Source organism: Seriola dumerili, unplaced genomic scaffold (assembly GCF_002260705.1).
Source record: "Seriola dumerili isolate Sdu_G_001 unplaced genomic scaffold, Sdu_1.0 BDQW01000468.1, whole genome shotgun sequence".
Classification (NCBI taxonomy): domain Eukaryota; kingdom Metazoa; phylum Chordata; class Actinopteri; order Carangiformes; family Carangidae; genus Seriola; species Seriola dumerili.
The window spans coordinates 2,438,044-2,582,222 of record NW_019174723.1 but is presented as its reverse complement, the minus strand read 5'-3'; the positions used below and the strand labels follow the sequence as shown (position 1 = coordinate 2,582,222).

The following is a 144,179-nucleotide window of genomic DNA, read 5'->3' as shown; positions in this document are numbered from 1 at the left end:
TGACTGTATATTTTCTTGGGTTTTTAGTAGTTAACATCTTTTCTAAATTAACCTTTTTAACGATGGGGATCATCTTGAAGAGGAAATATTTAGCTACGGTGTGAGGTTAACTTTTTTTCAGTGTCACATAGCACCTGTCAGTTTTTAAGAGGAGACAATCAATGTAATGTTCAGTGTGTCCTGCAAAGTGGTTTTAAAAGACATATCCTTTGCTGACTCTTATTTCAAGTTTCTTAAATATATTCTGAACAAAATGTTATGTGGAGTTATTTGGGGAGAATGAAGGTGGAGGCAAGGAAAGACATCCACAGCGTTAAATGAAAGAAAAAGGGGGGGGGGGTCCTTTGTGTTCTTTTCCAGTAAAAGTTAATGTGCATCTGATTCAAAATGTCCCCACTGAGAGCGGAAGCATCTCTTCGTTGTCACAGCTGTTTTCTGCAGCTGCACAGTCCAGCTCCATTTGGCAACATACACCGTGCTAAAGTTAATCTAATGTAGTACACAAGAGCTGGCCTGTGCAAGCCTGTGTGAGTCATTAGACACCCCCCCCCCCCCCCCCCCCCCCCCACCCCATACCTCATGCCTGTATACAATAATGTGTACACAGAGTGCAAGCACAGCAACAAAACTGGGAGTCAATCAGATTTGGCTTGAGCCTGAAGACCGCTCCTAAACTTTGTAACTTTGTGAAGAGGCTGCTGCAGCCTGATAAAGTTGTCCTCTCAGTAGTGACATAAAGGAATTAAATTAGCCTGAAGCTAACTTCTGGGTTTGGTTATTTGCTTTTACACTTCATTCAGCACTCCACCTCAGCATAAATCTCGATTTCCCAGCTGTGTTAGCACTTTAGTATTTCTGGAAGTCAGAAGAAAATTAGACATGTAACTTCTGTATTACGTTATGTTGTTCTAAGCATTGATTTGGTGTCTTTGGGCATAATATACTGTGCACATGCTAGTTAAAGTGTAATGTACTTTAATCTCCAAACATCAATAGATAGTGTTTGTGAGTCACAGAGCATTTGGTCCACATTGGCAAGGCACAAGTCGAGGATACCAAAGTATCCTAAACAGATTGTTGCGGGGTGTATTGGTTTCTAGACCTATAAGAATGTGCTGAGATAGTTTTTTACTAAATATGTTTGACATGATTTTTCCAGTACTTTCTTGCTGACAGGATGCAAGGGAGGAGTCCCTTAAATCACACCACTGTGGTCAGTGAGATGCTTGCAGTCTGTATTCACAGTAAAATAACACAAATGACCCTTCTCTGCTGTTCAGGAAGAGTGGAGAGCACGGAAGCGAGTTTCTGCTCAGCAGCCAATCTTTAAGATGGAGATATAGCACATCGTTTTTATCTGTGTTCTTAAATATCTTATCACTAAAAACAGGTCAAAAGTCAAATAATAAAGATTGCAAATGTTGATTATTGGACACCCTGCAGGAATGGCAACCCTTAAAATAAAACAAGATGAAATCCCTCATTACGCTTGCATGTGCCTGCATGAAGAATTGAGTAATTTGCTTAAGTGGACATGTAAAATTATCCTTTAATTCACATCAAAAAAGCAAAAGTTTAAATAGCAGATCTTTTTTTTTTTTTTTTTTTTGTGCTGTCCACTCTCGTTGATCATTTTGCAATTCCTTGCAGGGGTCCCTATCCCTAGGTTGAGCACCACTGTCCTACTGTGGGTCCTGTCGTATATCTGTCTTTCCTATGGTTTCTCTGTATGTCTAATTACACGTCCCACTCATCTATCCAGCATGTTATCCCCCCACATCTGTGTGAATTGCATTTTAATTTAGCGTTTTAAGCCCCTTTCAATTTAAAAATGTGTTTTGTGTATTATTACTTCACTTGGATGTCTGACCTTCACTGTGCAGAATAAATTATGGGCGGAGTTTGACACTAGACAGCTGTTTTCACATTCATCTGCTTCAGGGCGAAAGTTTGTGTCTCACCTTAAAACTCAGTTTGACACACATATATGGCCATGAGGACATCACAACTAATTTGGAAGCTGGTCTTGGTCCAGTATTAACTTGCAACTTACCTACACATGTAACTTATACATGTGTAGTGTGGAAACCTGAAGCCTCTGGTGCACTTAACACTCAGATTATTTGTGTTTTGTAAGAATGTCTGACCATTTAATTTTGGAACAAAAACATCACAAATTATGATTGACACTACAGCACTTTTATGTGGTCCAACAATATGTTTAAAGGGAATCTTTACTTGTTTTTTAACATAACTTTGTAATGTAATTGGACTGTAAAAACATTGTGAAGTGTTACATTAACAGCATACCAACCAGCTTGATAAGCCTGCTCTGTTCATCTCCCTTTTTAGCCTATTTTGGTGAGCAAATGAGAGCAGCTCCTCTCCTCTTCTATTCAGGGTTCAGCTTTTAATGGGCAACAGCTGTTCTCTCACATCTCTGAGTGATACAGTGTGCTCTTTACACTAGTTACATGAATGGACACAAACATGCAGCCCTCTACACAACTACTGACTTCAGCCCTGACAACAACTTCCCATGAACATTTGTGTTTATATTTAGGACGTGCCTCTGATGGGACAGCAACACAGGGACACTTAATTTTGTCTCTATTTTTCTATTTTTGCTTGATGCTTGAGTTGGTCCTTTGTATCCACCGCATGGGGAAGTCTTCTTAGTCTTTCGTGTGTCGCCTCCTCTAACTCCAGTAGAGGGCGCTTAATGTTCAAGTATACGGTGTTTAGCTGGAGACATCTATTTTATTAAGGTCTGCAACAGTAGTTTCATTTACCTCAGATATGAAACAGTCTCAATCTTTTAGTGATCACAAGCTTTATATAATCAAATTTCATTGCCATTAACTTAATCAAATGCTGATTGAGAGGTTTAGTTCCAGGGAGCATTTAAGTACTGTGAAAAATATGTGTCCTGAGGGCATAAAAAGTGCACTACAGGTGTGAAGCAGGTTTATTGCACAATCAAGGAGAAATATCAAATCTCCTCAGATTAAGTTTAGTCTTTTCTTTAGCTTTTTTGAGTAATTAAGTTTTATAACTTGAGGGTTTTTTAGATGTCACTGGAATATCCTTATGCCATACATACAGTAAAAAGTAGGATATTTCTGTAACGTTTAAAGATTTCTAAAGAAAAGCCCCTGTGGGAAATGTTGTTGGAGGAGTATTATACTAACATTATAACTACTGTATGACACTTGCATGTACTTTATCTAGTCCACTACATTTCAGAGTTAATATTGTACTTGTCATTCTGCTACATTTATTTCATATGTTATAGTTACCACTTTATCTGGTTAATACCATGGCCTTTAATCCTCATAGACATATAGTTACTGGATACTTTGCAGATGAAGATATTGCATAAAAACTAAACAATTAATGTAGAAAATAAGATACACTGATATAGATTAAACTGCCCAGCAGAATAGGCTCCACCATCATCAACATTAAAGTGCAGTTTATACGTAAATGCATTCTAGACTATATACATATAGGAAAATACTTTTGATACTTTAAGTAAATGTTGCTGCAAATACTTTCGTGCTTTTTTCAAGTGGAAATTTAAGTGCAGGATTTTTACAGAGTTTTTTGTGGTAGGCCTACTGCTGCTTTGATTTAAGTGAAATATCTCAATACTTGTGTCACTGCTGTAATAAACTCAGTATTTAGTGACAAAGGGAGACTTCATGTCCATGTTGGGGTAATATAATAAAACTATAACAGCTTTTTCCCAGGATGGGACACATGTGAGGAGTGTGTGGTCATGCGCGGAGCTAACACGGGTCTACTAGGTGGCGTCTCCGCACACAAGGATTAGCCGTCTTCCCACTCAGCACTCCCTGAATTCCACTCCGCCTTTTACTTTTTCGGCAGCTCTCTCTCTCTCTCTCTCTCTCTCTCTCTCTCTCTCTCTCTCTCTCTCTCTCTCTCCCTCTCTTTGCACAGGACTTCCCAGTGACTTTGCGAGATTGCATTTAGCCCCACAACCGAGTCCCAAGTTTCGTAGCGCACGGGCAGAAGAAGCGAGTCTGGATCCCCTTCGAGTCGATATTTTGCGTTCCCCTCCATTAAAAAAAAACAACAAAACAAACTAAAACACACACACACACACTCAAACGCGCGCGAAAAAGGATCCTTTTTACCTGTTGATGAAGTCCCACCGGGTGTGGGACGCAGAGGAGCAGTCGGGTTTCTCCACACAGAAGAAAAGTCTGAAAGAGGTGCAGGCAACACACCGCTCCAGTGGCCAGGAGGAGTGAAGGACCTCGGGTTTTCCTTTTTCCCCAGCATTTGCAGCCTATGCTGGGTTGGTGGAAAATGGGCACTCCGACCACTAAGATCTGTGGACTTATCCTCTCCTTGATACTCACATGCCAGCTGGTCACTGTAAGTGAGCTCAAACTTTACTCTTTCTTTTTCACTCCTCTCTACTCTTTCTCTCTTCACTGAGGAATTCATGTTTCATTCACCAACAGAACTGACCTATAAAACCTTTTTAAACCCCCCCCCCCCCCGGAGGTCAAGTCAAACTTACAAACCACTGCCTTTTATGTCCTATTAAAGGAAGAAAAAGAAAAAAACAGGCGTGTGTTGATGTTACTATTTATATTAAGTAAATAGTGTGGTCTGCTGGTGCAGGGCTGCTCGCTTGCAGGTGGGCTGTGGAGCAGATTCCAGTACACAGGCATATCGGCATGAACTGTAAAGATGCTTTTAAAAGTAATATGACAAACTAGAATCTCCTGTTGAGTGAACCCAGGCTAAGTTTGTCCATAGAAACTAGCTATTCATAGTCTCCCTGGAGTCCTCAACTCCTAAACCTTCTCAAACTTTGTCAGGCTGCACTTTGGCATCGCCTTCACTGTCTGCCAGTTATAATGTGTGTGAGGCTAACTTTATTTTATGTCAGTGTGATCACAATAGATGAAAATGTGCATCTATTACCAGTACATTTAGATCTATTCTTTGTCTTTCTTATTAATGAATTGGTCCTGGAAAACCTGGAATCCTTCAGAATAAAAGTTGGAGTTATTTTCACATAAAAAATGGGCTTGTAGGTTGTTTAAAAAAAGGAATGCATTTGTCTAGAGCCATTCTCCTCCATCCAGGGTCTACTACAACGGGAGACAGTGCACCATTTTGGGAATGTCCTACTAAGTTGCATCCTCTCGTTTTCTTCATTCAGCTCTCACTTTTGTGTAGTGCACTGAAGCGCTGCAACTAACACTTATTTTCATTGCTGATTATTTTCTAAATTATTTGCTAAATTCTTTAGTCTGTAAATTGTCCAAGAACAATTCATGGGGCCCAAGATTATGTCTATTAAATTGCTCAATTGGTCCAAACAATAGCCCCAAAAACCCAAACATATTTTATTTAAAGGAAGAAAGAGCCGCAAATCCTCATATCTGAGAAGCTGGAACCAGAGAACGTTTGGCATTTGCCATCCCTTAATCAAAATTGTTGCAGATGACTTTTCTATTGATTGACTTATCAATTTATCAGTAAATTGTGTGACCAGCCCATGCACCTTTGGGTATTTAGTCAAGGGTAATTCATGATGTGCAACTCTTAAGTTTGATTTACTTTGCTATATTTGTGGTGTGAATCATATAGAGAATGACTGTGGCTCTGCTGCTGAGAATAGACCCCCCCCCCCATCTTCCTACCCCACCCTCCGCCCCGCCGCCCCACCCTCTAGAAATCCCGTCTGGTCGCTCACCTTTATGCCCTCCAATAAACAGAGCTGTCACGGTTGAGATATCTGTGACTCCTTTCTGTTGATTTGATCTGAAGCAACGCGAAGCCTCTTTGAATGATGAGACGTAGTTGAGGCGAACGACAGACACAAATGTTTCACCTGCTGGATATAGATTATATGAGCAGTGATATCCCTGACATTTGAAAATCTATAGTGTTAAAACTTTCATGACTTCAAGGTGTATTTTAAATCCAGCGGTGACATGCTATTGACCGCTGTGCGTTTTCCCATGGATGACAGGATCTATCACTTTGTGTCAGTGCACAAAGGTGAGACAGAACTTTTCATTACCTGCGTCTTCAAAAGCAAACGCAACGTTATTTGTCTTCAGTATTATCGATCCACAAAAAGCGATCCCGTCCCTGGAGGGCTATTATCATCTGTTGACGTTCTGACACTGGAACTGGTAATAGGAGATGGCCTCTACGCTTTTACCACAGCCTTGATTGACTACCAGGCCAACAATACCAACATAATTGAATTATGTGGAACCACAAGCATCTGTTTCTTGCATTATGACTTTGAACTGCAGCAGGCCGACTGCCTCTTGATTCAATTAAGCACGCGTACTGGTGTTACTACGGGCCCTCCTCTCTCCCCGCTGGAATGTCAGGGTCATGCGCATCAACTCGGACAATCAAAGTCAATAAAAACTCTCGATGGGTAAGAGCTCTCCATCACAAATGAGTACCCATATCCTGCTGTGAACCACCAGCAGCAATAGTGTGAGAAATTATCCAGGTCAAGCAGTTGAAGAGCTTAATATTGAATCAGTATAAACAGCTACTCCCAAATCCGCTCTGACTCATACTAGTGTTTTACGAGCGAAAATAGATTGATATAGTCAGTGGTGTTTGATTCTGGTCTAACTCAATCAAGTAAAAGTGAGGGGGGGCCACTTTGTTTTCTGGTGTGTGACATCAGACCAACGGTGAGCACTACTTGCTGACAGTTTTTGGGCACGGAGATCTCTCCCAGTATAGACTGTCACAAATGTCCCTTGACTTCATTGGGGGTTGGACTGTGGTTGGGGGAAGGGCGGCCTGGATTCCTATGACTATACAGTCTGCAGAGCTTGTGGCGTTGGCGTAAATTGCTCTCTGTCTCTGCCGTGTGTAACTCATCCCCATCATTCCTGTGCTAAACATTGTGCAGCGACAGTTTGATCTGATGATTTTGTTTAGTTTGCGCTGGGTAATGTATTGACTGGGCGAGGCGGTTGGTCTCTGAGTGGTGCTTTGGCGTGTCAGCTACGGCTACCTGGTGTTTAATTTCCATTCAGACTCGATGGAGTTGCAAAGCACAGCAGTGCAAACACCAGCGCCACTCCACAGTTTGAACAGTAGGGAAGGTCTGCCCCCTCCAGACCCATTCACATAATTGCTTGAAGACTGGGTTTAGTAAACATTGCATTGTTGAATTATAGCCCCTGGGGGTGGGGGGTGGGAGGAGGCCATCCTGGGATGATGGGACAATGCTGAAGTGAATTGCCCCCCCCCTCCTCCTCAAACGCATTGGCACATATGGAGTGCAGGCCGCTCTGGCTGGCATTTGTTGACTCTGCAGTGAGGTGTGACTTGGGCCGGTATAGAGGTCAGAGAGGTGAGGACTCTGAACCTGACTCTATTTTTCAGTTCAGTGTTTCTCATGATTTATTCACAGACCAAGATTAACTCCCCTACACAAGTTTCCCATTGTTTTCACAGCATTTACTCAGTTTTTTTTTTTTTTTAGCATTTCTACTGTACTACAATAATTCCATTGGATGCAGATGCTGAATACTTTCCTTTATAGTTGTGCTTTGCCCCCCTACAGAGAAGTGAGCGGCTTTCAATTCAACCTGTAGCTTGGTATGTGCCTGACTTTCAGGACCATCGCATAGTTTTACATCACTACTGTTAGAATATAATCAAATCAGGCATTTTCTTGAAAGAACCATATTTTCCTCAACCATAGAGATCAGTGTGATTTCTGCGCTGTGATGCAAGTTAGGAATCTAGATTACAGAGAAGCATCAAAGCTTTACAGATGGATGGATGTCTGGGAAACACCCTCACAACCACACACACACACACACACAAACTAACGTCTTCTTACAATGATCTGTGCTGTGTAGCTTGGGGTAGCGTTGCGCTGTCATGCCCAACGTTGCGTCCGTGTCGGCCAGAGGAGTCGACTCCAAACACAGCTGCGCCTCAGCTGGTGCTGCAGCAGCAGTAGCGACGCTGTGCATGTGCCGACATGAGCACACATTCTCTTGAGTACCGCCTATTGTAACTAGAGTCCCACTCTTTCCATTCGCACTTCTTCACACATTTACATTCCCCCTTACCTGAAGCGCTCCTCTGTGGATGGCTTTTGTTTCAAACCACAGCTTATCACACTCACAGTAATGTATCATCCTCAAATCAGTGCGAAGCTTCTGCCAGGTGAAGTGTCATTCTGTAATGAAATCCTCAAAGCTTTATGTGGGAGAAAGTTTAAGTTTGAATGCATTCGCAGCCCCTCGGCCCCTCCTGTCTCAGTGAAACATATATCTCTCTTCATTCCTGGGTTATGGAGCTACAGGTGCAATAAAAACCCAACAGTGGTCATGGAGAGGTCACAGGATTTCCTGAGGACACAACAGTCTACACCATGAGCAATAAACAACAGCTAATGGTCAGGGGCTTTTTGAGAGCAGCAAATCACACATGTCTGCTTTTTTTCCCCTTCAGTTTGGGAAAGGATTAATATGGAGCAAACTCAGTTCATCTATATTTTTGTTAAACAAGTGACTAGCTGGTCTTCAACTTGCTGTACTTTCATGCCAATGATCACACTGCTCCTCCTGGAAATATTGAGCTTTAAATCTAACACGAGTCATTCAGCTTGATAAAAAAGAACAAAAGACTGTAATAGACTGGTACAGAGTGTGACTCATTCCCCCATCTTAAACAGTCTTCTGCAATCCTCTCACATTGTAGTGCCGGCCTTTTTCCCAGGCTGTACCCAGGCTTGCTCTTATTAGAGATTCATTGAAATGCTAAGTTAACTGTATTGCACTTTCCCTTTGAAGGTGCTCTATAGCCGCCTGTGCCCTATTGAATCTGCCATTGTCTTTGCTAGTGGCACTGATGTGAAGTCACTTGGGTATTCTCCTTTTTTTCTCTCAAGGGAGCTGCTGCATTGTCTTGTATGGTCCCTCCCAACTCATACAGCTACTCTAATGGGGGTTGCTGCCCTTTTCACCAAAGGCGTTTTTGTGTATTGTGAGCAGAAAAGATTTTTTTTTTCCTGGGTACTTAAATTTGCTAAAGGAATGCTATCAGTCTTTTTTTTTTCTCCATTGTCTTTTAAAACCAGATTTGAGCCTGACATCCCGTGAAGTGTTTATGAAAAATCCCACCCTCGTGTCTTATCAGAGTTGATGATTTCTCACTCCCTGAACACAGATTAGTATAGCGCCCTGCCTCCACTTCCTTTTTACTGTACAAGTCTCTACCTGTTAAACAGAAAGCCTGCCATCTTTGCAAGACTTTATTGTAAACCTTAAGAAGATGCAAATTTGCCTAAGCTGCTTTTAAACCCAGTAGTGTTCACAGAGGGAGGTCAGAAAGTGTAATTTTGCAGGCTTCAGGGTGTAATGGCTCAGTGAAAATTAAATACAGGGAGAAAACAATAGGTAAATACAGGGTTTTTCTCCCCTTTATGTGCACTTTTATTTAATTCAGGAGCCTGTTTTCTAGGCAGTCGTACAAGTCTGCCGCTCTCAAGGAGCCTAATTAGCCAATGACTTCACAAATTGTTTGTTTTGAACACCAAAGCTGATTGACCTTTTATTTAAAATGTTGAATTACAGCAAATCTGAAAAGTACAAAAAATCAGCCTGACTAAAAATCAACTCAATTCAATTATTGTTTATCTGAGATAATAACATAACTATATGCAGTTAAACGTATATCTTTGTATGATAAGGGGAAGTTATAATAACGGCTAAAGTTATTATCTGAAATAGCATTACATTTGCCAAAGCCGTCACTCTTGTTTTCAACTGACTCAATCAGAGGCACTCATACTACAACCTTTGAGTGGTAAATCTGCCTCCATTATCATTTTAAATGTGCAATGCTTGAATGGGATAAACAGGGCTTAGAGTCTAAGAGTCAATTCAGGTATAAAGATAACTTTTGACCAAGTACTGGTACTGACTTAACACATGTTATAGCAACAGGTAAACCTCAAATTGTCAGCCACTGTGTCAGGTTTATGGAAGAGCTCAGTTTTCATGTTTTTGGGCCTTCGCTGTGCCCCTCGCTGAGGCTGCAGAGGGCCTCAGGAGAGACAGGAGGAGAACTGCACCAGTCTGGTCTGTGTTATCATGTCAGCTGTCGTCCCACGAGACATAACAACTCCTTCTCTTGTTATACACACATCTGCACACACACATACGCACATGTACGCGCATTTGCTTCTCAGAGGAATTTTTGGTGCCGTTTTCACCCTCCATCCTCTCCACTTTCTTCTCACTCTGGCTTGTAGCTTTTACTGTTGATCTCTCTGAATCCTTGCACATTGTAAACAAGTGGTAAACCAGTATTTATATCATAGTTGTCGAAGAGAACTCATTTCTACACGCCTGACCACCTATTGCTTCAGTAGTGAATACATTTGCTCCATGATGAGATATCTTTAGAGCCTTCTTAAAGCGTATTGGTTTGTGGTTAAGAGGTTTGCCAGCAGCCCATTGTTTTGGCACAGTGGTTTGCGATGGTCTGATACTTTTTGTCCCTTGCTGAGTCGCCATCCTGTTGGGGAAATGAAACCTGGAATTATCTACAGGACAAGAGGACCCCACTTGCCCTGAAGCAAAGTTTATTCAGGCTTTCCTGTGCACAGTTCAGATGCCCTGCTCTATAAATGCTGAAAGATACAACCCAGTGTATTTGTTGTTTTTCCAAACCACATACCCATTTTTTTTTTTCAACTTAAATCTATTTTCTCTCTGAAGTGTGTTTATATTTGAAAATCCCCATAATCTTTACTCATATCGCAACAAGCAAGTCTTATTTAAACATCTCCCCTGCAACTCAGCCTTTTTTTTTCATGCAGGTTTTTATTTCTTTCTCAGTGAGATCGACTTCATTTTTAGTGTCTTTCAACTGGTCACAGAGTGTAACTGCAAAGCTGCACAGAAGTTTTCACAAGTTTTTTATAACTTGGCAAGTAACACACTAGAACTAAAGATTGATGAATTCCCCTGGATCTAATTATGCCAAAGTATAAGCCCTTGATGTTTGTATTTTTCTCTCTCAGCTTGAATGTGATACTTGAATTTCCATCACAGTGTGTTTCAACCGAGTAGAGGTGCTTGGTTGGAAATATTTTTCCATCCAGGTTTACTTCTTTTGAAGATGCGTGTTCCATGCCATGAGCCAAACTGTGTTGTAATGGAAAACGTCTTTGATTGAAAAATACACATGCTCATTCATATACTGTATTTTTTTAATGAAAAGTAAACAGTACTCAATCCAGACTGCTTGTTATAATAAATCAAATGATATAATACATTATTTGTATATTAAGACATAGCATAAAGATGACCTGTTGCTACTATTGCAACTTGCTAAGCCTTGCCTCTCGTAGACAGCACAGAGTTTACTATGCAATGGTGAAAGATGTAATACTTGAAATTCTTAGCAGTTTGTCAAACAGTGGGTCTGTAATGTCAGACAAAGGCAGGCTTCTCATTTCTAGCTAGCGATTTTGCCATTTGAAATGAAAGTACGATACTGAAAAATGTCCAAACTATTATTTTGTTCTTTCGGCTACCCCTGTTTGATTGCTATCCTATATACTCGTTCCTATTACTATTTTTACTTCAACATTAAAAGAAAAAAGGCTTTTAGTATGAGGACTAACCTGTGTTTTTTTTCAAATGCTTGCTGGGGTAATGTTAATGTAAAGTTAGCTGGTAGTTGCTGGAGTGTAAACCTCTGCAATCCTGAGAAAAAGGAGGATAGAGCCACTAATGTTAGCTTAAACCATGATAGCATCTAGGACTGAATTCCATACAATACTACACATTGAATGGGCTTTTTTTAAAAGACGTAACCTTTAATCCCCATAAACTACTGTAGTTTGTTAATTATGTACTCCTTGGCCATGAAAGTAAGGCTGCGTTAGAATTTAGCTAGTTAGCCACAAATGCTAATAATCGCAACACATGTTAGAGCTGACAAATGTTATTTAATCTCTTCCTTACAGTTTTGCTCTTGTGTCTTTTGTTTTAGAAAGGCTTAAAAAAGACACCACCTTCCAAACTCTATATACAAAGTATCACTTTTACTACAGCCCCATGTGCGCTCCCTTGGTATGTGGACTAATCTTAAGCTTGACAGGCCAGCTACAATTGTTAAGCTAGTGGCTACATGGGGAAGCTATTTCCTATACCACCACACAGCCTTTGTATACAGTGTGTGTGTGTGTGTGTGTGTGTATATATATATATATATATATATATTTTTTTTTTTTTCTCAAAACACTGGATGTGGCTTTCACCTGATATGGTCTCCATGACAGTTTTGCTACCAAGATATGCATGTTTTTAGTTAACCAGGATTGGAGGTGTAAGAGCTTCCCACTAGACAGTCACTTCTTTGTGAGAAATGGAAGTCAAGGCATTGATAAGAGTGGAATGTGGACCCTGTTTGTTTAGGAGTGTTTCCCTAGATTGAAATCACAGCTTCTTGCATCACCATTGAGCCTTCTGATTATTTTTCAAATACGCTTTTTATCATTTTATTTAAATAATAAAAAAAAAAAAAATCTTTATTCATGTAGAGTACTGCTAACTAAATACAAAGAAACACAAAGACTCCTTAATCACCACGCTGACCAAAGTAGCTTAGCATCCATCATGTGCCAAGAAGCTTGACAGTATGTGAGACTACCCAGTACCTGGCAGGCCTGTTGAAACTGATGGCTGGCCTTGTAGCACAGTTGGTAAGGCAAAGGGAATTTCTGTGGTTTTAGACTAAAGTGGCTGTGTATAATTTTCTCTCCACCCAGACCATCTGTTGATTCCATGGGATGAGGAGTCATTTACATACTTAGCTTAAAGGCTTGTTTATGCACTCTTGAATGTTTCAGTGTGCTGCTTGATCAGAGATAGCATAGAGACACCTACAGAGGAGGAAATCTATTGGATAAGATACTGTTTTGAAACCAATCTAGTTCATCACTCTGTATCTGTCACATTTCTTCTATAGAAACGTATTATTTCTGTGGAGGCATGAGTCAGCCTACCACCAACAGTGTCTTTACAACACCACATCACTCAACTGAATTATGGGAACAGCAGCTGTTAAGGGTTGCAGATTATTTCTTCTTACATCAGTGCACAGCTGGTGTGATATGTGATTAAATGTGACAACAAGAAGTCAATTTCAGATTTCTTTTCTTCATCTCTTTTTTTTTTTTTTTTTTTTTTTTTTTTTTTTTAACAACCATGTGAGATACATGTATTGGATGTGCTAATCTAAATTACAGATCCCGGTCGCCCTTGATGTTCTTCCCGTAGTCATCAGAGACAGTGAAGGCCTCACTTTTCTGTTCGTCTTCACGCAAGCAGCACCTCCAGCCAAGTCAGGCAATTATTGCTTTAAAAGGGGTAATTAAATGGTTCTTCCACTGAACTGTGTGATTTATGTGGACTGCGAGCACATAGAGAAGACTCTTTCAGCTGTGCCAGGATGAAGAGGCCCTGTCTTCCCCACCAGGCTCCACCTGCTGAGGCTCTATTATGACCCTGTCATGGGTACAAGGGGTGGAGATGGGGGCACACGGGGGCTAAAATTTGGCACAAACACCAGACTGCAGGGTGCAGTCAGATTCCCTGGCACAGACATCAGCCTTGCCTGTGGGCACATAGTTAACTTCTCTCTCGTCTGTTGTTTCATCAGGGCTTTCCCCATGCAGGAGTAATGGAAAACAAGATTTGAGGGAGATAATAGAAGAACAAGAACAGAGTTGTTTTTTGTGCCCATTTGTTTTGTAGAACAGGCCGGCCAGACGGGCAGAGATTAGGGTCTGATCAGCCCTGGGTGCTGCATCTCTTGAGGGCTAGTCAGCACTATTGCTGCAGCCCAGAGGTGGAGCTAGTCCTCCTGATGTCATATACCCGCCCAAACCACTGTAAAGTTCACTGTCCTGCTGCAGACCTGTTCTGTCCCTCCTCCTGTTTCTGGTAGCCGTTGAATTAAATGCCCCCTGTAAATACATTTCAAAAGAGAAAAACTTTATTTTACACCTTTGCACAGACATCCACAGAATCTTCAGTGCTTATACTCAGTGTAAAATATTTTTAGGGAGGTTGGCACTTAAAATCTGATTGGCACTTTCAAAGTGTGTTGGAAACATGAGCCGTTGCACACCCTTAGCAATGAAAAATAAACAAATAGCTGTTCATACCATTTATTCAAAATACCAGTATAAATGATATTTCAAACATAAACATTTATTATATTCTAAGGGATTGCACGCATTGTCAGTCATGGCTTGTCCTGCCCTCATTCAGCCCCCTAGGCAGAAATATTTGGATTTGAGCTGAGGAATGTGTGTTTGCTGATGAGAATACTTTAAGGATCACCTGAAAAAATGCAAGAAAAAGAAATTATTTTTATTTTGAAGGTTTTTTGTTATTCATGTAAAAATGCTGTTATGTTATTGCTCATTATCCGAGACAGCAAACTTTTACTGTAAAGAACAGTTGGCACGGTGAGTGATGTAACCTCACAGGTGAAAGCTGAGTCTTAAATTATCCTAATTCTGCTCTTTTTTTCCTTGAAGGTCATGAACTGGCTTGTGCTGGCTTGTCCATTAGCACCGTGATAAATCACACACAGAGCAGACTGCAGTTAGTTTCACTGCCTCCCCTCGTATACCTAACGGGTTCACTTCGCTGATTAACCACCGGAGCTTGGTGTATTTTCACACGGACACACAGGGCCCCTTGCCTATAATTACCTCTTATTATAGAAGGAAATGGATCCCTCACATCTGCTTCCAATGAATGGGCAGGTTAGCCCTCCTGCTTTCTTAAATTATTGCATAAACTCCTGGCAAACAGATGTCTTTGTTGGTGTGAGCACACCTTCAAATTAAGGCCTGTTGTTGAATTATGAGGACAGGTGAAATTCGTCTCTCAACTGTTGAGAGGAAGATACTCCCAGACTTTGTTTATGGTTGTCAGATGTCTGCCCTTGGGTTTGTTGTGTAGTTGATACAAAGCCAAACGCATCCTCCAAAGATTCTGCAGGACTTAAAAGTAGAGTGTTACAAAAGTGAATAATTTGGTAACCTCTGCAGCACGTGTTTAAAACCGCTCTCTCTAGAAAGGACGAAATCACAAATAAATCCTTTAGGTACGAGGTAAATTAGTGCAGCGTCCATGTGGTCCTCATTACAATTGTAGACCCCCCATGTATAGTCAGAAACATTGGGTTGCAATAGGGATGCAGACCATGCAGAAGGTGGTGTTTGGGGCCTTAAATAATGACCATTTTTATACTTTGCTATGCTCCATGATAATGCCTTACAATATAACGAGTCAGGAATGTTTCTCTCATGTATAATAAACCATTCAAGAGCAGAATATGACATTACATTTTCTGATTTAGCAGACACTTTATCCAAAGCTTCAGTACATAATGAGACTTTGTAAGTACTAAATACTACATCTATTTATTAAGGAGTGCAAGGAGATCAGGTAAAGAATTGCACAGAAAGTGCTAGTTAGGCATGTTAGGGTATTATAGGTGTTAGGGGAGGAGGTGCTCTCGGAAGAGTTGAGTGTTCAAGAGATTCTTGAAGATAGAGAGGGACGCCCCTGCTCTAATAGCATTTGGTAGCTTGTTCCACCATCAGGGAACCACAGATGAGAACAGTCTGGACTTGTGTGCATTGATGGCAACGCCAGAAGACATTCCTTGGAGAAACGCAGTGGCCGAGAAGTGCTGAAACATACCAAATGTGTTAACAGTAAAATTAATGGAATAAGAGCTCCTGTTCAGCTGGCCCACCTTTTTTTATTTATTTATTTATTTATTTTTTAGGTTAACTGCTGACTTTTATATCCTGCTCCTGGCTAATTGTAATGGGAGCTTTTTACAAAGCACAGGATCAGGATCGTTAAAAAGCCTCTGCTTCTAAGGTAAATGTCTGCAGTGAATGGCCTCAGTAATGGTTTGTGGTTCCAATTAGCTACCCAATGGTGGGATTATTACTCATTAGTTCAGACAAAAGAATATTATGGGGTATTTCCATTTCAGCCACTTAACTGAAAATTAAATTTAATTGCAAACTGTTTTTTTCTTGATTAAGGTAACAGTTTACTCAGCAACCTGATTGCAGAATATGTGGACACAGTGTTTCTGCTACAAATACAAACTTAAAGTAATACTTTGGGTTATTTGACGTGGGGTTGTACGAGGTACTTATTGATAGTCAGTGTATTACCTGCAGTAGGTCTGGCTCAGTGCATTCCCAGTTTGGAGAAACAGGCAGGAGTATCGGCACAGAAGCTGAGCCATTCAGGAAAAACGTATTTTAGCCATGTAAAAAATGCCATCCTAAAAAACAACAAAAAAAATCAGTTTAAGTGTACGCTTCATTTTCAGTATTTTCATTTTTTCGTAGGAATATGGATCTGTCTGTATAGTATAGTTTTGTACATAGTTACATGCCTCTGTTTTATTGTTTTATGATAGAAATCTATGATAGAACAAGTGCAGTAGTAGAGATATGCCATATATGCTGACGTACAGTGAACTCACAATTATTCAGGGTGGCCCAGACTGTTTTTGTCTGTTTTACACTAGTGAATGTTATGGCTGCATTTAGGTATTGTTCTACTCTGAACATGCAGGCAGTTTATTTTTGGGACTATCTTGTGGGGGAAGGGTAAGAGAAGTAAAGGAAGTGTTTAATTTGGCTTAGGGATTTTATCTGGTTCTCAAAGCGTAAGATCCAGCAGGCGTGGTCCTGTCTGGGGGAATTCCTCCTTCTAAGTTCATCAGTGAAAAGGGGATAGATGTCAGGCTTACTGAAATGCTCTGTTGTCAAATTTACTGTCCAGATTTACATTATTTTGTACCTGTTTCCAGTTGTCAGCTGTGTGCCATCCGAGGCACATTCATTGTAAACCAGATGTGCTTTAAATTTTTAATATTTATTGACTCAGTCTGTTGCTTCAGAGGGGATCATTTTGCTGCCTTCAATCAATATATGAATCATTGCAATTTAAATTGAAACCACATCACAACCTGCTAAATCTGTGTGATATGCTGGTGAATGATCCCTGCAGGGAAACCGTCTAGACAGGAAGATTCCCAAGTCTAGGTGAGTTAATAAACTGCAAGTTATTCTGCTGATGCAGTCAGTTACTAAATAGAGAAAGTCACAGCTTTTAAGCATGACTCATACTGAAATGTTTTATCTAAAGTTAAACAGGATGTTACTGCTGTTAAAAAGCAATAACAGGGTACCATATCCATTCCGTCAGCCATTGTATTTAATGGGACTATAGGGATATACTGCATAAAATTAAAAAATACCTGTGACTTTGTGGATATATTTGAATATTTTAGCAGGTTTAACTCGAAACTGTGCGAGACATCAGACCTTTAAAAGTGTAAATGATGCAGGAAAAGTCAGAGACGTCTCAAGAGGCTCTTGTAAAGCTCCTTGTTGACCTTGGACAAAAGTAATGAGGGGACTACTGTTTATCTCCCATCCAACAGCTTTTCCCCCGACCCTCATTCATAACCATATCTTCATCCTGCACTCTCTGTTTGCTTATCCAAAGTCTGCTCAGAGACTGACTTAGGTTTTGGCTGGCTTTGATTTCCATACTTGTTTCTAAAGTTGGATACTTTGCAACAGTATAAGACAAAAACTTCTTGTGCAAGTGTTTAACTGTTAAAACAACAGCTGCCAAAACCTGTTAAGAGTTTAAAGGCAAGTATTTTTCTTCACAAATTCTTCCCATTAACAACTTCTTCAGTCCTACCATATTAGGATGAAATTCAGAAGGCACATAGGCACATGGGCTTATAAAGAGAAATTGAAATTGTATAATACAGAAAATGAAAATGAAACATGAGCCTAATGAAACGGCCCTGAGTAATACAGGTAAAGTAATCCTATCTATAGGGTTTGGCTTGTCTGACCAGCCAAAACAAAAGGGCTTCACACCCGGAGAAATCCAACCTTCACATCACTCGGTTTCCCAAGATCCTTCTCCTTGAACCAGCCTCCAGAAGATAATCCGCTTCTTTGCAAGTGTCCCTGCCCCTTGATCCTTTGTTGAGGGGTGACGGAGGGAGTCTGAAGCAAGGGTTTAAAACTGTGACGGGAGAAGACGAGAACCAATCAGAATGGCTTGACAAAGTGGGTACCTGATCCCCTCTCACATGCCGAACCCAATAATTGGCCTCAGGAATGTTCGCATTTCTGTGCTTTAGGGTTTCGTTAAAAGAAGTAACGCTCACTGGGTTTTTTTTTTTTTTTTGGAAGGTGGCTAAGATTCGCCTTGATCCTTGGATTGGGGGGGGGGATAAATGGCTTCCTTCACCGAACACAGAGGACAACCTGCAGGAAAGTCCCTTGTTAGGCTGAAGCTTAAGGTCACATCTCTGCTAACCAGAGTGTGGGCGGATTTGCTTCAGAACATTCTTGTCTATTTTTGGTCATTAAAAATTGCACCCTGTCAAAACAAAATTGCTAAATCACTCCATTCTAGAAGGCAAGAACAAAGAAAAAGAAAAACAGCAACAAGCAATGAAGAATAAACAGCAAACTGTGTTCTGTGTGTCTCATTCCTATAGGCTGCGAGGTGCACATGCATTCTTGCTGTCTGGAGCTGACCGATTTGATCTTCTTGTGCTGCACAGATGTGGGTGTGCCAGTGTGCTGAGCAACAGTTGGCTGTGCCTGCTACCACTCAGAGCGTTCTCTGAAAACATGGCTTTCTTCAGTGTTTATTGGTTCTTGTCCAGGCCTAACCTCAAATGGGGAGGTGAGGCCAACCGCAGCAGCAGACTGCCTACTGTGCTGAACCTCTGTGACGATAGCTCTGGAAAATGCATGTATAGAGTTTTACATTAGGGGAGAGACTTGAATACAAAAGCATCTTTGAAAATGCTGGCCAAATATAATTCAGGTTACATTAAACTCGTGACAGTTTTGAAAATGACTGTAATATTTAGAAGCTGTGGGGAATGTGCAGTGATATAGCGAGTATCTTGGCAGGTGATGTCCACTCACTAGACCTTATACACCCTGTTCTGTTCAGCACCCTCTCTGGCTGCAGGGCCTCTGGAGGAGAGTGTAATAACACCTGCAGCTACTCAGCTCCTGAGATATTTTTATCCCTCCAGGGAATTCCACCTCTCTTCTGTTCTCCTCATAGGTCTCCTGTCTGAATGCATGGCAACTTGACATAGATGTCACCTGCCTCGCTGCATTTCCTTCACTCTCGCTGGTGTGCCCGTGGAACCTTTTTAAGAACTGTTAGTTGTGTTAACAAGCATACCCACAACTTTCCATTATAGAAATGAGAGCAGAGTTTTTGTATCAAGGGTGACGTAAGCCACCAGCAGCTGCGGCAAAACCCGCCTCTTGAACTGAATTTTCAGCCCTTCACTGTAGTCCTCCTGACAGGCACGGGCAGTGTGCTCTTCCCATCATCGTTCAGAATAAAATCCAACAAAACAGGCGCAGATGACTTGGAAAATATGCCGGCATTTGGAACAGAAATGCAATGCCAAATCAAAAATGGCTTTGCATTTGTTGCTGTGGAATTGGTTTATAGGTATATTCTGCCAGAACATACTCTATGTAATGTGACAACAGCTGAGGGCATTCATAATAGTGTTATTTATAATGATCCATAACTGTGACCATACTTCAAATGAGGGCTCAGCCATAGTTCTTTCCCATTTGGTGTTTTTTTTTTTTTTTCTTTTGCAAATAAATTAATTTTATCTGCAAGAGAAAGAGGAGCCAGTGTACTGGGGGATAGGTAACTTAGCTGAGGCACAGATGGTTCATATCCTTCATATCTTACTTCCATATTAGATGGGTCCACTGGACCATGTTACACCAGGACTAATGGCAAGCCGAGTTAAGACTGAGTTTAGAAGAACTCGTTTATACCTCTTGTTCATTTTAGATTCTTAATCTCTAACCTTTTAATTTCTGTTTGTACCTGTTTTAATTGATTCTTGTCATTACATTATTTATGAATCTCTCTCTCAAATTAAATCGAAGGCAACTGCAGATTATTTATGAATTGACATCATTGTAAATGAGCTTTGCCCTCAATGATTTTTGAGTTTAAAACAAGCCATCAACACATAACTTTCTGTCCTTCCTATCTTACTCTAGGTCTTTGCGGTTAATAGAGCTTTCATGCTCTCTCTGTCATCCCGTTTTGAAGGATGTGAGATTGTTTTTGGCTGTAAATTGTTTATTTTAGGGGCCTGTAGATATGACATTAAACAGGAAGACTCATTTATTTTGATTCAAGTTGCGTTCCCTGATTTCATGCATAATCAGAGCAGAAGCAACCTTCCAAGCATTATTAGGATAAAAAAACAAACAAAAAAAAAACACGACAGCAACAGTGAATGGTGTTGTTGATGCCTGGAGACAAAAAAGGAATCCATCATGTTTTTCATACTGTAGTATCAGATGATCCTCCAGAGCAAAGTACCCATTGTCACTGTTTTTGCGTACCGTGTAAATATGTTTCACATTTCCTCTTAATCTTTGACTAAGGGCACCTAGCCCGTGATACTCACATGGATACGTTTTTTTTTTTTTTTTATCTGGATGTTTGAGATTGTTAAAGATTAGAGAACCGTTTTCATGCTTGTCTGTGTGGGCTGTGATGAAAGTTGACCTCTTCTATTTGCCCATGGAAATTATGTGCTGTTCCGAGGCCAGGTCTGATTTCTCCTCCTACCATGTTCTCTTGTCTAACTCCCACCTTCGGCTTTCTCATGGTGCACAGGTTAGCAGAAACAGCTGTTAGGTAATTTCCAATGGGGAGGACGGAGGGGATTCTTGAAAGACAAGGATAACCACTGAATACCTTCTCTCCTTCCTCCCTTTGATTTTCGTCAACATCAGACTGCCTGCCATCTGACTGTCCTGTTTGCTCTTGAGCGCAGAACATCTGGAGAGGAGCGAAGCCATCTTTTGTGCTACAGCCCTATTATGTTTATATTAATGGCATAAGCAGCTGAGAAAGAATATTTTCACTCTCACAGTCCGTCACTTCTGTGGACTTGATTTTTTTTTTAAGTCTTGGCAGAGCTAACAGAGAGTATTATTGAAAAAGTTGAAAAAAAAAGGAAAGATACTTTGATGTGCAGATGGCGCCCAACAAAGAGTTCAGTTCAGCTCACTGCAGGTTTTGTTGTGATGTTATAAGCTCAAAGTGCATCTCGGGTTACCAAACAAACAGTAAGTTCAAAACTCATGGTTTGAGACGCTCAACATGTTGGAAGTGCTTTGCGTTCCAAAAGCTTCACCATGGTTCCCTGCCAAAACCCCAGTTAATTGTGAGATCGCCATCCCAAATAGCATGACCTTGGGAACTGGTGGAAAGTGGCTTTACCAACATGAAATTATTCCCTCCAGCCAGGACGCCTGGAGGGTATTCTCTTCCTGGCCAAAGAGCCTGGAGGCTATTCTTTTCTCACAAAGTCAGGCCTTCATGAGCGATGTATTATTGCAAAGATGCAAATGTTTCATTTTTCTGCACCTCAATGGAAAGCTTTACATACTGTCCGTTGCTGCTCTGAAGGCCCGATTTGTACCATAAATTGTTGCATAAGCTGCATACTTGAAAAGATTTTGTCGACTTAGCCTACTTTTCCCACACAGTGTAATGATGAACTAATCGAGTATGATACACAGGGGGGGAAGTGAGTTGACAGACTGAGCTAGTTCTGGCCTGTGATTATGTGGGACAATACGAGTGTGGCCAAGTCAACAGGTGGTGTCAGATTAGTTGGTCTTGAGGCGAGAATGAGCGAGAGAGAAAAAAAAGGGGGGGGGGGGGGTAAATCTAACACTGCCACCACCATGAGAGTAGAGAAACCAGAGCATAATCACAGAGCCATCAAACAGCTGCTGCTACTTCCTCTGTAAAGCTGAGCTGGCCCACAAACCTTTAAATCATCTCAGAGGAATCTGTTATGTTAAAAAATTTTTAATAATTTGGTAAAAAAAAAAAAAAAACCTTTTCACATGCACACCATTTTTAACCAAACTCACAGCATGGCTGTAAGGATGGTTATATCGGTCTGTTGATACTTTGGTCCGGACTAAAATATCTCAATAACTGGCAGATTGATTGGCATGAAATTCTGAACAAACATTCCTGGTCCCCAGAGGATGAACCCTACTGACCTCTGTGATCCCTTGATTTTTTTTTGTGAAATTTATTACAAGCTGTTGCATGGATAACCTTGCAATTTCCTGATCCCCAGATGATGAATCCTAATGTCGTCGGGGATCTCCTGACTTCTCCTCTAATGCCACAATGAAGTTGATATTTGTGGTTTTAAGTGAAATATCTCAACAACTGTAAGATAGACTTTCATATCCCCATCAGGATGAACTGCAATGCCTTCATAGCCATCATCAAGCACTACCACCATACAATATTTTGGTTTATTACCAAGTAGCTACAAAACTAATGAAATTCCTATCGGCCTCAGCTCTACTGCCAATTAACAAAAGTTAGCATGCTGACATGCTAAACTCGGACTGTGAACATGGTAAACATTTTACCTGCCAATCATCAGCATTGTTGGTGTGAGCAGGTTAGCGTGCTTACTTAGCATTTAGCTCAAAGCGCCGCTGTATCAATGTACAGCCTCACAGAGCTGCTGGCCTGGCTGTAGATGCTCAGTGTTGATATAATATGGCTAAAATGCAAATAAAAGTTTTGGTTAAGAATCAAAAATACTTCAGTTTCTGATCTACAGATTATTACGGATTATACTTGTGTTATATGCTTTTATTAGATGTTTTTATTAATATAATTTGAATATGTACAACTGAGTGTGAAGTTATGAAATATCATGAGGGTTTAGCTTCAGTGCTGGGAGCTCTGTACAGAAGCGGCTGTGTGTGTGTGACTCCCTCTGCAAAAAGTAAATAACTCTTCTTGTAGACGGAAATCCACAGTTCTTATGCATCAATTTATTGCAGCTGAAGCTCAAGTCGGTCTTTGTCCTGAGGTGCTGCTGTGCTGCAGCGTCAGCTTAATGTTAGGACACCTCAGATCCTTGATCCCTCTTGAGTTCTCCAGTGGGAAGGAAAGAAGACATCTTAAATGACACAGCAGCGCTTTCAAAGGGACTCTTTCTGTTATAAATAAACAGGCCTGGGCGGGCCAAGCCGGAGCTGCTCTTCCCCTCAGCCTCAGCACCTCGTCCTGTCAGCTGTCGTCTGGGGGGGAACTGGAGCTGGCCCCTCAGTCCCCTCTACCCGGCAGGTCACTCTCTCAGAAATGTTACCGGAAACACAGGCTATTTATAAACGCTACGAATTATTCTCATGGTGTTTATGTTTGATGTCACATGTAGTTCAGGTGAGATAGGGTATGATTGTATTTTTCCAGTGACACTCTGATATCATTTTTATTTTTTTATTTTTATTTTTTTGTATTTCCTGTTAGTTAAACATTTTAGCTCTGCCTTGTCTTAGTCTCAGAGCATAAACATTCAGTGGGATGTGTTTCTCACAATAAGAGCCCCAGTAGTTTTAAGAGCTAAACCCCCAATCCAATAAATCCCTTTCCCACAAACCACAGAGCCTTATTAAAACAGAATAGCTTCACTCTTAGCTGATAATTGTTTTCCTGTTAACAAGTTGTGTTCCCAGTGTTTGTGTGCATCCATCCATGTGCGCATGTGTGCATTTCTTAATACCTGCATGTGTAAATAAAGGGTGTGGCGTCAGGTCTTTTGTTCATTGATGGTGGGGGCCTTTAAGGTTGCACCACTGGACAAACTGTGGTCATGATTCTTGGTGGTCTGTTGACGCAGGGTCCTGCTGGGGCCCCTGCTGGGGTTGTAATTGAAAAGGACAAGGCTTTCTGAGGGTGTCAACTGGGTCTTCACGCCTAGGGACGTTTGGGTGGAATGTGTTAAACCTCTATTATCCCACCCACAGTGAAAATGCAATACAGTATAGCTTTTAAAAAACACTTTCTGCTACCTGTGAAGTAGCTTTTAAGAATATTTAGTTTGGGAAAACCCATATACTATAGCTAGAAAAAAAACATAATTTTGGCAATTGAATATAAACTCCTCTGCTGTCTTTTTTTCTTTTAAACTTCTAAAATCATGAGAGAAACATAAATGAAGGGACTTGTTAGGCTTTACTCCACTGCACATATTTCAAGTCTTGTGATTGTGCTATCACTGAGGCTGAAAAAAGCCCATCAGGGATAGTATTTTGGTTATAGCGTTATGCTGGGGTGTCTGGTTTCACACCGTGCTTACGATCTCTGCTCTCTGTCTGGTCGTGGTGTCGCCAGGCTGTGACCTTTGGCCTAAAATACATCATGGTGACTCACCCACAGTTTGCAAATTGTGATGTTTTGGAGTTGATTCAGACACATGTAAAGCACAGAATAATACATTAATGAGTCCTTGCGTTTTGTCATTTTAATCTATGTGGAGTATCTAATAAAGGTTTATTAGTATAATCATTTAGTGTCAGTCACAGAAATGTGTGCTGATGATTTCCATTTCTTTTTTCTTTGGAACTTTTATTCAATTTATCTATTTATTTCAGTAAATAAATAGAGACACACTTTAAAGGGAGTCATTTGCAGCATAACAGCATCTGTTATAGTGGAATATTTTTAGTGACAGTCCATTATAACAACAAAGTTTTGTTACAACAATCCATCTCACTCAGTTAAACACCTAGGTATTGTGTAACACAAGTCCACCTTTGTGTAAAGTTGTAGCCTCGCAGTCATTCCTTCCATGATATAGACCTGCTTCAGTCTCTGCACCCGCTCAGTTATGACTGGTGGTTTTGTATCTTTCCAATTCACCGTTATCATTTTCTCTGCAATCAGTAGAAGTATCCACATTATACAGTAAACCTCTGATCTGCTTCATAGGATTTCAGTTTCTTTCTTGCTGCAAATTTAATTGTGCAGCAAGTACCCACCATTTGATACAGTAAGGTTGGCTACAGTAAAACCTAAGGCTTGTCTTAAAATAGGCGTGGCATTAAGGTTTTGCAAGCATGTACAAGTGTACACGTGTACTGGTTCACCCTCCTGTTCTTTTGATCTCAGCAAAGCAAGAAAGGAAGAAAAAAAAAACTCATCAACCAATTACTTTTTTTTTTTTTTCTCAACTATAATTGTAGCTGTGTAGACATCCTTTTTTTTCCCCTCTGTGTTGCTGCACCGCATATACAAGTCCGAACAGGCTGGATGCTTATTTTGTGATGTTCGTGTAAAGAGAGAGAGTGTGTGAGGTGGTGTGTCAGATGCCGATTATAGCTGGAAGGCAGTGCTCTCTCGCCACGGACAACTTTTTGAATCTGGTTGTACCTCACATGAAGACATGGAGCAGATACAAAAACAACCAAAGACTATCTTATATCTTTTTGTTGAATATGTTTGATCATATCAAGGCATGGCGGCTATGATTTTTTTTCCCATGCATTTCCAGGATACATCTCCATGGTTTCAACTTTTACCTTGTAAAGAGGAACGCCACCGACTTTACACATCAAAGTCTTAATACTGGTCTTGGGGGGTCCTGCTGCATGTGTGGGGAAAAAAACTGAATAAAGCCTTGTGTGGCTCCAGAGGAAGCACTCAAGTGATGTCATTTGAAGTAGCATTGGTTGGGGCTGAACACTACAAGTTTGAAAATGGGGGGGAGAAAAAGTGTAGAGTTAGAAAGAAGTGAGCTTACCAGACTTCTGTAGCTTCCTCCTTGAGGCAACATTAGCCGCTACCAGCATAACACACCCGAAACTCTGACCGAAGTTGCATTGTGGGTAGCGAAGGCAAAAGAGGAATGTGTACAACTCTATATCGTGAATTTGACAGTGTTATGTTCTGCAGTGCTATAAACCGGTGGAGTGCTCCCTTCCTCAGCCCATTGCACTCTGCTGCATCACCTTGCAATACCAACATATATCTGAAAGGGCATCATGCGTGTCGAGAGAGCGCGGGCTCCAGTGCCTATTTCCAGTGGGAGAACCGAGCTTATTGTAAAATGCATGGCATGGCCGTTGTGTGGGAGAGAGAATAAATGACCTGGGGGAAGATGGTCAGGCAGGCACTCCAAGCATTTGTTCAAAAATGTGGACTTATTCTTCACTTTTTACTCCCTGCTGTCCCCCCTCCTTCCCTCTTCTCCACAAGTCCCTGTTTCTGAGAAAAATCCAGTGTGTTTGGTGCACCCACGGTATTAGTCATGGAACACTTTTGCGAAGACAATCCGTGCACATTGTCAAAGAGTGTTTGTCTGTTGAATGAAGAGCCTCCTTTCCACTTCCTCCCGGCCCGATCACTTTGGATTAAACCCTGTGGAAATGTCAAAAGAGCTGCAGAGAGCAGGAGGGCCTCACTCATCGGGCCCTTTATGCAGCAGGGGCCCAAGCGGAGGTTTTAGTGTCAGAAGTGGCAGTTTGTCAGTTCACCCACCTCACTCCAAGCAAGGGTTAAACATATGGAAAAATATGTGTCTCTCTCTCACACAAGCCAAAACAATCTCAGAGCTTCTCTGGTGCCACAATTTTGTTGTCTCGAGACGTCTGTCTCTCTTGCACCTGCGGAAAAAGGAAAATTTCTCCTCAGCTGATCCTCTTTCCTCCTTCTCTTTCATCGTTCTTCCACAACATGAGGCCGAGCATGTCACAGAGAAAAAGGAAAAAAAAATATATACCCTCCGCATGTGCAGTTAGGAATTTAATGCACCTTTATCCTCGTGTGATGCTTTGGGGATGTGAACGTGAAGCCATAATTTATTTTTACATTATCAAGGTGCTGTAATGGACCTGATTTATTGAAACCCTGCTGTTACCCCCACACCTACTCTGCAGATTGCAGCGTGTCAAGTAAAGGGAGTGCTGGAGTTGTGCAGCTAAGCGTTGCTGGTGCCTGGTGGTGCTTGGTGGGCTCCTTCTTTTCAGCCTACTCTACCTAAAGAGAAGAGTTCTGTATGTGTCAAGCTTTCATCCACTTAATGCCCTCTGCAGTTTACATTCCATTCCTGTTTAGTACATGCTGCTACTTCAAGTCTAAGCAGATATTGTTGGTCTTAAAAAGGGAGAGTGAAAAAAGGGAGGGAGAGGGGAGGGAAGTTGGGGAGAGATGGAAGGTCAAGGAGATTGGGAAATTCATCTCGTGGAGATTTTCTGTGAGTGCCTGCCCCCCCGCTTGCATGAAAGGTCGCTCGCCATTTGAATCAATTGATTGGTATGAGCAAAATGGTGCGCTGCCTTTTCGGCTTTCATCTTTCTATGTTTTCCTATCACACGCTCTGGTGGGGACAAATGCGGACAGGTCGTTTGAGCTCAGGAGATGCCTTTTTAAAATGCTATACCTGGGCCGCCGCTGCTGGCGGGAAATAGTGTCACATATTTCCACGAGAGAGCGTCACCCCCACGTCCAGTACGAGCTCAGTCCAGTTTCGTTAGTTTCTGCAACACATTGGCCGTGCCATTTTTTTTTTTTAAAGATGTTTCTCACAGATTGTCCTGCAGCTGCATCAGTGGGTTTATTAGCAGAGTGGGCGAATCGAGTCCCCCTGAAGAATTCTTCTCACGCTGCCTCTGACAGGCTTTGGCTGTCACAGAGAGATGTAACCGGGATGGGAATGCCCAAGTGTGGGTGTATGATAGTGTCTGTCTGTTTGTGCCTGTGTGCATGCAGAGTGTGGGCGTATGTTTGCAGGTGCTACTGCATGTCAGTCCATTTGTGGTTTTTGGATGTCTTAATACATCATCTGCAAATCTGCTGACAAGTTTTCACTTTAGCTTCACTTTGTTTCATCAACTTCCAGTAACTTGCCTTGTTCAACTTTTTGCCATTTTTAATGTTTGGTAGAGCCGGGTGATATGACTGAAAATCAATATCACTATTACAAACTTTCAATGAATGAATGAAATGATTACTTTGGTGCTTTTTTGAGCCATGCACTCTTTTCACATTATGTTCGACAATGTAATGTTCTTCCGAGTGATTAAAAAAATTGGTTGCGTTACCTTTAGGTCGGAGTTTGAAAACTGACCAGAGTATTGGGTTGCAAAAAGTGAAACGTGTTAATTTGGACGTAGCCTGAGGCACATATTTAAAGGGCACGGTTCATGAATGCGCACATTGGGGAAAGTATTAACCGCACTAACCAACATTAGCAAGATTGAGTCGGTAAGAAGTTCTAAATGTCAATTTTGGTACTTTTTCAGCTAAGTGCCCACCCTTAGCTTCTATATCATATGGTAATGTAGTTGCAAGAAACATTCATTTGGAAAAGCCCAATTTGGAAAGTCTTCTTTGTTGGTGTATCACAGCAAACTCCGACATTTGTGATTCCGATACCTTGCTATTCTCTAACATCTGGAATAGCAAGAAACTACCAAACTCAGTCCCGTGCATTCTGGGTTCGATTTCCTCACAAAGTTGTTTGCGAATTCTATCCAGTAGCTAAACCTAAAATTTATGATGTCAGAACTTTTGCCTGGTGTAGCTTATCCCTCTGTACCATAGAGCCCCATTCTTTTCCAGTAACTATTAAAACACATAAGTCTGCACTGAGATACATGTTCCTCCATACTGACCCACGCCAGTTTCCCCATAAGAGCGCCAGAGGCACAGACGTCGCTCTGCTGACTCTGCTTAACAGCCACGAAACAGCTCATGCTTCTTGGATTTTAGTCCAGCTTTTAGCCTAGTGAAGATGCACAGTGGGTTAGTTCTCTGGATTACAGATTTTCTTTCCTACCGCCCGCAGAGAGTCTGTGGGAGCAAGTCAGACGTGCTCAGTGTGAGCATTGACTGTGCACAAGGTTGAGTTCCTTCCCCTGTTGTGTTATTCTCCCCTACAAATGAATTTATGATAATTGAGCAATATTTTACTTTGCTTCAGAATGAGGAAATTGCCCTAGTTGGCCTTGTACAGAAAACAGATCCATTATGTGAGGCTGCCTATATAGACCACACTAAGGCTCTGGTCAGCAAATTTTTAGAACTGGTGTACAAAACTCTTGCTGAGAGTGTTTTTTACTTTTCATCTTCCCGCCTGGAATAAACTCTCCAGGATTCTCCTCATGGCCATCTGAGTAGTTGCTAAACCTCAGAAATTTGAGCCTTTGAGCTGTGAAAGGTTTTATAGAGTGTCTTTGGCAACTAAAAATGTATTAAGTAATTTTCAGTCTCAAGTGCCATCGGTATTCTTTCCTCTGCAAAGTGACATGAGATTTAAGCCACAGAAATGAACTGTTTGTAATGTGTAATGTAACCTTGCCCTTTGTTAGCACCAACTGCTTCACCGTCCTTGTTTTGATTCATTTATCATGCGTCATGTTTTTTTGAGCCAAAGACAATTTTCTACCCTGGTGGACAGTAAAGATCTGTTCTATTCCATCCATATTTGAGTAATGTTTGCTAAAAACGACAGTATTCAGCTGTTTAGGGAAATTATTTAGGCTGTTTTTTAATTTTTAAATCAACTGCAGTATATATTTATGACTCATTTTAAAGATTTGTATCTTCAGTAGGAATGAATGGGCTTGGGGTTGATTGACACAGACGAGCTGGGGTAACCATGAAGTTTTGAGAGACAGACTATCTCATAGGATTTATTGACAATAACACAACCATCAGATATGGTCAGCCTTATACCTTTTTTTTAATTAAATGCAGCACCGAGGCGCAGTTCTCCAAACTTAATAACCATGTCATGTTCACTGTGATTGATGGAAAATCTCAAACAGATTTCAAGTCTCTGCAGAAATTAATGCAAACTATTGGTATTCTGAAAGGTAGGGCATCTTTCTAAATACTTGTATGTTTTTCAAACAGTCAACACTAATAGGCTAAACTCTATAGTCCATTTTACCGTGCATTCACATTGCGAGTGACTTGGTCGAGGATTTGCTCTTCTGGCAAACTGAGTGGTGCAAAAGGTTGGATCTGTGTCGTTGTGTGAAACGTGTATGGACTGGAATCCTGTGCTTAAATTGCCCCCTATCATTTTGTGTATTTTATATAAAGTCAGCATACAGTAGGTACCAAACAAGTAGGGTAAGGAGCATTAAAGTCCGGTAGGAGTGGTGAATCTGGAAAAATGAATGCCACATTAACCACCACCGCATTATCTCAGCATCTATGTTGAAATACTAAATCCCCATGATGAAACTTTGAACTTAGTTTCATCCCTCTAACTCAGATAACAGAAATAAAAAACGTATGAAACATTTGTTCTCGTTGTATTACAAATAGAAGCTGTGGAGAATTGGGAGGCTTGTTATCCATTTTTGGGAAATGAAGAAGCATGAAAATCTGATTAGCTGTTAATAGCCAGTGAAAATGTACATGCTGACAAGCCAGCCTTTTGTTAGGAAATGGAGTTGACAGCAGGTCTCCAGCTGCAAGGCTCAACGACAGCTGACGGTAGTGCTGTCTTGAAAGGATCTTGGCTCGGTCGTCAATCTTTTTCCAGAATGTTCAGCTTCCTGTCATGTTGCTTATCTATTGTTCATGGACCAAAATGCAGTTACTTCCCTCGGTCCCTCCAAACAACAGCTGGGCAAACTTAAGTCCCATCCTTAAGGCTTCTTCTGTAAAGTGTCACCTGTCTCTCATTATCTGTGGATTCTGTTGTTCCCCCCTTTTTTTTTTTTTCTAGAGCCGCCATCGCTTCGTCTTGCAGGGCAAACATTGTGCATTGTGAGCAGAGTAATTCATAAGTAAACAGTGGAATTCCTTTTGGCCGGAATGTGTGTGCTGGTGTGTGTCTGTGTTGCATGTGTGCACGATACTTGTGCGTATGTGCGGTGCCTGGTTTAAAAAAAAAAAAAAAAAAAAATTTATTCCAGCATATAGCTGGTGGCCATGTGTCCCATTGTAAATTGCGGCAAGTTACCGGAGCAAGGAGAGCTTCTGAGGCCGATGTCCTCTTAGGTTGGGGTGGAGTTCAAATAATTACAGAGCAGGTCAAGACCTTTTTCCTGAGGGAGCGATAACTTCAACACAACAGACGTGTCTCAACTCCTAGGCTGAGAGTAAAGGTTGCGCTAGCTTTTTGAAACTGGAACACAGTAGCATAGTGAGAAAGTAAATTCATATGTGGTTCCCGACTCTCCCTAAGATTAGACCGGGCTGACATTCTCAAACAAGTGTAGCTTAGCATGTTAGCTATAAGATCAGATGCAAATATGGACTCATCCATCAAAGGCTAATCTGTAAGTTTGTGGAGGTTGTTTTTGCCCAGATGGCATCCAGTGTGACCAGATGATACCTCATCCCAAGGGAGTGGGAAGCAGGAGATGATCACACCAATGGTTGGCTGGTCGGCACAACTGAAAAGAATCTGGTTAGTCAGCAGTTTCCTTTTGAAAATGGCCCGGGATTGTTGTTGTAAGGGTGTTCAGTCAGGGGAGGAGAGGATTTGGGGGGATAGATCGAGTTATTTATTAGCTGGAGCCATTTAAATGGGAAAACTACCATGACAGAGATCGGTGGAAATAGGAACTGGCGGGCCATGCCAACTGGAAATGCCAGGCGTGGCATCCTGCCAGAGTCGTAACTAAACTTATAGCTGAAGTCTGGGCAGTCTGGATGCTGAGATGAGGTGAGAGCAGAGATAATAAAACCCACGCTGTGCTCCACTTGGGCAGGCACAGCGAACTTTATCAAGATGATCAGATACGAGAGTGGCTGCCTAAGCTTTGTGTCTCCTCATTGAGAGAGCGTATGGGTCTATGAGGTGGACTGGAAGAGGAGGGAGTTCTTGTCTTTTTATTTATGTGACTTTGAGTAGTTTTGCCTCAGGCTAGCTTTCTGTGCTGACGAACACAGTAAAAAAATGTCTCACTCCAAAACCCTTTTTTAGCCATACACTTGCTCTAGGAATGGCAATGTTGGCATTTATAGCTAGACAAGAACTTTTCTGAACTAAAACAGTCTAGAATTCAGTTAAGAAAAGTACAGATCTGAGCTAGCATCCAATGCCATCTTACAGAACGTGAAATCAATACTTGGTGGTACAAACATATTTCGGTTGGTATCAAAAGAGAATCAGAGGTATCTTAACATTGGTTCTCCTCAGTTCGGGGCCCTCACTGTAGCCTGAGGCCAGGCACTGCTTTTTCAGTTTCCACTCCCGTCCTTCAGTTACACCCCCTGCTATTGTTCCATTCATATAACCTGCTGAATGAATGACGGATTTTGAAGCAACCTGCCCTTCGAGGTGTTGCATTTATCTGAGGTGTTTTTACTGCGGCTGGAGATGACATAATGTTTCCGTGATAGATTCCTTCCTGATTCCTGGGTGAGGAGCTGGTTGTAAAAGAACTGGTCGTGGTATGCTGGATATTTTTTATTTTTTTTAAATTTTTTTCCCTGGGGGGACAAAGTTTAAAGCATACTTAGACAGATTTGTGTCATTCTGTTCTGAATGTCAGCTGCTTTCCCAGGATTTGTTCAGTGTGTGCTTGCATGTGTGTATTCACATGTGTGTCATTGCAGTCAGCTGTGATTATCTGTTGCCAACTTTAGATTTAGATTAGAAATACACACATAGCAAGTAGGGATAATTTCTTTGGACATTAGTGCTATTAAGAACCTTTTGAGCTCTAATCATGAACTCTCGAGAAGCCCTCTAAGAGATAATGAATAGTAAAAGTAAACATATCACAATGCCCTGTTTCCCGTCACAGCTTTTGTTTTCCCTCCACCCTTCCAGGGTCCATGTATAGCACTGGGTGTAACCTTTCTCCGCCTTCAACTGAAACTTCAACCCCTATAAATCTCTCTTGTGTTTGCTGCAGGTGACTCAGGCCTCCAAGGTGTGGGGAGAGGTCCCTCTGCCAGAGGACCTGGAGGCGGAGAAAGACGTCAAGGCATCTCAGAGCTTGCTTGACGATGATGAGGACTTTGCTGCTGATGAAGCTTCCGGAGGTATGACCCCCACCCCCACCCCCTCCAAACCACAGCAACAGCTGCCCTTAATTCATGGGAGTTATGTTTTTCATAATGCATTCCTTAGCTTGCTAACTCATCCCAAAACTGACACCAAGGGAATGTTACGCATTTGGATGAACAAAAACTTGCAGGATGCATGCTCTTCAAGGGGTCGCCTCTAGATTTTATTGTTACACAAGTAAAAAAAAAAGCAAAGAAAAAAAAAAAGCATGTGTTCTCCTGACCTTGAACCTGTGCACTGACCAAATCCATTTACTTCTGTCTCTCTCTCCAAAGATCTGCCCAGTGGAGAGGATGATGGGAGCACACCGTGGCCTCCAGTCACTGAGAGCACAAGTAAGGGTCCAGAAAATCTAGTGGATCTAACAATTCCGTATGACAGATTTTATTTATGTGTGGAAGATCATTCAGTCCTCTAAAGCTCCCCCATCTGTGACTCAAGTGGCGGCATGCAGCAATATGTGTGTCTGTGCGCATGCGTGTGTGCATTTGTGCAAGATGTCTGTCTGTGCCTGAATGATGATGCCGACACATCCTGCTGTACCCTCTCCTTACTCCTCGCCAACTTGCCAGAGCCTGGTCATAACACGGGGGCGTCGGCTTTTGTCTTCCGAGACATAAACATCTCCTCTCCTCTTTCATCCTTTTAACCAGTGCAGAGGTGACAGCGCCATAAGATACATGAAAGCTCGATGAACAATAAAAAACTGCTGCAGAGCATCTCTGTTTTGCATTCCATTCACAACTGCACTTTTTTTTTTTTTTTTCCCAGCCCCCTTATTTTTATGTGGACTTGAAAAGTATTTATATGCAGGGACCCCACTATATCACATGGTACTGTAGCAGCGGAAAGTAAATAATGTATTAAACTTTGCATGATGTCTCCCACTCTTTAATCATGCTTGTGGTTTGCTGCTGCTCGTTACGCTTCTGTTCTCGTTGCATTTTTCTTGTTTATGCCATCTCTAAATATCTTTTCATTGCAGACAGAGAAAAAAGTTTCTACCAGTTGACTTTTTCATTAAATACTGTATATCTGCATGCTACTTGGCATCACCCAAGGATGCCTCAAAAATATCAGTTTGGACAGCAAAATGAAACTTCTGACCCAACATACGCCTGGGTCATTGGTCCGAGTTTGGCCCATATACTTATACCATATTCTGGCTGTTATCCTCCAGTTCTGGCTGACACCCGATTTTCTGTGTGTGCACCAGAATTGGTCCAGATGTTGGAGTAGCACCTGACAATCATGCTGTATATGGGCCATATTCGGTCCATGGAACCAGGGCATACTCTGGGCCAGAGGACACACGAGCATGTGGCCTAAGTGTGGGCCGGATGTATTTTGCCATCTTAATGCTGACACTCAACTATAGCTGGATTTATGCTTGACACATGAGGTTAAAGGATAGGTTCACATTTTTTGAAACCCCTTCAACCAGTATTGACATACCTAGAGTATATGCACTATCCCTGTACATACTTATCTCAAAGAGAACCCTCCCTGTACTGCAAGTATTATATTAAGAAAACAACTTATCCTTTAACAGGAGTCCCATCATAGATGCTTATGGTCTGGGTTTTGAATTTCTAGTCAGAAATAGATTGTATCAAGCGTTAATTATATTCCCCACAGTATCTTTGTTTTTTGAAGTTGCATCCAGGTTTATTTTATTCTGCCACTCACTTGAATAGAAAGCAGTGAGCTCTGTCTGATTAAGTCTTGTTCTCAGCCTGCGTTAAACTGTATGATATCAGGTTGAGGCATGTCAGATTGTACAGCGAATGCATGGTGAAGCATGGCTTTATGAAGGGTTAGCGTTAACAGAAAAAAACTATATGAAAGCAGTGGTACATTCATCAGCATGTGTCATCCATCTGCGCCTCTCTTGTTTTCTGAAAATGCAGCTCTGCAAGGTTTTCTTCTTTGCCAGAGTCACAAACTTCTTTTTTTTTTGTCGTTCATCTCCGTTGTTTTTGGTTTTTGTGTGTGTGTGTTTCTTTTCAAAAGATTATTAAAAAATGGTGTATACGCCAGGTCACACCAGCCACCGCATTTTGTGCCACTTCATGTTGTATTCTGATTGGTTGGTTTGTAGAGGACGTGGGACGTGGCAGCAGTCACATTGTGAGAATCTGCTTGTAAATTTCTGACACTGACACTGAATTTTCTTCGGTTGCCAAAGCTCCAAATCAGCCACTGGTGGACGTGTCTCACAGTGCAATGTAGGATCCGCTGTTTTTAGATTGACGACCGCAGATTTTACCATATGTTACCATGATGTTTACATCACAGACAGACCAAAATAGACCTTTAGTCGTCATAGGCCCAATGTGTAGTTAGTTGTTTTTTGAAGAAGTGCAGCAAAGCTACTGACATAACTGCTGAGGTTACTTCATAACCCCTTAACGCACATCTAAAAATCCAGCTTATCACTTAACACAACACAAAGTCCTACTTCTATTGAGTTTATTTTTCTGTGTATGCCAATGTCAATATCCTAACACATCACATCATCAAGACCATTTCCCTCCTTATTCAAGACAAAGGCCTGATAGCTGCTCCGTCTTACTTTGTCCTTGGTGCCAGACGCTGGCACTCGACAGGTTGCTGGAGCTGATGACATCATGGCAAAGTAATTGTTTTGGTTGCTATTGCCAGCTGACATCAGAGCTGAGGCATATAGCATGTGCCTCGCTCACAGAAATAGCACTGTTGTGAGGCCTTGCTGAATTTGTGGTAGTTAAAGGAGCCGGACAGAATGTGATTGTGATGAATTAGGTCAGCAAGGTTTAACTGAAGGTTTAGTCTTGTTTAGTTTTTTAGCAGTGCAGCAATGAAGAGTAAATACAGGAGCTTTTGCAGATCATTTGAGTCACTGAAAGTTTTATGTCAACCTCCTGCAGCAAAGTTGAGGTTGTTTTGAAGTGTGCATTTCTCTGCCAAATCCTGGTGTCAACGATGGCGCCTCTATCCTTCAGGTCCGGGTCAGTTAGTCATGCAGACAGAGATGCACAAAAAGAATATAAAAGTCTTAGAATAAAAATACAGATTTTGCTCTCCTGACAGCACAGGATAGGAAAAATATTCCCTGTTAATGTTCTCACATTTTGTGGTGTGACATGAGCCTACAAACATCCCCTCGTTACTTTGGTTTATTGCTTCTGTTTCCATAAACTTCCCAGCTTTTGACAATGTTCCTTTAATGTGGCAATTAAACAGGAGGCTGAGATTATGCAGTTCTTTCTTTAATATATTGTCTTATCTCGGAGGCGGCAGGACATTTGCATTCTTCTCAGTTTGATCACGGTGCTGCGATTGGAGGAGGCCGGCTATTTCCATATATAGATCTGAGCATGATAGCGATGGGAAGGAAATTCGGTTTCCTGTGCTGAATGCTGAATACTTTTGCTGAGTGTCTCTGTCCTGTTAGCTGTCCAGACCATTCACGCAAGCCTCTGCCTTCCTTCCCTCCTCCACTACTGTAAAGTGGAAAACGTAGGTGCCACAGTTGCCTCCATTATGCCTTGTATCCTGTTGTGTTACTATTTGCAGAAGGTTAAGGAATTCCCATTTCCCTCTGTCTCAGCCTCATACGTTGATGATGTGAAAAAGGAAAAAAAGAAAAGAAAAGAAAAACATCTGGAGTGTAAACAGTTATTGAGATCAGGCTATTTTGAAAGTCTTTTGTTCATTGTTGTTCTTTGTTCTGTCTAATCACAGTCTGGAATCTTCTCTTGAGATACGAAGGTTGCATCCCATGTCCTCCTGACCTCTCGTTTTGACCTCCACACTAAGAGCCCCAAAGAGATTTCTGGGAGACAAAATCTAGTTTATCTCATCTGTGAGAGCCTTTCCTTGTTCCACAGGCTCTATTACAAGGCATTCCCAGTGAACTGAGCATATTAGCCACTTTGTTTAGAAGCAAAAGAAAGAAAGATTACCATGGTACTGGTGATGGTGGCTGCTGAGGGGCTGCTGGGGTTAAGTTGCTCCCAGTGCTAATTTTGGATGAAAAGCTTGAGAATTCAGATCTCTAGACTAATGACCTGACCGATAAATGAACCAGGAAAATATATTTAGCTGATATAAACTTGTAGAGTTTAGAGAACATACTGTGTATCAGGGTTTAATGATATGCAAAAGAAATCATATTACAATTCTGATGAGTCATGATTGTAGTAGGAATGGTAATCTTTGCATTTAATTTTCACTGAAAAAAATAAAATAAAAGTGATGATAATGTGATTTTAATTTTTTATTTATACATTTTTTTTGGTGTCTGCACCAAACACTTATATGTTTGTATGTTGGGACACGTTTTACTTTTATGAAAAAATTGCACTTCCTGCGATTGGCCCTGGTGTGATTTTTGATAATATTTCGAATAATTGTTCGGCCATATTGTATCGCCGTACATGTAAAAATGACAATGACAAGAAATTCCAAATATTGTTTCGAAACAATGTCACCAGTCTATAGACTGTCCACCAGAGAGTAGCATTTCCTTATCGCATTTAAAGTTGCACTAACTGATTTTTTTTTTTTGGCCTCCTGGGGGCAGTAGATCCTGTAGTTAAGGAGCAACATTTAGTCATATTTTGTCATGTGTGGCTGAACACGACGCTGTGAGACGCAACGATGACAATCATCACCACCCACTCCCGGCAAAGAACCACAGTTGACGGCAGAGAAAACTTACAAATACCCCTTTTAGGGAAGGAACATTATCAAAGAAAAAAATGTATTAGTTCGTTCCTGATTAAGCAAAGCTCGGGAACCACCACAAATCATTTAAACAATGATCACTGCATATTTGGCCAGAACCTGAACTAGACTTAATGTTTAAATTGTGATCATGTGTAGCAGAGAAAAGACTATTAACTGTATTTCTTGAAGTCAAATGAAGTCTGTTTAAACTCATAGTGCCATAAACAGTCACTGATTTACTCAGTGCTGTGTGACATGTTGATTTGAGATTAAACATGCAGCTTGGAGTTTCTCAGTTGATTTAAGTAGTGAGAGCAGTGAGATGCCTTCTGTGCTAAGTCTTCTGGGATGTTTTATGTAAACTTATAGGTCAGGCTGTCCTTGAACTACGCAGATGGACTCGAGTGGAGGCTGACTCACAGACAGGTTGCTGCATTCTTGTGTAGCCTCAGCTGGTTTTTCTTCTTAATCACATCAATTACTAGTGGCTGCTTGCTGACAAAACACAATCCAGGTTCAGATTCCTCCGTTATCTCTAGAGGAGAACAGATGTTGCAGCATAAGTGGACAATACATCAGGGTAATGTAGCCTGTCTGTCAGTTTGGCCCGGGCAGCAGGACAGGGCAGTGACCAGGCCACCCACTCAGAGTTTCTGCCTTTTTCATGAGCAGTTGGTGATATGTGTGTTTGTGTGTGTCTCAGTGGCACTGCCCCCGTGTGTGTGTGTGTCTGTGTGTGTGTCCCTGTGTGTGCGATACAGGGAGCCTCTCGGGTACTAGTTGCACGGAGGGACGAATGCTGGCAGCTGCAGACCACCTCAAGGTGGTCACACACTGACGCAAGAGTACTCCCATTTGTAGACAAGGTGGTTGTAACGTATGCAGACAAAACATGGGTGCTGCAACGTTGAAGGACATGTTTGGTTTAACCTGTCTGAACCTTGTCTGAATTGCTTGTGCCAGTCATTGATAAAAGCCGGTACCCTCCATTCACAAACAGTAAATCGTTGGTGTGGCTGCGTACAATGCACTCAGGGTGGGCATTGTTCTGAAACACCACCGCTGAATGGTCTTAGTCACCGACTGGAGCCTTATTACTGCTCCTAACCCCATGATGCTGCACTCTGTTGTACCAATAACAAATGCATTGCCTTGGAGATCTGGCTTGTGCCGCTCCTCTTTAGGAAAGAGATATTGTGGGTTTGGTAGGAGGAGGGCTTGTCCGTCTGTTTGAGTGATCTCTTTTTCCTTGCAGTGGTGTTGAGAACGGGCTTGTAACTGATGCGTCTGTTTATTTTGATACCCTTCATGATATTCCATGCTGCAACCAGAAGAGAATACCTTAAACTGGAGTTAAGAAAATGGTTTGTTGTGTTCCAAAACAAACACTGCATTAGAACTTGTTGTTATTGGCGGGGTATTTAATTGTCCCATAGGTTTCCCAGATCTGAGAGTTTATTTGGATAAAGCTCGGTTGATCAGTGGCTTCCTGGTTGAAAACTAGAGAGTATCCATATCCAATAATACCTCTCCTGGGATTTGTTAAGCTCTTAACTGTTTTTCCTCTGTTGGATATACACCCAGTATATTCTGATTCTGAATGCATCACCAATTTTGTTACTTGTTACTTTTGTTTCTTTCATTTCTTTTCTCTGATGTTTTTTCCTGTCCATTCATGCTGTTATACAGTGATTGCTTTGTCTCAGTCAGTGATCATGGCCCGATCTGCACATGTCTGGCTCTCACTCCCATTCCGACTCCGACAAGGATCACAACATATCTGCAGGCTTTGAAGTAGCGGATGCTTCATTAGCTTTAATTAGTTTGGGTCACTATTCTTGAGGGAGACCTCAAATGGTTTGGGAAGGGGGTGGGGGTGTGTGTTCTGTCATCTGTTTCCTGGCTGGACTTTGTAGACTTTAAATCGTTTTACAGAAACTCTTGCCAAGTCTGCAGTATTCTTCTCTCTAACCTCATTTACCTGCTCTTCACCTGGCTGCAGCAGCTACAGTCAACCGAAAAGCAAATAACACCAACTTTTTTCTAAATCTACTCTCCTCTGACACAGCTACAGTAATGGACTATCAGAAGCCTTTATTTTTTTTTTTTTTTTGGATGTGCAGCTGTAAAACAGCTGGATCCAGCACACTCACTTGATTATGAAGGGGCCGTTGTTTAACACTGTCTGTTGAAGTTTATGGAGTGGATTCGGACAGAATCAGGATCAGAGCTGGAAAATCTTATCAGTCGAGTTCCAGTGTAAAGAATAAAAATTTGTTCAAATCTGTATTAATTTATGAAATAATTTAGTCCCATTTTTGGAAGATAGTGAACAGATACTAGAAAATGTGTTGTAAATTCAAAATTTACACAAGGGTCCTTGTTTCATGTTTGGGAGCGACAAGAGGCCTCCTCAGCTGACATTTCAGAGCATGCCCCATGGTGTAACCATCCAAAGCAGTGGAAGAATGAATGAGTCACCGCAAAACAGAACATGGTCATTGTTGCTGGTGCCAGTGCATAGGGCTTAACTTTTGGTTTAAAAAAAAAAAAACGGTTTTAATGGTGCTCAGTTCTTTCCATTTAGGAGGGAAAACAGGAAGCAGCTCCTCCCTGTGTCTGTGCAAAAGTCCCAGGGTGGATTTGCGTGTCGGACAGCAGAGATGTGAAGAGCTGTGCGTGGAAGTGTGTGTTTTGTTTTGTAGGATATCCTCTTTGTTCTGTTGCGCCAGAGAAGAGTCACTTCTAAAGAGACACCCTCTGACCTTTCCTCCTTGACGCTGTCATGCAAGCAGACTTCCTTGTCTGCTTCCAGACAGACACTTGTTGAATTCATTAGTCAACAAAAAAACCACAGAATCCCAGCCTATTGTCCCACTAAGCATGAATATCCACAGCATGTGGATGGTAATGATTACAGGCACTGCTGATTTTGTGAAATTGATGCTGACATTTTATAGCTTGTTCCAAAATTGTGATGACGACTTGATTTTCATTTCTTGCTGTTTTATTGTGTTTATTTCACTGAACTCCTCCTTATTTTCTGTTTCTGTTAAGAAAACTCTTTTGCCAGTTCACTTTCTGATTTGTCACTTTCTATTTTCTCTCCTTGCTTCCAATCATTTCCTTTCTAACTTTCCTGAAACTTTAACCTCTCTGCACCTGCCTGGCTAACTTGATCCTTCTCCCTGGTCCTTGTGTCGCTTTTCTTGTTTGATCCTTGACCTCTGGCTCCTGTTTGTGCCCCGTCGACCTCTGCACCACGTCTCTTCTCCCCACTGTCTCTTGCTCTTTGCTCCTTGCCCCCTCATCGCTTGCCATAGCACACTGGTTGGACTCTTCATATATGAGGAACATACAGAGCCCAGTCGAACCAGGCTACAGTAAGTCCTCGTGCACTTCTTCTTTCCTTCTTCTTTTAATGCTGCCGGTTTCTCCTCCTCTCTTGTTTTTGGCACACTCTCCTGTCACCTGCTCTGCTCAGTTATGCACTCCCATTTCCAAACACACTCTCAGATAACATTCCAAGGAAAGGACTCAGCTTGGGCATGTAGTGTTTGAGTCCAGCGAGTCTGTTTTTCCAAGTGTCTTGCAGGCATCTCCTGGCGTTTTCTTGATGCTGGTGGAAAAATGATGGGGTTATTCCATGGAGTAATAGAGTCCGTCACACTCGAATGACAACACTTGCGTTCCCAGCTGAAAACGTCTTTGTAAAGTTATCCTGGAATTACATAATTACTCATCTTTGTGGACAGCCAGCACTTCCACTATTTAATTTGAAAAGCACTTTTTGTAATTTCAACCTCATGCAGACAACTCATCCCCATGATATGAACCAGCTGTTGGACAAGAATGACTACAACATGAGTATAGAAACATGCTTTATTATTTACAATGGTAGTTTTTGATGCTTTTATATTGCAGGCTGTGGGAGCTAGCATAATAGTGAAGCCAGAAGTTATTCCCAAGAGTTCCCCAGAGAGCAATGAGTGGGCTTGGAGACAGAGCTTTTTTGGCCGGCCACCAGCAAAAGGGTTAAGTAGCAGGGGTCCTGTCTACATGAGTTAAGCTGAGAAAGAGGCAGCTGGCATCTGAATATATAACACTGCGAGACACACAGAGATTAAGAAAGAGATGGAGATGAGAGAGAAAGAGAAAAAGCGCATGGGAGGGAGAAACATCTATTATTAAAGATTTTCGATGGGATCGTTGGTGCAGTCAGTCAGTCAGTGTGGTTTGGGCCTTGTTCTTACAGATTCCGACTCTGCCTCATTCCCTCCCTCTGTGGCTCGGGTGGCGCTGGGCCGGTGCCGTGGGCGCTGCCTTGGGGGCTGAAGGTCAAGCCCAACGCGGCTGGGCTTTAAAGGCCAGGCAAGGGCTCACTGCTCAATCAAGCCTTTGTCTTCTGCATAGGCCTCTATGTGTTCAGAGGGGGGCCCTTCACACAAAGCCACCACAGTTCTACTGAACAGCTTTAATAGCTAAATAAGTTTTTGAATTAAGAGTGTGGAATGCTATTTTTCCAGATTCCTTTTTCTTTTTTTCATCCCACCCGTCATGTCTGCACTCCAAAAGTTTCATCACCCTTGATGGTAGCTGTGCTTGACAAGGGGATCCCCCTCCTACCCATCTCCCGCTGGAAACAGTAAGTGATGGATAGCAGAATGGGTCTTGGAGTAAAAGAGCCGCTCGTTAGCAGCAGGGCACAACCCGGCTCTCTAATCAAAGGATCTCAGGCGGCGGCGGTCCCACACTCGCCAGCTTGTAACGTCAAAAGCGGCGAGCTCAGAGAGAGTTGGGGCTACAAGCTGCTGTTGACCCGGCGGCGAGTACCCACTCAAGTGATTAGATTATATGCGGGTCAGATGAGGCGCTTTGATGAGTAACTTTGATGTTGCCTGTCTTTTGGTTCCACATTCAGGCCCAATAATTATTCTTGTAAGTCTGAAAGTAACAGCCTGCGAAGGAACCACTCCAGGCTGTGCTAACGCCTGCAGTTCTGCTGTTACATGTTCGCCTCACTGTGTGTTTTCACAGGCAGCGCCCCGTTTACTTTGTCATAAATGAGGCTTTTCCTCACCAGGAACGGGATGTCTTGTAGTGCCAATGTTGCTAGTAGGAAAAGGGGTTTCAACAGTGTTAAGAGGAGGACAGCTGTTTACCAGCCATAGCTTAGGCAGCAGAGCATAAGGCAGCAAGGCTCCCCACAGGCCTTTTAACACAGTGAACACACAGGCAGAGTGTGAGACACAAAATCTTGAACTTTTAATTAAATAGCCCCTGGTAAGCATGATAAATGTGTGTTGTCAGTGTCCACACGTCTAGTGATATTTAATTAACCAAAGAGCAGGGAAAGAGTAGAAACATTATACAGTGTAGTTTCTACATGTTGTGTGTATGTCAGTGTGTGTGTGTGCCTGCAAATCTATTGTTTTGGACATATTTGGGCATGTATGTTTGTAGGCTCAGCCGATTCCTACTTATAACATGACTCTTTGCTTTTGGCATTGCAAGTAGCAGCTCACTGCAAGAAACAGTACCAATATTGACTTCCTCTCTAAACCCACACTGCCAGTCTGAAATCAGAGGCTGGCAGGCCCGTTCTAACAAAGTGTTGGCAGGAGAGTGAGAACGGGGCGCCCTGCGGGCCTGGGCTATTTTAAGTTTCATGGGCTAAGCCTGTGACATTGGAATTATAATAATACAGCTGACATTTTTGTTGATAATGAGTTACTCATATAGCTCATGGATATCTATCACACAGCTGATTATATGCTGCATAGAATTTGACAATATTGGCAATATGTCACATATTCTATCTAGAACTGGTATAGAAAAATGTATTACTGAGTTGAATTTATCTTTTTACGGAAGTTAAATCATAATACTCAAAAGGCAACATAACTTTAGAAACAGCTGATCATTAAAAATGGCAAGCTTATGAGCTGTGGAATTGAAAAAGCAAAAGATGTCTACCATATGAAGTGGTAGTAGCATTATTAAAGGTGTCATATTTTACACTTTTCCAGTGTTTTATTCAAAGTTCTCATATCCATAAGAAGATATACTTGCTGTTTTAAGAACCAAAAACCATCTCAATGTAGTTTTACATCTCCTCTCTCAGGCTCTAGTAACAACAGGTCGGTGAGCCAATCAGAGGAGAGGCTCTGAGTCTCTCCTCTGAGATGTGGTGACTGCTTTGTTGTGACATCACAAAGTTACAGAAGTCCAAACGGTTCGTTTCAAGGCTCAGTTTCTGAATACAGGCTGTGTGCATTTCTCTGTTGAGTGCTTTGATAGTTTCCCAGTATTAATATAGAACCAAGACCTACTTTATAATCAAAAAAGACATGGAAATCTCACTTTATACAATATGAGACCTTTTAATGTGCAAATCAAAAATCAAATTAAATACATTTTTTTACGTTATTATTGGACAAAGCACAGTGGAGTTTGTGTCACTTCCTGCTTGCCAATGCATTTAAATTGAAATGGAGCATAAAAAGCCTTTTTTTATGGTCTGTTTAAACCCACTTGTGTAGCAGGTGGGTGGAGTTTTTTTGTATGCAGGACAACATGAGAGCAAGTAGATAAGGGACAAAGGAGAGAATCTGTTTTTTTTTTCACTTTGCAAAAAGAAATTGAATTTTGTCTCTCTTCCCCTTGCTGCATTTCTTCAGAGTGATTAGAGGGCAGGGTTCAGCCACAGTGTAGCAGGGCTCAGTGCCTTACTCAAGGACACTTTAGTGGACACTGTAGATGTGAAACCAACCTGCTGCTTGCAAGGGTTTGAAAGAAAATCAGTTTACCAGAAAAACAAAAAAATCTGGATTTATACTGACGGGATTTCCCAATTTTACTTGGGAAATTTTGGAACTCCAAACAAGTTAAAATAAGGGGAACTAATTGCAGCTTCAGTATGTTCAACCAGTTGACCTATATGTTTAATGACCAGTCAGCTCACACAGCCTCTCTGTAGGCCATTGATACAATCCCCGCTGCCCCCCCCCCCCCGCTGCTCTCCTGATGTATTTGACTTGGTACATGTGGCGGGAATGTTGAGGCCCCTTTCCAGAGTTATCCACAGAGGATTTTCTTCTTCTTCCTCTGCAGCCGTTTGCAAAGCAGTGATGCTGATTCAGACTCCCACTTACCTTCCAGCTCTCTGATATCATCAGCCTTCAGTCAGGAGGTCTGGTGCGAACCTTCTGGCCCTGCTGTTTTGGCGGATAGCCATGCACCGAGTATCTGAATGTTCGCATTGATCAGTTTTCAGACACTGCACTCACTTTTCACTTTTGCAACAAAGGGGCTTTATCAGCGTCTGTCTGCCACTGTTTGAGCATATTGGGTATGCGTTTCCGTGCGACATACGGAGAGGAAGACGTGCCTTGATACTGTAATTTCACAGTTATATTTGAGTGCCTGTGTCAGCGTGTGCCTCTCGTTAGCTCCTACGTGCGGTGCAGCGCTGCAGTTGTCGGTTTCAGTGCAGACCCAACCACAATTGAGATATGGAAATAGACGCCATAATTTGTATGTGGCTCTCGTTGAAGCCATAGTCATGCTTTCCAGTTTTTACTTTCTGCAACATTTAACCTAAGGCTTTCCTAAGGGAATTAATTCCCAAGCAGTATCCCGTATCACATCGCCTTTAATAGATTTAGCGACTCGAATCTGGCTTATAATCTAATGCTGAGCCTGTGGTCGTTGTCTGTTATTGTGCGGTCTAGCTGACAGATTCTCCTCCTCCTTCCCTGTGTTTCTAGTTTATTACAGAGCTCTCGTCAACTTCACCGACTCCCTGGTCTACAGCCCTGAGCTCGAGGACCTCTTTTCTCCAGCCTTTAATGAGATCTCTGAAGCAGTGGTGGACACGGTACGTCCTTCCTTCCTTTGTAGGATAAACTCAACTCAATTGTGGTCGTGTGCTCTAAGCTAAGGCTACCTTATAAGGTTCAGGCATGCAATTAATGACTTGGCTGATTTAAGCATGTGTGTGAGACCCTTTTTGTCTGAAAAGGAGGCTTGTTTATTTCAACTTAACCGAGTCTGGTTTTCCCTCCACAGCTGGAGTCGGAGTACAACAGGATTCAAGGTGTCCAGACAGTCAGTGTGGTCATCATTAAGTAAGAACACAAATCCTTTAAATCACACTTTGTGACACCCAAAGTAGATACCCTGCAGTGGCTTCTGCCTGGGTGTTTTACTCTTGCCAGGTGATATTTCCTTCTCTTTTTCCATACTGCACAAGGCCAGCTCTGTAGGCCTGTGCAGTCAGTAATTCATCAGCAGTGAGTAATTCCTCTAAAAGAGAAACCTTACCTCTAAATAGCTCCCCTGTTTAACCCCCTCTGCAGCAATCGCCACACAGTGTGTAGCCTCACCAGGCCTTTCATGCTTTTTGCAGGAAGATGATAAGAGACGACGGCGTGGACGTGTTTGTGGAGTTGGACGTGGGTTCGGACTACAACAGCAACGACGAACAGATCCGCAGTGTGCTGTACAACGTGGTGAAGGAGGGAGCCATCGCTTCCTACGTCACGTCAGTCCAGGGCTTTCAGTTCAGACGGCTCGGAGAAGGTAGGACCTCAAACAGAGGGGGAACCCCTCTTAAGACAGCCCTTTAACACTGCCTCTCTTCCACAAGAGTTTGCTGTGTGTTTACACCAAATCAAGGTCCACCAGAGCAGTAGGCAGTGTCCTTAACGTTTCCCTCTGGTTTTTAGCTCAACCTTTGCCTCCCGTGGAGCCTATAGCAGTGCCAGGTTTGTACTGTGCCATGGTAACTGCTGCATGGTAACTGAGCCGACTGTACTGTAGAAACTGTAGGATGGCCTTTAGGAGGAACAGTCGAGCATTTCCTAGGAATTTTACGATGACTTTTACTTCATGTACTGGCAGTGGTCATGTGGTCTGGGGAATGTTTTGCATGGAAGCACCAGTGTATCGTAGACTTCTTCAGTGTATCGTGGTCCCTGACGTCCGGTAGTGCACAGTGAATAAGAAGGACCTTTGCATGGCATGAGTCTGATTAGGAATGCTGCCGTTTACTGCAACGTAAACAGGCTTTTGATTTATGCAAATTCCATCAACTATGTACACAGGCATGGAAACTGATATCAGTATAATGGTGACTTTATCTTTGAAACCCTTTACTCAGAAGATAAGACTTCCTCACTCCAGTCTGTCTTGTGTGGTCTATGTGTCTAGTGTAGTCTGTTGAGGCTGGTCTAGTCTGTGTGTCTGTCCTGTATCTCTAGTGTATCCGGTGAAGTCTGAAATCCCGACACAGGCAACACCAGTCAGATTCAACTATCTAACTAGTCTAGTGTGTGTGTCTGGTCTAGTCTGTCCATGTAGTATATATGCCCGGTCTCTTTTGTCCATCTAGCCTATTCTGTGTGTCCGTCCAGTCGACAGTCCTGTAAATGTAGTCTAGTCTTTTGTGTCTAGTCTATTCTTGTCCAGTCTCTGTGTCTTATCTAGTCTTGTCTAGTGTGTGTGTATCTAGTCCTGTCTAGACTTTAAATTTAGTCTAGTGCATCCACCTTAGTTAGTTTGTCTAGTTTAGTCTAGTCTGTGTATCTGTCTAGTCTGTCTATCCAGTGTGTCTAGTTTGTCTAGTCTGTCTTGTCTTGTTTCTGTGTCTTATCTAGTCTATTCTTGTCTAGTCTGTGTGTCTTTTCTACGTAGTCTGTGTCTAGTTTGTCTAGTCTATCTGGTCTAGTCAGGGTTTAGTCTAGTCAGTTTAGTCCAGTCATCTGCATCCATCTTAGTCAGTCTAGTCTATAAATCTGTCAAGTGTGTCTATCTAATCTCTCGAGTCTGTATGTCTAGTTTGTCTTGTCTAATCTAGTCTGTCTGGTCTCGTCTGTGGATCTGTCTAGTCTGTCTATCTAGTCCTTCTAGTCAGTGTGTAGTTTGTCTAGTCTGTCTGATCTAGTCTTTCTGTCTATCTACCTGTGAGGTTATGTTAATTGAAGCACAGTGTGGATTGTACACCCAACAGAAAATTTAATGCAAAAATTTACAAAAATGTAATAATATTCTTTAAAATCTTCTTGCGCATCTTGCAGCACTTGTCTAATAATAGTCTTTACAACATGCCTGCGTTGCACTCGCTGTAGTAATCTGATGTCTGAGGGGACCGGGATGCTGTTGTTCTTCACTTCACATCTTATTTGTGTAGTGATGTGACATTGGTGTGGTGTCTTGGCCGTACTGTAGCCGTGGCTCGCACGTCTTTGATCCGTCAATACCCTCCCCCTCTGCATCTCTCTTAGTAACCCCCAGCATCAGACCCTGCATGCCAGATGAGCACAGGTGTGGTGATGGGACATGTATCCTGATGGAATACCTGTGTGACAACAGACCAGACTGCCGAGACATGAGTGATGAGACCAACTGTGGTGAGTGGCTTCAGCTCGACTGGTCGGCGGGCTCTAACACGTTCGGCTGTAGCATGGCTGGATGATGTACGATGTGTTCACTTACGGTAACAGCTCCAGGTATCCACTCTGTACACTTTGCTGAGTTTAATTAGAGATTTTGTTTTAGATGTAAGACCGCCAATACCTCCAGTCTTCACCACCCCTCCCACCACCACCACCACCACCACCACCACCACAACCAAGAAGATCCCACGGCCCGCCGGCCCACCTGGACCCTGCAGAGCGGATCAAGCCACGTGCCAGAGTGGAGAGTGCATCCCTCGAGACTACATCTGTGACGGAGAGAGGGACTGCTCGGACGGAAGCGACGAGTTCAGATGTGGTAAGTGCCACGGCCTTATGCGTGTGCAAACACTCAGGCAGCAACATACGCTCTTATCATCATCCTCTGTCTTCTCCCAGGAACTCCATCTCCCTGTGAGCCCAATGAGTTCAAGTGTAAAAATGGTCGTTGCGCTCTCAAGCTTTGGCGTTGTGATGGAGACAATGACTGCGAGGATAACTCGGATGAGACAGACTGCCGTAAGTCTTCATTTCTTTTGGAACAGCGAAACATTTTACAAATTGCGCTCTGGACCTGAGTGACTTAACAGTTGCTGTACATCTCCAAATTTTTGTCATAACTTTTAGCCACCAAGGGTCCTGGCGACAGGTGTGCACCTGAGCAGTTTGAATGCCTTAGCGACCGCACCTGCATCCCAGCTAGTTACCAGTGTGATGATGAGCCAGACTGCCCTGACCGCTCCGATGAGTACGGCTGCAGTAAGTCTCACACCGACAGCTGCCTACAGCTCCCGGCTCGTACAATTTTTCTTTCTCTCTCTCGTGCACATTTCAGTCATTTTGCAGTCACTCTTCTCTCTTCGCTCCTCTGACTCTCCCCTATAGACACCCTCTGAGTTCCTTTGCACACTGTGACTAATTTGCTGCGAACCAGGCTCTTTTCACACATGCGTTGACTGAGACACAGAGCTTTTTGTGAACCATCCATTCCTCAGAACTGAAAGGGAATTGTCCGTCCATAACAGAGAATTATATTTTCCTCTGACTTTTTACTAGCTGCACTGGATCGCCAAATTCCGCTCGCATGCCCGCCTTTTTTTTGTACATGTGCGTTCACTATGTGGCTTAAACAGTTGTTATCTTCTTGACAATTCACAGCCCCTCCCTCCGTGACAAGCCCACCGGAAGAGTCCATCCAGGCAGCGCGGGGGGCGACGGTGACGTTCACCTGTCAGGCTGTTGGAGTGCCAATGCCCATCATCACCTGGAGACTCAACTGGGGACACATTCCTGTCAGCGGCAGGTGGGTTTGATGAGGAATTCTTTACCCTTCTGATTTTGTAATTAAAATTAATTTAGTAGCTCATCATGACAGCATAGCAGTGTGTAGCATAGCTGCATTTGCATTTGCAAAAACATGTGTTGTAAGCAGAACAAAACATTGCATCTGGTGAAAGCCCACATTATGTGTATTACACCACCAAGACTTGAAAATTGACCATGAATTTATTTCTTCTTTTCACCTGACATTTGATGAGTGTTATTTGAAACTAAAGCGTAACTCAACAGCCTTCCAGTGCTAACTCCTAACTCTAGTTAGAAACTGTGATTTTAATTACCTACATATTTGTGGTGTACTCCAACTCAAAAAGTTCCTGTTTCAAAATGTTTATTCTGGGTGTAGCTTTGCTGTGTGTGATTAGGCAATTACAGTTGATAGAGTTGGTAGATTGTGTAACAGTATTTCCTCAGAAAAATGGTTAATGGACTGCACTTGTATAGCACTTTACTAGTCATATTGACCACTCAAAGTGCTTTACAATGGAAGCCACATCCAACCATTCACACAGGCATTCATACAGCGCTTTCTTCTATATATATATATATATACACGCTCTTACTCTAATGGAACAGCCATCATGGGCAATTTGGGTTTCAGTATCTTGCCCAAGTACACTTTGACACACAGACTGGAGGAACCAGGGGTCAAACCACCGACCTTCTGGTTCACAGCCGCCCCATTACCATGAATATCCTGGTTGACCTTGACATTTATTACTGTTAAAAAAAAAAAAAAAAAAAAAAATCATGTCTGCTGTATTTCTGCGTCCCTAGAATCTCCATGACCAGCGATAACGGCCGCGGCACCCTCACCATTCGTGATGTCAAGGAGGCAGATCAGGGGGCCTACACCTGTGAGGCCATCAACGCTAAAGGCCTGGTGTTCGGCATCCCTGATGGAGTGCTAACGCTCACATCAAATCCCAACCCAGGTACTGACACTTCACTCTTACTGCAGGTTCTCCTTCAGAGACAAAACCATAAATGAATTCTGATTGAAAATAAAATACATTTTTTTTCCTTTCTTATCCTGTTTTCTGCAGGAAACTGTCCTGACGGTCACTTCAGTGTGGAGGGCCGCTGCGTGTCCTGCTTCTGTGCTGGAATCTCCAAGAACTGCAAGAGCACCGGCCGCTACCGCAACCAGATCAGCCTGCGCTTCACGGACGAGGAAGACTTCAAAGGCACTGGAACTATTGATGCTTATGATACTGATAGAGACACACTGTCAAAAGAAATATGTTACTTAGTCCTAACATTGTGGCCATGAATACAAACATAAACCAGCCTGAATGAATCTGTTGTCATTGCTTCCAGGAGTGAATGTCACTTACCCATCCAGGCCAGGCACTCCTCCTCTCTCCTCCACTCAGCTCCTCATTAACCCCGAGATGGAAGAGTTCCAGCTCGTCGACCTATCGCGCCGTTTCCTCAACCTTGACTCCTTCTGGACTTTGCCTCGTCAGTTCCTTGGCAACAAGGTAAAGAGCGCAGTCCTTTGCAGGCTTTATTTCACTTAAATTATGATCACACATTATAGAAGAAAATCTTTCATCTACTTTTAGATCGACTCCTACGGAGGGTCCCTGAAGTACAAGGTGCGGTACATACTGGCGCGCGGTCTTACTGAGCCTGTGGAGAAGCCAGATGTGATGCTGGTTGGAAATGGGCGCAGGCTTGTGTACCGCAGAGGCAGCGGCACCCCTGCCCAAGTGGTCAACCAGAAAGAGATCAGATTCACTGAGGTAGGTTTTCTGGATAAGAAAAGTTGTGAATTTGGGTTGATGACAAAGTTTCGTCAAAAAAAAAAAAAAAAAATCTCAAACATATGGTTTAAAAACACACATTTATTACCAAACATTTTTCTCATGAATAGTGTTGGAGATCAAAAATAAGATGAAATAAGCTTGAAGTATCTGCACATGTCAGCAAACCTGACTGTTATTGTTTTAGGATAAGTGGCAGCACTCCAATGGCCGCCCCGTGAGCCGGGAGGAGCTGATGATGACGCTGGCCAACCTGGACAGCATCAGCATCCGCACCATCTACGACAACCACATGGTCAGCGTGGCAATCAGTGACATCGTCATGGATACCACCACTGTGGAGTTCAGCATTCTGGGTCATGCCAAGGATGTTGAAGAGTGCAGGTCAGAAAAAGGAAAAAAAAACAAAAAAAAAAAACATTTAATGTCCCTGGTTCAATTCCAGCCAAGGACCTTTGTTGTTTGTCTTTTCCTTCTCTTTCTTTGTGTGTAACTTTTTAGTAAGTATTCTGGTTGTGCCTCATTCAGCTGTTTTTTTATTTACATACAAGACAGTAATTTGTGGTGTTTTAATTTGACTCGTCATCGTCTCTATTGAAACTAAGTGCTCGATTTGTCACTCCCAGATGTCCTCCTGGATATTCAGGCCTGTCCTGCGAGATGTGCTCCTCTGGTTTCGAGCGTGTCCCTGGTGGCTCCTATCTCGGCACCTGCGCTGGTTGCAACTGTAATGGTCATGCGAGCGCCTGTGATCCAATCAGCGGACACTGTCTGGTAATAACAAGAACATCTGTTGATCACATGTGATAAAATGGAATTCACAGATAAAGCACACCTCACTTCTTTAATGTCAAATATGATAATAGATGTTAAAAAGAAATAAGTTGAGAAGATCACTCTTGATATCTAGGGATTAGCTTGGTTCAGAATAAAACATAGAAACAGGAAAACATCCTCTAAAAAGAAAAGCTCACCAATTACCATGTTGCATTTTGTTTGTTTACTGCAGTTCGTTCACGAATAGAAGTGTAAAAATAAAATGTTGCGGCTGGAACATGAAGTCACTACGCTGAGCCAAAAATTCCCTGCAAAACCCTAACTTGTTGTTTTGTGCACAGATTAAACACATGAGATGAATAGTGTAAATTTGTTAAATTTAAATGTGCTGGTAATCGTCACTTCAGAGCCAGGCTAGCTGCTTCCACTCTTTATGCTAAGCTAAACCATTCCACTCCTGTATCTAGCGTAGGAACATGAGAGGTGAAGATTTTTTTATTTAACTTGTGGCAAGAAAGTGTTTTTTTACTACTCTGAGGGGTGTCCATGTCAGAGAATGAGCTTCGTGTTCTCCCCTCCACAGAGCTGCCAGCACAACACAGAGGGCCCTCAGTGTGACAAGTGTCGCCCCAGTTACTTTGGTGACCCGAGCCGAGGTCGCCCCGATGACTGCAAGCCCTGCCCCTGCCCGTACTATGAGACCTCACGCCGGTAAGGTCACGCATCCAGCCAGACCACACGCACACACACACACACACACACATGCACAGAAACACATCTCCAGTACAAATACACACACATTAACACCCACATGGCGTCATTGGGAGTTGGGCTGCTTTGCCCTTCAGTTTCTTATTTCCCATAGCTGAGCTCATTCAGATATTTGAGAGCTGATTTATTCATTCAGCGTGCTGCTGTAAATTTTCATCCTGGGCTCTGTGGTTGGGTTTTGTAGTTTCTCTGACACCTGCTTCCTGGACTTCGACCAACAGCCGACGTGTGATGCCTGCAGGCCCGGCTACACAGGAAGACGCTGTGAAAAGTGAGCAAACTGATATTGTTAACTGTGCCTTCAGATTGCGGTTTAAATAGTTTGAAGTTGGTGGTGATGTGATTCATAAGAAATGACATCAGTCTATAATGATCGGTGGTAATAATTAATGACTGTAACAAGCAAAACAAGCTATAACTGACGCTTGTGGTAAATAGATCAATCGTGTCTCATATTTCTGTCATATTTCAGGTGTGCTCCTGGTTACCAGGGTAACCCCCTCCTGCCTAATGGAAAATGTGTTCCTAACCGTGAGTACATGTTCAACTCCAGGCATGAAATTGAAATAAGCTTCACCTGGGTTGCTTTACCTGTTGTACACTTCAGTCATCCCAGCAATATGACCATGAGGAGGTTTTAACCCTGTGTAATGATTACCATCAGCCCCCCCCCCCCCTTTCATCCGGTGTTACAAGTAGGCTGTAAGTATGTTGGTCATGGCTCAGGTATGCAGAGTGGCTGGAACACTTCGAGCTTCACTTTCCTCCCTCCCCATGTCATCTTCTTTCCACTGCTCTGTCCCTGCAGAAAGCTCCAAGTGCGATAACAGAGGAACCATCAGCTCCAGCAGCAGGCCGTGCAGCTGCAAGGTAAACATGCAAAGTGATAATATTATAAGCAGCTATTGTTAAATCTGCTTTTCATTTGTGTGTTTTTTTTCTGCTGTCATCTTTTATGAAAGAAATGAGTTTGACAGGCAGATGGATTACACATGTCCACGTTTGTGTGTGTGTGTGTGTGTGTGTGTGTGTGTGTTTGTGTTGCAGAACAACGTGGCAGGCGCTCTGTGTGACGAGTGTAAGGCCGGGTTCTTCCACCTCTCAGAGGCCAACCCCGAGGGCTGTCTACGTTGTTTCTGCATGGGCGTCACCAAACAGTGCGCCAGCTCCACTTGGAATAGGGATCAGGTTGGTTGCCAAGCTATGAATGATTACGGGAGGGGTGAATATTTTTGGTATCAAGGTTTTGACTGTGTTTGTGCAGCTTTGCTTTATCAGCAAATCCTTTCAGACACTAAACGGTGAGATGCAATGTGCAAACAGTCACTGCGCTGAAGTAAATCTCAGTTCACATCTCAAGTCTGGCAACTTTATTTGTGTCTCAGGTGCGAGGAGGGGTGAACGGGCAGCTCTTCTCCCTCTCCAACAGCGCCAACACTAAAACTATCTCTGAAGGCATCTCCCAGAGGGGTTCCTCTGAAGTTGTCTACCGCTCCTTCTCCAGCGTCCCCAATGACATCTACTACTGGGTTCTGCCTGAGAGCTTCAGAGGAGATAAGGTGAGAGAAAACAACAAAGTAAAGAGCAGGAAAGGGGATGTGAAAGAAATAACTCCTAAGTGTTAGTCAAGCTAGATTTCTCTGCCCTGTCTGTCCCACTCAGTCATGCCTCAACATGTTGTCAAATGAAAAGGCTGCACTTACCCACACAGTGAGAGCCGCCCTTTTGAACCTCTTGCTTGGATTCACAGTGAAGCCCAACATGGGTGTCTTATGACTCCCCCCCCCCACACACACACACTATCATAGGGGTGAAATACCTTTCCACTATTCAGTTTTGTTGAGATATGCTTCTCTTTTCACCATGTTGCGTACCAGGTGACGGCCTATGGCGGGGAGCTTCGCTATACGGTGCAATTTACACCCTTTCAGCGCTCGCTGGTGATTGACGGGAAGCCAGATGTGGTTCTCCAGGGCAACGGCATCTTCCTGGAACACTATTCCCAAACCAAGCCCCTCCCACGTGTCCGACAAACCGTCACTGTGACCTTTAGAGAGGTGGGTTTCATTGATGGTGACTTCTACCTAAGTCCAATTCCTCAAAGAATGTCAACAAACTAACTTCTCTCTTTTCTCTGGCTGACAGTCTTCGTGGCGTCGCAGCGATGGGCAGCCGTGTACCCGTGAGCATTTGCTTATGGCTCTGGCTGATGTTACCGTTTTCATGATCAGGGCAACCTACACAGACAACATGGACGAGAGCAGGTATGGTGGGAGTTTCTTCTGACAGCACATTCACATTCACACGCCACAAAATGAGTCAAAGAGAACTTCATTGAACGGGAAACACAAATTGCTTTTTGTGTTAATTAGTATCTCAGACATCAAGATGGACATTGCTGTTCCTCACTCCACTGGTAATGAACGTGCTCTGGAGGTGGAGGAGTGCGCCTGCCCTCAGGGATACAGAGGACCCTCCTGCCAGGTACCGATTTAACTAAAATATCCACTTGCTAACTCTTTTGGAGCTTTCATCCGCATCTCATGGTTTTTATCAAGAGAGTTGTTGACACTTGCTCAGTTGTCATGGATGGATGTCATCACACAACCCTAACCTAAGTATGGCAACTGTGGCATCTCCATGACATCTGAGCAAAGTCCATCTGCTGATGAAGACCGTGAAATTTGGTCAAAAGCTCAGAAAAATGCTAGTAAGTGGACCTTGAGTCAAATTTGTTTTTTGTCATACTGTTATTCAACTGTTATTCAACTATGAACTTTAATGCCGTTAGTTTAGTGTAATTTAGTTTAACTTAGCTTAGTTTCTTTTAGTTTCCTTTAGTTTAGTTTGAAGAAAAAAAAGAAAAAAAATTGGCAACTATAGTGGTGCCTGAGCTTGTTAAGAACAGCATGGCAGTCTTTTTTTTCCATTACAGTCCATGATGACAATTGCAGTCAGTCTCGCTGCTACTGCAGTGGAACAAAGACTTTGTCAACACATGTCTCTCACCTGAGGTGTTTCTTTCCTTCCCGTTGCAGGAGTGTGATGAAGGTTACACGCGCACCAGCTCTGGCCTCTACCTGGGCACTTGTGAGAGGTGCGACTGCAATGGTCACGCCAGCAGCTGCGACCCAGAGACCGGCAGGTGTCTGGTAGGTCTCATGCTACTCTTCCTCTCTCTCTCACTTCTTTGCCAGCGTCGAACATGCTTTAATCTCTGCTGTGGAATGCACTAATGGTTTCGTGGCGATTTCCAACATGTGGAAACAGACTGACACTTTTTAAAGTAGTGTATATTCAACTGTTCCATGGATCTCACCTATTTGTCTTCTTCTTCTTTATGTGTGTGTGTGCTGACCAAAAGCAATGTCTCCACAACACTGCTGGGCCAAGGTGTGAACGCTGTCAGCCTGGTTTCTATGGAAACCCTGTAACAGGCGGTGCTCAGGCCTGTCAGCCCTGCCCATGTCCTGGAACCACATCCAGCAACCAGTGAGTTCATGTCTAAAAGTCTTTTAAAGTCAGTTTGAATCAGTTTTATTGAGTCAGTGCAGATTACCTATTGAAAAACTATTCAGTTAACTGCTACATTAGGTAAAGTAAACTGTGTGCAACACAAAGGCATCATAATAACCAGAGACCAAACTGTATATGAAACCTCATGGTGTGTGTGTGGACCTCTTGTCGCCACAGATTCTCCCCGACTTGTTATCTGGAGTCTGATGGTCAGCCGACCTGTGACAGCTGTCCCCCCGGATACAGTGGCCGTCGCTGTGAAAGGTACAGCCCTACCCCTCTCCTTCTCTTTCTGCTTTTCCTTTTCCCGCTCTGTCTTCCTCTCAGGCTCGTCTTGACCCTGCTCAGTGTTTTGGGGGGTTACCGAGCGGGTCGGCAGCAAGGTTAGCGGCGGAGGGGCTGGCACTGGCACCCACTGGTTTCACTCACAGGAAAGGGATATAAGCATGTCTGTGGTTCGCATCTCTCTTGTTTTTCCAAGGCAGTTGTGATTGAGCGGTGTCACTGGAGGGATGGGAGATGCAAATCGTTGCCACCCATTCTGATGTACACGTGAAGTTTCGTACTGTGTCTTGCTGTTGGATATTGTTTTCTACTGTGGTAGGACAAAGTATATTTGTTATAGGATAAGGGGCCTTTTAGTGGTGCTGAGAATATTGTCACTCTGATTTTATTGTTTGTGAAAAAGAAATAAGGTTTCCTGAGGACATTCAGCACTGTTATTTCTACTTGAGTTTAGTCAGCTTTATGTCTCCCTTTTGCTTTTCTTCTGTCATTTGCTTTAACTCCAAAAGCCTCCTCGGCGATTGCTTTCTTCTTCAGCTTTGCGCTTTGCTGGTAGTGAATTTTTAAGGTGTTGGCTCGTGTGATTTCTGTCTGTGCAGAGACCAAAAGTATTTTCTGGGTCTCTACAACATAAATGTAGATGTGGCATTTATGAGGACTCCTGTCTGGCTAATGAATCTTTGCCGCTCCAAGGGCAAAGATGACGAGGTGACTTGGGTGCAAGACACAACTCATAAATAATTTATTATTGAAACGTCTCTGCCTACATCATACCTGATTCTGCTGTTTTGACATTAAGAGAAGAGATGCCCTCTGCAGACAGTTGTGGGGACCCCTTCCTGGAGAAGCAGATAGAGGGCTTCCTACCTGTGGGATGTGGAGCTGAAGCAGTGTTTAATTTCAGCTGGGAGAAAGAGATAACACCGTACGGCAGTGGAGATGATGATGTTACCACTTTAGCAACAACTGTCATCCCTAATAGATCTTTACTGTCTACTGCAGCTGGCCACCGCACTAGCCAGTCCACTAAAGCAACAGGGGTGGGCATTGTCTCGGTCACTCCCAGCAGATTGTCATCAAGACTCCCACCACGTTTCACACCCAGCCCAGAGAGCAGACACTCCAGCTTCCAGCACCTGCTCCGGATTCACCTGAACACCTTTAACCAGCGCCTGAGCATGCTAGAAGGCAACACGCTGGATATGAAGGAGAGCATTCGTAGCATGGAGGACCAGCAGAGTCATCTCAGCTCCCAGCTGAAGGAGCTCATCGCTATCCACTCGGCCGGGGAGAAGAACAAGAAGGTTAACGAGCTGGAGAAGAGCTACACAGACATGGAGGCCCGTATGAGCAGACTAGAGGGGAGGCTAGAAATCCTGATCGACGGCTTCACCGCCCTGGCTCAGGAGATGAACAAGATGAAACGTGCAAGACACACCTCCCGCTCGCTTCAAGAAAGGAGGATTCTGCCTCCACTCACAACAGTCATCACAGTCCCGTTGTACTCAACAACTCAGCCTCCAGTTAGAGTTATACCCACAGAAACACCACTCACCAGTAGAGCTACGGTGCCGAAAAGCATACCTACCCCAGGCCTTCCTACAAACAAACCCACCTCTGCTCCTCAGAGAGGTAGAAAACTCAAACCAGCAGCGACTGCTAAGCCAGATAAAAATACTACAAAGCCCCACTCAGTCACTAGGTCATCCAAAAGGCAAGTCTCAACAAGTTCTGCAACAAAGTTAAAGACGACCTTGAGTAAACCAAGGACTGCATCTAAAATTAAATCTAAAACTACACTGAAGCCCGAAACGAAAAGGCCAGAGGGTAGGAGGTTCGCTGTGACGGCTAAACATGTTTCACAGCCAAGCCAAGCAAGACCAAAGCAAGTCAAAGAAGAGGCAACGGTCACTAAATTTCAACTAGAGCCACCATCTCACAAATCAAAGTCTGCTAGAAACCCTCAGCTGCATAAACAACCTGACCAGGCCAACAAAAGGGATTCTGCACTACCTATTAAAAACAATGGGCGTAACAAGGTGTTTAGATCGGATGCACCAGTTCCACCGACGGTTCAGGAGGGCGGGAAGTCTTCAGAAGGTGATTCAAAAAAGTCGGCAAAGCCACACAAGGACAACTTCAACCAACATGAGAAAAAGACAGGGCGCAACTCGTACAAGTTGGTCTCTCACAAAACGAAGAATTCCACCACAACCACAAAGCCTACGAAAGCTACTACTACAAAGAAGCCTAAAACAACAGTAAAACGGACGACGACTCCTAAAACCAAGGTCACAACTGGGAAGAAGAAGTTTACCACAACAGCGAAAAGGACATCAAGTCCCTCTAAAACCAAGGCTACTACTGCAAAGAAAGTAACTAAAAAGCCCCAGCAGAAAAAGAAGACTAACCTTCATTCTGGTGTTTTGGACCTACTGAGACTGTTACAAGGAGAAAAGTCTGCAAAGCACAAAAAGAATAAAGATGGTTCTCTTCATGTTGTCCTGGGAAGGCTGGCCATTCCTATCAGAATAATCCCTGATGACTAGGGAATTCGTTATTTTATTTTTTATTTTCTCCATTGTTTATATCACTAGGCTCTGATCCTGATATTTATACTGCTACCACGACAATGGAACTTTATGAAGGGACTAATTTTATAGCGCTGTTTTATTGCAGAGGGACCTTCCAGATGTTTAATGTCATTCTGATGTGTTCATCTTATTATTTTAGTACTATCGGCTTTAAAGGTGTATTTTATGACAGAACTATTGCACAAAACCCTGCTATGAAGAGATAGCTTAGCATTAGTACCTCTCATGTGTATACATTTGTCCATGTTATGGCCAGACTACCTCAAGTTTTACCCCCAATGCTTTGTTGGAGTGTTTTGAAAATCTCGTGTACATCATGTCTGTTTTTCTCCCTTCATGGGTATGTCTTCAGTATTTGATTCAAATGATACAGTATAGTATACAGTGGAAAAGCCTTACACATGTCACCCTATGGTTTCAGGACAAAATCCCTTATTGTTTGCAACTTATGCACTGCTTTCTATGCTGAGTAATTTAATCAATAAGTCCTAAAAATGTTCTACGTATTTAGGGTGATTTCACCTGTCAGCGTAAAGGTGTGACTGGAGATACAAGATACAATACTGGAACAAAAGTGTTAAGATTCAGTCTAAATGCCAGGTGCTATTTTATTGTCTTATGAAGATTAGTTATCATGCTAAGTTTCGAGGATAAAGAACCAGTAGGTTATAGACAAGAGTAACAATCTCCCACCATGCTAGTGGCCCTGAAAAATATCAACCTTATGTTATTCATAGATTTTTTAAATGAGGCTAAACTTATAGTTTAGCTATGCTAGTAATATTGCTCTGGGGATGGTTATGACCATTTGTCCACCACTTTGGTCCAGAGTGAAATCTCTCTCCAACTATCGAATGGGTCACAATGAACAACATCCATGGCCCCCAGAGGATAAAACCTGTTGACTTTCGTCATGCTCTGACTCATTTAGCATCTCCATGAGGTTGATATTGTGGTTTTGATTGAAATATCCCAGTGATGATTGATATTTTTTAGAGATATTTATGCTCCCCTCAGGATAACTGAGGTAAATGATCTCCTGACTGTTTATCCAGCGCCATCATTAGGTCAAAATTAAACATTTTCTAATATTTTGCTTTATGACCAAATACTGACAAAACTAATGACATAGCCTCAGCTGCACTTTACCATGGTGAACACAGTGAGTGTTCACTTACTCTTATGTTTGTACCTACAAACAAAACACGTTGCAGTTGCCATTGTGGGTGTGTTAGCATGCTAATTTTGCAAATTTCCTTGGCCAGTTAGACTCCGAGGTCTATTGGTAAAAAGTTTACATTTTGGTTTTCATTTTGATGGCAATAGGACTTAATGCTGTGCAGACAAAGGAAGAATAGATTTAATGTAAATCTTCATGTAAGCCTTTTGTTTTAGAAATTTAATGTAGAAAGGTAATTTGGCACAAGGTCCATTTCGTGACCACTATGAAACGGGATCATCCTCTATGGAGCACGAAATTTTTACTACAAATGGTACCGTAAAATTTTGATATACCTTTTGTACGTAATGATATTTTTTGGCCTAATGGTGGCACTAGAAGTAAAAATTAGTGGCACTTGAAAATAACTGGATTCATCCTTTGGGGACCACTGGGTCACTTGTAGTCAGTGTAATCCGGACAGTTGTTGCGACCAAAGCATTGGACGCTTCAACAGACTGACTACCCTATGTTTCTGCAATCAGGGCCAAGGTTTGGTCCATCATATATGATCATATCATCAGCATTTAGAGAAGTGTTAGAAATACATAAACCTAGGTCCCTATCATTTTTAGGAGTAATAAAAATGTAATTTTTTTGTGAAATTGTGTCATTTTATTGTGATGTAAGACAACTTTGTTTGTCATTTTATGCTTATTATGAGCAGTATGTCCTTTCATAATAGTATTTGGTACTGAACACTTTTAGCATTTTCAAGACCATATCTATTTTGACATATTTTCTATTTTTCCATGTAATGAAAATTATTCTTATCTTTAAATGTATAAACCCACACACGGACTGGAAGGACTGTGTTAACCACACCATAGAAACTACTGTATGTCTCAGAAGTTAGTTTGAATAGGATTTCCCAAAGCAAGTTCATATCATGGATGTCCTCTTTGTTGGCCGTTGACCTGCGGACCTGAACAGGTAAGGTAAGGCCCACAGCAGCTGCCCTCAGGGCTGCCTGCACAGATCTGTGGTTGGATTAGCCTTTGCTCTGGTGGCAGTGGCGTTGTTTGCTTGGGTAGAAGGCATATTGCTTTGCTAATGTCACAAACTCCGAAGTAACTTTCCTCTTCAGCAGCTTAGCATCTTGACCTGTGGCTCTTTGTTTCAGCTACATTCACTTCTGCTTCGTTCTGTTGTCATCTCTCTGTTTGTGAAGCTTTTTATTTTAACTTTCTTTCTTTTTTTTTCTTTTTTTTTTTTTTTTTAATCTGGTGATATTTTCTCATTCTCTGTTAATGCCAATTTTTCGTGAACTCGTACTCGCGAGAGATGGAATCAACATCTGAGACATGTTGAATGTTTTAGCAGCAGCTACGCTTCATCCATCTCCAGTGCAAGCAACGTTTCATTATCTATTTCTCCGGGAAAACTCTTTGTATTCATTACAAAAGCTGGGTGTCTGTGATTTTTTTATTTTTTTATTTTTAGGTAATATGAATATAAGACCAGTCTTTGGTGTGGATATGTGTACTTCCTGGATGGAATAGCTTGTATGTTCCTTGTCTGAATGACTCAGTCCTTTGTTCCTGGTTGAGGTCCACCTTGGGTCATAAAGACTCCCTAAACGACGCAGTTCATCAGATGTATCACCTTTTGCAGACTTCCCAGCTTCCTGCCTCATTGTTCTTGAGGTTAAAACTTGTATCCTCCTTGAGTGGAAACATTTACTCAAACACATTGTCTATTTTTATTTCAGATGTGCTGCAGGATACACTGGCAACCCACAGCTGGGACAGAGATGTACTGTTGGCAACAATGAAGTCAATGGTACATTTTGTCTTCTGGTCCTTGAAAATGACTTATTCTTTCTCTTAACAATAGTTGCAAAGAGTCCCTTTCATTAAACAGTGTTTCAGTGCTGCTTCAGTAGAGAGTTGGTACATACTGAATACCATCTGCTCTGTTACAGGTAACTGCTACAACTGTGACCAAAGAGGACGTGAGATCTGCAGTGGTGGTGTGTGCCGCTGCAAGGTGACCAAACAAAGACACTTTCTATTCAAGCCATCTCTCGTGTTCAGTCTCCTGGCGTGGACCTTTATTGCCTTGTATCTCATTCTCCTGACACTTCTGTTACAGATGAACGTTGAAGGCTCATCTTGCTCCAGCTGTAAGCCTGGGACCTTCCATCTAAGCCAGGAAAACAAAGATGGCTGCCTGTCCTGTTTCTGCATGGGCGTCACTCAGCAGTGCTCCAGCTCCACTTACTACAGAGACCTGGTAAGGCCTATAATTGCTGCAGGGAGTAAATGCCATAGGGACAGTGCAATGTTATATACTTCAAGAACACATTTAAACCTCTCAACCAAACTAAATGCACGTTTGCACTGGGTAAAGCTGCTACGGAGAGAAGACATGAGTGGGCTAAATTGGGAAGTCTACATCCCAGCCTTAACTGGTTGTAAGCCAATAAGATCACATCAATCAGTGGTGTGACTGATATCTGCCCACGTAAGCAAATACTTCCTACTCTCCCATTTTTAGTGAATAATTGCAAGGATAACTTTGATTTTTTTTTGTGTGTGTGTCCGCTGTTGCATAAGCACTCCATTGTGGTTAGCTCTCTTTGTTAGATTTACTGCAGAGATACAGTCAGTACATGGAATCCAAACACATATTTTGGCATTACTTCAGTGTCTTTCTAGTAACACAAAGTTTTGATTCTTGAAACTTTTAAAGTGCCATTGACCTTTTATTTGTCCCTGAGAGTCAGGGCGAGTTTAGCAACTGAAGTCTAGTTTATTTTTGCCTTTTCACTCAGCCATGCCCCAAGCCCAGTCCACCTGGACCACCCAACCTTGCAGAATTTGGTTTCTCTCAGTGTTTACCTGAAATCTGCAATATTTGTATATAGTCACTCAGAAAACAGACTCAGAGCCTCTCTTGTGATTGTCTCACCGACCCATTGTTGCTGGAGCTCCAGAGAGAAACTTGAGAGAGGAGATGTGGAACTACATTGAGATGGTTTATGGTTCTTAAAACCACAACTATATACCTTATGGATATCAACACTTTGAATAAAACACAAGAAAAGTGTAAAATATGTAAATATATATTAATTGTATTTTTCAAATGTGCTCTTGCAGGTGTCCTCAGTCTTTTCTCCAGGCAACTTCCAGGGATTTGCTCTGGTGAACCGTCAGCGCACCAACCGCATCTCTACTGGTTTCACGGTGGAGGTTTCCACTGAAGGCACTCAGCTGTCCTACAGCAACTTTGACTACCTGGGACAGGAGCCTCACTACTGGCAGCTCCCAGGGGTCTACCAGGGAGACAAGGTCAGTATCAAAGAGCACATCTTACAGCAGCCAAATCAGTGGAGGCAGCCAAAGCAAGACCACAAGCCCCATCGTTGCTGTACATGAGGGGCTGAGCAGCACTCATCTGAAACTTGTAGACCCCTCTTATTCTATTACTGTCTCCATTTTGCTTCTTTTTTCGTACTTCAAACCTCAGCCAATCTTTCTTTTCTAGCAAATTTGTGCAGATTCTGCCTCTGTGTGCAACCTCTATGCCTCCATTTCTTTTAAATCTGTTTTCACAGGACAAAATGTTGTGCATACATTTACAGGCCCGAAAGTTCACTTACATAACATAGCTTTTTTTCTGTGTGTGTGTGTGTTTGCCCCTTTCACTCTTTATAGAAAGATTCTTTATTTACTCGCACGAGACGAGGAAAACAGGTACAGTAATGTCAGGCAGTGGTTGCCGTGCTGTGACTGTAGTTTGGCCATGTGAAATCTAATGTTTTTTTTTTTTTTTGTACAGTGTTGTCTGGCATGTTTTGAAGTAATAGCTGATGTGGCATTTTTAATATACTGAATTCCATATTTTTATGTTATGTGCATATCAGTGCATTATGGATGCACATCATTGTTTTACGGTTTTAATCAGTTTGTCATGTTGACTGAGTTTATTGTGAGAAGCATGATATTTTTACAGCAGTTTTTGCAGCTGAAGGTGACCACTAAGTGTCTCTTCGATTTGAGTACTTGCGTTGTCACGGTGTGTTTTGCACACATAAATTGCTTTCTGCTCCACATCACATGAGCCCTGTAAATGGATTGATCATTAATGGTCCATTAAAGAGCTTCATACAGTTTAACTTTGCTCGGATAACACTGCCATAACATTCCCGAATACCATCAGCTCAGTGATAAGGAAAGTGATCAAAGAGCGTTTGCTTTATCTACATCAATAGAGTGACTCCAACTTGCCAGAGGAGCGGCTAAGGAAGGATGCTTCCATTTGGAGCCTGATGGCCTCAGAACGTAAAGACGCCCACAGATCAAAAAGAGCTAGCCAGGTATTTTGTTTGAACTGCACCGTATAGACTATTGCAGTGAAGGCAACAGCACTCGCACGCCTAATCAGAATAACTGAGGTTTCTGTCATTATGAGCTAACGCACTGAGAGTTTGTGGACATCTATGGAAGGGAATTCCCCGTGGTTCATAGATGTAGCAGCATGGAGGATCACGTCGGTTTGATGAAGGTGTTGCTGAGCAGGTCGCATGTTGTCAGATGTGACTGCGTGTGCATGTGTGTGAGTTACAAAGATCTGAGTTGGCATGCAGAGTCAAGTTTCAGGAAAGTTTCTAAAGCGCAAGAAGTTTTTTGATTGAAGTGTTTTTTTATAGGTGTTATCCCACAATTCACCAGAGCCTAAAAGCATTCATCTAATTTACAGTAAACAGGTTACTACAGTGAATGTACACGTGTTTTTCAATTACCTGCGTGACCTGGTTTCTCTGAGTAACCTGGTTACTTCAGCGCATGTAAACGTACTGATTGCTCCAAGCATCATAGACTCGGACTGAAAAGCATGAGTCAGCATGTCCACCTTTTTACAGTGATGCACAGCAGTGTACATCATGAAGAACTAAATTCTTAAACCCCAGTCTCCGTCATCTTTGACTGTTCCCATGGTTACTGTATCTCCGGTACCCCATTCTCCGCCTCCCTAGGGTGATGTCAGAAAGCTGGATGATGAGGTCTGGGCGCTCTTCTCTAACTTCTCCAATGGACGAGCTGGTTCCCCTCCATTTTTTCCCTCCTCCTTCTCTAAATCCTCCTCCTCTTTCTCGTCCTCTTCTTCTTCTTCTTCCTCCTCTTCTCGAGTCCCCACTCCCTCTTCCTCCTCTTCATCCTCTCGATGGTCTTTACGTAACCTGAGCGCCCCTTCTCCTCCGTCTGGTATCTCCTCTTCAGTTAGGCCAACCAGACCCCAACCCTACTCCCCAGGCCACTCTCCTCATCTGCAGGTACCCTCTGTCAGAGATTTTTATGAAAGGTTCACGGATTGTTTATGAGCCTTTTTTTTTTTTTTTTTTTTCTGGTTCTTGCTCATATTGGTGGTGACGTCTTGTGTTTCTTTTTGGGGTCTGGCTCTGCTGCGGATCAACAGAGCAAGAACAGAGTGAGCAAGACTTCTGCTCGCGCTTCTACGGACAGCAGCAAGGTAGACAGTAGCATGACCGAGTGACTGACTCAGTCTTGGCGTACACACATAGGAAACTTCCATGCTGCCTTTGATAGAAAAGCTTTAAAAGTTAATCAACAACAGATTGTCCTCTGTTTGTTTCGGGTAGTTAATGTTTTGTTCAGAGACTCGTAACAGTACCTGACAAACTTAGATAAGACTGAAGTACTGAAGTAATGCAGAACAGTTTTAATTCATAGTTATGGGTCGTTCACTTAATTCCAGTTATCGACTGGGTGGTATTTTCCTTTGTTAAGCAAATACCCCCCCCCCCCCCCCCCCCCCCCTCACTCTGTGCTGTCACTGTAATTGACCACTTGAGAGTAGCATTGGTTTTACAGTGGTCTGTCATTATACTGTTGTCTGCTTTAAAACTTAAGCTGTCATTTTCACATTATTGACAGTGGAAGTTGTTGTTAAAGTTGTCAGACAAAAGCGCAGCACAACTTCAAACGCTGTTATCAAACTGTCAGCCTGAGTCTTAAATAGCACTTGTACTAGAGAGCATGTACTTAGAAGAGTTTAGCTGTTTGCCACACACATTTGTCCTGAGAGTCTTGTCGGGCTTTACTCTTCTCCATGCTTGCCTGCTTGTACTGCTTCTCTGCCTGCTTATGTTTGTCTCGCTGCCTCTCTCTCTTTCTGTCTCTCTCCCTCTGTGGCTCATTCTCTTGTGCTTCTCCTTCCTCCTTTGCCTCTCTCAGTACGCTCTGGTCTACAAAGGTTTCAGCTTGCACCAGGATGATCTGCTCTACTGGCAGCTCCCAGCGCTGTTCACGGGGGATAAGGTAACTTGTGCTTGAAGCCCCCCCCCCCCGACCCCTGGTCAACCCTTGGAGGTCACAGAAAAAACGTACCTTTAACGCACCACCCCTCAGTCATCATCACACTCCCTTCCCTTTAGTCCCTCACCTGTCCACATTCCCTGTGCCCTTTAACTTTGTCCCAGCCCTCCCTCCTCGGTCCTCTTGACTTCCTGTACTAAATATAATAATGGGGAAATAATTTTCTTTCACTATAACTCCAACACAATGATAGAGCGTATGACTGTTTTGGTCATGGTTTTCAAACACTTTCTGTAACAAAATATCTAAAAGCAAAAATCTTATCAAATGGGGGTCTGTGGTCTAATTTGTGTGAAGTGAAAGTGAAAAAGTTTCAGAACCATTGCCTTAATACATGTTTGGTTTTACCTGCTTGGGTTTCTGTAATTTAACATTTAGGTCAAGAAGTGTTCAAAACACATCTGGGTCATTAAAGGCCCCCTCCAGTGATTTATTATTCTGCTTTCATAAAGTTGGGAGACTTAAAAGAGACATAAAAAATTGCCAAAATCAATGCAGCAGAGGCAGATTTCAGATATTATTCAACTGTTTTCGCATGACGAGTAAACTAAACTTCATGTGTGAAATGGGTGGAGTGGCCCTTTTAAGTGCATTTGCCACACTGACATTTAGTGACATTCATGGTAGTATCACAGCAGCCTGTTTACATTATAACTCTCACATTAGAGCCGAACAATTAATCAAAATATTATCAAACTCGCAATATGGCCAAGTGCAATATCCAAATCACAGAAGCTGATAAAGGTAAAATGTTCCACACCAGACCATAAATTAACCATTGTGGTGCTACAGAGAGACCTCGGCCTATAAATCATTTTCTGCAGACCCAACAAAAATCAAATCATGATTTTTATATTTTTTCTCAGTGTAAATGAAATGCAAAAATCAGCATTCCAACTGAAATTGTGGCTCATATTGCAATCATGAATAATTGCAAATGATTTTTTTTTCTTTTTGATTTTTTTTTGTGTATTGTTCAGCCCCATCTCACACGTTCAAAAGAACTTCTTAGTATGCTTCTTCACATCCTTCTTGCGCACAGGATTTGATGTTACAAAACAGCCTGTGTCGCTCTGTGTTTTTGTTTCATCACGGGAACTGCAGCTGTGTTTGACCTGGCGAGAGATCTAAAGCCTCTTCCTTTGCTTCACCCTGCCTTAGGTGGGTTCTTACGGAGGTAAACTCAAATACACCGTCTCCTACGTGGCTGGTCCAAGAGGAACGCTGCTCGACGATGCTGACGTGCAGATTATTGTGAGTATGCTGACTCGCTTGTTTTCCTCTCGTGGTCACGTGTGTTTGTAGCGTTTGCTCACCTGTCGCTGTTGCTCCCGCAGGGTAACGACATCACTCTGGTGGCTCGTCAGTCCTGGCAGAGGAGGCAGCAGGGCAGCAGAGAGACTCACCGGTTTGAGATTGTCTTCAGAGAGGTGAGCGGCTCAGGGCTGCAGAGTAACATAGACAACAGGAAGTGTTATCAGGAAGCATATTGTATGAGAATAGATGAGAATAGCCATTGTCTTTTTGGTTCATAGGAAAACTGGCGCCGTCCGGATGGCATGCCTGCAACCCGTGAGCACCTGATGATGGTTTTGGCTGATCTGGATGATATCCTCATCCGAGCATCCTACTCTACCGAGATGCGATCCTCCAGCATCTCTGATATCAACATGGAAGTCGCTGTGCCCAACTACAGCGGCTTGGCGCAGGCCCTCGAGGTAGAGCAGTGTCGCTGCCCACCTGGATACCAGGGACTCTCTTGCCAGGTAATTCATCATCTTTTCTGAATTGCTGACTTTAGCAGAAGCAATCCAAGCTGATTTTGCCTCATTAAAATGCTCCCTGATGTATCTGAAATCATAATGTCTATTTTAGGACTGCGCCCCTGGATATACTCGCACTGGAGGAGGTTTATACCTGGGTCACTGTGAGCTCTGTGAATGTAACGGCCACTCTGACTCCTGCCATCCGGAGACTGGCATTTGCACGGTACAACACAGTGTAGATTACTGTATTATATCACCCTGATGAGACGGACAAATCTCTAAACAATGATGTATTTCACCTTCCAGAGCTGCCTGCATAACACTCAGGGCGAGCTCTGTGAGCAGTGCGCCCCTGGTTTCTTCGGCGACCCCACTGTTGGCACTCCAGAGGACTGCCAGCCCTGCGCCTGCCCCCACACTGACCCTGACAACCAGTGAGTACTGGCACAGATAACAAGACCTCGCATTCCACCTCCATTTTTAGCTCAAGACAAGTCTGTGTCCGGCTCACTTGCTCTTGTTCACAGCAAATTCCATTGTCTTGTAAATTCAGGAGTTTGATTCGTTTCAATTATTTTAACCTGTTTTCTGCCAACTAGCACCAAATATTGCATATTCACTCTCCTGCTCAAGTCATCTGATTCTGTATCCTAGCATTTCAACAGATCAGGGTCAGTGGGGATACAAAATCTTGCCAAGTGCAAGTAAAAAAATTGAAGTATATTGAAGAAATCTTTTAGTGAAATATGAGAATCTCAGCTGCTTCCTGTGCAAATCCACTTGTGTTTTGATCAAGGGTCACATTCTGGTTCCCCTGCTATAATCTGCCTTGCAAAAGATGAATGTGACACTAAATGACTTGGTAATAGGTTCAGCAGGGAATCCGTTGATACTGAACCTAGAATTTAGCTTCTTGCCTGTGTGTGTTCAACTCATGTAACAGGTTCTCCCCTACATGTGAGAGCCTTGGAAATGGAGGCTACCAGTGCACTGCCTGTCAGCCTGGCTACACCGGCCAGTACTGTGAGCGGTGAGATAACCCGGCACTTTCTCTCGATGTTAATGGAATAGTTTCAAGTGGTTGATTTTTGATGAACAGCACTTATTAGGGTACACTGTGGTTAAATTTCCTTTCTATGTTTTTACCATCATCAGTTGTGCTACTGGTTATGTTGGCAACCCACAGGAGAGAGAGAAGTGTCGCCCATACGATGGTAAGGCTACATTTTGTTTTAATAGAAATTTGATTAAACTGTTCTCATATTCAAAAATATACTTACAGTATGTGTGTGCTTGAAATATTTACTGAAGCACAATGAGCTCAAATGAAAAAGACATGAGGGTAGGAGGTCTAGTTTTTTATCAACTTAGACTTCACAGAAGTCACAAGTGAACTGATCTTAACTTCACAGTTTAGATCAGTTCAAGAAGTGTCAGAATATGTAACTTTTTCCATTAAGATGAAGATTTCTTTAGCAGTTAACCACCAGCCAAAAACAAAAGTTGTCATTGAATGGTGTCCACCAAGTTTTGCTTTGTAAAACACATATAAGATGTCTAGTTTACTGCCCAAGCTTGCTTTGTGAAATGAATACTCTCAGAGAGCAATCCTGTGAACAATTTCATCACATTTCCAACATGCAAGCTGCATAATTAATCTTTTTATTATTTACTAATTTATCATTTTTATAATCAATACAAAAGCCATATTTGAGGCCCATGCACGAACACGCCAAAACCCTGTAGGACTGGTATGTTTGTTTAAGTGACAAACAGTCATAAAATGTGACATTGCCACTCTCTGCGTGTAAGCAGTGCTCGCAAAATCGCTTTTGTGAAACCGATCCCTGATGAGTTTATGACCTTTGCACTTTGCAGCTGCAGCCTCCCTGGTGGTGAAGGTTTATCCAGAGAGGGTCTTGGCATCCCAGGGTGGCCCTGTCACTCTGCGGTGTCAGGTGTCCGGCTCTCCTCCGCACTACTTCTACTGGTCCAGAGAGGATGGGCGGCCCATCTCCGGCAGTGCGGACAGACGCAGACAAGGTGAGGGACACACTTTAACCACATGGCCTATGATCATACCTTTTATATCTTAGAAATTGAAATATGTTTGCGCTCCATTTTTTGGTTTTAAATACATTTTTAAAGTTCTGATTTCAGTTATCTTAACACATAAATTGCCTATAATTAATATACATACTGTGTGGGACGACATGTGTGCAGGAGCAGAGCTGTACTTCCCCAATGTTCAGCCGAGTGATGCCGGCGTTTACGTTTGCACCTGCCGAGACCAGCGCAGCACCAACAGGAGCCGTGCTGAAATTGTTGTCACAAGTGAGTATGAGTCTCACTTCCATTTTAGCAAATAGGTTTTTTTCCCCTCAAGCTGCTTATTGCAGCACATGAAATGGATACCATCCCTGGTTTAACTCGAGTTTGCTTATGCACGGATTACATACAGTTTAGTTGACTGTGATGTGGTGCATTCTTTGCATCTGGAGCTTTGCAGGTGTTGGGATAACATATGTGCAACAGTGATGGCAAAAAAAAAAGTTTGCGGTTGTAATAAGGTTATTTTAGCTTTTATATTGATTTTGAAATGGTTTCTTATGTTACCACTTATAATTGATCAAATGAAGTTCACTTTCACTTTATTCAATATTGCAATATTCCAACTGTATTTATGAACTATGAGTATAAATGAATTGTCTCTGCATTTCACCAGGTGTCCAATCCAGACCCATTGAGGTGACAATTGAGGAGCCCAAAGCCCAGACTGTCAGGGTGGGGTCTACTGTCAGCTTCATCTGTACTGCAAAGAGCAAGGTAACACTGGTCAATGATGAGTATTATATTACTTCATTTATTTATTTACTTATTTGAAGTTTTACATTTAAAGGAGTAGTGTGACATTTTGACTTTCTTCACAGGATGTTAGATGAGAATATAGATCCCACTCTCATATACTGTATGTGGAGCTACAACCAGCAGCTGGTTAGCTGAGCTTAGCTTAGCTTAGCATAAAGACAAGGAAAAAGAGATGCCAATCGGTGGATTTTGCTTCTTCTGGACAAAGACAGACCACCTGTTTCCTCCTGCTTCCAGAAAATTAGAGTGTTATTTTTCTCCCATTGCATGCATCTTATGATTCTCCTGCATCTGTCTGCTCACCCTCCCACAGTCACCAGCCTACACCCTGGTTTGGACCCGAATGGGTAACGGGAAACTTCCCAACCGTGCCATGGACTTCAACGGCATCCTGACGATCCAGAATGTCCAGCCCGAGGACGCTGGCGTCTACGTTTGCACGGGCTCCAACATGTTTGCTATGGACGAGGGCAGCGCCATCCTCTACGTGCCAGGTTCGTGATCCTCGGCACTGCATTCCATTCACTCATCACCCCCCCTGCCACCCTACCACTACCAGCTCTGGCTCCTGTAGTTTCCCACCTTAAACTTGAGTCCCCGCCCCCACCCCCACCATCCGCCACCCCTCCCTCCAGCTTGGAATGATGCATGCTTTTCTGTTTGACTGCACTGTAAACACTTAGCTCTGGGTTAACAGCATAATAAGCTTACAGTTCTAACTCCCAATGCTTTTTGGCCTCTGCTGTCAGATACCAACATATAAGCCATGTCTTATTATCATACTGCTCTTCTTACTGCCTTTATTTAACTCGCTCTGATCGATGGATTTTTCTGTGCTTCATATGAAGAAATACAGCTTGTGGGTCTGGTTATAAACTAAAACTGGAGACTACAAATCTCCCAGATAACATATGGGGTTAAGTGTGGAGTTTTAGATTGAAACTAATGGGCACTCTGTGTCATGACACATCCTCTAGACTTGTGACAAATAAGCACTCTTTCGGATCAGTGATTTGTGGGGAACGCTTTCTGACGCCAACGCTCTACTGAATTTACTGCTTTTTTTAAAAAAAGTTTTTATTTTTTATTCTTTCCTCTTTTTCACATTGGTTGAATTAATCGGTGGTGGTTTGGTTGCTTCTCGATTACTGATAGAGTCGCTGTTTGCTGCTTTTTTAAGAGGTTTTACTAGCAGGGTGCTCGATACTGGTGTCTGTCTTTAACTCTGGGCTCATGGTGCCCCCCACCCCCTCCCTCCCATGCCTGAGCTGTAGCGTGTAATGATGAGGAGGAATGTGGATGCCACGACGGGTGCTTAGTGACTCTGCGACTGACATTCAAAGAGGACTTCAGTGTATTCTGGAAGAGAGAAGTAGGAGGAAACCCACTTTTTTTGTGTTGTTCCACTCGATACATTATTCCTTCCTGACATTACCGTCTGCTGTGTTACTCTCTTAATCGTCTCGTTGATGAACGATGAAAAAATGGTGCTATTAGCCATGCAGTCGGTTAAACCTGTATTTGAATTGCTGTTGTACTGCTGTAATACCACTCCTTCATTCCTTTAGTGTCGGCAGAAGTCGGTCCAGTTTCTATCGATTGTTGCTTGTCAGATTTAGTTGGTAAAATATTTAAGAGCTGACTCTTAAAGGGAAAAAAAAGAAGTTTTTTTTAATCCTAATTATGTCAGTAATCAGCTACAATTGTAATATCATGGTCTTTTTATTTACATCCTGTCAATTCTGTTGCCACATTTTGCTTTTTTTTTTTTTTTTTTTTTTATGAATTGACTGAAATATGTTATCCTGAAATGTTTCCATGAAATCAAATATATCAGAAATGTTAGAATTTCTTTTCTTTTTTTTTCAAGGGAATTGGCCATGTGAATGCAATGACTTTGCATGATGTGTGTTTACATTAAGGCAATCTCAAATGTTTTATAAGAAAATATTTTTATATATCTCTTACACCTCAAAAAAATCACAGGTCACATGTTAAATCTTTTTTTTGACATCTGGTCTTCGGGTGCTTTACCATGACTCTGTTGTTTTTTTTTTATTTGTTTATTCTTATTGACTCAAAGGCTATATGATTGCAAATATAACCAAAGGTGCTTCTGTCAAGATTTTACTCATTTTCAAAGTGTTTCTTTTTAAAGGACACCTAACTGATGTAATGTACACGTCACATTGTAATGTATTTATCTTAACTGTGAAAATATTTTGTGAAAAGGAGACAATTGATTAAAGTAATGACACTAGTTCACACTGATTTGCAAAATTTATGGATGGGGCTTATCATCATATGTTATTTTAATCAGTTGAGGATAACCACAAGCTGTATGTCAGCTGAAATAATAAAACTAGTGTTTCAGTGTTTAAAATTGCTTCTTGCTACTAACCTGCATGTCTCATGTGTGGCTATTCTGCTTACCCTCATCTCCCCTTTTTGCTGCCTGTACAGTTCTCATGCACCGTGTGTGTGTGTGTGTGTGTGTGTGTGTGTGTGTGTGTGCGTGTGTGTGTGTGTGTGTGTGTGTGTGTTTGTGCATAATGTGTATCTTGATTTTGAATTCACAGCATAAGGGGCATTTTGGAGCATTGTTGTGTTTTGTTTTCAGTTGATGTTGAGTGCAACATAACCATTAAATGTTACAAACATTATGGTCATTCTAACCAGCACACTTCAGTGCATATGTCAATAATCAATAAATATATCAGGTAAGTGTGAAAATTAAACTGAATGCATGTAACTATGAATTAAATGGCACCAACCATCAGGAGCAAAAGAAATCAATGATGAGCTGAAATTGATATAGGAAAAAATAATTAATTCTTGATGTCCAGGTGGAGCCCATTGAATTCAAGTGCATGATTATTTCTTTTGCATGTTTACATCATGTGTGACTTTTTTTTGGACAAAAACCACAGCGGCCCAAGTTTAGAGATGGATTTAAGTGTCTCTGGGGGGAGATGGAAGGTAAACTGCTGTTACCCTGGAGAACTGACCTGTCAGTTTACCTGTTCCCTCCCCCCTTCCCTCCCTCCCTCCCTCCCACATCTCCAGAGGCCTCACAGACTCAGATGTTTTACACAGCCTATGAAATGTTTGAAGGACACAGAAAGCGTAAGTTCCACATGGGCACGGTTTCCTCTCTGCCGGGCTCCACTGGAGAGGCGGACCCGGCCTCTCCCTCTATGTGTCATGCATGCACTTCACCTTCCGCAGCATGGATAGACTGGTGGCCTGGTAGCGCCCATGTACAATCAACCAAGCAGCTCTGAGAAACACACCCTCTACTCACCTTCACACACACGATGGCCCAGAGCATCTGTGTTGTCTAATGTCCTGTCAGTCCGTCATCTTTAGTTGAATCCAGATCTAAAGATGGATATTTGTTTTCAGTATATTATTATATAAGTTATCATGTTCCTGTCCTTGTTAGAGACGAAGCTTATAAGATTGTACATGAGCATTACTGGCTCCCAGCTGGCTCTTCGGGTTCATCGGGGTCCATCACTGCAGGAAAAAGTGCATGTTAATTCTTGCGGGCAGCTCCTTATGAATGTTGAGGCATCTGTCTATTATTGCAAATAGTCCGAACTGTAAAAGTTGCACTTCACAGAGCTCATATTGTAGATGACAAATAATTGAATTATTGATTACTCTGATATTGTAGGAAAATGTCTCTAATTTGGACAAATACGTCAAAAAAGCCTGTTTTTTTCATGAATTAATTTGTTATATAAAAATCTATATGACATAATAAAACTTCACTTTAAGTTGATGGGATTACATTATCCAGCAACCTTCCGTTTTACGTTAGGGAATTTAATCGCTCTTTAACCCATAAAAAGAGACATTTTGTTTCATCTTGCCAAATGATTAAGTCTGGCAGTTATTCCATTATCAGGTGCTAGATGCTTACAGTTTGATTTTGTGTGACAGTGTCTCCACATTCAGAGACAAGAGATGTTCCTTCCTCCTTCTCTTTGCACTCTGCTCTTTACTTCTTCTCCTCTGGAAACATGCTGTCATCTGGGCTTCAAACATCATACTGTGCTTAATACATCCCATCACACCCTTATTACATCATTAGCTGAATGCGGGTAGCAGAACGGTGTCCAATGCGACAGGGCAGTGTTTCAATGAGTCACACAGATGGAATAACACGGTAAATGTGATATTAATAGATGAATGTCGAGCTATTTTTCAAATGTCTTGACTTCATACATAAAAATCATAAAATATACTGTATGTTCCCTCACTGCCTCCAGTGGTATCTAGGCATGAAGGTATTAATTTTATCTGCTCAGGTTTAGAGATATCTCTTTGCTGTCATGCAAACACAATGGAGGTGGATGGAAGTACTTTCTACAAAAGAAATCGTCCCTATAAAACTGCCGACAGTATGAGTAGCATATTATCACAAGTATAACAGTGACCCTGTTTCTGCAGAGACACATTACTGCTCAATTCTCTGCCATGCTAGCAGTGTAGTTCTGTGGAGGTCCCAGGCTAAAATATCTCAACAACTATTGGAAGTATTGCCATTACAATTTGCACTGGCATTTGTGGCCCCCAGAGGATGAACCCTGTCTTTGGTGATCCCCCAACATTTCATTTATTACATTTCAGCAGTGACTCAAAGTTTTCACTTATCTGAAATATCTCAACCCCTACTCAATAGAATGGCATACATTTTGTACAGATGTTCATGGTCGCCAGATGATTTTTCATGAGGATTTTGGTGATCCCCTGACTTTTCCTCTAGGTTTTGAAGGAAATTTATCAACAATTACTGGATGGACAACCATGAAATCTGGCACACACGTTCATGACCGCTTCAGAATGAATAACTTTGTTGATCCCATAATTTTTCATCTAGCACCATCATCGGGTCAAAATTTAAAAATTTTTCCAATACCTTGGTTTATGATGAATGACGTACTATCAGCTTCAGCTCTACTTTGTGTTAAGTGACAGTTAGCATGTTCACATGCTAAATTAAGATGCTGAATATAAACCTACCTGCTAAATATCAACATGTAAGCATTGCTGATCAGATTTAGCTCAAAGTGGAAATTAGTCTTTTTAGTTTAGTTTTTTTTGTATATGTATTATTTTATATTGTTTTCGGCAGTGCAAATTAAATTCTGTTCACCTCCATACCTCCCTACTGAGGTGAAGGCAGTCAGATTTGTCAAAACCTGGACAGATGAAACCAAAAGTATCTGCTTGGTTAGATACCAGCAGAGGTAGTGAATGTGGGTGAATCGACCCTTTCAGTTTCATCACCTGATGCAATCCATCATAGATCCTTACAAAACACATGACAGAGATTCTTCAAAACACCCACAGTATATAATCAAATCATTTCTCGTTCTTAAAGGTTACACGTGTGTTGAGTGTAGACTTTCGGCCATCGTGTCTGTCCCACAGAGGACGATGAAACTGCTCTCTGCCCTGGAGTACTGGTGTTGCTAAGGTCAGAGAGTCACAGCTCGGCCCAGGCTACAACAGCCTCTGAAGTTTTCGGCCTGCTTAGATAGCCTCATGCTCCTCCCTGCCTACTGAAAGAGGCCTTTCTTTTGCTCTGTCACCCTGGGATCATACGGGATTGAATACGAAGTCTAGCAGCCAGCCAAACTGGCGCAGACAGTGGTATGCCCAGAGGCCATGCCAAGGCGTGCCTGCCACATCTCATCTGTTTTGTCTGCTCTGAGGATGTAGACTGCCAAGGGTGACAGTGGGGGCACAGGCAGAGGCCATCACAGTCTAGTCAATTCATTACGCACAGCTTATATATGATGCCCAAGCAGCATTGAGAGTCATGACAAGTTTTCATTACACTCCATCACTTTACCAATAGACCAGTCGGCATTATCACTTTACTTTATCGCTCTGATAAGTCTCTTCTTTGAGCTGCGTTTGACTGTTGTGTCTACTTTTGTAGCTGGTGAGGGGGCCCAACCTGTGGCCACCATTACTCCCTCAGTGCTGAATGTCCAGCAAGGCCAGAGGGCAGAGTTTCGCTGCACAGTAACTGGGAACCCAACCCCCGCCATCGAATGGATCGGTACGACCAGTTTAAACTCCACTTTTGTATAATTTGGTTGAGCTAATATCATATTAATTTGAGTGGACAGTTAGTTTGTTTTAGTTAATCATACTTAAGAAGACTTTTGAGAAGATTCTGGGAAATTCAATTAATTACAAAGTCATAGACATTCATCGGTGTGTGCAAAATTTCTCCTTGAGTGACCAGGTGTAACTGTGATTATTACAGGAGGTCCAGGGAACAGACTGAGTCCCAGAGCGGTAATACGAGGTGGCATACTGACCTTCACAGCAGTGGACCCAGCTGATGAGGGAGAGTACACCTGCAAAGCCCTGAACACTCATGGCGAGCACACAGCGCGGGTTTCCCTCTTTATACAAAGTATGCTCCGTGTTTATGTGTGTGTGTATTTGTGGAGGAATGAATGTGTTTACACACTGACATTGTGGGGACTTGTCCACTTTTTGGGGACACAATCTACATTATTAGGTTTTAGGGTTAAGACTTGGTTTAATGCTAAGGTTAGGTTAAGGTTAGGACAAGGGTTAGGGATAGACATGTAATGGTTATGGTTAAGTTAGGTAGGTTAAGGTAAGTTTTCCCCTTACGTTATGGAAACAGGTGATCGTGGGGACCTCACATATAAGATGAAAACATAACACTTAATAACACAAGATCTTTTTCTAAAAACCATAAAAATCATCTCATCAGAATGAGACTGTCCCACCTATTTTCAATGGATTCTTAGAGGCTCAATGATTTTTTTGAAAAACAACTAGCTTTAAACAACAGAAGCATCTCATGTCACCATTTTTGTAACCTGATCAGGAATTAAATGCTCTCTTTAGCTTATCGTCCTCTTGCTTTAAAGTGACACTATGCAACTTTTGAAAAAAGAACGTTGAATTCATAATAATTAAAACACACACTTAACTCAATTCAATACATTCTTACTTGGTCTGGTATTGTAGTTGGTAGCTTATGATAACTAACATTAGCTAAAGTCTTGTCTGTTTGTACTATTATAACACTACATTTTACCATATCACAGTTAAGCATCTCAAAGTTATGTTTTTTGGGGGTTTTTTTCTGTCAAGCTCAAGATGTTGTGGTGTACATAATATATTTTGTCATTGAATGACCACGATGCACTTTTTGGTCAGAATCTAACCCAAGTGGCCTAGGCACCCAGCCCCAAGTCCAAGTCAGTCCCCAAAATGTTGAAGTCCATGAGGGCGACACCTTGAGGTTGTACTGCCGTGCATCTGGATCACCCACACCGAAGCTCACCTGGCTGAAAAATGGAGGACAAATCCCTCCACAGGTGAGACGTCCCCCGTTGTCTCAGTACCTGAATGGTGACCTAAACGTGGATTGATTTACATATTGCTGTATCTCTACCTTGCACCTCAAGGTGTGTCCGGTGCCGATGGTACTTCATCATACTATGTCAGTTTTTATGACTGTTTCAGCATTTTGACCACTTACCTTTATTTTTTCCCTCCCTTCTGTTTGTCTCCTCCTCCCCTTTTTTTTTTGATCCCACCCTGTTCTGACGTTTACTCAGGCCATTCCCTCTCACGGTTTCCATCAGTTTAAAAGCAACAGTGTCGATGTGTTACAGAGACGTATTGAGGAGCTGCAGGTCTGTCCATCTGTCCGATGTCTGTCTGTCCTGTCTCATAGTTCACATCCATTGTCCTCTACTGACCTCGTCTTCACACATTGTCGACTAAGTGCATGATCAAACGTGTCCTTGATTCACACCTTGTAAACCCTGTTAATTTACATCAGCTGCTCACTAAGTCCCGTTAGAGCTGGTGCCAAATACATTAAAATCATCTAGCTGGGTCTGGTTGACGTCTTGGTGTACTTGCATGCAGTTCTTGTTTTTTATGTTGCGTTTAATTAATGAAGGTGTTCCATAGTCTTTTGTTTTGTTCTGTCCACATCAAAACCATCCCTGACGTGTTTGGGCTCTCAGCACCCAGTTGACCCTCATCATTCCATTGAGTGTATTAACAGGACTAAGTATACAGTAGGTACTGTAGGTATTTCAGACATATTTTTCTCCGTGCCAGGCGCAGCCCTCTGCCCCCACGCCCCAGGGGTTTTTTTTGTGTTAGTCTGGTTTCTGCACGGCCCTCCTCGGCTCGGCAAGGGCTCCGGGGCCTGTTTAGTTCTGCCTCAGAGAGCCACTGCGTTGTGTCAGCCTTTCCCAGGGGGAGCCGGGCTCTGCCGTGCGACCACGCAGAAATTCTGTATGCTCTAGCAAACGGCTTGCTTTGAAAACTCGTCAATGGGTTCAGACACACATTGAGCCAAGGCCCGCCTCAGCCACTGCTCGGTTTAGCCTCCCTCACGGTTGAATGGGCCGGAGCTAAGCAGCTTTGTCCATGGATGCCCCAACACCCCCCGGATACAGTAATCCCTCCCCAGACCCTCCCCTCCTGATTCCCCTCCCCTCTGAGGTGTTTCCAAACTTTATAAAAGCTAATTTTCAGCCTTGTTGGGCCTCTGACTGCCATGTGGAGTAGTATACAAACAAATCAACTTGTTGATTACTCATGGGACAGAAAGACATGAACGTTCTTAAATATGAGTGTTGAAATTGATGCAGGGTTTGGGTTTTTACTGTTTGCTCTGAGGTATTTGATTTGTGGATCTTTTGACTTCTGCGAATCTGGCTAGTGATTAGATTTTGCAGTTAAGATATTCTTTTTTTTTAATGCTTATTGAGTATCTTCTGGCTCAAATCAATGTGTCACAAACTGTCAATTCTAACTTCATTTTTACAATCATCAATCATTAATTCTTTTAGCATAAAGATAATAATAGTGTAGTACATGTAATTATCACAGATCACGATTTATTAACAAATTAAAACCACAACAATCATCATAGAGATGTTGGCACTACTTTGTACAAAGTGAGTTTCACGTGCAAAGTATTGTGCCATAGAAATCATGAACAAAAATCCATTTAGAGAGCTACTGAACTGTAGCAATAACAGCTCTTGTCTTGTCTGTAAGATCTACACTGTGGTGCTTTTGTGTCGCTATTAGCTAGTAATGTCATAATGTCATATTCCTGTTGTTTAAAGGGAAGCAAGACAGGTAAGTGATCTAATTTGTCTTCAGTATAATTATCTGTGTAAGTTATATCTTTGAAATGTAATGCTCAGTGCTGTGTGTCATGGCAGGAAAAGGGGCGATGTGATTGAGATTGAGGTTTTCTAATCTGCTCCCTTACTGATGTGTCCTCTCCAGGCCCGCATGGAGCGCACCGACATCGGCACTCTGCTCATCCCCAACATCAAGATGTCCGACTCAGGCACTTACATGTGTGTTGGCAGCAACAGCATTGGCTCGAATAGCGCTCCAATCAAAGTGACGGTGCTCAAAGGTGAGATGGTTCGACTGTTGGTGATTGACTCAGAGGTTCCAATTTGGTGTCCATGGGAACATTTCAGGTGTCATATTTTGCATTGAATTAGAGAAAACATAATGTGGTGCATATGTTTGTGTTTGTACAGCGGACCATATCTCATCAGTGGTCAGCATCCAGCCATCTATAGCTGATGTCCAGGAGGGCCAGAACCTGGAGCTCAACTGTTTGGCCCCCGGAAATCCTCCTCCCCAAGTCACCTGGACGAGAGCCAGTGGACGCCTCTCCTCCAACCACCAGGTAATCACACAAAAATGGAAAATGCATGTTATTTGTGTCAGAATCACTGCACAACACTGCCACTGCAGTTTGAAGCTTATTTAGCATTGGTGGAATGTGTCAGTACATTTATCCAAGTACTGTTCTTCTCTTACTGTTGAGTTATGTGTGCTTTACTTAAGTATTTCTATTTTATGCTACTTTATACTTTCACTCCTCTACACTTCAGAGAGAAATGTTTTGCTAAATCCTCTGCTTTTAACTCGCAACTATAGTCACTGGTTCCTTTGCAGACTTATAACTTATAAATGATGCATGATATGATGCATCGTTATAGATTCAACCACCCAACAGTGTATAAAGTAGTTAAAATTAGCTCCACCTCAGCCAGCTGTGATATTAAAATACTGCTTATGTGTCAGTGGTTGACAGTGAGCTACTCTGCCCAACAAGTACTTTTATATTTGATACTTTTTTGTAAATTTTGCTGATAATACTTTTGTATGTTTGAATGCAGTATTTAGCAGAGTGGTATTTCCTCTTACTAATTTAAAAACCCACTTTTTTGTTTGAGTGTATTCATGTTTCCTGTTTATTCCCAAATCATATTCTTTATTGTTGGTTAAACTAGTATCATATAGACTTGAGTAGCAGTAATGGTGGTAACAGTAGAAATATTATGAGTAATAAAAGCTATAATACTTTCAGTATTGTAAGGGTCTCCATTCCTTTGTGCAGGTTCTGGGCAGTCAGCTGCGGATCCTGTCAGCCTCTCCAGAAGACTCAGGAGAGTATATCTGTCGGTTGCAGAGCAACACTGGAAACCCAGGCTCTCATGTCCACCAGGCCTCTGTCTCTGTGTCTGTCACTTCATCTTCTTCACGTAAGTCAGTCAACACTTTAAGCCTTATGGATGTTATGTGGACATGTCTTGCTTTGTGGACTACACAAATGGTTTTTCACACTGCAACAGAGTGCAACACAATAAACACAAGAGCCCGTTTGTTCTTTTTCCATGTGTTTAATCCCGCTGTACTCTGCTGTGCTTGAGGTTGGGCAATTTACTCTGACTTTGACGGTCATTTCTTTCTCACTGAGGAAATTAGACTTGATGGCAGCATCAGTCACAGGCTGGGAGAAACACATTAATGGCAGGGCATTACATGGCAGAGTGTTGTTCTCAGACTAACACTGCCTCACTTCATGAATGAACTTTCCAGTTGTGCTTTCCAGTGTTGCCCAGCGTGACCTCAGATTGAATGATTTTCCTCGCTACTGTCCCATGATCTCATCCTCATTCACTCCTTCCTGGACCTCAGAAGAGTCTGAGTTTTAAACTGCTGCCAATGAAGCCCGTAGCCACATTGGATTGCAATTTGTTACTTCAAGTGTCTGTGAATGATATGTCAGCGTAATGAAGTGAGATCATGAACAAATCTGTCCAGAGCCTTAAAAAGCTGCCGGTTTCTGCTGCAGGTCTTCAGAGTCCAATCATCGCCATTGAGCCCCACAGTGCTGCAGTGCGTGTGGGGGAGTCAGCTAGCTTCAGGTGCAGGGTGTACAGCGGAGCCCAGCCTGTCAGACTGGAGTGGAAACTGGCCAGCAACCAACCGCTGCCAGGTAATAATAACACACACACACACACACACACACATACACACACGCTCAGCTGCCTCTGAGGAATAAGCCTGCTTAATGAGTTCTGATTTTATGAAGTCATTATTTACAAGCAATTACAGTCCACCCATTAAGCACTCCTCTGTTACTTCTTTTAATGACTGTAATGACTAATTGAGAACTCTCTCTCATCTCTTTCTCCTAGACTTGCACTGACATTTTTGCATTAACTAAAATTTTGCATGACATTAGCTAGAAGGGCACTCAGTGGGTGCAGACCAAGGCCAATGTCAAGCAACATACTTCATCAGACTTCAGAGAAAAAAAATTCTAATTCATAGCAAATGATCTGCCCCCAAAATTTAATGGGTTCTTCCCTGGCTCTCGCCCCACCCCCCCACCAAGTTCAGTGCAAATCAGTTCAGTACTTTTTGCATAATCCTGCTAACACATCAGACACAGGTGAAAACATAACCTCCTTGGCAGAGGTAATAATATCTGGTAAGATTTCATGACATGATGGCTTTTATTCTGGTCTTTACTTTATAGTATGTGTTGAATAAAGACAGTACATTTAATGTATGTTGTATCCAGTCATTTCCTTCAGTCTCAAATTTGCACCCTCACACTTTCATGTGATCATTTTTTTCTAAAAGGGCTTAAATAAATTTGACTGCACAAGGCTGGTCATTGTAAAATTCCTAGATTTTAATTAGCAGTCTTCAGCTTAGGTTCTCTTAGACGGTTTTTGAGTATCTTCAAGAGTTAGCTGAAACCTAAGATTGAGAGCTACTCAACATGTCTTAAAAAGCCACTCCAGCAATTAAGTTTCACTCCTATATTAAGTTGGAGGACTGAAAAGAGAGAAATTTAAGCTTCAAAAACACTTTTCAACATCTCAAGCCAAGGCAAAGATCATCAGCGTAAACAGGGTTATTTATTAAAACTTCAGAGAGCTTCCTCCGGGAGCAGAATACATTAGACAACTGTTTTCACAGGCTGAGCAGTATCAATACATGACAAGTAAACTGAACTCCCCTTTAAGCTTCATAAGTCTCCTGCGGTATCTACAGCAGCTCTGATTGTTGCATTTGCTCCCCTGTTCCGCAGATAATGTCAAAGTCGGCCCTGATGGTTCTGTTATCACCATCACCAGCGCGCGCCCTATCAACCACGGTGCCTACCGCTGTGTGGCGAGCAACCCGTTCGGCATCACTCACACCATTGTGTCTTTGATTGTCAAAGGTGAGTCACATGCACATCATGTTGTAAACAGGAGGAATCTTCACGAAGGGTTCCCTCTAGTGGCTGATCAGAGACATGGTCGTGTACTAGTATTTTGTACCTGTACTCTCAGAGATCCCTGTGGCCACCGTCACCCCCGTTGGACCTGTGCGCGTCAGAGTGGGCGAACCCATTAACCTGGAATGCCAGGCGTCAGGAGAGCCACGCCCCTCAGTGTCGTGGCACCGGCTGGACAGCAACCGTAAGACCATGCTGAGCAGCCCTGTACCCATGGAGTCCAATGCAGTCATGCAGGTACGGATCATGTCGTATTGTTGCTTCTGTGTTGCTATTTAAAGACTCGGATTCATAATCGGTCATTGAAATCAGCCTTTTTTTTTGGTTTTGTTTGTTTTGTATCTTGATAGCGAAATATATCAATTTTCCTCTTGTGCAGATACTCGTGGCACGTCCAGAAGATAGTGGCACATACGTGTGCACAGCTCGCAACAATGAGGGCTCTACGGAGACCAAGATAGAGGTGGTTGTTGAGGGAGGCTCTCAAGTTCCATCAGTGCCCAGAGGCTCCGTTCCTGAGCCACTGATGATTGTGGTGGAGGGACAGACTGCGACACTGCGCTGCGAGGCCCACGGTAATGACTAAGAAAAATGTCATTTGAGTTCACTTGAATGTGTTATGTTTTGTCTTCTTGTGTCACTTTTTCATGTCGCATCACTTCACTCTATGAAAGAGAAACATCTTTATTGTAAATGAAAGTCAGAAACTGGCTTTTCAAAATGAGCCAAGCCAAGGATTTATGTTTTACTCTCAACTTTGCTTCTCTAGGTTTCCCCTCACCAACAATCACCTGGTCCAAGCTGCGGTCTCCTCTGCCTTGGAGACACAAGGTGGTGAACAACAGCTTGGTGCTGCCCAACGTGGGCCGGCAAGACTCTGGAGAATACATCTGCAGTGCCACCAACAACATGGGCACCACTGACGTCACCATCATGCTAGATGTAGAAAGTGAGTGTTGTTGTTTTTTTACATTTAAAAGAAAAAAAATCTATTCAGCTTTATTATTTTTAAATATAGTATCCACTGAACAGAAATTCCTTCTTCATGTTTCATGTTGCTCCCAAGAAAACAAACAAACCCAATGATTTTTTTCCTCCTATCTTTAGCTCTTCCTTATGCCACATCTGTGCCTGATGATGTGGCTGTGCGTGTCGGCGAGGTGATCAGGTTGCAGTGCCTGGCCCACGGCACTCCTCCTTTAACCTACACTTGGACCAAGCTGGATGGAAACCTGTCCCCGAGGGCTCAAGTTAGCGGCGGGGATCTCCAGATCAACCTGGCCGCTGCCGAGGATGCCGGGAGCTACAAGTGTGTGGCCAGCAACAAAGTGGGCAACAGTGAAGTGGTCGCCAAAGTCACAGTCAGATGTGAGTTTGCTGATAATATGATGATTCGACAAGGTTTAACATGTCATAAAGATAGTTGGCAAATGTTTCAGAGTATCTAAAGATCCATGAAGGAGTGTGCGCAGTGATATTCCTGCACCGCAACAAGACCTAAAATACATCTCTGTCGTTCCCCTCTGTAGCTCCTCTGGCGGTGCGTGTGTCACCCCAGGTTGAGGTGAAGGCCCAGGGCAGCGCTGTGGAGTTTACCTGCTCAGCAGCAGGTGGAATAGAAACCAAAATTGAGTGGCTGAAGGAAGGAGGCGCCCTGCCGCCAAACCACCACATCAAGGATGGAGTGCTCAGGTGACTCATAAGGCTCTGTGCTGGGTTGTTGGAAATAGGCAACAGTACAAGACAAAAACAGCTCTGAATGTTTGGATACGTATGATATTTAAGGATCAAATGCATCAAATGCAAGTTTGCATATTTAATATATACTACTCTTTTTTTTTTTAATGCTAAATTATTTGAGCATGGCACCTTTTAGCAAAAGTTACTCAAACAGGAATAAATAGCACTTTTGTAAGGGACTGTTTTCAGCTAAGGATTTGGCGAGCTAGCAAGTATTTAGCAACAGGACGGTTGGTGACCGTTGGGTCAACTCAAAAAAAACTACAGTGACTAAACATGTCATCCGGTGCAACAGTGAGACTCACTTATGGGTTTTAATAGGTGTTGGACAACAATGAAAGTCTATAGCCCCAGAGGAATAAACTATATCAGGCTTCGGCTACACAGAGAGTACTTGTTTGGAGAATACATTTATTGTTGGTTTTGGTCTTTTCATGGATTGTTTTGGCCATAAAAATGTAGAATATTACCAGACTTATCCTTTAAATGGGTTAAAACATTTAAATCTACTGATAAAATTCCTTAAATGTGTAATATGTAAAGTAAAAACGGAACCATGACTTGTTTTCATGTGTAATTTAATGTCTCTCCGTAGGATTGAGAACCTTGAGCAGAGCAATGAAGGTGTTTATATCTGCAGAGCGAGCAGTGTGTATGGTCAGGCCCAGGACACTGCCAGACTGACCATCCAAGGTCTGTAGAATTTACTGCAAATATAGTAATGTATATACAACTTAATCAAACACAATATAACTCCTTCCTGTTTTTGTCACATTTCTCTTTTTTTTCCCCACAGCCCTGCCAAAGGTGATGATCAACGTGCGTACCTCGGTGCAGACCGTGATGATTGGGAACTCTGTGGAGTTTGAATGCCAGGCTGTTGGCGACCCGGAGCCCACCGTCAAATGGAGTAAAGTAGGCGGGGCTTTGCCAACTCACATCATGGTGAAAGGCGGCATGCTGAAGATCGATCAAGTGACGGAGGCCGACGCTGGGCAGTACCGCTGTACCGCCACCAATGACGTAGGCTCAGTACAGTCCCAAGTGGTCCTTAACGTTCAGTGTGAGTAATCCTTAAAACCGTCCACAAATGCACAACTGATCTCTTGTCACTATCCTCATTGAAAATCCTTTGCCTCTTTGCACAGCCCTTCCTCAAATTGCTGCGCTGCCAGAAACAAAAGAGGTGACAGTCGGGTCTGATGCAGTCTTGCCCTGTGTGGCCTCAGGATATCCTGTGCCTGAAATCAAATGGTCCAAGGTAAACCACAGTCCAGGAATTCCTTGTAGTACTTTTTTAAATTTGTAGTACTGTTTACTGTCTATAGTCCAAATGCTTGCCAACTCATCTGGCTTGAAGAGAGTAAACATTTTGCTGATGCTGATTGTGTTTACTGTATCTATTTCTTCATCTAGCTGGAAGGAGAGCTTCCTCCCAAGTGTTTCCAGGAGGTCAATGTGCTGACGGTCCCTCGCATCACCCATGACGATTCTGGGACATACGTCTGCACCGCCTCCAACAAACAGGGCAAAGTGGAAGCCTTTACTACACTTATGGTTCATGGTTAGTATGCGGAGTGGACAGCACAGTAGGAACGGAGGTTTTAAGTAGGAACTACATATTTCTCTGAATCTAACCATGAGATTGTCTGCTTTTTCAGAGAGAGTGATGCCGTACTTTGCCCAGGAACCGTTGTCTTACCTCACCCTGCCCACCATCAAAAATGCCTACAAGGCTTTCAGCATTAAGATCAACTTTAGACCAGACAATGTTGATGGTAAGGAAGCACACCCTTAAATCTTCTTGACAGTTTAATTGTACATTCTACTATGTTTAATCTTGCAGTGCGGTAATCTATATGTCATATTTCCTCATGTATAATTTTTACTGCGTCTTGTGTCCCCTCCCCTCTCTCCCTCACCTCTCCCTCTCACCCACGTGGTGGGAAGGTCTCATATTGTACGCTGGTGAGTCTCAGTGCTTGAGAACCACAAGGAGCTCAAGGCTGATGTTGGCAGTGCTTCTTTCTTTTTGGCTGCATCAGACTTTCACATAATGCATCCAGCTCAGAGCAGATTTAGGGGCTGTGAAAGAGATGCAGTGTGGTGCATGGCCTACGTTTTTTTTTTTTTTTTACTGTACAGGCTGTTCGGTCATGATCACAAAGCCACTTTTAGGAGTATTACAGTCATCGGCTTAATAAAAGCTTGGTTATAAATCTCCTTTTACTTCGTAGTCTACTTTATCAGCTTCTGCGCTGCCTACGGAGCAGAACTGCTGCTTCGAATCACAGTCCATATATGCTACAACTATATAAATGCAATGCTACACACGTGTCTTATTTAAGCTTCGGTACAGTTCCAAGTGAGCGAAAGGAAACACAAATAGCCTTTGCAAGTAGTAATTGGCTTCTTTTTTTTTTTTTTAACCTACCCGCAGTTTGTGGAGACATGACAGCAAAATAGAAAAGACACAAAGGAAAATATATGGCTGTTATTCTTTATATTAACAGTTTAATATTTTTCTTCGACTCGCAACTTATCTGTGACTTTGGATTTTTGCCGCTCAGTCCATCAGGTAACAAACTGCAGAAAAAAGCTACAAATTCATTGCAAAAGCTATTTGACTTGATGATATTCATTTAAAGGTCTGACACAAAAATATGTGCAGCACATCCCGGGTAAGCTTACTTACACTTTACAAATCAACTGTGTTGCACATTTATGCAGACTGCTCTCTCTCTCGTGGTCAGAGCTAGAAATAGACAAATAGATGTGAAAGAGGGCATGTTCCCACTTCCCCGTGAGCCTGTGTGGCTCGTGTAAGCATGTAAATATCCAGCATGTGGAGAAAGAAAAGCGAGGACTAGTAGTATAAATCTAACTGGTTGCACTGGGCAACCCAATGGTCGGATAGCAGGTTATAATCTGGCTTTGGTTGGCTTTAAACCTGCCTCGCCATAGCATGCTGCTTTACCGTTAAAGAGTTTATCTTGTATGTTAATGATTCCATTACAAGCAATGTCCATCCTAACAAGTCACTTCCACTTATATATATATATATCCATATATTTCTATACAGTGTAAAATCTTGATTTTCTTGAGTGACAAATTCTACCACTGGAATCAAATGATTAAGGATCATTGCAACAAAATGCAACAAAAATCAGTTGCATTGTCTTGAGACAAAAAGGAAACTTCTGGAAGATTCTGCTTGATTACTATAATAAAACTGGCAGATTTATTGAGTTGTTAAGATGGATATTATTGTATGGTGATCTAGGATCATATTTGTAGTAGTTCTCACTAACCCTGTTTTTGTGGTGTAGGTATGATCCTCTACAATGGCCAGAGGAGGACCACAGGAGCCGACTTTATCTCTCTGGGACTTGTGGGCGGTCGCTTGGAGTTCAGGTCGGTTTATACTTTATATTCTTTAAAGTTCTAAATGACTTGTGTATACAAAAAATGAAAAAGTGAAAATACAGCATCATGAAGCCTGTCGATGATCATCATTTTTAAAAAATCTGTTGTGTTGTCTCAGGTTTGACGTGGGCTCCGGCATGGCCAGTATACGTGACCCCAACCCTATCAAACTGGGAGAGTTTCACACCGTCGAGCTCTATCGCAACCACACCCTGGGCTACATTATTGTAAATGGAGGGGAGCCCATCAACGGCAGCTCACAGGTACTTATGTAACTCCTTCTCCCACCCATTTGTGTTTGATGAACTCAGTGATTCATACAGTAAACGCTCATTTCCTCTCCTCAGGGCAAGTTCCAGGGTCTGGATCTGAATGAGGAGCTGCATGTGGGTGGATACCCTAACTACACACTCCTCGCCAAAACCGCTGGCATTAAGACCGGGTTTGTTGGTAAGACGTCACTCAGTAAGGATAGAAATATAGTATAGAGAAAACATTTTTTTCTGAGCGTGCTGAATTGTCATCGCTGAATATTGGTACTGTGCAGGCTGTATCCGTCAGCTGGTCATCCAGGGTGAGGAAGTCATCTTCAAAGATCTGGACCGCAGCTCTACTGGCGTCACCAACTGTCCCACCTGCAAAGATCACCCATGCCAGGTCAGTTATATCCATCCACTCGATGCATTTGTAGTGACTGGTCTGTGTTTAATTCCTTAACATCAATAAGATTTCTCTCATGTTATTCAGAATGGCGGCAGGTGTGAGGACTCGGATGCCAGCTTGTATAAGTGCAGCTGCCCCAGAGGATTCACCGGAAGCAACTGCCAGCACCACTCATCCCTGCACTGTCACTCAGGTACATGTGAATCTCCACAGCTAAATTAAAGTAATAACAGGGTAGCTTTATACTAGTAGATAAGAGAAATGGTCTCTTGACCTTTTGTTACCTGAATCCCCACAACAGAGGCCTGCGGACCGGACGCCACTTGCATCAATCGCCTGAATGGCCTGGGCTACGACTGCCGCTGCCATCTTGGCAAGTTCGGAAACAAATGCATGGATGGTAAGACGGGAAATCAATCACCCTCACCTCCCATAAACATGACATAGTTTTAGGTATTTTCCAGCTGTTATGTCCTGTTAATATTCCTCAAGAAACTAAATCTTGATGCATTTTCCTCCTCCTTTGCCCTTACTAGGAGAACTGGTGACCACTCCACTGTTTGATGGGGAGGAGTCATATATAGCCTATCCCCCTCTGACCAACATCCACGATGACCTGCGTGTTGAGTTGGAGTTCAAGCCGGTGGATAGAGACGGCCTGATGTTCTTCTGTGGTGGGAAGAAAATGAAGGTGGAGGACTTCGTCGCCATCTCCATGGTGGACGGACATGTAGAGTTCAGATATGAACTGGGCACAGGTGAAGTTGACTATAACTGTGCAAAACTGAATTTCTCTACATCTAACCCTAGTACAACTACATCCCTGTTTATTAGGTAAATTGTCAGAGCAAGTAAAATATCTGTTGACCTATCTTCATTTTCAGGCCAAGCAATCCTTCTCAGTGCTGAGCCAGTCTCTCTGGGCCAGTGGCACAGAGTCGTGGCCGAGCGGAACAAGAGGGCCGGCCACCTGAGGGTCGACCAAGGCCAAGTGGAGAGGAAGACATCTCCAGGAAAAGCCCAGGGCCTTAATATCCACACCCCCATGTACCTGGGAGGAGTCCCCAACATGGACATCCTGCCTAAGCCTGCAAATGTCAGCGAATTGTTTCAGGGATGTATAGGAGAGGTGAGATCTCGCAGTGCTAAAAAAAAAAGGAAATAAAACAAAAGGTAATAAACGTTTTCTTGTAGCCTGTAGCTTAAACTTGTCTCCTTTGCTGCCCGCTTAGGTTTCTATCAACAACAAGAAGATGGATCTGTCCTACAGCTTTACAGAAAGCAGATCTATCCGCAAGTGTGTGGACAACAGCCCCTGCGACCGCCGGCCCTGTCTGAACGGTGGTCACTGCATGTCGAGTGCTGAGTATGAGTACCAGTGCCTCTGTAGGGATGGATTTGAAGGTTAGTGCTCGAAGTCCTGGTGGCATTGGCGACTATAATCATTCTGCAACATTCTGTATACTGGTGAATTTTGGCAGATTTTTCACTTCATTTTTTGAGCTATATTTACCCAAGATGACCTCCTCTATGATAAACTGTTCTAATCAGCTTCTTTTTGCTTGTGGCTGCATTGTGACATAAAACATGGTGAAAAAAAATTCTCAGTAATTTTCAGTTAAAATTGGTAAAAAGTCAAAAACAATCTCCAAACCCCTATGAACTCACCCTGCCTTTGGTGTGAACTTGACCCTTGACCTTTCACCCCTGAGCCATGACTGGTATGTGACCCTGCAGGTGAGCGTTGCGAGGTGGTGAAAGATGTGTGCCAGAACAACCTTCAGTGCCAGAATGGCGGCAGCTGTGTCGACGGTCAGTGTGTGTGTGCACCTGGCTACACAGGCCTGAACTGTGAAGAAAGTAAGTATTGCTTATGATCATTACCATGTGTACCAAAACCCAAATTTATAATGATCCAATGTCAGTAGCAGCCAGTTAGTCTAAAAGCAAATCATATGTGTCCTCGTAGTACACGTTACTTAGTGCATACACCTGCTGTAGACAAAGATATTCATCTTCAAAGCAGAAACACTGCACATAAAGCCAGAAACAAACCCATATGACTCACATTCTCCACAGTATGAAGCCCCTCTTACATCAAACAGTTCACTCCCAGCATGGCAGTGCATGCTGGGAGGGTTAACCCTAAGTGATTACTTGTGTCTTACCCCTGCGCTCTCATGGCTATATCCTGCACATACAGGCCAGGTCTCCAGCTTCCCCGAGGCCCTGTGGAATTTGGAAGCTAGCGAGGCAAATGGTACAGTATCCTAACATTCAGTCTGCCTGACACGACCGTGACTAACAGGGGCTGAAGGGGCCTCGTGTACCTTCCGAGCTCAACCTGATCTGTCTATCGCCTAACACGTGTTCGCGCATAAACGCAAAAAACCAAACATGCGTCTGTACTCAACTGGCAACTGAGGCTCTTGTGCCCTCTGGAAAGTTGGGAGAGGGGAATTCTGCATCTATACTAAAAGGTAATAGGATGGTAGATTGCAGTTGGGAGATCAACTGATTTCTTCTTCCTGTTTTTGGACCCATGACACCATATCACCATATTAAAACTGGAAATGCTAGAATGTGGAATTCCCCTTGTTTTCCTTTTCCCTATCATTACGTCAATGCCCGTAAGATGGCTACTCACAACATAAAATCTTTTTTTTCCGTCTACTTCAAAACTGCCTGTCTATACAACAAGAACAAAACTCACAGAAACTGTCCCAAGTCAGAACATTAAATCTGCTCTATGTCAACACATTTGTGCTGTTACTAACAACTTCAAGTGTCTGTTGAAACCACAGTGTGGTGGTTGTTTGGGTGAGTTGAGATGTGTTTCAAGCATATTTTCTACTTAATTTGTTATTTGTGCATGGAGTCACGGTTCATGAGTTCAGTCCCATCTCTGCAGAAGGTCAGAGATGGTGTGGAGTGTGAGGAGAATGACAAATAACTTGCTCATGTGTTGGTGAGGACTGTCGAATGAGACTGCATCATGCAGTTTAGTTGTACTGGGGATTTTTGTTGTTTTTGTTTGGAAATTGTAGAACTTGCCTATGGATTTTGGCCACATATTGAAATTTAGGATTATGATATACTTTTTCCATGTATGTATTTAAAGTGAAACTATTAGACTTTTGAGAGAAGAAATAATATAATCTTACATTTACAAATGGGAATTTAATTTCTAAGCAATAAAACACACCTTTGCTCATTTCAGTACATTCAAAGGGTTTGCTGTTACAGCCTTACTTGGTGTGGTATAACCACTAGCTTAAAGTGGCTAACGTTAGCTACTGTTAGCAAACTTTAGACCCAACTTTGTAACAGTTTAACTTTGCACACATTTTATCAAAAAATTATAAAACAAAACAATCTCTGACATGCTAAATTTTTATCTGTGACATGCTAAAACTTATTGCAACAGTAGCACAAGCACAGAGTAATAAGGTCAGCAAAAAAAAAAAATCAGTAATACCATCTACACAGCAATGTCTATCAAAAGTTCTTTGCTAACATTAGTTAACATTAACCACAAGCAACTGGTCATAAAAGACCAAATGAGGCTGTAGCAGCAAAATTCCTAAGTGTATTTCACTGAGCATGTATGTATGTACAGTATTTCTTAAGAATTCAACTTTTTATTTGTAAGAGTAAGAATATTTTATTTGTTCTTTCAAAAGTTACATAGTTCCACACCACCAACAAATTGAAGACAATTCTGGTGTCAGTGAAAGAATACTTCTTTTTGTTAATGAATGCTGTGTAACCAAGCCTGTCTTACCAGGGTTTCTTCCATGCTTTCGCCACTGGAGGGCAGCATAACAGTGAGGATGAAAGTTCACAGCAGCCTTGCTATAATCTGAATACTGTTTTAATTTGTATTTTACTGTACTTTTTTTTGTAGATTCACCCTACCAATATGCAGCTCATTTCCACAATGATGGATACATTGCCCTTCCTAAATCCATTTTCCCAAGAAGGCAAGTGCAGTTTGCTTTTCAACATTGTTTTGCTCTTATAATTTGTGTATTATTAGGAGTTAATACTTCAACAGTAACATTAGTGTTATTTTTTTCTTGTTTGTTTTTTTCTTTCTTACAGTGCCCATGACTCACCAGAGACCATCGAACTGGAAATCAACACTGGCTCCTCTGAGGGTCTGATCCTATGGCAGGGAGTGGTGAGTCCTGGTCCTGCTCATGTCTTTAGACTTATCTATAGGACTGAGCCATGGTTTAATCCAAATCTTAAACCTAATACTCACATATCCCTCCCTTCCACCTCTTAATCCTCACCCAAACTTTGCTACTGCACATCAACACTCTTAATCATCACCACTACCTCAACTGTGAAGAAGTGACACTCATTAATGTTCTCATAACATTCAATGCGACTTTCAGACTTAAACGTCAACATCAACACATCACTGAAACAATACTGCATTTTCTTTAATTTCCATGTTTCACTGGCTGTCGAGCAGCATTCCCCATCACACTGTCTAATTCATACTTGTGCCGCTGAGGCTGTGACTTTGTTGGGCATGTTGGCTGCAAGCCTGGCTCTATCTGACACCACTAAATAAGTGCATGTTGCTTCTCTAACTCATCCTCCGTTTTCCTCAGGAGACCAATGGCGCACGCAATTTGCGAAAGGTGCATGCTAGTAAAAAGGTATCGACTCATACACAAGACACTCTTTATTTATTTGGCATGTCTCATAACATGCATTTTCAAGAAAAGAATATGTATGCTTGAACAGTTGTACTTGATTTGAAATACATGATGAAATAAAAAGGTGTCTGTGTTTGTATTGCACGATGTGCATCATGGCTTCTTTGTCATTGTTATTTTGCATGGAAGATTTTATGTCACACTTATACACATACTGTTGGGAACGATCTGACTTCAGTAAATAATGCTTGCTTTTGTAGCACTTGATGAGGAATATTACCACAAAGCAGCTGGTCATTGGTCAATAGTTATAATATGCAGACACACAGCATCTTTTTCCTCTGCTGACTAAACATGTTTATTTCCAGGAACTCGGAGAACACGGCAGAGGCAAGGACTTCATTAGCCTCGGCTTGCAGAACGGACATCTTGTTTTTAGGTGACTTCTGAGGTTCTGTTGATATGTGGATGAATATTATTTTCAGCTTAAATTCATGTTGTAGTAATGCTGATGATTTGTATAATATCCAGTTACCAGCTGGGCAGCGGAGAGGCACAGATCTTGTCCCGGAGGTCTATCAACGATGGGAAATGGCACAAGATCACAGCAGTCAGGTATGATGATATATTATATCCTGCAGTCCTTTGATTTCACAGGGTTTATACAAACAAACATGTTTGTTGGAACTTTAGGTGAGATTTCAGATGATTAAGTGTTATAACCAGAAAAGTGAGAACAGGTGACCAAAGTTGTGCAGTGATTTTTTAAATCATTGTGCATTTACATCCATATTACATTTATTTACAACAACAGAAGCAGGCATGATGCTCATTGTGCTGGATTACTGAATGGAAAACAGGAAAAACACATTCATCTAGAATAGTATGCTTTGAGATATTGTCCGAAGTAATGCAAACTACATACTGCTATAGTTCTTTTTATTTCTTTATTTTAATTCTTATTATGAAACAATGTGCCATACAAGCTTGAAATTCCATAAGAGCTGCTTGGATTTATGTTGTCTGTTTTTCCTCTGGCATATCAAATACAATATATCAGCTATACACTTTTTTTCACAGCAAACATTTTCACCTGTCAAAGCAGGAAAAGCAAAGCTGGAAATGTCATTAAATACAAATATGCTTTTCTTACTATGACATTAACATGTAGTGTCAACTATTTCCTGAGTAATGTGTATTTAGTTCTTTTGTTGACTTGTGCTGTTTTTTTTCGTAGAACTGGAAAAGATGGATATATCCAGATTGATGGAGGAGCCGCGCTACATGGACAGTCTAAAGGCAAGAGCCTCATGGTCAACACCAAAGGCAGTATATACCTTGGTGAGTAGAGTGAAAGTTTGGAGTCCGGAAACAGACAAAATTTAGTTGTCACACTTAAGTCAAAAATATATTTGAAAATACTGATAAGTAATATTGTTAGTTAGATGATAAATAGTTGAATTAAATAGATAATAAATACAAAGCGTACATTATTTTCCTTTAACAAAAAAGTTACATCAGTGGAGCAATATGTGGGGCTATCAGCCATTACACTTAATGTTAATCATCCATATACTGCCCTGCATGCTATACAGTGTATTGCTTGCTTTGTGTTAGAACAATAAGAGTTTGTTCTTAGAAGATTGGTTGTTTTTTTGTTTTGTGAAATGCAACAAAGTTTTGTGATTACAAGAAAACATTCTTGAGCCGCTCCCATATACCACATATCCACAACGTCATATCCCCCCTTTCTCCTTCCCTCCATATTTCCTGTCTGTACTGTATTTCTACTGCCACAATCAAATGAAAGCAAAAACAAAAGTTAAAAAAGAGAAAAGTTTTGGTTTCCAGTAATAATGATAAAATATGTCATAATTAGATGAAAAATGTTATATCGTTAAAAGGATCTTGTAAAAACAAGTGTCTCATTGTAACTAGACACACAGCAAATTGTCGCTGGTCTATTTGGAAGTTCACGGACACCATTTTGAAGGTGGTAATAACATTAGCTTCATATTCAAGTGCAGTTAGCCATGTGATGTATTCAGTTATGCTGCTTTGTCAGTGTAATAGCTTCAGAACAAATAAAAGAGTTTCTCACTATAGAAAATGAAATGTAATATCTTATTGTACATACTTAGTTATCTCAGTCATTTATTTAGTCTAAAACCTGTTCTGTTGGTCCAAATGTCTAAAGAAAAATTCTATCACTACATGTTTATTATGTGTGTGTATGTGTGTGTGTGTGTTCTCATGTGACAGGTGGAGCCCCAGACATGGCTGCTATGACGGGAGGCAAGTTTTTGTCAGGAATGACGGGCTGCGTGAGGAACCTGACGCTGATGAACGCCCGGCCGGGCCAGCAGCCGGCCCAGGCCATCGACCTGCAATCCCACGCAGCCCACGGCATCAACGTGCAGCCGTGCTCTTCATAGACCGCAGCACACACGCCAACACCCATACACACACATGCACACACAGAGACTATGGAGTGATGTCACACACACACACACACACACACACACACACACACACACACACACACTCACACACACACACACACACACACACACAGCAGACTCACACAGAGAGACTTATACACATAGAGCCTGACAAACTTGGTGCTTTGCTGCTACCAAAAAAATAACAAAAAAAAAACAAAAACAAGATGACACAACAGGATTCGTTTCTCTGTGTGCAGTAAAACCAAAAAAGAGAGAAAAATTGAAACGATATTAACAAGTCTTCTCTTCCTCAGTGTTGTATTCTCAATGAAGGACTATTAACACAGGAGAACCAGTACAGTTTACATACTTCCAGCAGTAGTTTTAGTCATGAGAAGAGTAAGAGTAAAACATATTAGGCCTTCTACGATGGGTCAGATCCTATGGAGTTGGAGATGTTTTTACAGCACTGAATTTTTATTTATATACATATGAATATATATATTATATTTGTGGGGGAAAACATGCAAACTAACCATAACTGCTCTTCAACTTTCCTAGAGTTTATTCTGGGTTCTAATACTGTGTGTCCAAGGCTTTTTTTAATAGGCCTAACTGTATTAATACTTGAAGACGTTTAGGCCTTCTTTCTTCACTTCTGTAGAGGAACTTTTTTTTTTTTTTTTTTTTTTTTTTTTTTTTTTTGCGCGAGCATGCTTACAGTCTTTTGGGAGAGGAGCATACACACACACAGTCACGGTCACATGCAGCTTCAGTACACAACTCAGGTCGTTAAAATACACGTTAATTACCGCAAATGTTACACAAGTGCTGCTGCTTTAACTCGGCTGAATTGTTCCGCTTCACACGTCACTCGCAGCGCCGGTGTGTCTGCTGTGTCTGTATTTGTTCTCTTTTTTTACAAAAAAGAAAGAAACCTTGGTGCTAACGTCAGACATGAAGATACAGCACATAGTCATATGGTTGCCTGTCTGCCTTGTTTTTTTTTTTTTGTTTTTTTTTTTGTTTTTTTTTTAGTATTTGGTTACTTTAGATTAAGAAAACTCTCTAAAACAGTCTCCACTAGTGTCACATTTGTTAATATGCATGGCATTTGAGGTTGAATTTATGATGATACGGCATGATTTGTTGCCTCCGCAGCCTTATATGATTGAGTAGATCTCAAAAAAGCAAGAGAAGGGTGTAATTTTTTTTAATGTGTGGTTGTTGAAGATATTGTTTCATGTGTAAAACTGCCAGTCAGGTAGATATCTGTATCAACTGAGAATGAGTGTGTTTGCTATGAGTAAATTTGCTTGTTATGTATGTCTCAGCCCTTTCCATTTCTCACAGGTTACTCTACTTTAAGCCCCAATATGGAGTCAGGTGTGTGTGTGTGTGTGTGTCTGTGTGTGTCTGTGTGTGCGCGCGCATGCATGCGCGCATGTGTCATTATCCATTTCCTCAGGAGGTTCAATCCAGAACTGCCTCAAGATGTAACTTCATTTTCAGGTTTGGTAGCTTTAGTGACAATTCAGGAAGCTATAAAACTCTGAAGGCTCCGTGGTTCTGTAGGTTGTTTTCTCTGCAGCAGGACACAGTTGTAATAATAAAAAAGTGTTAAGTCATGTGGGGGGCGCAGTCGAAGCCTCCAGTTAAAAGTGCTGCGACCGGTAGTGTAGCTCAAACAAAGCATGCTCGCCCCCGCCTTTAGTCGACCACACCACAAAAACCACAACGGCACGATCACTTTGGGGTTCAAAAACCTTTTTTTTCCTTCTCATTTTTGTAAGCTTAAAATATTTGTATTAATATCCTTAAAAAATGAGCACTATCCTTTCACTTAGAGTTGCTTCATTTTTTATTTATTTTATGTTTTTTTTTCTTTTGTTTGTTTTCCTTTTCCTCTTTTTCATGGCTTCTGTTTTTCGACACTTTGATTCTGCTGTTTTAGAACAATCACAGAAGCTTGCTATTTTCTTTCCTCTGGTTATTGTGTATTGCCTCCCACATCCCCTTGTTTTTCCCCTCATGTTTGAATATGCCCCCTCCCCCTCCCCCCACCTAGTAAGTTCTTTCAGAAATCACCCCAATGAAGTATCATGAAAGGTTCATGTGTAATACCTGACTGGAGCTGCCTGGTCATATGGTTGGAAACTGGTCTTATTATTCACTCGATGAAAGAAGAAAAAAAAAAAGTCTTAGGCTCCTAATACAATGAATGGGTTATTTATTTACTCAGAATGGTGTCATCATGAACATGTGGATTGAAAAGAGCCAATCCTGTGCTCCATGTTGAGGACACTGAAGCAGAGTAGGGTAGAGTGTGTGCTCCTCGTCGGGGCACCTTTTTGTGTATCTGCTCTTGAACTGGATTTTCATATATACACTGTACACTGATGCAAAGTTGTCAAGAAACTGCCACTGCTTTTTGTTTTCACGCCATTACAAAATATGAAAGGTGCACTTTTAGTAACAATGGCAGTTTTTACTTTGATTTTTTTTTTTTTTTTTTTTTTTTTTTTTTTTTTTTAATTTTAACTGTTCCACTATCCTGAATGGCAGAAAAAAAAAAAGCGAATCACTCAGTCAAATGAATGAAACTGTACCAGATGAAATATATTGTCCACGTCAGGACAACCTGACTGTTCCATTTCCAGTGTTGAAAAGACACTCCCCTCACCCTTGGTGTTTCTTAATTAAAAACAAAATTCATGTGCTATTTGTAATCTCGTGAGTTTTCTTTTCTCAACACTGTATTTACTGTTGTCTGCTCTGCGCTGCGAGGTGGGTTTATATGGAGCATTCTTTGCACCAAATCACATCATTGTTCCCAAATGATCCATTGTGCAGGTAAGCCTTTAACCCAGTCCCTGAAGAGAGGCCGATTACACTTTCTATTTAGAAAGTCAAGACCCAGTGTTCCCATGTCGTGGTTACACCCAAGTTTTCTAAAATAAACCTGTCCAAGGGGTACAGTACTCTCATCTTACAGAGCCTCCTGTATTTATTCAAGTTACCATGGCAGTGGATAAGCAAAACATCATGTAAAGCGAATGCCAGATAAAACAAGAAGTCTTAAGAAAGAAGAAAAGGTTAAGTAGGTTAACGTGTCAGATGAGTTGTTGGTACTGAGACTGTGTACATGTGTATTCTGTACACTTATGTAACAGTAGTTTATATTAATAACTTCATGAATGTTGTGTACAAGTGATAAACATCACTTCTAAACACCAAATTAAAACAGCAAGTTGAAAAGCTACTGTTGTTGATGCTTTGTGCTGAAGCTAACTGAGCATTTGTCACTGACAATGCATCAACAGGCAGCAGTTATGTAACCAGATAAGAGGGACCACTTTTAGCCACAGGGGGTTGGAAGGGGTTTGGGGGGGGGGGTTACCTGTACATTATAATTGGCTGTGTGATGTTCAAACTGTAAACATGAGGTCTAATCTTCTGTCAGTCTGTCAGAAGACTTTTACCACAGGGGGGGACAAGACAGGGGTTTGGGTTTGAGGAGGCTCAGTTTTCATGTAGTGGTTATGTAAGACACTGTCACCTCTTTAAGAAATTACAGTGTGTGTGTGCGTGTGTTGGATCTAAAAGCAGGTCTATTGTGCATCTTCAATTTCAGTCCCACAGATCTGTCATCCTTTGAAAAGGTGAGGTCTTCGTCTGCTTCCTTTACTTTTTTGTAAAATATAAAAAATAAAATTAAAAGTTGCTTATTCACTTCACACTGGCCTAGGTAGAAATAAATGAATTGTCCCTTTCACACAAGCAAAGTTTACAGAGCCTGACTGACTTCAGAATAAATAATAACATTGAGAAGCTTCTTAGTTTCAGAAGCTAAAGAAAGACGTGTTGCAGTCTTTCCTCCTCCCAAAGATATGGGTGGAAGCTGACATGTCGGGGTCATGTTTTAGTTTTTTTTCTCCAGTCATCATTGCACATTTTAACACATGTTCATGTTTGTTTTATTATGTAGTGCATATTAAGTAGAGCCACACAACGATTAAATCAGTTTCTCATTAAAATCATAAAAAGACATGTTTTGTTGTTTTGTCATGTTTGGATTTTTTTTGGCATTCTTATTAATCTGGAGGCAACTTTCTAAAGTTTATAAAAAATAACCTATCATTGTTCTCTCAGCTTAGTGTTAGAGATGTCTTGGAGTTTGAAAGGTGCATGTAGGGCAGGGATGGTAAGATGCTATCAAATAGCATTATGGGAAGTGTAGGATTCAGTGTTTTTGTAGCTTCACCCATATTATGGACTACAAATGAAGTTATCTGAGCTTTTGCTGCTTCGATTTTCACTACATTTAAAAAAAAAAAATGTGTATCTTTAAAGTGCACTAAGTTGCAGGAGTACCCCTTTAATCAAAAACAACTCTCTTGTTAGCTTGTTGTGCTCATCCCCTCTTTGAAGAAATGTCAGTGCGTCAGATTTCTATCATTTTCCATTTCTCTTTACCGTGAGCTCTGCATTAAAGTCAGAGTAACAAAACACAGTCCTGACTTTTCTCAGATAAGGCCCATAAGCAGCGTTTAGAAAAGCTGCCGGAGTGCAGTACATGTCACACACAGACAGCCAACAGCACTTCACTTAATTCCTTTGTACAACATAGATGAAGTATGTTACGTCTGGGCTGCTGTGTGTCCTTTTTAGTGACACTAAAATTCACAGTAGAAATAACATCTGATCAGACGTGTCCAGCATTTAGTTCATGATTGAAAACTGGCACAGTTTGAATATAAAACTGCTGCAACACTTGAATCATTCTTTCTTTTTTTAAGAGATTCAGTTCAGTTAGACGTTGAAAGCCCTGCGGTCACATCTTGTAAGAAGTGCATCACTTCCCTGGGTGTGTTGTGTCACAGTGTCGTGCAGGCAGCAGTTATTTTACACTAATCCTGGTTATTTTACACCTTTCTCTCAGGAACGTTTAACAGCCTCACAGGCCTGAGGCTTTACTGTTTGGCCAACAACGCAATTGTTATCTACAGAAATTCAATAGTCACTCTCGATAGGTGAGCGTTCATCCTCACTGTGCAGGTACAGTGCACCTGCCTAAAGCGTGACCTTTTCATGTGACACACCGTCTAAAAGTCTGGCAGCAAAAAGTTCAACAACATCATTTCTTTAAGTTTATATATTTACTCTATTGTAATTTACATGTTCTACATCAATCATCTCCCCCCCACACAGGACTGAATCGCCTTCTTTGTCACATTTATGCTCATGGTTGTCAAACTCTCACAGGAAGTGTGTCTCAAGTTGCTCTCTCTTTCCCTCTGAGCCTCAGGGATTCTAGTTAAATCCCCCTGGCTTCAAACCATAAAGTGACAAAGTCTTGACTTTCACCAAGATATATCGCATGTTCAACATTACACTACAGACTGCTGAACTGGAGGATTACACAGGTTCTATAATACACTCAGCACTGCTGACATGTCAGAACTGCCATGAAAAAAGTATAATAACACATGTTTAGTGCTTTATGACACAGGTAAAGATGGATGCACATGGGAATTAAATGATTCAACAGGTGGTTTCAGAAGCACTGAAGGCAGCAGTATGAGCCTGTCTCATAGCAATACTCACATGTGTCCATACGTACATTAAAACAGTTTTTGGTCACTGTAATCATTATTGTTAAGTGAAAAATGTACAGTCCTCCCGTCTATCTAAAGATAATACAGTACACAGATTATAAAAGTCTGAGTTGGTGAAGAAATCAACTCAAGTTCAAATTTACAGTCTTCTTTTTCTTTATATTTCCCCAGACAGTGTTTCTGTGATGAGCTGCAGTGTTATAGACAGAGGGGATTTTGTACTAAAAAGACTCCCCCCTTCACTTACATTGAAAACATGTTAGGAAGAGATGTCTAGTGTGAACAGGAGAAATGATCGCAGCAAGCAAAAACTGTTCCAGTGTACATATGGGCACAAAACATGTGAGCATATCCTTTAACCCATTAAAACACAGTCTACCATGATGAGATCAAAAATAAAGAATTCAGGTATGTTAATTGATAAATGAACAAATTCTCTTCTTCAGAATAGTAAACAATGTCAAAAAATACGACCTTATGTGGCAACAGATGGAAAATTCTGATACACAATTTTTTAGGACAGTGCTGTAACACAAGTAATGATTTGACTTTAGTAACCTGGAGATTGTGGTACTTATCAGTCATAACTAATATCAACATCAAAAGCATGATTTTCTGACATGAACAAAACATGAACAGTAGAGCTGTTACAGAAATAAAGTTCATCCTTCCTTAATGTTCATCCTTCATTGCATTCAAGAGATTCTTTGATTGAAGATGGAAACAATTTATAAAAAAGTCCAGCTGATTCACCTCCATAGTTCACAGGGGGAAATTTCATTCACATTAAGAAAACAATGCGGCTCATTTTTCTGAAAGTCAGTGTTGTTTCGCATAAACTTCCTCAAAGGAGTTTTGAGTTTGTTTTGCCGTTTACTGCTTCATCACCGATTACTGAGGAACACTATCAGGCTAAACGTCCGTGGGAGGGGCAGGAATACACACACATACACACACCTCAGGATCCCTGGGGACCAAACCTATTGGTGGGATGTTAAATAAAAAGGTGATGATGAAGTGCACTAGGACATGCCCCTGTCTAACTCCTGTAATACCCGTGTTACACATGCATCACACCTCCAAACAACAGACACTTCTTCACATGAAACCAACCATGTGAGTAAAATACAAAAGAAATCTTATTGTCAATTAATTAAGAATTTATGTTAACATGGATTTTATATTTATATTCTCTCTCCCCGATATCACCAGACAGAGAATCATGTTGGTCTTTCAGGTACTTTGATTTTGTGCATTTTCAGCTGGTTTAAATTGTGCATCTCATAATGGTGAAGGATTTATTTGTTTTCTGTTTTTTTTTGTTTTTTTTTAGAGCTTTGCAATGTGGTGTCTTCTAGTATCAGGTAAAAAAACAACAACTAATGTCATAATTCATTTTTCATTATTTTATGTACACAATTGATTTATGAACCATTAAAGTCAAAGTTTTAACTGATCAATAACTCCTTCTTCCTCCAGACCTGCACTTATTTGCCACTGCGTTGGAAAGTAAGGCCTGCATTACTTTGTGTCATCTTTTTTAACAAATGAAGCAACAACAGAGAGCAGGTTGTCTTAACACAACTCTCTCCTTCCCCAGCCTGTAAGACAGCCTGGTTTGATGAAGGTGATGTTTCCAGAGACGGAGACTCCGAGCTGTTGACTGACTTGAGAAGGAAGCACCGGACAAGGATCTGCTCCGATCCGGTGGCCATGGAGTCTGAGACCGTGTCCGGGATCAAGTCTCCCAACACCAGGAACACCTTCCACACGTAATGACTCACAGCACTGAGCTGACATCAGAGAATTATGATTTACAAAGTCTGAGAAGGAACTGTTTTTTCGTTTGTTTGTTTTTGAATGAATAATGGAGAAAGTATTTTTTAATTTAATGTCTGTGTTTATTCAAGAATGTTTGAGAAGGGAAACAAATCAAATAGAAGAGCTATGAGGAAAAATCACTGCACTGATGAGCATGAAGGTATTTTACAATATCTGACTCATCATATTTGTTTTTTTTATACATCAACACTTGTATGTTCCTTCCACTATTTTGTTTCCAAACCAGCTCAACAAGGACAAAACACATAACGCTGCAGAAATACCAAAATCTTACAAAGTCTTACATTACCCAAAGAGTGAACTTTAAAGGCTATAATCTGATATCTGAGGAGACAGGTGACTCAGACTCAGACTCTTTGATACGACTGTGACGACTTTTACAGAGAAACTGCAGTGAAAGTGTAACATCCGAATGTGATGGTTGTGTTTTGCAGGTACAGTGCATCAGAGGGCCTTTTATGCCTCAACTCAGAACAGACATGGAGACAGTGTGAGGATTACAAGGTCATGTTCACCTGCACTGGACAGTTCTGCTCAGGTGTGTTGTAAAGACGTAAAGGGTTGAGTGCTTTTTTTTTTTTTAATTATTGCTAATTATTTTTTAGTCTAACGACATCCCTCATTGCTTATAGAGTGCAGGACGCGCTGGTTCGATCATGATGACCCAACGGGAAACGGAGACTATGAGGTTCTCAGTGACCTCCTCACCATGTACCCCAGAGAAATCTGCCCCCAGCCGATAGCCATCGAGGTCCAGACCGTCTCTGGGGAACCTGCCTCCAGCACTTCTGACACCTTTTTAAAGTGATATTAACAACATCAGTTTTCAACGACAAAATTAGAATCAATTGCATTAACTGAGGAGCGATGGGGACAAGGTGGTGCACTTATCTGTTGGTGCCTTATTTTCTGTTTCTTGTAGCTATGACGCCACCTATGGGTTCGCCTGTGTAAATGCAGATCAGGGGAGCAGGAGCTGTGAAGATTACAGAGTCAGGTTTACATGTCCTGAAGAGTTCTGTCAAGGTATGTTGCCTGGTCTTGTTTTCCTTTGGAACTCACTAATATGTAAAGAATTAGTTTCATGATTGCCCATTAAATTATTTTCCATAACTATTTTCCAAATATTCACAAAGACACACAGGTCTCACATACAAAATTGTAATATATGACATATACTGTATGTCCCTCTATCAAGAGTGATTTTGCCATATATGCCACCTATTATTATTACATATTTACATCATCTGGCTGTATGAAGATATAAGTTTATAACATATATGAAACATTCATAGTAAAATGTGTATATGTACATACATTAAAATATCTATATGATGAATTTTAATATGTCACAACATGTAACATACAACATACAACAATACATTTAATTTATATATCAAACTACATACATATAAAAATTCTATATGCTTATACTGTTTAATGTTTTTCTTATTCATTTCTCATTCATTTTAAACATGTCTATCTTCACATTTTGGGAAAGAGGCCTCAGACCTTTGGAGCCAACTTTATATAATATCAACATATACTGACAGGCGTTTGGCATGGATATATATTTATATTTATATAATATGTCAGAAATATAAGCATACTTACATAAACATACATATTTGTATGGGCTAGAAGTGCATGTCAATATATTGAATAGTTCCAATTTCTAGGTTTTACATATGTGCTTTTAGTTTGAAATATACTGTATATGTAAATTCAGTATATGTACATACATTACTTTTGCATACTGTAAGATATTCAAAAATATAATGTAGATTGTCACCTATGTCCACACACAAAATCAGTCCAACCAGTGACTCGGGCTGCAAATTACCTTCAGCTAGATGCCCTATATACGTTATAGATTTTGCATTAGTCCACACAGACACACACACACACACACACACACACACACACACACAAACACACAAACACATTAGAGATTCTCATTCTTGTTCCTGCTGAGCTTGAGTGTCGTACAAACTTGCATCCATTTGTAACCTGCGCTCAGTGTCAGAGCAGTGTCGAACACGATGGATGAACAGTGACACCCCTTCAGAGGAGGGGGATGTCGAGTCCATTCTTCAGCTGATGAAAACCTTCCCCGGTCAAGCCTGTAAAAACCCAGTCAGCATCGAGGCCAAGACAACCAGAGGAATATCCGCCGCTCACACCGGAGACACGTACCTTTCGTGAGCACATTGTTTCGACATCAAACACACAGGTTCAGATGTGACATTTGTTCAGTCATAAGACATGCTTCTTCAGCTTTTTTTTATTTTTTTATTTTTTTTATTCCAGCTATGATGTCACTTTTGGGTTTGCATGCATCAATAAAAAACAGAAGAGTAAACAGTGTGAGGACTATCAAGTGATACTGACTTGTCCCTCAGACTTCTGTCAGGGTAAGTTTTCATGCAGGTAGGATTCATTTGGCTTCAACATGTCTGTGGATGTATAAAGTGATGAAAAACAAATACTACAACCTATAAAAGCCAGTTAAAATAAGTCTGAATCAGAGGATCAGTGTCAGGAGACCATTTGTTTTTCACTGTTTGGCAGGGTGCAGGACACGCTGGTTCGACGTGGACAATCCCAAAGGGAAAGGGGACTACGAGACCCTCCTCCAGCTGCAGATGCTGTATCCCAGTGAGGTGTGCACCCAGCCTGTGGCCATTGAAGCCATGACACTGTCCGGTGTCCCTGCGCACAAGACGGGTGAAGTCTTTCAAGCGTGAGTTGTGGGACTGAAAATGACACAGTCAAGTGTTGTTGAATAAACAAAAAGGTGTGTCACATTCTGCCTGCAGCACATAGAGCAGTGAACCTGATACTCAGTGGGACTTTTGAGTTGAAGTTGATATTAAATGTATCAAAAGCCAAATGACATTGGATCCAAATTCTCTCCATTCTCTGTGGACATTAATTACATTATGGCAACTGGATCACACATTGCATTACAACATTGTTATCTGATGGGCTGAGCCAGACTAACTGTTTACCAGTTTAGTCTTTATACTAACATAAGCTAATCTGGCTGTAGCTTCATATTCACTGTTCAAAAATGTTGAACTTTCCCTTTAAACGGGTGCACTCGTGATTTAATGTTGCACTTCCATAAAGTTGAGTTACTCGTGAATCACAGATTAAAAAAAGAATGGTCAAAATCAAAGCACCAGATGCTGAGATATCCTGACTTTTATTCAAACTCTAATAGCACCGGGTCCAACAACCCCCATAATGCAACTGGATATTGTCTTTCATGAGATCCTCCTTGCCTGGTAAACATTCATGTCTTTCAAACTCCAAACCCCAAGTTTCTAATGCAGGCTCTCTGTTGTGCCCAAGTCCAAGCTGAGATAACTCTGATGACATCACTATGACTAATGTCTACTGTGGCTCCTGAGCCACAGTAGACATTACACAACTGTTCACAGGCAGTTCTCCTCATGACGAGCAAACTGAACTTCATGTGTAAAATTGGTGATGTGTCCCTTTAAACCGTTTGCTTATTATATATTTTGCAGATATGACGCTGCCCATGGTTTTGCCTGTGTGAATGATGAGCAGCCTGGTCGAAAACTCTGTCAGGACTACAAGGTCCGCTTCACCTGCCCGCTGACTTTCTGCACACAATGAACACTGAGTGCTCAACAGTTATTTAGGGTGATTTATTGACAAGTGTATGTTTTACAATGTGAATACATGTATGTTGTCATAAAAAAAAGGAGGATCATTTGCACCCAAAGTGTGGTTATTTCAGTCTTCACATGCTGGATGTCTGTGGGTTCATTAAAGATTGAGTTGCATCAGGCATATTTATGAAGTGTGCATAAATTGCATATGTAAGCAATTTTCCAGATCCAGGCTCCACAGAGCAGAAGTGACACAGAATAAAACCTGAATATCAGCAGTTAACAAGTTCACACCTTATGGTTACAAGAAAAACAAAAGTTAATGGAAGACCAGCCTGGAGTGACAGGAACTTCAGTTCAGTCCACTAGTAATAAATTCAACTGGAACCTCTTAACATAAGCTGTACATGCATCTGTGAGATTAACACCCTGATCAACCAGTTATTATTGGTCAATTATTAGTCAAATGTTTACATATTAGTCTTCTATATGTTTTGTTTCAGTCATAGTTAACTAATATTATGATTAATGTGTAACTAGTGCAGTCTCACATGCACGCTTATTCAGTAATTTGGAATCGTTTAGCCATTACCTCAGCAAATGAATAATTTATAATAGAAATAGTAATAGGTTACTACTGCTACTACTAATGATTATAACAATGATATGCAAAAATGTAAGTATCTGTGTCCTCATTAAGAATCAGGTATCAAATTATTTATATTATTTATCATAAGGGGTTACCTTGCTGAACAGTTAATTATTTGAATGTGAGTCAGCACAACGACATCCAACTCTGGTGACAGTGACTTGGACCTCGCTCGAGACTTGACTGTCTGACTTGTAACTTATGGAAATTTCATGAGACCATGGATGTGTGCATTATTTTATTTGCTCCTATATGCAGCCAAAGGACAGTGTGCAGCATGACTAGAACAAATCCCACTCACTCGTGTTTAAACATTTATCTTCCATCCTGGCTGAAGGCAGCTCATTATTGAGGCAGCAAATTGTTTGGTATTCATGACTGTGCCACATTTTTTTCTCTCATACGAACCATACTGTTGAAAAAAAAGCACTTATAGCAACTCTGAGAATGTTGCCTTAACTTCATGTGTTTATGGATACTATACTATTCTTTTGTTAATTCTGCTGCACATGACTCCAAAGTGCACTAACTACAGGACAAGAACAAATTCCACTCACATACTGTATATTTTATCATTTATCTTCCATCCTCACTGACTACAGTTTATTATTGCTGCAGTTTAAATGAACTCTTCAGGAATAGCTATGAAGAAAATGTTGCTGACATGGAATCTAACCTCTTTTAAACACAAAAAATCACTATTGAGAATATTGTAGAGGACCTATATGTATTTATTTCACAGGGGCTTATGATTGTGATGCTCATTTGTGACTTATTGCACTTATGGTCTCAACATGTAATAATAATAATAGTAATGATGATTATACGAGTAACAGCCTACCTCATAACTACTAGAAGTTTGCTGTATTCCTTTGACGTGTATGATCTTGTGCAAAATAAATAAATAAATAAATGGATAACAGAATTTAATAAAAATTCACCTACCTGTGTAACATGTTCAGTCTACACACATTTTTGCGCTTTTTGTCCGAATATCATTTCCAGTAATGCTTTTGCCATCGAAAAATTTTCCCAACAATATTATGGAAAAAACTAGAAGCAGCGGGAGCGTCATTTCCGGTGGAATATTCCAGCGGATTTACCCTTGGTCTTTAAAAGGACGCGCTGAAGAAGCGGCTGTAAAGTTGACAGGTAAACAGACATATGTTGTGTCTACGTTACTGCCGGTAACTAATTAATTTTAAACACCCGAGTCAGTTAGCAGGCTGACATAAGAGAAACCAGTCTACGTGACAAAGAAAAGAAAAGATAGAGAAAGAGACAATTCGTTTTTTTTTTTTGTTTTGTTTTTTTTTTTGTTTTGTACGTGAGCGTTTAGACGTCTCCATCATTTGATTTGTGTAGACTGTATTCTGTGGAGGTCCTCTCAGGTAAAATGAGATGCATTTTGTGCGTTCGTGGGTGTGTGTGTTTGTGTGTGTGTTGCATCAATAGCGAATATTTTACAGTCAGAAATATAGGCCTGCTTTGTATTTTGTAGGCTCATTGAGTTGTGACGCAGTTGCGCAACTTGCTCTCACAATCTGTTCACAGAGATGATGGGATGTGGGGCGGCTCCGCTTATGCTGGTGCTACTTTAGATCAGCTGTTTGTTATCCTCACGCCTCTGGTGTTCCTCTTTTTCTTTTTCTTTTTCTTTTTTTCTTTTGCACATTAGGATGTCACAGAGGCCGTTTGGCGCTGCAGTTAAAGTATAGGCCAGTGGACTGGTGCTGAGGATAGTGGCGTTGCGTATTAAGGCTCCCGCTGAGTGAGCAGCTGTAAAGTGTAGACCAGCAAGTGGTGGTGGTGGTTGGCTGAATTCAGCGGCACACAGCCCCCGTGTGTCTCAGATGTAACCGGTGTGATTTCAATATATATAGAAAAGATAGAAACGCAAGGCAGGAGTGGGTATTATTACGCACAAGACCCACAACAAAACGTTACTGACTCAGTCAAAATGTGATAGTTCAGCTATTACGCCCACATTATTGAGTGATGATTTTGAAGAGGTGAATTTGAGGCTAAAAGTTCCTTGTGGATACATACGACATTTAACAGCTGGTCGTAGAGTTAAATGTGTAGACATATGGCTTCCAAAACTGATCACCAAACATCTCTTTAAGGACTTCTAAGGAAGATTCAGTAGGAGTTAGTTATTATTTTAAAGTTTGAAATAAATTTTGTATGTACAGTATGTGGTGTATAATTATTATTATTATTTTCTAAAATCTTTCAGCTTTTGTACTGTGAGCCAGAGACGATCATGATCCTCCTGACTCCCTCCTCTGGTAGGTACTTGTTTCTCAATCTCATCCTTAATAATCTGGATAACTGTTTACCTACATGGGCATGGCTTGCCAGCAATTAAAGACGAGGCCTTTTTTTGGATTCAGTTGGAAAAGACAACATCCACTGATGTACTGAGGGAGCTCTAAATATGCTTGGACTGAATAAAATGGAAAAAGTATTTCATTTTGTAAATATGAATCAAATACAACAAGGGAAGCATATAGCGGATGTTCAAGCCTGAGACATATGAGACTGAGAGCTATAGTTCATTATCACCGCTCACATACATTCATGTATACTGCATATTGTACAGATTGAGGTATATAGGTACCAATATAGGAATTATATTGAAACTAAATTACACATTTACTATAGGCTCTACTATCTCATTATCATACAATGCAGTTAACACCTAAAAGTAAAGTAAAGAGCATTAATTGTGCTGTAAATTCACCTCAGATTATTCCTGTTGTGAATCGTTTTTCTTGTTTTTCGTTTAGTCTTTTTAGTCGTTACCAGGTAACATAGCAGGGTATTACATAACAAGGGCTCTCCCATCATGCTTTGCACTCATTAGGCAGAAATCCAGAAATAGAGACCTGCTTGATATTGACAGTGTGTTCAGCTCTTCAGGCTTTATCCTCTTTTTTTTATTAGTGACCAAGACACACCAAGTGTGTTAAGTGGTTAGAGTAAAACTTGACCGCTAGCTCTGTAAGGCCGCAGGCTTTAATGCACAGGAAGCTGCACATGTGGCTCTCTAATGGTATTTACTGTGGCAAAAGTTAATCAAGCTGATTATTCATGTAGCAAACTTTGCAATGACATGATTTTCAAAAAAAAAAGCAGTGTGTTTTCTGCATTCCTTGATGTGCTTTGTTTTCCCATAAAAAGTTTTCAGACAATATTTAAAATGCCAGGTTGTAAATGTGTGTTAAAGTCCCAAATGAGAAGTAAAAAGCATGCTATCAAGTAAAAGTGTAAGTTATTTTTGGCTTTCTGCTGTGTCTCATACGCTGTTTTCTTTCAGATGAAGAGTCTCTTGAACTCGCCTGGCTTTGGAATCACAGGAAGTTCAGGGTGAAAAACACTTGAAGGGTTGCTACTGCAACATTTAAAAAAAAAAATTGAAACTTTTTGCAGGTCATTATCTGTACATACTGTCTTGGACAGTACTATGACTTGAGAGAAAATAATAAGCTCACAAGAGAGGAGGCAGACAGAAAACAGAGATTTCTTTGTCTTCATTAAAAAGCATCACAGCTTTGTGGGGGCAGAGGCAGCTTTTGGCTGGAGAGAGGCAGAGTCAGCAGTCATTCCATCTTGCTGACTAAGATAGTGAACGTAGCTTTTTACTATAGTTCTTACAGCAAATTTTGTCAGTGCAACTAAACATATCAAGTTATAATTACAACTTTTACTGATTGCACTTGAAGCAAACATATAGCCTGTTAAACTGTTACTACTGATAATATAACCTCATGCAGTGAAGTATTTGAATGTAAACTGCATGTTATAAAAACATGGAAACCAGGTGAGGTTGTAGACTAATCTTATCCCACAATCTCCATTAAAGCCTGGGCTGCAGTCGTATCAATAGATTTGAACAGTTAGCTATGCGAGGGCTACTGCCATTACCTTGTCTTAGGTCACTATGTTTGATCAGAGCTAACAGGCTAAATAATCTCAGGTCTGGTATGTGTCAATGCAGTAGGTCCAGCTCACACTCACTGTAGCTAATGGTGTAGGTGGTAGTCCCCTAAATGTCCATAGCTTGTTCCCCACACCAGTATTTGTGTGTATTTGACCCCTGATAAGACCACGTTTCAGTGCTAACACTTCACATACATCATGTTCAGATATTGTATCCTTTTGAAAAAAATTTTTTTCTTCCAAATATTATCTCAATGTTGACCTTTAATGCATGTCATTGTGGCCATTTTTTTGTTAAAGTTAGAATATGTATATGTTTATTGCATACTTATAACTGATGATTATGTAATAAGTAGGTGATCAGGCACTCTTTAATGTTGCATGCTGGAGGCTGCGCACACCGCATTGAATGAATGTACAAATTTAACAAATGCATTTTAGTGATCTGAAAATGGATGAATGTATCGTAAGGTTGGTCTCCGTCCAATAAACATACGTCTTGGTAAGTGATACTTCTTTTACATAAGACGGAGGATTCAGATTCATAGTTATATTTCGATTTAAATACAGAAAAAAAAAGATATACAAAAGATTATTATTCAGTTACAGTGTGACAGGTAAATCGTTAAGTTTACTTTCAGAATTTTTACACTTTTTTTCCTCACCGCTGAACTGAAGTTTGACTCAAACTGTGATATCATTTGTAGACTCATTCACATTCAGACTCGTTCATCAAAAGGTCAGCTGGTATACGGTCACCCAATCACAGTTTAGCTTTTCTCTTAAACCACAGCAGAGGTTATTTATCTAACACAGACAACTACTAACTGCCGTTGTTGTGTGGTCTCAGGTTTCTTCCAGTGTACCAACAAGCTCTTCCTGAGTGATCAGGCCACAGGGCTCCACATCAAGGAGTTTGCACGTAAAAATGCAGCGAATGCACTGTCGGTTTCCAACATGGTCATGGGCATGGCCTCCATTCTCAGCAGTCTTAATGGGTGAGTGAACACGCCGTCATTGGATTTTACCATCTTAAATATAAGTCAGGCTCAGCTGCAGGAGAGAGAAAAACACATCGGCTATAAGCACTGTGTAGATTGATGTGGGTTTCAGTAAAAATAATGAATCAATAATTTAAATGAAAATGAAGATTGTGGCTAGCATTTTCAAAACCAAATTTACGGTGACCCTGAGGGCAAAACTCAACACGACTACAGCATTTCACAAAACACATCAAAAACACAATAACCAAATAATGAATGAAAACACAACAGCATTAGAGAAAACAGTTTAGAAAACACACACCAAATGAGGAGGAAAAAAAATGATTTACTAACACAGAAAACACAATTGACATTTCCGAAAACACAACATTAGAGAATAGAAATGAACAAACCAGGAAACAGAACATTTCAGAAATGTTCTTGTAAAATATTTTTGTGTTTTCTGTTTTGTGAAATGTTTTACTTATTTGTTAATGTTTTTTTCAGTGTTGGTATGTTTTGCCTCTCAGGACCACTGTACAATAAGTAATGCTTATAATGATGACAGGTTTACTAAGCTTAGAGTAAAGAGGCACAGGCAGGTGCAGGTCATCCAGTGTTGGGAAACATTGCCTAAAGATAATAATTCTCTACACGATGAAGACAATTATTTAACTTTTTTTAGACATTGTTGAAATCGATCCAGCGCTAGTTTCAGCTCTTTTCCACTGGTGAGAACCTGCAGATATTTTACCCTTTGAAATGGGTTGCTGTCATCAAATAGCTAAACCTAACTCTAACTCGTTTTGTTCAGGCACCATCATGCTGCATGTTGGCTGGTTCTGATTGGCTACCTGCTGGATTTGGCAGATGGAGCAGTTGCCAGGCGACTCGATGCCTGCTCTGCACTGGGTAAGTGGAGTGTTGTGGTCAGTAGCTCTTTCCAAAGATAAACTCCAACTGGGGTTTTTGGCAGGGCTCTCTGCACAGTCCTTTGTCTGGACTTTCTAATTTGGCCACAAAAAGTCTCAAACAAAGGGAACCAGTAAAACGAAACTCTGCAATTGAAATACTTTGGATAGTCTTACAAAGTCTCAAAATAAGAAACATACATATTTTATATCATGTAATTCAAGCTTCATCAAATCATTGTCTTTTTAGTTTGTGTCTTTGTGGTCCCCAGTTAAATAACAGGCATCCAATGCAAATACTTACAACATAGAAACATAGAAACATACATCAACATTTGACAACAAAGAAAGTATACCACTGATGGTGTGTTTTCAAAAGATGACGGCACCATATATTATAAATGAGGAGGCACAAATAGCTGTTTTAACATCGCTTCCAGTGTGCAAGTTCACATTTTCTCAGGATCCTAAAATAGCTCCCAGGTGCATCACAATACATCGTTGGCTGCACATTTCAGGGGGCTTTGTGCCTCGACAGGGTTTTTCTGCATGACTTTGCAGGTGGATGTTGTTGTGCCCCCCACGTATTTTGTCAAATGAACAATCACTTTCTGATTAAGCAGCCTAATTCCATGGGATCACGCTCCAATTGTCTATTTTATCCCGTTGCTTTGGGTTCTCTGCATATCTGAAATTGCTAAAATTGTTGACCCTGGGCTGTGGAATTCCACCTCGTCCATTTGAGCCGTGGCCTGAATCACCTCATCCTCATCTGCTGAAAACATGCTCCATGCTCCTGAGGGATAAAGAAACAAGGCAGTGGAGAATGTTGTTTATAGAATGGCTGCCTGTTGGGCTGACACTGAAATTTCCACTCGGGGATTTTTTGCACATGGACATGCCACACCACTGTCACATGTCGGTGACTTTGGCAGTGACCATACGGGAAAGATGATAACATATCTACCCTGGCCTTTATAAAATGTACACTCATGACTAGGCCACTGTTGGACTTTAAGTAGTGTAATATTTGGACAGTTGGTTCTCACAAGAAGCATTTTTACAGCAGATTATTCAGAATCATAGACTGTAAATAAAGATGGACAGATCCTAACATGCACATGTAATTCATGCCTCACTGTAAACCTCATCGAGCCACATGTATTTACATCTATCTTTTTCATGATCAGGTGCAAAGCTAGATGATTTTGCTGACTTCACAACCTTCGGCATCGCCACGTCGCTGCTCCTGAGGACAGCTGACCTGCTGGACAACTTCCTGTGCATGTGTTACGTCCTATCTGTGTTCGTCCGCCTCTGTTTCTTCTCAAGCGGTAATGCAAAATGTAGTAGGCTGTTTTAAGTAATATTATCTGAGAGATTTATCCTATGAAACATTTTCTCATTGTGTTTTCTGTCGGTCTCAGTCACGCTTTATCATTTGAAGGACTTACTGGAGATTTATTTTTTGTTTTGTCCTAAGGGATCCCATTCATGTACCGGGGCCTGCCCTGCATCTACTCCTCAGCCATCCTGGCCAGTGCCTCTCTGCTGTCAGGGGGAAACATGGCCGTGCTGCGTGTCATCGCAGTGGCTATGATCCTTTTCATGATCAGTCACAACTTCTACCCCCATGACAGAGTGCTGGAGTCCCAGGCATGGAAGAAAGTAGTTTACGCTGGAGGTATAAGCTATTTTAAAAAAATCCATGATTCATATCTCTCCTGGACAAAAGAGTAGCTGTTGAGAGTAACGACCACCAGAACTGATTCATGTTATAAGTGCATTTTCTAGATTTTGTAGCCTACTGCTTAAAACAACTTGAAAGTAAATTTGAATAACTCAATAGCATTGTGTCTTTGTAGAGACAATGTGACTGAATGAGACAACTGTTTTCAGTTGTGCTATTTTCAGCCACACTAACAGTTTGGCTATTGGGTAGACTGACATCAAACTTTGTACAGACCTTGTGTTCCCCACACACAGTGAGTTGCAATAACTTTTCATCTAGCGCCATCATCAGGTCAGTGTTTTGACATCAAATAGTTTGGTTTATGACCAAATACCTAGAAAACTCAGGTATAAACTGAGGTGGGATTGAAACTCAGCTGTCTCAGCTGTGCTTTGTTTTTAATGCTAATTAGCAAAGGTTAGTATGTTGACAGCCTAAACTAAGGTGAATATGGTAAACATTATAGCTGCTTAACATTAACTTGTTAGCATTATCACTGTGAAGATGTTAGCATGCTAATGTCAGCCATGCGTTATCACTGTGAACATGCATTATCACTGTGAACATGTTAGCACGCTGGCCTTAGCCATACTGCTAACAATAGCATGCTAACATGTTCAGTAATGAAAACCTTACACAGTGAGTTTTGAAGATTATCATAAGTAATCAGAATATTTTTCCTGGCAGTAAATGCTATGTAATTTTTCAGTGCTGTACCGCTTGTCATTCAACTTTTTTTTTTTCACTTTCAGGAGTTGTCATGGTGTTCTGCTCTTCCTTCCCCCCTGCCTGTGCGTACTATCTGCTGTGGTCCGTCTCCTACATTTTGTTCCCAACATCCCTTTGGAGCAGTAAAGTGTAAAAAGTGTGCTGGCTCTGTCCAAAATTCCCATTAGGTTTACCTCCGGCCCATCTGGGTGAAGTGAGGCTTCCAGACTTGCTGCTGCTCCCCACTGCCATGGAGGATTCAAGCTGAACATACCCATACGCCACAGGCGAACACTTTCTCTGTCTAACCTTTATTTTGATGTGACACCTCTAAAACAGAACCCAGACTAAAGGGAGTTATAATGAGGGATGGGAAGGACATTTTAATGTTACTGGTAAAGATTAACCTTCATGCTGTCTTAATGCCTTTGTTGCATTTTCACTGAAGCCAAGGGTTGGGTGGCTTGTTCCAAAAACTGAATGAATCTACTATATGATTTCTCAGCAGCATTTCCAAGATGCCCTTTCTGGTTTATCTAAACACAGTAATTAGCATTCATGCACTATGATGAGTTTAACTGACATCTGTTAATGTTTGTATCAGGGTTGGGGCCAATTAACTTTCATGGTATTCAGGTCTGGATATGTCCTTAAAATCCACGTTTTCCATTACAAATCCAGCCAGAGGAATCTTTTGAACATAATGGTTCTGTCATTCTTATTATTTAATTTGCTGTTTGAATGTATGTTTTAAAAAGGTTGAACTGAAAGCAAACTGACCCCAACCCGAGGGTAAATTGGGTAATTGTGTTCTGTTTTAAGACTTTTAGCTTTTTTCCAAGCTGTGACTCAGTCCAAGAAAAGATGTGTTAGACCTTTGTATTTCTTCTATGTGTGATTTTATTGGGTCATTGCATGTGTTTGCCTCTGTTTTAAGAGGCATTGCAGCTTAAATATCAAATCCACACTGGATCACCAACACCTCTCATAGTGATTCTCTGACTGCAGCCGAATCAGTGATGACACTGCAGGGTTTTTTTTCCCCCATTGCTTGTCAGAACACCTGCAGTGACTTTATCGATTGAGGTCAGAAATGCAACATGAGTAGAAGTTGCAATCCATAAATAGCACTGCAGCAGCAGCTCTCTGCCTCAGGTGATTCAGTGTGAATTTACACTTAAAGAGCAACAACAACACAGGCTGCAAATCCTCCTTTTCCTGCCATCTAGTGGGTAAAGATTTCAACTCGCTGTTGTTATACCACTACAGTCGGTGTTGGCTGTGATCTAGAGCAGCAGCACTGAAACTTTAAATCCACAGGGGTCAGGGAAGGAAAGAATAAGTGTGTTGTTACTCTTTAGCTTGGCCAGTATTCAGTCTGAGGAACATCATATTTTTGTAGACCAGTCCTTTATAGCAAGGACAACTTTTTGGCATCTCTCATCATGTCTCACAATGGGTATATGTGCCTCGCTGAATTGTGTGTGGCAAATGGGGAGATTGTATAGTTTTATACGAATTTGTTCAGAAGCCTGATGAAGATGACATTAATCTTAAAGTTTGTAATCAGAGGTGTCAGAATAAAAGGTATGACATCACTCACATTGTTCACACTCACCTCATTTTAATGATTTGAACCTTGTATAAACCATAACTCATAGTGTTAACACTTTATGAGTTATCTCCATAACAGAGTTTTCTGAGGGAAAACTGAGAAGACGGAGCAGGATTTCATAAATCAAGTCCTCTGTTATAAAAATACTAATACAAAAGATCACGTCCTCTGATTCAGATATTGATTTAAACCTACTTTGGTTTATGGTAACCGACATTGTGAAGAAAAAAAAACAGTGTAAAGTGCATACACAGATTGAACACAAATACAAATCTACTCTTGGACATTCAGTAGTGCATTCAGCTTTCCTGTGTGGGTGTTTTGGTTTTCAAATTGTAAAGTCACAGTAATGTATGCATGCCCAGAGCATTATAGATACAAAAACTGTACTCTGCCCAATGATAATAAAAAAAAAGAATATAAGATCTGTGCATCAGTCTGTACATTTTGACAATAAATATAAAAAGAACAAGAACAACTTGTTTCAGTGTTTCAGTGTTGTTACTTTATCAGCATTTGGCGGTTATTTGTTACCAATGTACAACTTTAATAGAAGACATTCAACAGTACTCAGAGGATGCTACTTTGCAGCCTGAGAGATAATCAGACTTTATATGTTTAAGTTCCTTTTATCGGTTGTTGTCATATTTGATAGTACATGAGTTTAGGAGAGCAGCCCTGCTTTTCTGTTATACTCAAATATGTCTATGACCTCAGGAACATGAAGAGGTTTAAGAGCTGCTAGGTGCAGTGAGGAGTCCAACAGCTTGATGATGGCTGAGAAGGTCGGTCGGTCTTTGAAACTCCACATCCAACAGTACTTCATCAGATCATACCTAGAAGAATACATAAGGAGTTTAAAACACAGAATGGTTTGACATTTTGGGACATACAAAAGATTTGAAGATACAGTGAGGACATGATGACCTTAGTTCAGCATAAAGACTGAAAGCAAGGGGAAACAGCTAGCCTTACTAGCAGCTATAAGGTTTTTACAGACACATATATATATACATACACATATTAACTGAAAGAGATATAAGGTTAGGTTGGCAGATTTTCTTTTACTTTTGGACAAAGTTGGGCCAACTGTTCCCCAGTTTCCAGTCCTTATGCTAGGCTAAGCTAAGTGACTGCTAGCTGGTAGCTACATATTTATCAGACAGTCATGAGAGTGGTACCAATCTTCTCACCCAACTCTTGGCAAGAAACTTAATATGTATATTTCCTTGCTTATCCATGTGCAGTGACTTCTTATCGCATTATCTGACTTCTTATTGACATAAGTATAAGTTGGCTCAGTTGCTAACACTAAACTAAGTGACACTATATTACTCCATGTTATTTTTTAACTAGTGTACTTACAAAGGTCCTCCACAATTCCCTGGTCTCTTCATTCGATAAGACCCTTGTAGCTTTGGAAGGACTGACAGAGGCTCTAACTCAGGGTATGGAGGAGAGCCTGAGTTAAAAAGAACAAAACGTATTCTTTAAAAGAAACTAATATGAATAGACACCTATACTGATGGATAGGATAATAGGACTTGGTGCTTTACCTAAGGTAACCAGCTCATAGAGTAAGATTCCAAATGACCACCTAGGGAATAGAAAATGTTAACAAATGCCCTGACTCATTGATGACAAAACAATGTGTTTTGATTGTGTTTCATTTTCTTGGCCATAACTCTGCTCTCACACGTCACTCCTGTCAATAATGAGCTGCATCATAATCCTCTCTGGAGCCTGCCATTTGAGAGGCACCTCTGTTGCCCTCTGCCTAAATGCTGAATCCATCCTGCGTCCTCCAAATGCTACACCCAGTCCAGACACCCGAGCCGAGAGGCCTGGGCCAATTAAGATGTTCCTGGCAGCAACATCCCCATGCACCAGCCTGTGTTCTGACATCAGGTAATCCTGAGGGAGGAATAAATTACAGACAAACATATCAATCTTTGCTTGAAATATTCATTCAAGATAGACAGCAATATTTCCCCAGTAGGCTACCATGGGGGAAAATGCCAAGTGCATCATGACATGCTGCAGTACAGCATTGCATCTAAATTGAGCTCATTTCAGTCTCCTCGTTGTTTGTCGGAAATAATTGGTCCATAAAAAGTGACTCACCAGGCCAGCTGCAACCTGCTTTGCCATCAGAAACACTGACTTCTCAGAGAAATTCTGCAATGGATCTGCGTCAGAGTCTGAATTCTTCTAGAGGGAAGAAATAAATGTACTCGTCATTGCACAAAAAATTAGGAATAGAAAAAGGCATTTAATTTCAGGTTAGGACAGACGCTGACACTGTTACATTTCTGAGTGTCCAGAGGAAGTGGAGGAGGTTCCCTGGGCTGTAGGCATCTAAGACCAGATACATGGGCAGATGCTTGGTCTGACAGTACAACATCTGCACCACATTCTGGTGTTTACACACTGTGGCATGGAACAGGAGCCACTCCACAAACTCCTTCGCTTCAGGCTGGTTGGGGCCATCTATATGGAGTCACATTAATAACAAAATGAGAGATGTTATTAGCTGTTTTTTCATTATACTTACAATATATGTTAATATCCATCTTGCCACACTACTTGTGAAAAAAACCAATGATCTCTTCATTTCACACTGGCCTAATGACAGATTCATGCTGTACCTCGAAGGCACTTCACCACCACAGCAGAGGAGGGACCGTCTTTCTTCTTCAGCAGACCTTTACAAATGGGGCCATAGCGACCTGTCTGCCAAAACTCTAGTCCCTCAAGAACACACTCCTGAGGAATTTCCCAGGGATACAAAGCCTGCTGGACCTTTGGAGTGCTTACAGAGGCTGCGGTCAGGGTTACACTCTGCTGGCCTGTTAAACAACACAATAGCAGACACTGGTGGATTAGATAAATAAGAACTTGGCACTGCTCTCAGGTGCTGATGTGCAATAACGTTTGATTTTTATGGTGTTTTCTATTGTTTGTATAAAGAAGAAAAATACAGTTGTTGGCGTTCATACCATTTGTAAAATGACAGGAGGGGCTCTGTCCCCTTTGTTTGTTCTTGTGGAGACTGTAGAAGATCAGAGCCACCACTAAAACAGAGCTGAAGGCTAAGAGAGAAGGGATGATTATCACAGCAAGTGGACCTGATGACTCCTCATCTAAACAACAAGTGAAAGACGGACACATTTCAGAACAGCTTGTCATTATATAGGTTATTGTCTTCATCTCGGCAAGTGTAAGAAAAGTGAAGGTGAGAGCATCATCACGTTACACATTACAAGAGAGGAATCAGAATTTGGTGCATGTATACCAAATCACAGCATTTGTAGAGCTCAAAATGAATGCAACTTCCGGCTCTTTGCAGTGCAATGTGTAAAACTTACAGCACTCGGGGACTGAGGTATCGTTGCTACATTTTGTGTCCAAGTCCATGAGGAGCAGCTGACATTTCTCACATGAGAGAAACAGCCGACCATATTAACAGGAGAAATTCTAAAGTTTGTCCCTGTGGTGAGAAAAACTAATTAACTATGAAAGAATTTAAGATTGAAAAAAGAAAAAATGTAGACATGGCATGACGTGTAATTGCTACATATTGCTTTAGGTTTTCCTACCTGACACCTGATCCCCTCATGATCAAGAGAGAAAACACATTTCCAGCCTGATAATAGAAGAATTAACAGCAGCACAGAGGTTGAAAAAAAAATGACACAGCTGTTTATCAACAGCTTTTCAGAAAATGGGCTCAGCTTTGTGTGTCTACCTGTGAGGGCGCTGACCGACGTGGTGAGCTGGAAAGTTGACTGAATGTTAATCATTGACGAATCAACAGAAATGATAACATGGAGAACGTGTTCACACCTGCTGCAACCTTAACAGTTCACTGATTAAACTGGGATTATTCAACATATGAAAAAGCTCATTTCAGTTTGTTTAGTGACCTTGATGGGAAGTTTGGGTGGACAGCAAACCATCCATTCAAAAATAAAATAACACGGAGGAGCAAAAAGTAAAAACACATTGAAAACAAATCAAAATAGGTAAAACCAATATATACAAGATGATAAAAAAGTTCAGATTCTGATTTAATTATTCTATTTAAGGTTTATTTCACCAGTTTGGGCATCTTTGTGTTGTAAGTGCATTTTAGGAATGAGGTTGAATAGTACCACAGTGGCATCAGTGTTAATGAAAGGTGCTTGCAACGAGGTGCCATGCCTCTCGCTATTAACAACCACAAGGGGGCAGTATTGCGCAAGAAATCGCCTCCAAAATGTAATCTCCGCCTCAGACCTGAGAACCGGACAGGCTGCAGTTCTCCAGGCAGATTTTGTGGATTTGAAACTCCTCAATAATCAAACGAAAGTCACAGTTTATTGCACTGGGAACACACAGGAACGGGCTGAAATATCACCAGACCGACCGGACACAAAGCTCGACTACCCCGAACTCACAAACAGGCATTTCCCACGTGAAAATATGCGTCCCAGTGCGGGAACTCCGCCTCCCTAAACACACCATGGAAACATAATCTAGCGCTTCCCAATCGACTGGAGACCCGCCTCTTTCCCGTCGCCATTGGTTCAGTTGAGAGGCTCTAGGACCTTCCCCCAGCCTCTGATTGGACAGAATCCCCTGCAACTCAGGAAAGCAACACGGAAAAAGATGGAAAAAAAAAAAGTTATGGAGTGAAGCCTAATCGGATCACGACTGTTGCATGCTGCTGCGTAGTTTTTTTAGTGGGAAAAAATTCCCTCACATTGCCTCCGGAGAAGCAGAGGAGGAAGCAGAGCGCGCAAAAACTAGGAAGAAGGAGCTAGCAGGGGTCTCATTGTTTTGGAAAGGATCAGACGCCCGCCCGGTTCACAAGAGGAGAGTCAGGTAGGCTATGTTTTTCCGTTTCCAAGGACTGCCTTGCTGATGTCACCGCGGAGGAGGGCAGGAGTGGAGGACAGGTGCGCAGAGTAAAGTTACCTCTCCATAGGCTTTTGGATGTTGAACTGTCGCGGAGCAGGAGTATTACACAACAGCTGATGAATCTTTTTGGGAATCAGAAGTTTTTCAGTGTTTGTTGAAACTCTTTTTCTGGGCCGTGTTATATATTTGGCTGGCGTATTTTTTTTGTTTGTTTGTTTTGAAATCTTAAGTGGAATATATTTTTACTCCACGCTTTTGGAAGAAGTGACAGCCTCTGGCGCGCACAAACTGCAAGGTTCGCAGGATCCCTGCTGCTTTATAATATCGTGACTTAACGGCGTGGAGGAAGCTGCTATTGTTTCTTTTTTTGGGTTTTTTTTTTTTTTGGAGTGCACATAGCTGTGAACTGGGGTGTGGGATCGAGACGCCCCAGCATCAGAACCAGCACTTTCCGCTTCAATGCGACACTGACGCAGCTGGTCTCGCATCCCAGTCGCAGACAGGTGATGCTCGAGTAATTCAATGGAAGGATTGATCGTCAACTGAGGGAGTTTGATCTGAGAAAGACAGAAAGAAAGAGAGAAAGACTTGTTTTGTTTTTTTTCCTTGGAATGTAATACAACACAAGAAAGCAGCCTCAACTTCTCTAATCTGCAATGATTTTTCCGTGCGTCATTGCGTCTTAGGGCTCGGAAGCGGTGTCTTGCGCTGAAGGACAATCGTTCTTGGACTTGCTGTCAGGTTTTCAGGAGCTACTAAACAATGTCCAAGACACTGAAAAAGAAGAAGCACTGGTCCACCAAAGTGCAGGAGTGCACCGTGTCGTGGGGAGGTTCCGGGGAGTTGGTCACGGTAATTGAGGTGAGAGGCGGCGCGGAGCTGGGAGAGTTCCCGTACCTCGGACACATAGTTTCGGAGGCGATGGTTTGTCACGCCGGTAGGTTTCCCGGCAGCGCGGACGTGCTGCTGGAGGTGAACGGCACTCCGGTGAGCGGACTCACCAACCGAGACACGCTGGCTGTCATCCGCCACTTTCGGGAGCCCATCCGCCTGAAGACTGTGAAACCAGGTGTGTGCCCATCCTCATTTACAATAACAATGAACACCCCACCCACCCACCACCACACACACACACACACACACACACACCCACCCAACATGACAAGTGTGTGAAATGCTTTAAAGTGGTTTGTTAAAGCAGAGAAACCTGAAGATTGAGAGGTTTATAGGGGCAGGTGGGGCTAGTATCATGAATAAATAAGAGGAACTTGGGTGTTCAGCCTCACAGCTGAGCCCCTTTTTGCCTGTAGGGCACGGTGTGTAAAGCTCAGGTGTGTGTGTGTGTGTATATTTAGAAGCAAGTCTATGGGTCATTTTTTTGTATGTTCAGCCGTCATAAGCATATCTAAAGTGCATGTTAGCATGCCTCCTTTTCATTCGTGTGGAGACATACAATTTTCTACTACTGCTTTTGCTGCAGTCCAATCCTGCCAAACAACATAAGTGATGAGCATGCTGTGTTTAAGCACGCCTGTTCACAGTGCCCAGATGTGTGTGTGTGTGTGTGTGTGTGTGTGTGTGTGTGTGTGTGTGTTTGTGTGTGCGCACTACAGCATAAACCATGAATGGTCAATAAGCTCGCAGCCCTTTGTCTGAACTCAGCATGTAATCTTCTTCACATCCATTGCACAAGTCATGCCTATTCTCCAGCTCGTGTGTAGCACAGTAACACACTCATATAGTCATCATCACATGCACACACACAAACACACACACACAAACACACGGCTTTTTAAAGTCATTGTAATTCTCTGTCCGTGAGCTCAGCTGAAAGCTTATTGATTGGATTTATGTGTCTGTAATTACCTGAGTTACGAGCAATTAGTTTGTACTTCTTTATGGCTCACAGTCATGCCTAATGAATGTGTTCAATGTGGCAAAACATACTGACAGTCAAACTCTGCCAGTCACGTGGGACATAAAGGTTGTGTGCGTGTATGTTTATGTGGATGGATGAATTTGATAGAGTCACCGCTGAGTGTGGCACTTTGCAAATACTTAGCAGGGATTTGTTAATGGTCCCCTTGCCAGCTTAGACCGTGTCAGTCCGCTTGCAGCACTGAGCTGAGTCCAAGTCTAATTGAATCAATTAGGCCCATATCCTTAAATCCCCAGGATGCTGTGCGAGCCGGGAGACACGGTTTGACACCTTGACTGTCGGGCGTCATCTTTCTTTCTCTCTGTAGGTAAACCCGTTGATTCGGGTTAAGACAGGTGATTGAAATCAAATCACAGTGTTAATAAGATTCATTTTAAGTATTGGTGTTCAACGCAATGAGATCCAGTGTTACGCGTCGCATGGGAATAAAACAAAAACGTTACAGGAAATGTAATCTATCTAGACATTAGCATCCAGTTTGTTAAAGGTGCATTACATCACTCACTCCATCTCAAGCTTTTCTAACATTTTCTTTTGACCTTGTGTTATGTAATGTTAGCTGTGTGTTAAGTGATGCTCCAGCTACACTTGGACGTGTGCAGGCTGCTTCACCGTAGATCCCTCACGGGGCCTCACTGTGTGTTTATGCCTTTGTGCCCCCCCCCCCCCCCCCATGATTAATTCATGCTTCATCTATCATTGATGGCTTCTCCATACCAAGATCGGATGTTAGCCGACCGCCGTAGATGTAAACTTTATGTATCTCCTCCAGACTGCAATGTTTGGGAGTGGGGATAAATTGCTATAGGACTCATTAGAGGAGTTTGGGGTTAATTTTAGGTGAATGTTAAGAGTTTTTGCATCTGTTTCCAACAAAAAAAAACAAACAAAAAAAACCCAGTGTTGCTTGGGTGCCTTGTGTTTGCAAAACATTAGCCTGAAAGAGAAGCATTTCCATCATTTCCTGGACTGGAAGGTTTCCCCCTCTTTCCTCACTGCCCAGTTTGTCTTTACTTTACCCCCCCCCCCCAGCTGAATATGCCTTATCATCACATCTGGTATTTTCTTCCCTTCCTCCCAAACCCCTTCTATCACCAATATCCTCTGTATTTCCTCTTTTTTCCCTCCATCCATATTATGCTCTTAGTAAATCTAACAAATCTTTAAGGATTTGCAGCGCACCTGCAGCTTCTAAATCAAACATGATTTTGCACCTTCACTATACAGCTGCGACCTCTTGACACCTCCTCTGCACAGTCGGCACAGAGAACTGAAGTTTGTCCTGGGAGTGGTCCTCCGGCCCCCAGCCCAGCCCGTGCGCCTCAGTATGCAGCTCCCATCCTGTGAGAAGAGCACGGCAATAGGCAGAATAACCTTGAGGAGAAGATTGAGAGTAGAGGTGTAGCGATCACAGATACCTATTGCAGCTATTGCAGAGACGTGTGAGTGCGCAGCTCATTGATTAATGCTGTAAACAGGCTTAGATCTGCTTGTTTTGTTTTTTTTTGCCTCATGGAGCTTAATGGATGGACCATTTAGCTCTCAGGTCCTAGAGCACCCTTGATTCACAAATCAGGTCTGTAATGGAAACTGAGAAATAGGTTTTTCAATAAAAGGTTTTCTCTTCCTCATTCAAAGTCTGAAGGATATCTAATGGTAATAATACAGAGATGACCAAGGTTCGCATTTTACAGTGCTACCCCAGAGATTACAGATGACATCAGAGCGCAAGTATATAAATGCGGTTAAGGGGGCAAGGGCGAGATGGAAGAAACACTTTATCACGGGTCAGACTGTTTAAGGGGGTGTTAAGTGTTGTTCTGTGTGGACTGAAAGAATTATTCACTTTCTTATTCTTAAAAAAACCGTATGGTAAATGAACTTCAGTGCTCCACAATATGAGCTAAAGCAGCATCATGACATTATCAACTTAGAATATAATACGTCCTTAGTAATACAAATTATAATGCCATTATTTATTAAAGTAAGGCAGTGATTCGGTGTCAAATCTTGGGTGACAAAGGATGGATGGATGTCAACTAAAGGAAATGTTTATAGATATTTTTTCTGTAGTATCTATTTTTTTATATAAAAGATGAGTCTTCCAGCTACAGAGGAGCATTTTTATTTGAATGTATACGCAGGTACATGGCACTTACGCTATTCCTCTGGTTTCTGGTGAGAAATGAACTACAAAAATGATGTGTAATTTCATACAATCACATTCCACTTAATACCCAAGGAGAGGTGCTAAAAATGAGCAGCTTTCAGTCTTTTTTTAGTAAAAGAGAACTATGGATCACTGAAGTACCGTCTTGGACCTAATAGATGCTTTTTCAAGCATGTAGTCCTTTTTTTATTACTAGAAATTAGAAAAGGATCCTAAAGACAAGATGTCATAAGGAACCCTGCTAACAATAAGATGTGTGAGATAACTGCAGTGCTTCTTTATTCCACCTTTTAGACTTTCCTCAACAGAGACAAACTTGGATCCTCTTACACTGTCATACATAACCAACCTGTGATGTTCAGTGCTTTGCTTCCCCGGAGTTACTTTCTGATGAAGTGATGTGCCTACATTCACACTCTCCGTAGTGTTTGGTAACTTACATTACACTACTTTTTCCCATAATCCCTTTAGACAACCACCTGAGAGTGTGCCTGAGCTTGTTGCATCCAGTTGTGGTTTACACATGTGGTTGGACCGAGCAGATGAAGAAAGTCACACCTGTATTCAGAATAATCAGGTGTTTCGGGCTGCACCTAATTATTTTCATTGTCTAACAATCTGCGTATTAATGGATTGTTTTGCCTGGAAAAAAAAATCAGAAAATTGTAAAAAAAACAAAAAAAAAACAAACAAAAAAAACAACAACAGCGCAAAACACAAAGATATTCAGTTTACTGTAATGTATGACAAAGCAAAGCATTAAATCCTTAACCACCCAACCTTAACACCATGTGGTAATTTGCTACCATTTTCTCTCCAAAACGGCCAATCTCAGTTTTTTTCCTGTCTGTCTCAGTGGTGGTGTCATAGTGAGGTTAACACTTCATACGTTTGCCATCAGCAGCGCAGCAGAGCAATAAGCGCACAGCCTGTGTTAATGTGGTTCCCCCCACGGAGTGTTCAAGGCCTCTATGACTAAGCTGCTCTGAACCAGCTGAGCGGAGCTGCCAGGATCTCTCTGGCTCTGTGGCTCCTTCTCCCCACGGTAAATATTACTTCTGTTCCTCTCGCTGCCTTTGTTCCTCTGTCTGCATTTACATGGAAGCCCTGGTTCGTCTGAGAATTTACCTCGTAAAGAAGGTGAAAATTTTGCTGTAACCAGACAGCTTATAGGCCCCAGAGTCCGGTCCTTTCTCTTTACACTTTTGAGTGCATGAAAAACCAAAATGTCCATGAGAGAAACTTCACAGTTGCCACAATGTTATAGTTAGTCCTTTGTTCGTCCTCTCACCTCGTGCTCCTCCTGCATCTCTGAACATGGAGGCCATTCAGTATTCCAAGTGCAAGTGGAGCTTCGCTGGCACCCTTCTCCTCTCTGCTGTCTCTGCTGCATCCTATTTTCTTTGCAGGCGTGTGCATGTGTAAGTATATGCATATCGCAGCTGTACACCTGATGTGACATCCACCCATCGTCCCCTCCCACTGGCTGCTCTCCCGGCTCATTCCCCAAACCTGTCACACTTCCCCGCCCCGGCCCGCCAGTCAGCGGTGAGGGACGACGGTGCGAGCGGATGGGCATAGTGAAACCACCCCCCCCCCCCCAGGAGGCAGCAGCTGCTCTGAATACCGAAAACACACCTCCTCTGCTCTTCTTTTTCATCCGTCCATCCCTCCCTCACAACCCTCACACATTCCTAGTCCACTCCCTCTGTCTAACAGTTTACCCGTTTGCCTTCTTGCATTTCTTTCCTCCTTTTCCTGCAGTGCAAGTCGGTCCAGTGAAAGAAAGAAATGAAATGATGGAAGAGGAACACTGACAGTTTGCTCATTTAAGGGCTCCTGCATCATATTTACAGCCTTGGAACCATCCGTGAACGTCAGAGCTCCCCAAACCTTCCCCAGATGTTTAGTGACATGCGCATCCTTCTTCATTCTACCTTGCTAACACCGTCCGTAGAGCCGCATTGCGGTAATGAACAGGCCAGCAACAGAGATAGCATTTTCCATATGAGCCATGTCTCTCACTGGCAGGCACCATGACTTGGCAGGCATGTTTAAAAGCAGCGGAGATGAGCGTGCGTGTGCTGATTCACCAAGACTGCCTTTCTTTCTACTCACTGAGTGGTCGTGCTGTGATGTCAGCAACAGCAGTGTCTGCAGGTTGCTGCCGGTGGAAATGGATGGTGTCGTTTAGAGATGAGCACACGCACACACACACACATGCACACACACTCTCTTCTTCAGGTTCTCTTGCCCTCCTTTCCTCAGCTTGACTCCTAATTGGTGTCTCTCCAGCAGCTAGCCATCCCTGCAGCTGTTTATCTCTTTTGAGATAAGGTGAGGTCAGCTTCTAAACAGTGCATATACATAACAGAGACCAGATTCTGGCACCCCCTATGTCATGAGGAATGATAACCTCCAGTGCTATATGAACACAGCTCACATTTTTTTTTCATTTCACCCGGTTTTACAGAAAAATACACATTTAAAGTTACAATATGTAACTTTTCCACATGACCTGTTATATATATATTTTTTAAGTTGTGCTCCTACACTATCCCAAATGTTTACAGCAATCCTCAAACCGAGAAAAAATACATGATTTTACAACGGTCCGTTTCATTTGGTCACCTGTCAATGACATCAAATCCCCATATCCGCATGCATCGGCGTTGTGGTTGGCAGCCAGAAGCTCAAAATTGACTTTTTATCCAGTTTTAAGCCACATTTATAAGATATACTTCTTACACTTTGGTCATTTTAAAGTCTGTATTTTAACCGGATGATGATTTTAGTCATCAGACGTATGAATCTTTAATAAGTAAATGTTAGGCAGCTCAGCTCCCAGCCCCTCCAAGACATCCTGTGTCCACTGAACTGTGTGGTTAAAACACAGATTTTTAAAGTGAAACTGCTTTACTCATTGTTTCTATGGGTTTTGTCCCCTGGTCCGTTTGTTGTGGAGAGGAGGTGACCTCTGTGGATAATTTGGCTGCTGGTAAAATCCTCCTGAACGACTGGATCATAAGTTATCAAAAAAACAATCAAAACAAAGGTTAGCAGCAGTCTCAGCTCCCAGCCCCTCCCTGTGTCCTGTGTCCACCATACAGTGTTGGCAAAACACTAATATGAAACTGCTTTATTCAGTGTTTTTAACTGTTATAATCATCGGATCTATTTGTTCTGGAGGGGAGGACACCTCTGTGGATAATTTAGCTCTAGGTAAACGCCTCCTGAACGACAATCCCACGCTACTTCACTAAACGCCTATTGTTTTCGTTTTGATTGACACATAGCGGCAGAAGTTACATATTAATACAAGTTGAAACTGATTTTCACTGTGATTTTTTATGTTTCCAAACTTATTGCTGCAAAAGCAGAATGATCATCACAGTGAGTAGTAAACAAGATATATATTTTTTAGTTTCCATTAAAAAAATACAACCAATGATTATTATCCTCGTATTCTGTATGAAGTTAAATTAGAATGAGTCCTCTGGCTGTTGCATTAACCCATGTTAAACTTGTGAGAATGAGCATGTAAATCGGTTACTGGCAGAGCAATGTTAATGCAGTTGTTGCTCTTCTCATCCATTAACATTCTCATTGCTTTGCTGCACTGACACCGACTTCCTGATAAAAAATGTTTGTGCCCCCAGCGTGAGAAAAAAAAAAAAAAACAGGAGGTGTTTGGGTTGGAGTGAGGTGCTATCGCACAATCAGTTGTTATGAAGATATGTGCTTTTAGCAAAAATTCACAAGCACCTGACCCTGATGTGTCTGAGGACAGATTGACAACAGGCTGATTATCTTAAGAAAATGTCCCTTTTGTGTTGCCATAAAGCTGCAGGCAGGGACTTGGATTCAAAAAAGGAAACGGATAGAGTAATGGAAATGTTATGAATCAATACACAGGTGCATGTGCAGATAGAGGGATGGAGGGCATAGATTATCTGATAGTTGATTGAACTGAGTTCCTACCAGATGCACACTCGCTGCCCTCTGTGGAGAGCTTATTTGGGGACTTTGTTTCTGGTTGGGTCTGTATGAAACATCCCTGTGGTGTTGCTGCACAGGCAATAACTGGAACAGGGAGAAGAGGCAGCTGGCACATCGCTGTCTCCGAAATTTCCCTGAGACGGATTCTCTCTTTGAAGGATGCATTGGATTTAAACAGGGAGGGTGGGGGAAAAAAAATGATGAACAGGTTTAGAAGAAAAGAAAATGGGGTCAAAGAGGGAGGAGTGCAGACAAACACAGGAGGGAGAGGAAAGAATGAGAAGGAGCGAGAAGAAACAATAGGATTGGAGAGGTAGGAAGAGGATGAAGATGAGAGAGACCAATAATAATCTCAGGGCTGAAAACGCTTATGTTGACATTAATCACGATAATAGTATTGATTCTCTGATGTGACTGTCTGAAATGATTCTGCCGAGTGTTCATCAAGCCCACACTTACTATCCCAGACTTACTGCTCAGTCAGTATTTCCAATCATGTCTGCGAGTAACCAGCCTGTGTGAGTTGACTGCATATGTGTGTGCAAGCATGCATGATAATGAAAAATTAAGTCACATCTGAATTGGTTTCCACTTCTGGTTGCCTTTGGAAGCCAAACACAATCACAGAGAAAGACAGCGTGCTTCCTTCTCTGTGCATTTGAAAGCTGCCAGGATATCGTTTTTTTCCTTATATTTCATCAAAGAGGATGTAGAGGTAGTGCTGTTTTGACTTTCTTGGATTCATTCTTTCCATAGATCTCTGGAGTTTATTCAGGAGGGTAATGATAAGACTGAGACAGATTGCCTGTCTGTGTAGTGTGGACTTGTGCATACCTCTGTTTCCCCCAGTTGGGATCTTTCTTTACACACTGGGTAATAAATCAGTTGAGAAGACTTAATCTCCACAGTTGTGTCTCCTGGTTGGCTGTGGTACTTGTGGACTTGGCCACGCGCCCGTGCTGATGGGCCTTCGTCAATACTCAATCTGCCAGCGCAGCCCACTGAACTGTTTAGTCGTGGTACTGCTGCACCTCAAAGAATCAATTTTCGGCCCTTTTTTTCCTTTTTCTTTTCTTTTTTTTTTTGCGCATGCCCGTGACAACATCTCATATCAAACTGATGTAAAGCCCACCTCCCTCACAGTAACCACCTACTCAGGCAGCTGCTGCTGTGGCCCCATCTGCTCTCAGAGATGGACTTTCTGCCAAACCTCTGCATGAGAGTGTTTCATGTCTGACCACTGAAGCTCCCTCATTCCCTTTTTTTTCTATCTTCCTTTGTCCTGCTAAAGAATAAAATGAAAACCCTGCCACCATATGTTTAAAGGTCCCATATTTTACATTCTTCCAGTGTTTTATTTGAAGTGTTGATATCTCTGAAAAGATACCATCTTTTACCAGTATATTTTAACATCTCCTTTCTCATGCTTGTCTCTGGAGGTCTAGCAAGAATAAGGTGTTTTGAAATGGTCTTTGAGCCTCTCTTCTCTGTTGTTTCACAAAAATATAAACCTTAGCCACTAGCCTCTAATATTACACCATCTCTTGGATGGCTGTGCAGTGATATATTGGCTTGCTAACATCAAAAGATTGCGTAGCGTTTCCTCAGCGATGGAATGACCACTTGGTGTTGTGTTGGTAATAAAGTTAAAACAAACAAACAAAGAAAAAAAAAGGTTGGATGGTTGGTCCAGGTAGGCTGGACTAGGGGCATGGCTGAGGGCGGGGACTGTATGGTTGTGACATCACAAAATTAAAGAAGTCTTGACCCCTCGTTTTAAGGTTCAGCTTCTGAACATAGGCTGTGTGCATTTCTCTGTGGATTGAGTACTTTGATACTTTCACAGTATTAATATAGAACCTAAAGCTGCTTTATGATAAAAAAAAACATGGAAATCTCACTTTATACAACACGGGACCTTTAAAGCTGTTTAGACATGGACAGACAAACAGGATGAAATCATTTTAAGACAAATAGCTACACGGATGGAAAATAAAGTCAATTTGAAGATGCATTTTGTCCTGATGTGGGACGTGGGAGGCAGCCATTTTCTCACCATGCCATTAATGCATGGTGTGTACTCCTTCCTCCCTCTGTGGTGAGATGTCATGCTCTGTGGAGATGAGGTTCCCTGAGTGTCCTCATTAGAATTCATTGATGTCAGGATCTTCAGCCCGGCCAATTTAGCTTGCTTTGCTCCTTAGCTTCCCTAACAGGTTATTGATCGGGTCCAATCTCATCTTTGTTAAGTCAGGCGACACATCCGGAGCCGCCGTGTGCGCCCAAGGGCCCGCTCTTTATGAAAAGTCGAGGACACCAGGAGGACGTCTTGCTTGCTTACAGTGTATTTTGACTCACAGCTCTTATTCATGATGTTTTGCCTTTGCAGAGGGTGCTGGTGGTGTGCTCTCACTGACCGCTGATTGTATCCGTTTTGACAGTCTGCCTTCTCAGTATTCAGCTCATGGAGGCTTTTTTCTTATTTTCTGCTAACAAGCCAATCCCAGGATACAAATTGCAAAATATTTTCTGCCCCTGACATGAAAAGAGAACTGTCTGCACTTGTGAGTGTGTGTGTTTGGTTATCAGGTGTTTTGGCTTGCGTTTCTCTTTTATAGGCCAAAACACACACACACACACACACACACACACAGTGACAAATTTGCCCCCAGGCATTGGCGGCAGCGGACCCGTCGCCAACTCTCTTGAGGTCTTGGAGCAAATTGACTCAAGAGATCACATGCACATTACTCACTGTTTAAAGTAAGCAGAGGGACGTGTCTCTCTGCAATCCTGACGTTGCAGTGATGCAATCAGTGGAGTATCCACTAGGACCAGTCATTCAAGCCTGTCACACAATAGCAAAGGCAGATTGTTTGAATAGCTGTCAGATATGTTGCCTCTCTCCTGTCCTTTTAAGCACAGAGGCTTTCTGTCTGGCCTGGTTTTGTAGAGCAGAGTCTCCCCACCTGCTTCAGGGGTAAAGACCAGGTCATGTCGTATATATTTAGGGCAGCAGCTCTTGTATATTTCCCATCACCCTTTGACCCTAACACACCCTGTAACAAGCGCGCTACAACTGGCAGAAAAAGCTCTGCATATTTGTGTTTCCTGTCCTCATGATCACCTTCAGTGGTGTGTTGTTGTCACAGTGTTATTCTGGCGTGTGATGTTTGCTGAATAAAGATTGTCATTGGTTTTGGCTCCGTCAGCTGTTGTCTGTCTTTTTTTTTCTTCTTTGCCAGGGTTCCAGTCAGAACAGTTAGTTCAGTCAAATCGTCCCATCTCTGGAAAATGTGTTACTCCAGCAGCACATGTTTCTAAAGCGTCTGTGCGGATGATGATGTTGTGACAGCTTTATTACATAATGAGTTGAAACCGGTAATGATGACATGGTTTGAAACATTTCCCTGATATCAGTCTGACAAATAACTCCATTGTTGGTGCACGTACCCGCAGGAGGGCTTGGGTGTTTATCTGGGAATGGCGATCATGTGTGGAATGCAGTTATTTCGGATCCGTTGAGTGTAGTGTGAAGTTCCACCGGTGTATTGTTACCAACAGGTGCTTGTTCTGGCAGAAATTTTACATTGTTTCCATGTCGCCTCTCCCTCTCCCTGCAGGGAGATCACGGTGAAAAAACCTCTACTTTAAGAAGGCAGTTGCTTCTGTCATCAAGTCATTTTTCTTTTAGATCTCAACTGGGCCTGGTTGCACAAAACACCTTAAGCTTTCTACTTAAGTATGACATTTAAGGTTTCATAAGGGAGTTACTTAAAGGTTTGTTAAGGAAAAAGGTTGGGGCATTTGCAGCAGTGAAAAAGATTTGCAGCAGTGAAAGAGATTTTACAGCGGTAAAATTCGACTGTTTCCATTGAGACCATTGACTTGCTGCTATTATCACTTGTGATACCTTTTTATTACTTTTGGGAAGCCGGTAACAGTAAAGACTTGCACTGCTTTTTCCCTCACTTTAATCACTTAGATATTTCGTGCAACGGTTGAACTGATTTTAAGTGTAAAACTAAGATAAGGAGAAAACCTTAAACACTTCAGTGAACATTTGAAGGCAACCTTAAGGAGAAGACTTGAGGTTGTTTTGTACAATTGGTTTTATTAACCCTAAGTTAAAGAAAATCTTAACTGAAGGTGTTTTGTGCAACTAGGCCTAGGCCTTTATCTTATTTGTTTCCTGTTTATATAGAATACGCTTCACTTCCTAGAATACCTGCATTGTAACAGTTAGAATGGCACAGAGGAGGATCAGTACCACAAATATAACCACAGAATCAAATTAAGGTCTTCAATCTTTAATTTGAATGTTGTGTTTTTTGTAGTTCATGTTCCTCAGATACAGCTGTCCTTCATCCTGGCATGTGTCTGTATGTGTGTCTTTGCCTTTCTCTACTCCAATAAATCAAAACCGCATCAAGCATCATTCAAGGCCCATCATCTGTATGGCAACCATTCATCATATCTGTGCCACATGTCTTGTAAATGAAAAGAGATTTCAAGGTGGTGCAGTATCCAGGTCTCTTAACCTTTAACCAATTCCAGTCAAGCTCACTGAAACATCTCTTCAGAAAAATCACTCGCAAGTGGTTCTACTCCTTTCTGCCACTGGAGGAGGATTCACTCAGTAAACAGGAATGTGGTCCAGCTGGTGTTATTTTAATGTGGATGTACTGTACAACCTGTTTTCTCCCTCTCATTTGTAAAAAAAAAAAAAAAAAAAAATTGTTGAAATATCTGAAACTGCTCTGAATGGCCTGCTGTTAACAGGCCATTTGGATTTAATCTTAAGCGTCTTTACACCACAGACTAATTATAAAACTGTAGGATGAATCTCAGCCCTTCAGAGACGCGATAACTGAGCAAAATGGCTCGACTTGGCTGAGGAAAAAGAGAAAACTTGAGTAAAAGAACTGGCAAATCTTTGACTTAAAAGGTCTAAAAATTTGGCTCTGGAAAAGGGGAGTTGCCTTTAGCTAGTCCTGGGAGGGCCAGCTGCCAGGCTCTCCCTGCTTTCATGATATCAGGCTTCCTCTTGACTGGTCCAGGACTTAGTGGAGCTGTTATGGGATGGCATTGCTGCTGTCTGCGTGCCCAGGCTGCCTAAGAGCCTGTGTGTCAGGGGGCTCCTTAGGAGCTGGCAGAGGAGCACAGCTCACACTGATTCAACACTTCTGTTTGCAGGCGTCACAGCGAGGTTGAGAAGTAAACACACCCATGCAGACTTGGGTGGCTTGGCTTGGGTGCCCGGCGCATGCACACGTACGCACTCGACCGCACATACGCACAAATGATGAATAAAGTTCAGATTCTTCCGGGCAGCCGCCCACTCGTCTGTTGACCTGCGTGAGCCCTCACAACGGTTTAGCACACGGTGGCTCTCGAGTCGACATATGGGAGCGAGAAGAAATAGATCCTCTCATCATGAAGCATGCAGACTGTCTCGTTTTCAGTGCTTTGATCACAGTGTGCAGTGTGTGTTTTTTATGCCAGTGTATGTCAGGGCTCGGTGCTTGCTTTGCAAATACAACTTACTGGCGTCTGTGAAATGAAGTTGTTTCCTCTCTAAGATTCAAATGGGGCAGAAAATCATCTACTATGTTTTTTTTTTTTTTTTTTTTTTTTTGCCGAGTTATCTCTCAGCGTAGATTGATGTAGCACAGTGATGATTACAAGACACTCTCTTGGCAGTGTCAGTTTGAGGTTTGGTTGTGCTGTAAAAATTGTTATCTTAAGCATGTCATCAAATTATGGCGTAATGGGACTCAGTGATTCCGTTTTCTGCATCAGCTTCTTAGGATCTTAGCTCTTATTGCCTCCATGTGTCTGTTCACTAAGTTGCAACTAGCGGTTGCAACTATACTGGTATTGACGATAACTGTGATACTGAAAAAGTGAAATATTACATCATAATATTAAGAAATACACTAGGGCATGGTATTGCCACTGATTTCCCGATTTGATTCAATATCGATTCAGTTAGAAATATTTCAGTTACAACAGAAACTTTGCTTGGATATGAATGAGATTCCCAGAGAACTAATGCTACATATTGCTCCTCTAACCTGGTGCATTATTAAAAATATTAATGTTTATGTTAAGAATGGACGAAGCAGTTACATTAATGCTCTTTTTAATTTAACAACGACCAACAGTTTAGACACACGTCCGAAGAAACAATAGGTCGGTAAGTTGTAGTGGCTATTTGGCCTAAAACAAACTTAACAAACTTTGACATATTTCAAAAGGGCACTGATGCACCATGGGTATGTAGTTTACGCAGGCAAAACAGACCTGTAGACCTGTGCCTTCAGTGCAGCCGCATCTACCCTGTTTTTGTCTATTGCGTGACCACTCTTCTCATGCAACGAGATCTGGTAATGTGAGACTAACGAGGTTACAGCTTCATATATTAAAAGATTGATCTCAGAATATTGAAATGATGATCGATTTGAATCGGAGAATAGATTTTTTTTTTTTTTTTTTTTTTTTTTCAACCCAGCCCTATAATACATATATGATAATATTGTGATGGCAGTTGTTAGTTATGGTTACAGACTCTCTCTCTCTCCACCTCCCTGCACTCTATTTGAGTCTAATTCATTTGCCAAAAAAGAGACAAAACACAAAATAAACTAATTAAAGAAGAATTTTACTGATAGCATTATTATCATTAGAAGTATTATTAAGTATTTTTAAAGTTATTATAGCTATTACAATAATGTTATCTTAAATTCTCTTGGCCACTATAATTGTGTGGTGAAAACACCGTCACCATTGCAGCCATCATCAGCTTTGTTGATTCATCTTGCTGCCTGCCCTGTTCTGGCAGAAGGAAGACCTCCATTATTACCCCCGAGTGCATAGCAAAAGATCCCAAATCTAGCCAGCAAATATACACGCAACAGTAATACATTCTGCAAAATACAGATGTCAGAGATGAAAACCAAACAAAAGGAAAGCACTCAACACAAATACACAGTAATATTCGATACTGCAGCATCATCTTCTCTCTCCCTGCCACCTCAATGTCAGCTGAAACAAGATGATGGCTCCGCCAGTGGATCCCTGCCACACACACACACACACGCACACACACACACGCACACACGCACACACACACTGAGACTCACTCAGGGTGTGTTTGTGACTTAAAAGCTGCTGCGGTTTTCCAGCAATGCAGTTGATGACTTACTCACCTCTGCTGTGAGTCACACATCCACTGAATGGCAGCAGCTTGTGGATGAGAGGGATTCCTTTGTGACCATGAGACCACACCGACTTACAGGAACTTTTTTTACATCACTGGTGCTGTCATGTTGCTTCTTATGGGAGATGATCATTCAGTGGGTTACCACAACCCCAAAGAAAAAAGAAAAAAAGAAAGTATCCAGCAAATCACCAGCACAGACACATCAGAGTTAAAGGACAATACAATAGTTTTTTCATGTTCTGGCCCATTAACCACATTACTAACTAATGACTGCTTTTAAAGCACATTAGTCATTTTCAGGCTGTTTTGCTTCATTCCAGGCAATCATTGGTTTTCATTCATTTCACTTCGGCATTAAAAACAGACTGTGGAGACTTTTGGTTTTAATGGAAGTTAACTCTTTTTTTATTTTTGCCTTTATTTATTTTCATTTCAAAGTAATATATTCATCATGTGGTGTTGAAGCCAGCTGAGAACAGGAACTTCAATATTTTGGTGGAAAATCAGAGACAAAAGACAAACAATTAGCATCATAGACATCCTGAAAAGGATGATATCAATTTGTTTGTTTGTTTTTTTTTTCTTCTTTCCATTCAAAAGGTTTCCCTCAGTTTCTCATGATTTTCCTGAAACGGATGCCATGAATGTCAAATGTATGCGACCTGTTAAAGTTAATGGTCTAAAACAAGGAGGGAAACCATCAGCGTAGTCCTTAAATGGCGTATGCAGATGAGAGTTATAACAGTCTTAACAGGTACTTGGTACCTGTGTTTTCTCCTCTGTCGCAGCCCTTCTGTTCTCATGGTGCTCTGTTTGTTCCAGCCATCTGTTTGTTTACTCTGATTTATTGTCCGTTTTATCTCGGTGCTACAGCGAGCACTGCTGCTACGATATGCAAATATATGACAAGCTTTGTCTCCGGCAAATAACGGCGTGATCCCAAGTTCGCTTGAACGGCTGATGATCGGGAGTGGAAACGAGGCCTGAGAAAAGAGCACGACAGTGTGGACAAAGCGGGCTGTTAAAGTCAGATTGGTTTTTTCTTGCTGTTTTCACTCAGGCCTTGATACTACCTTGCAATAGAGACACATTTAGCACTTATCCCTTGCAGATTTGGCCCTGGGCACTTTGACAAATGTAGCCACACTGAACTAGATAGAATTTAACATATAAACATACACTCAGACACACATGTACCCTCATTTTTCCCCCAAAAAGCCTGCTGTTACTCAGCTAATGATCCTGCTCGGTGCCCGAGTCGTTTCTATTATTGGGATGTGCTCCTATTCATCCATCATTGGCTGCTTGGTGATGCAGGGTGGCAGCGCGCATAAGTGGCCCCGCACTTCCCTTCTCTTAGCCCTCTGTCAAACCCCCCCCCCCGACCCCCTTTCCCTCCCTTTTTTCTCTTTTTATCTCCTCTGTCCTTCTGTTTTCCTCTTGCTCATCTGTGGATGGTTTATGTGGGAGACCGGCTAAAGTAGAGCAGGCTTTATTCTCTTCCTCTGTGTGGGTTATAGTTCTAGCCTCAAAGGAAGGAGTTGTTGATAGGAAGGGGGACAATAGCCATAATGGAGTGCATGTAAACATCATGAAAAGATGTCGTGTTCACTGAGCCTACATGTGTTTTTCTTCATGTGAAATTAACCAAAGACTCGTCCCCTAAGTTGTACACAGAGACGCTCACCAATAACAACGTGCAGGACGTTCTTTGCATCATAGGGGAGCAGGTGCAAGGTAACGCATCACTTTACCTCCTCGGCCTCATGTAAAAACTCTTCAGTGCCTTTGTCTCCAGAGGGAGCCGTGCCTGTTAGCCTTGTACGTGAAACTTGTCGCACTAGTTTGTTGGTTTCGGGGGAGTTTCTGAGCAGCATTGTGTTTCCAACTAGGGCCTGTTTTTCCAGATTGAGGGATGTTGATGTTTGTCATCGCAGAGCGGGCCGCTTTAGCCGCGCTAGCAGATTGAAGGTGGAGATAATCAACCCTGAAAGCCTGTTGTTTCTGAAACTGAACCGCCGTCTGCTGCTGTCCCTGACAACCAGTGTGGCTGATGACAGTATCGAGGATGTAAGTATTGAGCCACGTTGCCTAACTACCAACTGGTGTCAATTACACCTGCTGACATCCAAGCCCTGGGAATAGGGATATAGTGTATTCTCTTTCTCCCTTTTAATGATTTAAAGAGACAGGCTCGTAGTGCAGGTTTTAAAATGACACAGAAGCTTACATCAGCTTTAACCCCACTCACCTGAGGACAGGTAAACTGAATCCTCTCAGACTCAGTCCGTCATGTAACGGCAGTGAAGGGGTTCTTTTTGGGCTCGGAGCAAAGATGCGTGCTTGTTGGGCATGTGTGAATGTGTGCAGCGCACGTGTGTTCGTGTTCAAGAATAGGGGTTGCAGGAGGAAGACAGTGCAGTGAGACCAATTAGCTTGCTCCTTGATCCCAGCCCAACTGGGGATCTCTGTGGGAGCAAGGTCCGGCTTCCTCTCCGGCAATGCAGCACCACTGCAGCAGCAGTTGCACACATGCACATGCACACATAGACGCCCCTTGCTGCAGTATGGAATAATATTCTGTCAAAACCATACAAACCCTTAAGCTCTCACTTTGTGGCATTTTCTGTTTGTGATTTGTTGTCAGGCTTGCAAGTGTTTTCTCTCTGCATCTCTTTGATCTGCTTCACATCCAGTATTCTCTTATATTTTTTTTCCTTTATTAAACCTGCTCCAAAGGTGACTTGTGTAGTCTATTTTCAGCCTTTCTTGCCAATCCTGTGGAATCAAAGGGCATTTGATGATACATTAATAATTTATTTCCTTTGTAATAGAACTGTTAGCTGTACTTGAGTTGTGATGAATCGCCTGCGCTGGCAAATCACTCATAAACAAAACTGTAAGAGCAAAGAGCTTATGTGGGGAAAAAAAAAATAAATTATGTAAATGTTAGATGATAATAATAACTTTGCTCTAAGACAGTAATGTTTGCCTTTGTGTTTGGTAGGTTGCAACAGGGGCGAACACTCTGGAAGTGCATTAGAAATGAATGCTTTTTGGTGGAAGGGGGCGCCTCGGGAAACTCTGTAATGAGGACGAGAAGGCATTTGACATTCTCTGTTGCAGGCTACAGGCTGTTTCAATTCAGTAAGAAGTAGAAATAGAATAACAGAGAGAGAGAGAGACGAACACAATGAGGAGGAGGAGAAGGAGGAGGAGGGCGAGAGAGAGGAGGAAGGACTACAGGAGAGGGGAAAAAAAGAGGAGGATTAGGAGGGGATGAGGTCTGAGCTAAGCCCTACGCCCCATCTGGGAGGAGATGAGCCACGCTGTCGTCTGTAAGTTGCAGGGAGGGCTAAATGAAGTCATTGGTAGTAGCAGCGAATTATGGCCAATTGCAGATAATAGCAAGTCGGAAATGTCACAACAATCATGTGTTGATTAGCCGCTCTCCAGTCGCTCAGCGGCATCTATATCTCACTGGGTCATTAAACTGGAGAGCAGTAGTCACTGGACTCTGAACTTGGTGCATTTGTGTGTGCGTATGTGTGTGTGTGTGTGTGTATGTGTGTATGTTTGCCTGTGTGCACACATACACAAAGCCAGCGATGAATTCATGTTTGCTTTTACAGGAAAGCATGATTGAAAATCAGTTTCCTGCAGAGGGGCAGAATTTAATGACGGACTTGAAATTGTGTAGTTATTGTGTGAGTGTAAATGGGAGTTTCTGTGTGTACATGGGCAGATGCATGACCGTGTTTGTGTTTCTATGACTTATCAAAGTCCAAACAGTCTTTCTTCTCTGCTGTTCATCCCCTCATGTATTTATGATTAAGTATGATTAGTGGAAGATATAAAAAGGTCCCAATATTTTTACTTTTCCATTGTTTTATTTTAAGTGTTGATATCTACAAGTAGATATATGTGTGGTTTAAAGGTGGGTGGCCTGGGCTTTGGGCATGGGTGACAGAAGTGACTGCTTTGTTGTGATATCACAAAGTTACAGAAGTCCCGACGGCTCGTTTTAAAGCTCAGTTTCTGAATATAGACTGTGTGGATTTCCCTGTGGACTGAGAGCTTAGTATAGTATTAATATATAACCCATACCTGCTTTGTAATCAAAAAAGGCATGGAGATCTCACTTTATACAATATTGGACCTTTAAATGAAAAGCTTGATTGCTTTTGGAAGGAAATAATTCCCTGCGGCACTCATGTGATTGACTTTTATTTACCATCAGATTAACCCTCGAAAATAGACTCACTCATGCTCACACACACATTGTTTGGTTCTTCTTGGAGCTAGTCGACATGGTCTGTGTAAATATTCCAGTACAAACAACTGAACTGAGTGTTTGCTTACTGCTGACAGCCTGCAGCTACAGCATTATTTCAACATCTCAGCCTTGGGCAGAAACTTTGTTTTTCAAATGTAGATATCTTTTTTTTGTTCTTTTAATCCTTTGCTACGTCTTTTTTTTTTTCCACATTATACTCCTACATTACTGAGTATTCAAAAAAAAAAAACACACAACTTCCTTTGAGGAAATTCGCTTTACCAATTAAGAATTTGCCCTCGAGGCTGGACTTTACCCTGTTTGACAGACAGCCAGCCTCACGTTTGATATGAATATCAATGATTTGGGGATTAGCCTACACTAGCGCAGCATGTGATTCTTGTATTTAATGTGTCTGCCAATCACGACATGCTCAGCTGGTCAGAGGTAATCTAAGTTAAGCATGTGATGGTTTAAGTCTCCCGCGTTTGGTCTGCCAGTCACATGCTGGGCATTTTGAGCTGCTGCCTACGAGGTGCAAAAGCAGTAGAAATATGCTCAGACATCACTGCATTGTGGCCATATTAAGACCTGGTTCTCTTTGAAAAGCATCCAAGTCATACAAAAAAAAAAAAAAAAAAATCCCTCTGGTGCAATGAACCTGTTTGTTTGAAGTGGTTGCACTTTGAAATGCTTCATAAGAGAGTTTGACTCTGGAGCTCTTTCTGTCAAAACTGCTGAGGTGAAGAGTTGAAAGGAAGTTTTGATGGCGTTTCTCCAACAGTATGATGTGAGTCCTGCTTATTGAGCCGGCAGGGCATAACATAAGTAGAGAGACGGGCAGAGAGCAGTGTCCTCGATGGATAACAGTCTGTATTTTTGAATGAAATCTGCCCTGTAAAGTGGTTCAGATACTGATACTAATGCTTCCGATGCTGCCTAAAATACAGTATCAAGTATCGGCAAGTACGCGGGTCTACGCACCGAT

General features: G+C 41.8%; 4 protein-coding genes across 9 annotated transcripts in view; 3 read left to right on the top strand and 1 right to left on the bottom strand.

Moving 5' to 3' along the window:
* Positions 1 to 31,314: 31,314 nt before the first annotated feature.
* hspg2 (heparan sulfate proteoglycan 2) lies at positions 31,315 to 97,042 on the top strand. The gene is made up of 84 exons (XM_022763066.1): positions 31,315 to 31,326; positions 32,873 to 33,002; positions 33,303 to 33,362; positions 45,510 to 45,619; positions 45,811 to 45,869; positions 46,151 to 46,323; positions 48,027 to 48,152; positions 48,301 to 48,516; positions 48,597 to 48,716; positions 48,825 to 48,956; positions 49,356 to 49,500; positions 50,313 to 50,470; positions 50,582 to 50,722; positions 50,856 to 51,019; positions 51,104 to 51,283; positions 51,492 to 51,688; positions 51,931 to 52,078; positions 52,665 to 52,792; positions 53,037 to 53,123; positions 53,325 to 53,383; positions 53,661 to 53,722; positions 53,900 to 54,040; positions 54,238 to 54,411; positions 54,730 to 54,909; positions 54,998 to 55,116; positions 55,225 to 55,336; positions 55,891 to 56,004; positions 56,217 to 56,344; positions 56,546 to 56,632; positions 62,178 to 62,248; positions 62,391 to 62,455; positions 62,561 to 62,701; positions 63,568 to 63,759; positions 66,667 to 66,750; positions 67,969 to 68,061; positions 68,145 to 68,237; positions 68,343 to 68,573; positions 68,683 to 68,796; positions 68,880 to 69,007; positions 69,517 to 69,603; positions 69,729 to 69,787; positions 70,452 to 70,616; positions 70,797 to 70,907; positions 71,299 to 71,399; positions 71,755 to 71,935; positions 74,508 to 74,567; positions 77,398 to 77,520; positions 77,731 to 77,883; positions 78,666 to 78,826; positions 79,070 to 79,147; positions 80,772 to 80,907; positions 81,038 to 81,189; positions 81,907 to 82,051; positions 82,645 to 82,788; positions 83,896 to 84,030; positions 84,143 to 84,324; positions 84,467 to 84,662; positions 84,857 to 85,036; positions 85,195 to 85,455; positions 85,617 to 85,779; positions 86,423 to 86,520; positions 86,624 to 86,890; positions 86,976 to 87,088; positions 87,244 to 87,391; positions 87,489 to 87,605; positions 87,778 to 87,795; positions 89,157 to 89,241; positions 89,372 to 89,516; positions 89,601 to 89,703; positions 89,801 to 89,910; positions 90,001 to 90,109; positions 90,218 to 90,316; positions 90,453 to 90,674; positions 90,801 to 91,045; positions 91,149 to 91,320; positions 91,654 to 91,776; positions 92,120 to 92,176; positions 93,824 to 93,899; positions 94,021 to 94,099; positions 94,542 to 94,589; positions 94,958 to 95,028; positions 95,121 to 95,204; positions 95,827 to 95,930; positions 96,852 to 97,042. The coding sequence occupies exons 1-84, from the start codon at positions 31,315 to 31,317 to the stop codon at positions 97,022 to 97,024; spliced, it is 10,713 nt and encodes a 3,570-aa protein (XP_022618787.1). The 3' UTR covers positions 97,025 to 97,042.
* Positions 97,043 to 109,837: 12,795 nt separating this feature from the next.
* tmem269 (transmembrane protein 269) lies at positions 109,838 to 119,126 on the top strand. 4 transcript variants are annotated; one of them, XM_022763267.1, is made up of 8 exons: positions 109,838 to 109,938; positions 111,026 to 111,077; positions 113,582 to 113,729; positions 114,529 to 114,626; positions 115,816 to 115,959; positions 116,109 to 116,309; positions 117,110 to 117,148; positions 117,254 to 119,126. In XM_022763267.1, exons 2-8 carry the CDS (start codon positions 111,053 to 111,055, stop codon positions 117,331 to 117,333), a joined length of 735 nt encoding a protein of 244 aa, XP_022618988.1. In that variant the 5' UTR covers positions 109,838 to 109,938; positions 111,026 to 111,052; the 3' UTR covers positions 117,334 to 119,126. The 4 variants fall into 4 exon arrangements, with proteins under 4 accessions (XP_022618988.1, XP_022618990.1, XP_022618989.1 ...); XM_022763268.1 differs by lacking the exon at positions 109,838 to 109,938 and adding an exon at positions 109,948 to 110,177; XM_022763270.1 differs by lacking the exon at positions 109,838 to 109,938 and adding an exon at positions 112,109 to 112,158.
* Positions 119,127 to 119,162: 36 nt separating this feature from the next.
* On the bottom strand, positions 119,163 to 122,442 carry LOC111235001 (tyrosine-protein kinase STYK1-like). Of its 3 annotated transcripts, none has more exons than XM_022763264.1 (10): positions 122,280 to 122,442; positions 122,049 to 122,170; positions 121,680 to 121,823; positions 121,329 to 121,529; positions 120,989 to 121,170; positions 120,805 to 120,891; positions 120,377 to 120,594; positions 120,237 to 120,277; positions 120,046 to 120,142; positions 119,163 to 119,516 (listed from the first exon to the last, which is right to left on the bottom strand). In XM_022763264.1, exons 2-10 carry the CDS (start codon positions 122,095 to 122,097, stop codon positions 119,345 to 119,347), a joined length of 1,191 nt encoding a protein of 396 aa, XP_022618985.1. In that variant the 5' UTR covers positions 122,098 to 122,170; positions 122,280 to 122,442; the 3' UTR covers positions 119,163 to 119,344. The 3 variants fall into 3 exon arrangements, with proteins under 3 accessions (XP_022618985.1, XP_022618986.1, XP_022618987.1); XM_022763265.1 differs by having other exon boundaries at positions 120,805 to 120,888; XM_022763266.1 differs by having other exon boundaries at positions 121,680 to 121,772.
* Positions 122,443 to 124,344: 1,902 nt separating this feature from the next.
* The window catches only part of LOC111234869 (membrane-associated guanylate kinase, WW and PDZ domain-containing protein 3-like), a 115,694-nt gene continuing 95,859 nt past the window's right edge, over positions 124,345 to 144,179 (top strand). The window contains exon 1 of the mRNA XM_022763065.1: positions 124,345 to 124,651. Within this exon, the coding sequence (XP_022618786.1) occupies positions 124,345 to 124,651 (307 nt within the window). The remainder of the gene's footprint in view (positions 124,652 to 144,179) is intronic.

What these genes read in the sequence shown, in the direction of transcription:
- hspg2 (XM_022763066.1), top strand. An exon ending in CTGAAGCAGTGGTGGACACG is followed by an intron (nt 45,620 to 45,810) that starts GTACGTCCTTCC and finishes TTCCCTCCACAG; the next exon opens with CTGGAGTCGGAGTACAACAG. An exon ending in TGTCACTTCATCTTCTTCAC is followed by an intron (nt 82,052 to 82,644) that starts GTAAGTCAGTCA and finishes TTTCTGCTGCAG; the next exon opens with GTCTTCAGAGTCCAATCATC.
- tmem269 (XM_022763267.1), top strand. Translation starts at nt 111,053, where the DNA reads ATGATCCTCCTGACTCCCTCCTCTG. An exon ending in ATTCTCAGCAGTCTTAATGG is followed by an intron (nt 113,730 to 114,528) that starts GTGAGTGAACAC and finishes CGTTTTGTTCAG; the next exon opens with GCACCATCATGCTGCATGTT. An exon ending in CGATGCCTGCTCTGCACTGG is followed by an intron (nt 114,627 to 115,815) that starts GTAAGTGGAGTG and finishes TTTCATGATCAG; the next exon opens with GTGCAAAGCTAGATGATTTT.
- LOC111235001 (XM_022763264.1), bottom strand. Translation starts at nt 122,097, where the DNA reads ATGGACTTGGACACAAAATGTAGCAACGATACCTCAGTCCCCGAGTGC. An exon ending in CTCCTGTCATTTTACAAATG is followed by an intron (nt 121,530 to 121,679) that starts GTATGAACGCCA and finishes GTTGTTTAACAG; the next exon opens with GCCAGCAGAGTGTAACCCTG. An exon ending in ATTATTGACAGGAGTGACGT is followed by an intron (nt 120,278 to 120,376) that starts GTGAGAGCAGAG and finishes TCTATTCCCTAG; the next exon opens with GTGGTCATTTGGAATCTTAC.